Source organism: Tachypleus tridentatus, chromosome 4, assembly GCF_004210375.1.
Source record: "Tachypleus tridentatus isolate NWPU-2018 chromosome 4, ASM421037v1, whole genome shotgun sequence".
NCBI lineage: Eukaryota > Metazoa > Arthropoda > Merostomata > Xiphosura > Limulidae > Tachypleus > Tachypleus tridentatus.
The window spans coordinates 71,515,635-71,638,487 of NC_134828.1; the positions used below are offsets into that span (position 1 = coordinate 71,515,635).

Here is a 122,853-nt window from a genome sequence, read left to right on the forward strand (position 1 = left end):
TTTAACAAGCTGAATGCACCTTAGTTGACACTCAACGGGCCTGAGTTTATGCTCCAAACAGCTTATGTACCAGCACATCAGAATGGATGCAATAATAGATTTTTTAGAACATACTGAATCATCCATAAATTTAAGTTTTATTACATAATAACTTAATCTTATTAACAACTTAATTTACAGTTTGTATTAATTCTTCTTTTTTTTTTACTTTTGATATAGCTGTAAGATATAAACTAACAATTTTTAGAAACCAGTTGGTATTGTTAGTGGTGATCACCTATAATTTTTTATTTTATGTCAATTTTTTTTCTGCTTCTAAGTCAGAACTGGCCCAGGTCCTTTTTTGTTTGTTAGCCAGAAAATATAAATAATCTCACAAAAAATATACACGTGCCATCCAGCTAACTATCCAATCAGTCAATAAATACAATGAATCGAATGATTGGTTGGTTGCTTGATTGAAACAACTAGAGTTCTTACAGCCAGAAAGCATTTTCGGATGAAGCATGAAAGAAATAAGTGTGTTATCATCCATGAAATACATAATACAAATAATTAATAGTTTATTATACCAAATTTACTTTATAAATAAACTACCATAAACAGCTGCCATGGATTCTAAATGCAGCCTTCCCTCCCCCTGACACAGATATGCATGTACAAATTGACTGTCAACAAACTGAAATTTGTCTTTCTTTAATAAGATAATTTATCCAATCTTGAATTAAAAGATTTCACTGCTACACACCATAGTGATAGATTTACCATAACATATGTATCTTGCTAACCTATTATATTTTGTTACAATTTTTACAATTGGTTATCAATAGTGTTAGCATTGTTTTGTCAGTTGCTACATTGCCTTAATTGAATTCTATCACCATACAACTGACAAATGCGTCATCACATACATCATATACATTGCTGCCTAAAAGCAAATCACACGTTACTGATTAAAGAATTTAATTAAATAAAAAACACAATTAATAAAAGAAAAAAATGATGATGTAATAAGTTTCACGTTTGTTTAATACAGTGAGCATATGAATGCAATACTTAATTAGACTTAATCATATAAGTTATTTAACAGCAAAATAAAATAAAACTAGTGGGATACAAATCAGATTTTAGTTTTCTTCTATTTTTAAGGCCCGGTATGGCCTAGCGCGTAAGGCGTGCGACTCGTAATCCGAGGGTCGCGGGTTCGTGCCCGCGTCGCGCTAAACATGCTCGCCCTCCCAGCCGTGGGGGTGTATAATGTGACGGTCAATCCCACTATTCGTTGGTAAAAGAGTAGCCCAAGAGTTGGTGGTGGGTGGTGATGACTAGCTGCCTTCCCTCTAGTCTTACATTGCTAAATTAGGGACGGCTAGCACAGATAGCCCTCGAGTAGCTTTGTGCGAAATTCCCAAACAAACAAACAAAATCTTCTATTTTATGAATAAGTCAGTTTATCATCAATAGGCCAGACAACTGCTTACCGTATAATTGTCATTCTTAGAAGTAGACTTTTCTTACCTTCTGTCTGGCGAGTAATTACTGATTTTGCTGAAATACAAAGAACTGATTTTCAGTTGCAAGGATTCTCAGATATGGCAATTTTTCTTGAACAATGGTGGAGAGGAGATAATTTTTTTATCAATTTTAGCTTCTAAAATATCTCTCCCCTCCTACAGTTATGATTGTAAATGTGCAGAAAATACGAAGGATCACAAAAAATACTTAGCTTGAATTTTTGCTATTTGTTCAGAAGATCTAAAGGATTTAATGCAGCATCGCCAAAGTTAGTTTTATGGATAGCATTACTGATGTTTCATTTCTTTTTTTAATTATTCTGACACATCAGACCTATACTTGAAACAAAATCTCTATTTTTTGGATGTATATCTCTCTTTCATATATACAGATATTTTTCAGAAAAAGAAAAACTTTGACTAATATTTGTAGCTGCTCTACATTTAGTGAACCAGTAACAACAGAATCTAGGATCTTATGAAATCTGTTTTCTGAATTTTGTTTACTCTATAGACTAATTTTCTTCACAATTAGGAAATGGATAATGTTTATTCTCATCATGAAAATACTTGGAAACTGTTTTCCACTTTACACACAGTTGTGACAGAAGATTCTTCTTATTTGGAATCAATTCGGCTTTATTAAAAACGAACTACAATGTTCATGTAGTGTATTTAATCAATCAGAAGGCTTTCTGTGCTGCTCGCGCCAATACTTGATTGCGCTGATCGATAATCACAAGAACCTTAACTAGATTTCAGGCATCAAGATGCAAGAAAATAACTGCAAATAGTCGATTATCCATTCGACTTCAGTTTTTGTTTTGGATGCAAGATTGTATTAAAGAATTTCTTATAGTGTCTCCAGAATCCCAGGAGAATGATCTGCCAAAGGCTTGACAATATACATTCTGTTTGTCCATCGTTGTAGGTTACGAGTAAATAGATTGTAAAGCTTTTATTTCATTTCAAAAAATGTCTAAGTCCCTGTGCAACTTTTTGTTTAAGCTCCACAAAGATTGAGACTATGACAAAAACATAGTAATACTTTAGCCAGGGGTTTAACTTTTAGTAATAGAGCTTGAGTACCATTACACTGACCAGCCGTTTGAGATCTGTAATCCATTACTGTTTATTTTCATTATCAGCTAAGTAACCAGCTATTAGATTAGAAATACCAACTCTGGGCTTTTATTGCAATCGGTAAATCTTAGAAACATTTTTGAATGACAAAGGAAGAACATTCTGATGGCTTGGATACATAATTCGGGATTAAAATTGTCCGTTCTTGATAAAATAAATCAACTGTTGCTTCTACTATAATAGCAAAGTATTTTGGTGGAAGTCTTTCCTCTAAAATAATAACACTATATGCTGAGCAAAAGTGGCCACGAATTCACTTTGGAATTCACCTGACAAGTAGTGATTTCATTATCTGTTTGTCTAACATGGCCAGGTGGTTAAGACACTCGAATCGTAATCCGAGAGTCGCGGGTTCGAATCCCTGTCACACCAAACATGCTCGCCCTTTCAGCCGTGGGGGCGTTATAATGTGACGGTCAGTCCCACTATTCATTGGTAAAAGAGTAGCCCAAGAGTAGGCAGTGGGTGATGATGACTAGCTGCCTTTCTTCTAGCCTAACATTGCCAAATGAGGACGGCTAGCGAAGATAGCTCTCGTGTAGCTTTACGTGAAATTCAAAACAAACAATCATTTCAGTGAGATTCTACAATTTTCTCTACAATGTCCATTAGAACTAGATCATAATGACTAAATAGCTTAATTATGTCTAAAAATAGCATTATCAGGCGTACCAATCCATTGTGATGATTTATGAGAGGTTAAAGGTCTTATCTACAAGAAAGGAGGACATATATAATCCTCTTTAAGCTATCCTTCCATTTGTAGCTGCTGTTGTGGTTGACTATAGTGTTATTATTCTGAAAGTGATCTCGTGGTAAGGAGTCAATATACAACACTCATTAAATTGAGAGTATGGTGGTGGTGTTCTACTGGTGTTGATGATGCTGTTCTTCCATGCACGTGCTTCATCTTTGTATAGTGGACTTCAAGGGTTGATGTTGCACCTAGCTTCTCTAATTATCTAGAGAGTACAGTCGTGCATCATTTAAAGAGGCAGTCCAATTTTTGCAGTGGTACTCGGAAGCTAATGATGCACTACAATGATGTTGTTTTGGAGTCAGTCTATCACACTGTAATTCATCTCTTTTTTTGGGATCCCTTATCCTACCATCGCATAAATGTCAATACCCAGGTGTCTGGTGTTGAAATTAGAGCAGAACCAATTGACACAAATCCTTGCACATGTGTTGCCTGGGTTTTTTCTATTCCTCACTCACTTTGTCTCGTGATTACAAAAAGACAGGATAATGTTGAAGGAGAAAATTGTTTTCCCTTACGTGCTCTACCTCATGGAGTTTCTCTTACGATCTAAGGTTGCTGTTGTGTAGTGAGATGCTTATCAGATTGAGTGTAAGTACAAGGGCACATCTCCAACTGCCGCGATTTTGATGCCAAGTTTCTGGATGTCTGAGTAATGGTCTATTATGCACATGTTTCAGTCTCGTGAAGTGGTTTGTACATATATACTTCCGTTCTACTGAATTTGAGATGAACACGGTTTAGACTCTCTTCACAACATGGATCAAAGGTATATTTCTGATTCTGCTTGGTTCTTGACTACAGTTGACTTGCTGTGTACAGCCAATTGTGTCCTAGCCACTCTACACCTTAAAGCACATCCAGCTTTGCTTTACAACACATTACAGTCTTTAGAGGATTCATCTGCAGCCTCTCTTCAGTGTTATTGAAATAATGATAAAATATGATGTGGATTCCAATTCAACTGTCTTTCTAACATTTTTATTGTGCTCCTGCACATTTTGTGTCAGTGCTTGCAACACTTCTTTTTTGCACTTTGTGAAGAGTATAAATAGTAAAGAAGTGGTACAGTCTCCCACATATGATTTTCCATTAAGAATGTCATCAATACATGATGTTCTTAGGACGCTTTTTAAAGATGCTTCTTTATATCTCCAGATCTTCAATGTAGGATTCTAGGTACACATGTGATAGGAAGTAATATACTGTGTAGGAATTTATAGTTTTCCAGTATTGAAAATATATTTCCAAACAGTACTTACCTCCTTTCACACTTTCACCTGTTCTGCCAACTGAAAACCGATGCTTCCTTTTCTGCCTAAAATCGAAGTTATAATTCAGTAGAATTGAATAAAGCAAGTTACATGGGTCAGGAGGGTGTGTTGCACTTCTATTGGTGAAGAGTTATTGGATGATTTGAATGGAGGTGCAGTCGAACCATGATTACTGTAGGGTACCTGAGAGTGCAAAGTTTGTGGCATGCAAGCATTTTTGCAAATAAAGAGCAGTATTGAACAAGAATAGATGTATATGTGCCTATCGGAACTACATTTTCATTATAGAAAAATTTAAACCATGAATGGAAAGCTTTGTGCTGATCGTCACTTTTTTTCTTTCAAAAACAACAAAAAATGTTTATCTTATACTTTCAGAATGTACATATACTCTCTATTATTTGAATTTCTTGTTTTGTGCCACAGACTAATGTTTATATTGTTAAGACATTCTTCAATTGGAGTTTCAAGCTGAAAAAAGAAAAAGAAAACCTTTAATATCTTCAAGTCATTAATATATATTTAAACAGCAAAATTAGATTTTAAGTTGATACATGTGGAAGCTCTTTTCATAAAAAAATTGCATGTTAACGTTAGTAATAAACATTAATAATATTGAAGCATTTTTACTCTTCCTGTGGTAAAAAATAATAAAATTGTTTACCGAAAAGGCTTGGCAGTTAGGGTGCTTGACTTGCAATCTGTGGGTCACGGATTCGTTTCTCCACCACATCAAACATGATAGCCCTTTCAGACACTTAAGCGTTATATGTTGTGGTCAATCCTACTATTCACTAGGAAAAGTATAGCTCAAAAGTTGGTGGTGTTTAGTGTTGACTAGTTGCCTTCCATCTAATTTATCACTGCTAAATTAAAGATAGCTAGTCCAAGTAGCCCTCGTTTGCTTCGCTTAAAATTCAAAACAAAACAAACCCTTAGTTAAACTTGTTGCTTCTCTCTCTCTGAATGCCCCAGAACTAAACACAATAATCCTCCAAAAACAAAGCGAGTTTTTCCATGTAGACTGAAATGGAGAACTAAACTAAGAAAGTGTGATGAGGTCTAGATTATTATCACTCATTCTTTTTCAAGTGAATAGTGTCAACTCATTACTTCTATTCACTGGAAGCGTTGATTGTCTGTTACTTTCTTTCAACTTCATAATCGGCCAAACAAGAATATTCTAATTCTAGCATATTCAACCATAACTTTTATCTTATGTTGAAATATCCAGAGGATATGAGCAGAGGAGACGTCACCAACTAAATAAATCAAAGTAACTAAAGCAAAGTATTGCTAGCATCTTTCTAGATCAAGTATTGATAACATGACAGTACAGAAACTAAAATAACAGAAAGTTTTGGATAATTCTGGACTATTATATAGTGTGAAGGAAACAGATGGCATGTCAACATATTACAAATGAACGTTTGACAGCCAACCCGAAAAGTAAATTGTGAAATCGAAATAAAACTGATAGTTTGGAACTTTTTATATGATTGTTAGACGTGTATATTGTTATGTTATAATTAATCTAACGGATGATGCGTTTATGCCTTCAAAACGAAGTCTAAACTGGATTGTTATGACAAAATAAGTTCAACACTACGATGGTATGAGAACACGTGTTTTAGATAATTGTGGTTGAATATAGGAAAAAGTAAAGTAATAATATTTTAAATGAAATTTTACTAAAAATAAATATTTTATTCAATGAGGAAATGAAATATTTCCTGTCGTTCACGAATATTATCTTTCTTTGCAGTTTGTAGAACTGTAACATTTGATAACGATATGGTTCAATCGTATTCAACCAAGCAACGAGTGCATGGGTTAAGACATCGATAAAGACATATATCCGTATTTGAACCTTGTTAACCCTCCAACTTAACACGATGCGTTTTCGACGATTCGAATATTCATAAAAACATTCGTAAGCACGATAATTATCTAACGACAAATATTCAATATGGCTAGGCCCACATCATTCAAGGATATAAATGTTAGACACATTGTTTTTTACGCTTAAAAATATAATGATTTAAAATTTTAATCTAATTGCTACCATTTATAAAATATTTAATCACGAATATCGTTTTGTTTTTATTTTTTATTTTAATATACTACTTTTATTTAAATACTACTTTACTTTGGCGTTATATTACGTCATCAATAACGTCACAGCAGTTAGGTGAAACCAATTGCACGAGTGGAATGGCGTATGGTTATGGATTTTAGTCTTAGTCAAATTATAGTAAATTTAACGTTAACATTACGTAATAACATCAGTGTCTTGTTACCGTTTAAGGTTGTATTAGAACGTTGTATAAACTTGATTACTATCTTTTGGGTTAATTTCATTTTCAAAATTATAAAATATGAGTGTTGATGCTTATGGACCTAGTTCCCAAACCTTGACTTTTCTTGACACGGAAGAAGGGGCTGATCTTTTAGGTGCTGATACTCAAGGCTCAGAATTTGATTTCACCGATTTCACCCTTCCTTCACAAACTCAAACTTCTCAACTAGAGCATCCTCAGGTTCAATCACGAAGTCAGGTAAATAAAGTAATATTAAATTGTTTTTATTATATTTTTCTCAATTGTAACGATTTATGATACGCACTACAGTACATTGCTTTTGTAGTTCACTAGTTTGCGTAGTCCATTTATTGTTAAGCCTAAAAAGTTCAGTGCGTAATGGCAATAGTGTGATCTATAGTCATTGTCGTTACAAATATCAATCAGTGTTAGTCGCATACCTCGTTAAATATAACATCGAGAAAGTAATTTTGTCGCTGATTGTTAACTTAGGTAATATAAATTATAATATTGGTGGAAAGATTTTACTCATAAGTCTTAAAGTTAAATTCAGTGTAACTTGGATTTATTATTATAATTTACACTTGAAGTTAAATGTAATAAAATGTGATTTGGAACATGAAATTTTTATTTGTATATACAAAACGAAATGTAGTTAATTTAGTCAGGCCATAAAATAAATTTATTCTGTTCTTTTGTCCCATTTTTCATTCTTTTGTCACAGTCATTTGATTTTGTTTGGTAACATGATCATTATCTTGATCAAGGGGCAAACATTAGTAAATTGAGTACAGCTGCATGTATGCATTTTATAGAGATGTGCTGAAGCTGTTGTGGAAATTCTTCAATTATCATTCATGTATTATTGTTTGATTGTTAAACTATTAGTTTCAGTTTATTATCAATGTGTGAAGAAGTGGTCAGCTTTGGCATTAGTAAGATAATGAGCAAAGTTACAATTAATCGGGCTTGGTTCTTCTTGCATCCAGCACCTTGCTGATTCATGGATCAAAGACTGCACAGAATGGCCCAGTGTGCAATATCTAGACTTGTAAAAATCATGTGCTAAAAAGAAATTGAATACATTTACATGATATAAAATGAGCTGAACATAGTTGGACTCCCTTAACCTTCCTATTACTTTTTTATTTTTTTTGTGGTTGGTAGCTTTCAGTCACAATATTATCCTAGGCTAGGAATAAAATCCCACAGATGTGTGTGTTATGCTTCCTATTGTGGTGATCTGAAGGACTGGGTATAAAATAGGAGGAAAGTTCATGTCTTTTCAACTTGTTTTGTTATTTATGCAATTGAATACATAACTCTTCTGTGTTTTAGGTTTGGAACAACAAAAGCTCATTATAAATAGGCATTACAAATACAAGACTAGACAGTAGGCAAGTATACAGAATAAATGAAATTTGTATCTTCACCTTAGTGGCTAAATGGGCATTGCATTGTGGGAGGGCAAAGTTTTCTGATATCTGAAGAATCAGTATCAAAATAATTTCTCAAGGATAAACAGTTTTTTATTAACATGGCATAAGCACATGAGCCTTGATAAGTGTTCTCATTTTATTTTGATTATTGTAACAATACACTGATCCTGAGGATAAGATTACTTGCAAATGTTTTTCAGGAAGTTATGAAACTAAATTTTTTATTTACTTTTCAGATGTTTTTCTTAATGAGAAATTACTAAAATACTGAAAAAAAAACTTTGGTAAAATATAATTACCTTTATAAAATACCTATAAACCTGTATTTTGAACAAAAAAAGTATAAAGCCAATCAAAAGAAACAATTTCACCAAAAACATTTGTCTGGTGTTTTTGTTAGTGTGCTACAGATGAAACTAGATTATTTCTGGAATAGTTGTGGTTCTCTATTACACAGTTATTGTAATAGTAGCACAGTGATATATTAGGATCTATAACACAAAAAAGCTACGAAGTTAAATTTCAATAAAAAAGTTGCGTGGAATTAGATAAAAATTGATAAAAGACAAAGAAGTCATATTACAAAGAAAAGGTCATTGCTTTATGCTCGTCAAATTTGCATTGAGCCATGACACAGAATCTCGTACGCTTTAAGCCTATTGTATTCACCAGGAGCAGCAGTTAAGTCATTTCAAATGCCACCCCTTCCATTTAATACACGTTCACCTAATAGGCACTATCTTACTTTATTGGTCTAGTGAAAGTGGGTTTTCCTGTTTCCCCCACAACAAAAATTGGCATAGGATCTATGGATTCCTGCTCCTGTAGTGGACTATAAGTCCCATATTGGTCATTGATTTTGTGTGTGATAATCACACTCATCACTTAGTATCTGTCATCAGCTTTCTTTAACTAATAGTTATTTGTGCTCATAATTTTTTTTTTTTGCGTAGCTTGAACAAAAAACAAATCTCGTGTGGGGTGAAGAAAGAAATTTTCTGAACACCTTTAGTTATCTCTATTTCTAAGCAGTGGGGACAGAGATACTTAAACCAAAGTATCTGCCAGTTTTATGTTGCTGTACCAAGAAAAAAACTAAAAATTGAGAGCCATAGGCTATACATTTATAAAAATACATGTAAACACTTTTGTGCTGCAATTTGAGATGTACAACAGAGTAATTGACATCCATGTTCATTAGAAATAATTCTAAGTATATCAACGGTATGTACACAGATGGATCCAGATATTGCATTCTACATTATAGAGTGCCATTTAACATGGTATTGTGCATTTTATGTTGCTTATCAAACATTAATATTATGCTACAATGGTGATTTAGTGACAGTTTGTGGTAAAGGACATACATTAAAAAAATTAGATTTAATTAAGACAGGCAAGGTTTAAAACATACATAACCTAGCTAGCTATGATAATATAGAAAGTATTAATGCTACAGAATGTTTCAAAACATGAAAGCTTAAAGTGCAGAAACTGAGTTATTTAAAATTACATTTTGGCAAATCACTAATTATATTAGTCTAAGCTGGAGAGGGGTAACATTTTTCAACTTTTAAGTAACTAAGTTTTTGCAGTTTTGAATTTCTCATTGAACATTTTTTACATCATTAAAACTTTCTATATTACTGTAGTTTTTGTTATGTATGTAGCTATCCCTACTTGTCTTTATGAAATAAAAAAAAAATTAGTATACTCGTTTCATTTTTATGAGCTATATTTTTGTGTGCCAGCAATACTAAGAGAGAGAGAGAGATGTGTATGTATACTTCTCTCTGTTTTATTGTTCACAAGGCTCTTTAGCAACCTACCTTCAAATCTAATTACATTCCTAAAGTAGCACATCATCCATTTTATATATATATATAAATATCCTTTTTGATACAAGAATGGAATCATTGGTATCCAAGATGAAAAGAGTTCTGTGAAAGAATTAGTGATAAGGTTTCTTTCTTTCTTTTTTGTACACGTAACTGGAAAAGCCATTTTTTTTACTGAAAGGAAAATTAGTAAAAATAATGAAATTTTGATTCATTCAACAAACCTGTATATAACAATTAATGAGGCTTTATAAGCACAATACTATAAGTAGTCATTGATAATATTCAGATGTTTTAAGTTTTTTTAGGGCCACCATATTTTTCATTGTGATCTTTACTATTAAGTACTACAATACTTATTTCAGCAGTTTTTGCAAAAATTGCAGATATGCATTTCAGAGATTCTAGAGTCTATGGAAATTACAATGGACAAAAGTATTTTTATTTTTGTAAATGTCACCTTGCACATTGACTTCTCAAAACTTGAGTCAGACTTATGTTGGCAAGTTAGACATCTTGATTACAAATACTTATGTAAAACATATAATTTTTTTAGTTTAACAAACTTGTGGGTGCTACCAAAAGCTTGTAAATTTGGAGCTATAGTGAGCATTCCTGTGCACTTCAATTATTCCTATCTGTATTGGTCTTCCTTTGGTCACAGGTGAAAGGCAATATAATTATATTTATAGATTAACATTTAAAACTTTATTAAACTATTTTATGAATGTGCCATTAAGTTTGGTATTAAATGGGAAGATTATAATGTCCAAATACAAAGTCCTATAATTTCTTACAAATTAGAAATTCAAATACTGATATTGACTAGTTAGAATATAAGAGAACCTTCCATATTTTCTGCTTTCTGAAATATTACTTTATTTAGTGAATCAACAAAGGTAGCCCCACCTATCTCTCTTATTTTCGAAAATACTTTTTTAACTATGCCTATTTTGCTCAATGACATGAGTATAACCATTTGAAAGTTCAAAATGTTCCTCTGGTGGTTTTTTCAGCCTCTCTGAAGTTTTTATGTAAAAAAACAAAACACTTTCTTTTTGTTGTAGGTTCCAAACAGTAAGATGTTAGTGAGCTTGAAATATCATATTTTTTTAGATCCAAATTCAGCTTAGTTCTGTGGTATTGATAAAGTATTTTATATAAAATATATCTCAGGATGGCTGGTATTAACACTTTTACTAATAAAGCAGAGAACAATGTTTCAATCTTCTTAGGTCATCTTGCATTGCTTGTCAAGGCAACTGGAAGAATGGTGTGTTGTTTGAAATGTTAGTAATAACACTTCACTTAACTTGAATTTCATAATAGTGAAAAATTGTTTTGGAGTAGGCAAAATTTTCTTATGATTTTTACACAAGTTTTTGCTCCAGCAAAAACAATGATAATGCAGATTGAAATTTATACCTGCAGAAGTTAATTATGTTCTGGCAACAAAAGTAAATGGATTGTTTGTAAATTGAGGGATACTTGTATTTGATGGGTAAAAGAAACTTTTTAAGAACAGCTTGACAGGCAGTGTGTAAAATTGTTGCTTCTAGCAGTAATGGAATTTAGTGATACTTATTCATAGCTTAGTTTGAAAGCCAGATAAATCACAATAGTTTTGAGACATCTTATTCTAGTGCCATATATATTTTTGTTTTAAGATGAATTTTTGAAAGCTACATAACTTTTGTGGGCAACCAACACAGAAAAATTAGAGTTCTGAATAATTGTGCATGTGTGATTATTTATTTTCAAGCTCTATTCCACCCTATATGATACTTATTTGGGACTGTACAATTATTAAATTTTTGTTAACAAGGCAGGGAAGTCTGCTGGTATTGCTTACTTGAGAGAAATCTTGTCCAATCCACGTCTCATCTGGAGAAAAGAGAAGCAAGTATCACTTACATTAGTCATGCATGAATCAAGCAAATATGGGTTAGGCTGTCTACTTACAGCACTCTGTGACCTATTGAGAGCTGTATCAGAAAGCAGTGTATTGGCTTTGGCCTATTTAAAACTCAAAAGTAGAAGCATTTCCACTGAATGTATGGGAAGATAGCAGGTTACCAATCTGTAATTAGCCAATTTGATTAGATGGTTGATAAAACCATCATTACAGTGTATTTATTTTATTATCAGTGAAGATTCAATTGAAAAAAGTATGTGCAAGTTTTTATTCCCTTGGATTTCAGTTGCAAGTCTCCTGGAAGATCACGACATGAAGTATGGAGGAAAAACCCTCCAATATCCACCCCCTACTCTGTACTATTATAAATTTGCAATTTGTCCACCTGTAATATTATTTAGTACCCTACTATTAATGAGTATAGAATGGTTAACAGTTTGGGATCTGAGAGCAAATGGACCTCAATGTCTAGCTTAAGTGCTAAACTTCTTGTTTCAGTATGTTTTTATATATATTTTTTATCAAACTAATTATACTGTAAATATTAGAAACTTGTTTTGTAAAAGTAGATTTAAGATTGAGTTTAGGAACTAGAGCATGCTCAAATTTTCCAGTTCAAACTGTTACTTGGTTGGATTGCTTGCTTTGTGTTGAGTGAATTACAAGGTGAAGTTCTGTCTAAATCAGACATTTGAGTCTGAGGTTAGTGGTTGGGCATTTTCTTGCTTACATAATAACAGTGGGGGGAATATTTAATAGTGTACTTACGGCATCAGACTCATGAATGTGTATTACTAGCAGTATTGAGGATGATGAAATATTCCACGATGACTTGAATTAGTTGGTAAGTTGGACATGGAAGGCTGTTGAAAGAAAAACCTTGAAGGGCCAAGGTTTTCTTTGTGATCTGTTTGTTATATAATGTCCTGCAAGTTTTTATTTTACCATCTGTTGGTGAATGTCTGTATTTTTATCTTCCTTAAACTTGTGAGACTTTGTGCATATTACTTTTCATTGCAATCAAGAATACAAATATCAATATTTAAACTTCTCACACCAATATTTTGAGATTTTTAAATTATAGTTTTCTATAGATGTAAAAATAAAAATTGAGTAAATATTGATTTCAAGAGAACTCTACAAATATCTGCTATTTAAATAATAGAGTAAATAAATGTAAATACCTAGGCTTAATTGCAAGTACTTGTTTACAAATTATAGTCTTTTAACTAAAATTTATTAAATATTAGTTTCAACAGAGCTTTACAAAACCATCATTTTGATAAAGATATTAAGCAAGCATAAATACATAGGCTTAATTGCAAATATTTGTTTAAAAGTTGAAGATGCTGTTTTCATTTAGTTTGAATTTTGTTATTTTTAGCATCCAAATACAGTTTGCTAACAAATTTACAATACATCTAATTTTCTGTATCTTCACAAATTTTAAATCCTTAATTTTGATGCAGACTTGCAGCACTGGTTCATCAGTGAACAACACCGAGTACTATAACCTACAATCAAAATTTAATGTATTAGTCATTTGAAATTCACTGATTTCTACCTTACTTTATCCTGAGATTTAATGCTGAATTTCACTTGAAATTAGGACCTGAAAAGTTTTTAAAATCGTACACCTATGGAGCAAATGTATATTTTAAATAAACATAAACTATAGATCTCGGTATTTTGGGCAAAAAGACAAAAAACAAACAAACAAAACTCAAATGTAATAGTTTTCTTTATGCAGAACTTTGTAGGACATTTGGATTATGCTGTAATAGTCCACTACTGTCTAGAATAAATACACTTTAACAAGTGTCCTTACTTTTATGAACATACAATTGCAATTTTATAAAAGAAGTTTGAACTGACTCAGTTCTTGGTTGAAGTTCTCATTTAGGTCACCATCTAGATTATAAGGAAATAACTGAGGCCCTTGTGTTTAGACTAGCCATTGGTGTACCAAAACCTTTTGGGAATCTAAATTACAATTATAAACAACCAAAGTAATTGTAATGACATCATAGTAGGGATGAAAATAACTGTTCATTTGCAAAGCAGTAATTACCATTTAAAATAAATAGGACCTTGGTTTTTCGTAACAATTCTTGGGAAAAATCCAGCTTCTTAATTCATTGTATATTGAAGCAAACTATGCATAAAACACTAATAAAATTACAATGTAATGTGCATAGAAACATTCACAGTTTTGTTCTTATGCTAAATAGATCACAGTTGATTAAAACATGAAAGTATGTAACATATAAGCAACTCTTATTGCAAACTGGATTAAGTAATTTTTTGTAGGTAAATATGAAATGAAATTTGGTAAGACACAGTGATGTCAAAATGTATATAAAGTATTTGATAGAGTAATATCACATTACCTAAACTAATTGCTTAGTTGTTACATACCTGGGTTTGCTGTGTACTACTTTGCATGCACTCTTATTTGAATTATTTTCAGAAGTTCTGCAAGGAACAATTATGTACAGACTCATTTAATTTGTTCATTTCTCTGTTTCCAGTATTAAATTCGCTATAGTTTCATACGAGTTTGTATATTTTACAAAAATTCATGGATTTTCTTTTGTTTTCTGGAAGTATATCCATTTTGTCATGTCATTTCTGAAACATTGCACTGACTAAATTTCTAGCTATAGTTGTAATTTCTCATTTCTTTTCAGTTAAATGGGCCAGAAATTCCTCTTCAAAATGGGCTTGATAGAGATGTTGCTGCTGCTACTCAAGGTTTTGGTGAATTAACATTTGAAGAAGATGAAGAAGACCAATATTATACAAAAGACCTTCCTGATCATGCTTGCAAGTAAGTAAATGTAATCAGTATGTATTATAGAAACATATTACCAGAAATTATGAATTGAAGATAGTAAAGTGGAAAAATGGCTGTTATAGTATGTTTTAAGATATATTTAGATAAATGGTTAAATTATGCAATATAATAATGTTTACTATAATTTCAATCCAAACATCCTATTTTAATATGGTGGGGGAGAACAGACATGTCAAGTAAAGTTGTAGTGTGTATTAGGAATTTTTTTGTCCTACTTTAGTTATTGTACTAGTTGACAATTTCCACACCTTTTAATTGTTTGACTTTACCAATGTGTTTTAATTCAAGACTGTGTAGTTTTAACCTAACATGTAGCTAAGAAACTGATTTTGTTCTAGCTATTTTTATTCCTTTATTTTATGTAGATAATATTTTTTATGCCTAGGGGAGGAAATGACTATAATGCTAGATGTTGTGTAAGATTGTTGACAACCAGTGTTCTTCAGTGATGAGCCAAGTACTACTCGATGTTATAGTCTCTTAAATTTGAATGAGAATGACCACTAATATGGTTAGAACTAGTCACAATAGGTAAATTCAGAATATATTACCAGCATAATGAAGCTTTATAAGTTGAACTAAAGCTGCTACTGAAATTGTAAGTGTAAGAGAGATCAAAAGGAGAAACAATGTTAATGTTAGTAGATTTTGACAGTCAGGAATAGGGATTGGCTCAGGTTTAGCTTGTGTGTAGGAAGGAATGGGAGTGAAAAATGCAAATCTGGTTTCTTTCCTTATCTGTGTAACATATGAGTGTTTTTAAAGCTCAGACATGTTGAAGTGAGTGCTTAGTTAGAAGTTGTTTGTCCAGTATTTCATTATATAATTTTTACCTTTATTTTCAGTGGCTAAGCTGCATAAAACTTGTGTGTAGATATTGGTTAAAACAAATAAATTCATATGGGGAAACAAGGGATATCAGGGACTACCATTCTTTTGTTACTGTATTTTATTATAATTTTAATGAGTCAAAGCCTGCTCACTTATGCTAACAATCTTTTCTTTAAAAATGTTTTGAAAATTCAAAAATAAAGTTGGTGTTTATGTGCTAGATAGAAACATTTTCGTAATATTCATCACTGCTACATGATTGACATGATGTAAAGTACATGGTAGTATTAGTTCTTAGAACTTGAGTGAAAGCAAGGAAGAACTTATAACAATGTTTTTCACCATATTTCAGCAGTATTCAGTACTGATGAAACCTTTTGCCCCATATCAAATCTAACCAGACATAGTAATGATACAGGTGCTATTTATGTAATGTTACATAAACATCAACTATATGGTATGAATTAGATTAAGTAAGTGAGAAGAGTTATTATAAATTAAATTTAACCTAATTACAAATCTGAACTGGGTAATGATTAATAAAATTATTTATTCATTACTGTTATTTCTACTTGCTGTCACTTAGAATTTATTGCAAGACAGTGACATCTTGTTTATTTGATCCCAGAATGTTAGTGTGAGAAAACTGCATTAGTTATGTAGGGAACTTATGAGTAAAAGCAAGGAAGAACATGTGATAGTATGTTAACTGTTATGTATCTGCTATATCTAGTGCTGATGAGCCCTTTTGCCTAGTGCCATAGCTCATCAGGTTGGCTTGGATATGACATGGTGGTCTGTGGTTTATGTATTATTTGTATTACAAATTTTATGAAGTTTATATGGTTATGAAATGTTTCTTAGTCAGAAATGTAATAATATTTGACCAAACGATTGGAGATTTATTAAGTATTGTTTAAGTATTGAACATGGGAAAACTTAGTTCATTGTAAGTTTAAGTTATCTCAGTTTAATTAAGAATGTTGATCAATTTAAAGTGACTGCATATATCACTGAATATGCTCATATTGAAGAGCAGTCACAAAAGCATATTATGTTCATTCAACAAAATTAAGTATTAATTTTTCATTGATGTACAACTCTTAGATGATTTGCTGCATGTTTAATGTTTTCATGGGAAATTTAATAATTTTTTTCCTTGCAAGTTCCTTTCACATATATTTTTTCAATAAATAATAGTTAACAAGTAATATAATTTGTAATTTAAAGATTCTCTTTGTGGGCTGTAAAGTTTTTACATTAGTTAATAAGTTATGGGCCAGTGTTTTGCAATGAGGTACACAGAGAGAGTTACATAAGCAGTCTTTGATAATATTAGATGTGTTGTATCTTCATACCTTTTTGATGCATGTAGTCACATTTTATGTATTGTTTGAAGTGATGTTTCATTTGATCATGTGTTGAAATACAAGTTGAAAGATAATTATCAAAACTGTTTAACATTTAGCAATGTTAATATTATACAAGCCAGCATGACCAATTGCTGAATGCTGTGTCCTACAATTTGTTTTTATTCAGTAATGGCTTAGTTAGTTTTTTTTTTTTTTTTTTTTTAGGTATTGTGGGATACATGATCCAAGCTGTGTTGTGCAATGTAATGTTTGCAAGAGGTGGTTTTGTAATGGAAGAGGCAACACATCTGGAAGGTAAGTTTATTTATAAGTAAGAAATTTATTATTGGATGATATTGAAATGGGCTGGAGTCCCTAAATAATAATTTATTTAATTAAAATTACATGTACATTTTGAAAGAGTAATATTTATATATCTTGTAGGGTGAATGGGTTTTACATGTGTATTATTAGGATATTTTCTTGTATAGTTCTAATATACTGGGAATATTCCACTGTTTTTAAAATACTTTAGGTTTGAATGATATCAGTAGCTGTAAATGATTGCCACTATGAATGAAATATTTGTAAAGTGAAAGCAAGAAAATTTCTAAATGTAGTTATGATTACAAATTTCATTTTGTGTATTGTCCTCCAATTCTCATATATCACACAGATTCCATGCACACAGGTAGGTTAAAGTTTGAATGTTAACTTTTTCTTTTCTGTCTTTTTCTTACAGGGTTGCATTCAAAACTTAAATGCATTTATGATAATTCTGCATCTTAACTAGAAATTGGAAGGTATATTTAGTTTAAATTTTTGCATTAACTAAGATTTATTTCTTTTATTTCAAAAGGAAATATTTAAATGTTTAATCTTCTCTGTGACCTGTGATAAGTTTGGCACTCTTTTTTTCCTTTAGATATTTTCATCCCTTTTATGGATTTTAGATTATCTAACCCTTTAGAAACCCTCAGTATAGATAATGAGAGGCTGAAAAATGAAATAAGAACTTTTTATTTTCTTGATTTACTGAGATGGGAAGTTGTCTAACCTACAAACTAGGCTTCCCTTATCTTTCCATAACTTTATTCTTTCTAACTCTCATGGCATGTATTAACATTTATGATGGTCACTATAATATACACATGTTTGTATACACATTTGCACACATTAACTATTTATAATGTAACTTTTGTTGCAGTACTTACAGAAAATTTGGAAGGCTTTTAATAAAGATTGCAAATGTTTTATACACAAAAAATCAGAATCTTTGTGAAGTATTTTTACCAAAGACTTTTGTGATAATATTGAGTATGTTTTGTTACTAGTATGAGTGAGAGGTGATTTTCATGTTATGATTTAAAAAATAAAACTATTGTCCCCAAAATTTCAAATATTATTTGTATAATCTCTAAAATTTTCCAAGCATATTTCAAATGTTTGTTTTCAGTAAGACTATATTTTGCTATTTTATTTATTCTTTTGGGCCTGTCAATTTGACCAATCATTTAACCACAAAAAATAATTAGGAAATATAGATTGCTTTTTGTGTTCTAGAACAACTACAGATTATAACACAAAAATATAAATTTTTAAGCCCAATAGGTTAAGTCTCAATGTTACATACTATTTTATTATTATCGTGACATTCTAGTCATGCCTGGTCAGCATTACACAACATTATATATCGATTATTACTACTTAGAAATAAGTTATTAAAGAAGAAATAAAGTACTTACCTGGGTCCCTCTTTTTCTGTTGACTGTTGATTAACCTTACTTTTTACACTAATGGTACTAGTGCAATAAATGTTTTATTCAGTTAAGTAATGCTCCAAAGAACATGTAAAATGAAAGTATAAGAATTACAATTTTGCTGGCTTTTTAACTATGACATAGCTGTTAAAAATTCAGCTTAATTTATGAGAAGCTTATGAGGTAATTATCCCTAGAGAAAACGATGTAATATGAAATATTTGATAGATTAAAACTTTGGTTTTATGTTGGTTATAAATAATGTATTAGATGTTGGAGAGAACTGTTGGCAATTTCTGAGAGATGTGACAAATGGAGGGGTCCTTTTATATTTAATAGCTTTGTAACACAAATTTGAAAGCTACAAATATTGTTTTGTCTGGGTGATGACAGCATTTTAATGAGTAATGTAAGCTAAATTTCATACTTCTTGACAGGATGCTAAATGAATTAGAAAAGAAGGAATACCTAGAGAAGAAATGTTGTAATTCTCACACTAGAGGAAATTGAGATTTAAAGTAAAATATTTCCTTATAAAATTAAGAACTTGTGTAATATTAAAATTTGGATTAGTAACCATGCTTTTATGTCAAATTTATGTAGCATGATAATAAAGTAATTAAAGTTTGAATGTTATTCACTGAAACCTCTTAACATGTGCACAAAATTATGCATGCTCTGAAAGAGTGAAGAAAGCCCAAAGTTACCTTGTGTATTTTTTCACTTGTATTCTTCCCCAGACAGGCTTGTGTATTTTGCATAAACTCTTTTCAAAATGGCTAAAAGTATAGTGTGAAATAAAACTAAAAGCAAGCAGTTGTAAAGGTGAAAAGCTGAAGCTATTAGGATAGGTAATTGAATTTTAATATAATTTGCAGTCTTTCAAGAAATAATTTATTATTTTATTTTAAGTGTTTTCACTTTACGTTTCATTGTCCATTGATGATTTCACTACAGTTAGTGTTAGGGTAGAGAAAATGAGACAAAGTATGATGTTTTACTGAAAAAGATATTGTGATATTTGTTTAGACAATGCTAGAGATTATGCCAGTCAACTATGAAAACTTTAGGTTGAAGTATTTTTCTTTTTAGCATGAAAACTACCTTTTAGTCAGTCAGATTCAATAAAGACTTCCTAAATCCACAGATATCTTTTTCAAACATGCTTAACAAAACTTTTTTTGTTTGCAACACACTTGCTATATTTAATAAAAGGTTGCTAAATTTTGTAAAGATATAGTTATTACCTTCAGAATTATATTATTTAGAGTTTTTTATTACATGATGGTTACAAGGTCAGTCAAATTGATCCTGGCTCAATGTATTAAGAAAGATTATCAAAGATAAACATTTTGAACATGTATGTTGCACTCCAAGAAGTGTTAAGTAGCATTTCTGAGTATATCATGCAGAGTTTAATATTACTGCTGTAACAATATCTTTAAGTTAATTTAACAGAAAAGCAGATGGCTAATTATTATTTTTTGATATGCCATAGTTTGCTCACTTTGATTACGTACCTGTATATGCTTCTCTGTTCACTTAATGAAGAAACATACAAGTGTACCAGAAAGTGAGGTCGAATTAACATTTCTTTTGGTAAACAAATGACTTGCACTTTCAAGAAATGGTTTGAAAACTACCCAAATAATGTTTTTGCACATATACACATACATGGGAATTGACCTTTTGTTAACTGCATGCTATGAATTGTAACTTGACATCTGTATCATTACATTTCATTCCAAAAAATAAAACGAGTGGGTGAAATTGTTTGAAAATTGACAAGAACCTTCCTAAAAGTATGGAGTCTCAGAGAAGTAAAATATTTAATTTTTATTTTTTCTACCATATACAATAAGTCATTTTTTAATGTAGTTATTTGCACTTGCACTCTGAATAGTTCATGAGCAATGTGATTTTTATATGAAGTACAAAAATACTATTTTTTTCTTTCAGTTTTCGTATTTCATTTGCATAATCTCTAGAGTATCATAATGAATATTAAAAAAATTTTAAAGTAAATATTTATATTTTATTTTCCATTTTTTCTGTTGTACCATTAATTTTAGATATTATCATCAATTTCCAGTCCAATGAAATGATTAAATTTAAGAAGTGGAAATATGCACATCTTTTAAATGTTCCTGTGATACTTTTTAATTTTTTTCTTGCACATGCATAATTTCCTATTTTTCTTTTCACTTATAGTTTTTAAGCTTTTCCTTCCAATTCTGTCTTTTATTCTTGATGCAGATACACCAACCTGTTCTTGCCAATGTGACCTCGCAGTGTTCTATAATTATTGTAGGGCAAAGGCTGTCCACAAATTCATTTACTAATACTTGTTCACACAAATTATGTCATTTTGCTTTGACATTTCCAGTAAAAAAAAAAAAGTTAAATGTTATACAATCATAAAATTTACAGATGTTTTTATGAAAAATTATACATAACTAATTAAAATATGAATGTGAAAACTAAATGCAATCTAACTGTTTAGCAAACTAATACATATAAGAGGAGAATCACTTGCCAAGCATTAGGAAAACCTCAAGAAAACACTGAACTAAACTTCTTTATCTCATGTTATAAATCTGTAATGTTAGAGGTTTCTTCAATCTATAACTGAATAGTGCAAAATCTCTCTATTGGTTGTGAGCATGCCATTTGACTGCAAACTGTCACCTGGCAACACAGCTTTGATTTTGCAAGTGGGCAAGGCTGACTTTAAGTTTAAAAGCATTAGAATGTGAAACTCCATTGATAAGTTCTTGGAAATTTTTCATATTCCAATGAATGACAGGTGGAGCTTAGACCTTTTATGCCAGCAGTCTTTATGATATTCTCAGTGTTGTGTATAATAGCATCATAAAATTTAGACTTACTACAGTGAGTGGATCATGACAGCAAAAACCTACAGTTTTAAAGTTTCCTTTTAAAATAGAGGAATGAAAACTTAGATAATATAAAAAACTTGAAGTTATAATGCACTTAATAACAGTAATTCCATTAAACACATTCATATTAAGGTGGAACAATTAAATTTTGAACATAACTTGGTAACATACACAGAAGGGGTTTAAAAATGGCATTGGTGACACCCATGATGATAGGGTTAAAGTAAAGGAATAAAACTTGGGTAATATAGAAGTTTAAATTATACTCAGTAATAGTAATATTAATATACATTGATAGTAAAATTGTTTAATTAAGTTTTGAATATAATGCAGTACCAATGTAGAAATGAATTTGAAAATGTCTACATGGTTGAAAATGTTAATTCTTATTTTATTGTAATATGCCAGTCAATTTTTAAAATATCTTTGTGTATGTAAATATTTGTGGATGTTTTCTGGAGAGTATTGCACATTGGTTTTGAAATGTTTGTTAAATATATGTAAACTGGCATTTCTTTTATTTTATGCATAATGTTTTCTTTTGCAGTCATATTATCAATCATTTGGTTCGTGCAAAACATAAAGAAGTGACTCTTCATAAGGATGGGCCTTTGGGAGAAACTGTTCTTGAGTGCTACAGTTGTGGTTGCCGTAATGTATTTGTTCTTGGATTCATCCCAGCAAAAGCTGATTCAGTTGTGGTGCTTCTATGTCGTCAGCCTTGTGCAGCTCAAAGCAGCCTCAAAGACATGAATTGGTAGGACTATGAAATTTTTGTAGAAAAATATAGTAATTCAACTAATATTTTGTGTTTTGTTACTCACCCACCTCTTAATCTATGATTTGATACTAAGTGAAATAGCCCTCTTATAGTGGCATCCAACATATTGGTTAAATGTTCTTATATAATCATATTTTATTGGAAATGTTTTGGGCTAGTAGGGGTTGATGTGATTAAAATAATCATTCTTTTGTGATTTTTCACCATATCTTTTACCTTAAAGGGTTTTTATTAACTAGTTTGTTTCATGTACCATTGTATTTGAACTATGATTAACATTTTCTTGCATGTTTGTTTAATTATAATTTGATATAGTATTTTGAACAAATTTGTTGCAGAAGTATATTTAATTGTGCAGAATATTATCTGTAATTATTTGTTTTAAAAGTTTTTCAACTTAAAGACATGTAATCTTCTGTTAGATATTAGTTTTAATGGTTAATGGAGAATACAGAACTAGGAAGATAAGTACATTTATAAGAAATAATGCAAATGAGTCTGCAAAAAAAGCAAAGTTTACAGACTATTTTATTAAATAGTGTCTACTGCATTATTAAAATGCTGTTTAACATTAATTTGTTACAATAAGTCCAATAAAAGGGAGATTTATAGGTTATTCATGTAACTTTCCTCCATTACTGTATTTTTTCAAGCAAAAAAGTTGTTTTCCTTTTTTTGCATGAAAAAATGCAGTTGAATAAAAAGTTAAATTTCTAGTGATAGTGACTTTCTTTTAAAATAACTTAGCTTCGTAACATGAATTAGTGTATTATGGTTTTCATAAAATTCTATAGGTATAAGGCATGTAAATGTATAATGGTTACAGTGATAAATAATTGGATAAAGTAAATTGCAGTTTACTGCTTTTATAACAACCATTGTGAGTCGTAGTCAGATAACTTTTTTTTTTATATTTCCACTTAGGAATACATACCCTAAAAGATAAATGAAAATGTTTACAAAATTTTGTGTGTTGCTGTCTATTGTCTACAGCAATATCTGGGTCATTGCTAGTTTTTAATTAAGTTACTTTATTATCATGGTTAATGAATAAACTTTGCATCAAAACACAGTTAAATCAAATCTTAATTTTATATAAGTTTTAAGTTCTTAAGTTTAATGTTAATTTTATAAGGAAATGCAAAAAATGTTGTCTTCTCCAGTGTGAAGTCTTCTCCCTAATTTATTTACCATTCCTGCAAAAAGTGTGAAATTTAGAGTAAATTACTTTTCATAATATAGTTATTACTCAGGCAATTGATAGTTTCATAGCCTGCAGTCTTGTTTGTTTATAAAGCCACCAATTGTAAAATCAGACCCACTTGCCATGTCCACCTGTTACATCTTCTCTTTGACAAGTTGCCAGTAGTTCTGTCTTAGATTTTATACTGTATTATTTTTGCCAACACAAAATCCAATATTTTAGTCTATCAGGTTGCATTTTCAACTGTATTTTTTTGTGTGTATAGGTAATAATATGGTCATTCTCATTGTGTTGGTAAAGAGTAACCCAAGATTTGTTGGTGAGTGGTATTGACAACCTACCTTCAGTTTATTCTGTCTCTTCAAAACTTGGGACAGCTTTGTGTGAAATTCAACAAAATAAACAAATTTCTAATGTATTAAATTCTTCTAGGGACCCAGATCAGTGGAAACCTCTTATTAATGACCGTACCTTCCTTACTTGGCTGGTTAAAGTTCCTCAAGAGCAGGAACAACTTCGAGCACGTCAGATTACAGCTCAACAGATAAATAAGTTGGAAGAGCTATGGAAGGTAATAAAACAACATTGTTTCATCACTATCTTTTACTGTTCTTTTGTAATGGATGTTAAAGTACCAGTAGTGTATACATAAAATTTGAAACACTTTAATAAATTAAATATTTTAAAATGAATTTTTTTAATGGATTATATTAGGAAAATGTTGATGCTACCTTTCAAGACTTGGAAAAACCAGGTGTTGATGAAGAACCACAGCAAGTTCTTTTGAGGTATTGTATTAAAACCACTATTTTATATAACAGATTTGGGGAATGGTGTTTGGTACTAAGATTACTTTTGATTAAATTCAGTGTCTAGATATAAATATTCAGACTCAATTAATTCAGATTAAGCCATGTAATTTTTTGTCACCAGTAATACTTCTCAAAAGTGTGCTTTTGAACATTGAACATTCTACATGGTCAATGTAGAAATTAAGCTTATGAAACTGTACTCAGATTCTTTTCTCCATTTTTTTTAATATCCTTTTTGTTTATATTATGACTGGTGTATAGCTGTGGCAAATGCATGTTTGAGTATTAAATTTCAGAATATAAGTAAAATAATAATTCTGATAATTTTAATGTTTAACTCAAGTGTTGTAGAACTTGTCACATTGTAACATTTATTTTGCATAATTTGCAAAGGAAATTGAAAACTGTCCAAAACATTTCATGGTGACTTCTGTGGACATGGAAAGTTCAAATATCATTGGATAAAATAATTATAAATTATTTATTGTAAAGTAAATCAAATGATACAGCAGAAACTTCTGATTTCATGAGAAAGTAAGATCTCTTGCAGTACTGAACAAAAGAACATCATGGTAAGTTTGGAAGGCTTAAGAATAAATCACAGGTCTGGATTTTTTGTTATACTTTTTAGACTTTGGTTTTGTTACTGAAAATTGCTTAATTTTAAATTATATCTATTTGAAAGTTAATAAAATCTTTATCATATCAGGTGTAAGTGAATGTTGTAGGTGGCAGAAAAATAATTTGATGACATAAAGTAACCTACTAGTATTATAAAGAAATTAATTTATTAGATAAAAATTTATTTCAACCAAAATACTACCATCTAGTCTGACATAGTAATGCCATTTTGAAAGATTAGGTTTTGTCTAGTTTTCTTGTGGTTTATGACTAGAAATGATTGTTTCAGTCAGCAAGGTAATGTATTAAAAAAAGAGATGTTCAAATTTTTTTAATATTCATTAACAACCGACTGTATATATAAAATTTAACTTTCTAATCATGTATAAAGTAAAAGGAAGTATTTTTATTGTTGCCTATAAAACAGTGTCTTACAACATAGATTTGAAAATTTTACATTCTAAAAATTGATAGAAATACTAAGCTAAATCTCCTGAAGCTAGGTGTAATTTAGTATGTTATATTAAGTATAATGAAATTTGGTTAAATATTTTCATTGTAAGGGAAAAAAAAAAGCCAGTGGGTTTCAATGATTCAAAATCTATAAAGTGGTAAAATATACGAGTTTTTGTACTTGAACAGCATTTAAAAATACTTATTTTTAGATATGAAGATGGTTATCAGTATCAAAACATTTTTGGGCCACTTGTGAAGATGGAGGCAGATTATGACAAGAAGTTAAAAGAATCCCAGACTCAAGATAACATTGAAGTGAGGTGGGACATTGGACTAAATAAGAAGATCATTGCTTATTTTACCATTGCCAAGTCTGATACAGGTATTGTTATTTAAACTTAATTTAGCAAATGCTTCTTAAGAGTTGATAATTAGATGCCTGTTATATACCACCAGGTTAACCTACCAACCCAAACTCATTTGCATATGAATGTAGGTAGTGTTTATGGTATAATCCTTAGTGTATTGCTGTGATCTGTAAAATGCTCCTTTATTTCTTTATTTAAGATTACATTGATAAAAATGTTGACAACTGAATTTTATTTTTATATTTGTCAGTGAGAAAGAATTATACTGTATGAAAGTAAAAAGATCTTAAACCTAGGTTTATGCTATGTAACAAGTTAATGAATTTGATAGAATGCTTTATTTTAAGGAAAAAAAGTCTCTATTTTATTAATATGTATATCATATCAAAAGCAGTAAAATGGTAAGCAGTGCCCTTTTGAAGCCATCCGTCATTAATTTGGGTTAGTTTCAACATACCCAACTTGAAATTTCTCACTACAGGCTCAGTGTAGCTCAAATGTTTTGTGTATCTTCACAAAAGTTTGACTTTCGTACTTCATTATAATGAAGTATTTTCACTAAAGACTTCAAACGTTTTTTCCCAGTGAAATATGTTTTATGAGTTATTCTTTTTATGCTAACACTATACAAAGTGACCTGGCATGACCAGGTGGTTAGGGAGCTCAACCTGTAATCTGAGGGTCTCAGGTTTGAACCCTTATCACACCAAACATGCTCGTCCTCTCAGCTGTGGTAGTGTTTAAACTTAACGGTCAATTCCACTATTTGTTGGTAAGAGTAGCCCAAGAGTTGGTGATGGTTGATGATGACTAGTTGCCTTACTTCTAGTCTTATGCTGCTAAATTAGGGATGACTAGCACATATAGCCCTAATGTAGCTTTGCAGAAAATTAAAAAACAAGCAAAACAAACTATATGAAGTTTATCTCTTTGGACCTACCTTGTAACCACCAAAAAAAAAGTAAATTATCCTTTTTTTTCTTTTATAGAATGACTTTGAACTCTACATCTGTTTATACTAAAATTTTATTCTTGTATTGTAATTGAACTGTGTCCAGTATCTGTGCCACCTAAGGTATAAATCACTCAGTAAACATGTAACTCACGTTACCCTACTGTATTACATAATTCAAGGGATATTTGTGAACTTGTCACAAGTGTATTCTGTTAAACTATTTTACTTAATCTTTCCTTTTTAAATTAACTTCTTATTTTTATGTTTTAATACTTTTATAATAACTAAAGAATACACATAAAAAAACAAGAAATGTATTTCCCTGGATTTTTTTTTTCATGTGTACCATTGATGAAATGTAACCTTGATTTTTTTTTTTTATACTGCACAAAGTAATTTATTATTTAACTATATAATGCACCAGAAACACTGCATAATATGCTAAAAAGCAGACAGTGTCCCATAACTATCGATTTTCTGACTTTTTAACTATGTGACAAGTGCAGTTAGAAATTCATCTAAACTTTGTTGGTATTTTTCCATTGAACTGGAAGCCAAGTGAACAGTTCTCTGTACAGAGGACAACATAATGTGTTATTTGATAGATTAAAATCATGGTTTTCTGTTGATTATAAGTAATACTATATTAAACATCTGAGAACTGTGGACACTTTTTGAAAGATAAGGTGTGAAATGTAATTTTGACAAGAGAGCTCTGTAATCAAGTACAGATTATGCTCTACCTGAGCAATGGTAACAATGAGTAATTTACATTAAATTTCATACTTCTTGAAAGGTAATAAATAAATTAGAAGAGAGGGGATACCTAGAGAACAAATGTCACAATTCTCTTGCTAAACGAAATTGAGGATTTTTGTTTCTCTTGCCTTATAAAATTAAGAACTTAAACTTATTAACATTTTGATAATTAGCCATGCTTTTATGCCAAATTTATATGTAAACCATGATGAGGAAGTAAACTAGATTTTGAATGTAACTCGCTCATACCTTGTGACATGCATACAAAAAAAAAGATGCCATTGCTAAAGTATTTTAGTTACTTTTACCTAGTTCATTTTATTCAAGTTAGGGAAGTGTTTTAACACATATAGTTAGGAAGCTAGTTAAATTATAATAGTTATAAGATACTGTATTATTTGAGTATTACTATTGTGTTCTTAACTGAATATTTGAAATTAGAAAAAAAATCAGTAAATTACTAACATAAGTAGTTTACTTGTCTATAAAAGGTATGGCATGACCAGTTGGTTGGATTGCATGATCTCTGGGTCACTGGTTTGATTCCTCTCCTACTAACCATGCTCACATTTTCAGTTGTGGGGTCAGTATTGTTTGACAATCAATCCTGTTGTTCATTAGTAAAGATGTAGCTCAAGAGTTGATGGCAATTGGTGATGACTAGCTACCTTTAACTCCCAAATTAAGGTTGGCTAGCATAGATAGTCCTCAGGTAGCTTTATGCAAAAATAAAACCAAACCAAACATTTATGAACACAGCAGCAATACATTAGCAAGTTTTCATGTGGTGTAATAATTTGTGATGACAAGAAATCCATTTGAAGTAAAAATGTATATTCTTAAAATTGCTGATATGGGAATTAAAACTAAAGTGTTTAATACCTTTACCAGACATCGTGAGAATACATTTTCATACAGACATACTGAGCATAGGGAAGTATGTGTACTTAGATGTGTGGTGAAATATGTTTAGTTGCACAATAGAAAATTCAGGTTTCCTTCAAATATGCATTTTATAACATGAATATACCTGTCACTAGAATAGAATGTTCTAAAATTCGTTTAAGTGGCTTTCTAACTAAGCCATAAATAGGGGGGAAATTCAGTTACTACCATGAGTGACAACATTATTTAGACCTGTCAACTGTTTCTTCAAAAGGATGATTTAACCTTCATGTTGGAAAAAATCTTTCTGATGGTTATATACGTGTGTCAAATACAAACATGTAATTAAAAGTTAAGGATAAATTGGCAGGACTTTTGTCATGGATGGAAAATATTATATTGGAGAAGATAGGATGTTAAAAGTGAATATTTGACCTCTTCATTATTTATATCTTTATATGTTAACTGGACTGTAGGAGACAGACTGCTAAAGTTAAACTTAAGAGAGCATACACATCATGTAACAACATAAGTGAAGAATGAGAATTGTTTTAACTATTTTGTTTGAAACTATGAAACTAAAAGTTTGGTAAAAGAAAGATTGAAATGTAAACTATGATGCCAAATTTATAGACAAATATTAATAATGAAGTTTAACAGGGTTAACTGCTTTTTACAGAAACTTTGTCACTTTTCACAATAGGCTGGTAAGACATAGTCAGATAGTGATGTTTTTACAATATTATTTCCATTTTGTCCTTAAACTTTGCTATCATGAAATGAGCTTGAACTTTCAAATTAGCAAAGCTTGGTCTTTCAGACGTGCAATATTTGTAGACCTACTGACACTCTAAACATGGGCTTGGTTAATTTGAAGTCTTAGATGTAAAGCTTCTAACTTTCAGTGTATAATGTACATCCTCACAAAATTTGGTATCTTGTAAATAAATTTTCGGTAAAACTTCATATTTTATCTGTTATATTCTCTCTCTCTCTCTCAAAATAGGATCGGTGAATTTGACTGACCTCATAATTGCCAAAAAAATTGAAGTAATCATAAAATGCTCCTCTTTTCTTCTAGAATGCTTTCAGATTGTAATATGAAACTACATTTATTCTCAGTGTCTTGTAAGAGTAAACATTTATTTATCATTAAATTTTGTTTTATTGCTCTTTGAACTCTGGATTTACAACTTATAATGGCCCAGACAATAGTTTGTCTAACTTGGAATACATGCAACTCACTTTAGTTATTGAATTACATTACCCATGAACTACTGCAAGCTGCTCGTGCATGCACTGTGAAATATTTTTATAATGTATTTTACCTAATCTAATCTTAATTAACTCAAAAAAAAACTTGTTTTCATTTTGGTTACTTTTATAATAAAGTATAAACATGATAAGAAATAAAGTACATACCCAAACTTCTTCTCTCTTGATGTTGATTGTTGGTGAAGTGTAAGCCTATTTTTTTCATACTGATAGTAATAAGGCACTAAATCTTCAGATAATTCATCAAAGAATGTAGATTAATAATATGGAGAAAGCAGATAATTTACTCTAACAATTACAGTTTTATGACTTTCTAATTATGAAACAAAAGCCATTACATATTTATAAACAAGAGCAATTGTGATTCCTGTGGGGAACTTGGTTCTTTTACAAGTGAATTTGACACTCATCTGTTCAGAACATAATGCAATAAGTCATTTGATATATGTAAGCCATGCCTTTCTATTGGTTATTTGTTATATATAATTACACAATAGAAAAACTATTAACTGATCCTAAAAGAGAGTGTGTGGCAGGAGAGTTCTGATTGTTTATTTGATAGCTCTGTAATGAAACAAAATTAAAGGTTATAAAAATTATGGTTTGTTTGAGCTATGATTATTTTATAGTGAGGAGTCTGTGTTTAATTTTACTCTTTAAAAGGGTAGTAGATATAATGGAGAAGATGACTAGAGAAAATGTTGTGCATTACAGTAGGAGAAATTTAGAATTTCTTTTAATATTGCATTGTAAAATTAAGAACTTAAAACTTGTATACTGTTAAAACAATATAACTTATTAGCTAGGATTTTGTGCTATACTAATTGATATAACTTAAGTAGTTTAGCAAAACTTTTAACATGAAACACTAAAACTTTGCAACATGCATAGTAAAGAATACCCAGGGTGAGAGGGTTAAACATACATGATAATACTCATGCTTCATTAAAATGTTTCCCTCGGTGTGGATTCCTGTACGTGGTGAGGGGACCTCCCAGGGAAGGTTCTGTTCTATCTGGTTACCTTCTCTGGGATCTGAACATCTACCCACGTGTTTGCTGTGCGTGGCGACCCGTGAAGGGGAGGAGAGGATCCTGGTGGTTGAGGGGTCCAACCCTAACACACCACTTTGGCCTTGAATTCCTGTAGATGGGCGGCCTTTGGGTGCCCTCCTTGGTCAATCGGCTGGTCCACTTGGGCTAGAATCAACCAAGTACCAGTGTTGGAAGTTCTCAACAGGTGTTGTGGACATTGTGCCTGATGCTGGTGTTTGGGTATAGTGCTCACGAAACCCTGGCGTTGCTGCATTGTCCTTGCATGACTTTGTAGTGCGCCCCTTGTAGGGCTCCATGGTGGGTGGGGTCAGTGGGTACCGAAATTTTTTTCTTTTTCCTATGGATCCTCCAAAAAATTTAAATAAAATTGTAAAAAACAGTCAATGGGTAGCGACCACGCCTTGAATACTCAGAACAGCAATCTTCAACATCAGTAACACACGTACCTCATTTTCTTATATTACATTGTCTTTCGGAAAAACCTTTAAAGCAAATGTCCCCTTTTTTATTCAAAAGGGACTAGAGGGACTTGCTGGCTCTCCAAAGTCAGTAAAGAAACTTCGATCTGGTGACATATTGGTTGAAACATCCACATCCCAACACAGTGAACTCCTCTTGAATTCAAAGGCAATTGGGGATATACCTATTGAGGTTACACCTCATGCTATTTTGAATTCTTCGTGAGGAGTTATTGTTGAAAGGGATTTGAAGAACGTTCCCGAGTCGTAGATTCTCGCTGGTTTCTCCACTCAAGGAGTTTCTGCAGTGAAGCGCATCTCCACTCACAAAGATGGAGTTACACTGCCAACAAATACCCTCGTTTAACATTTACTTCACCACGTGCACCTGCCACCATCAAGGCAGGTTATCTCATTTGCAGGGTTCGCCATATATACCAAACCCTCTTCGATGTTTCCAATGTCAGAGATTCGACACTCAAAGACATCTTGTCGTGGTTCCCTGACATGTGCTCATTGTTGAGGCAAGGACCACGATGCCTATGACTGTGACATGAACCCACATTGCGTAAACTGCAATGGTTCTCACCCTCTTACTTTCATTCTTGCCCAAAATGGTTGGAGGAAAAGAGGTGCAGCGTTTGAAAACGACACATAACATTAGTTATCCTGAGGCTCGGAAATTGCTGTCCACAACTCCATCTCGACATATGCTGCTGCACTTCATTCCACAACTACAGTGGGAGTGCAGACAGATCTCTCTGTGCCTCCAAGAGAATCGTTTTCAAAACAAATGAAAAGCCTTTTGACCTCCGTGGTTAAAAGGTTGATGAATCGACTTCCACACCCATCTCTGTTCCTCCCATACCTTCCAACAAACCTCAAGATCCACGCCCTTCAGTTTCAAATACAGGCATTTCTTCTGATACATCTTTTCTCCCACCACAAGAGACAAAACAATTATTTGTTCGCATCCTCAGTCACTGGATTCCCCTTCCAATAACAAAAACCTGCCCACCCGACCCAGAGCAGGATCCATGAAGGTTGATAGACCTCCTCTGACTAAAGACAGTAAAGAAAAAAGACGTGGTCGTAAACCGAAGGGTTCTCCAGCCACTTCACCTATCCGTTCTTAAAAATGGCCACCTTGAAACAATGGAACTGTCGAGGTTTACGTTCTAATCTGGATGATATCAAAACGCTGATTGCTTCCTACCATCCTGTTTGTCTTTCTTTACAAGAAACATTTCTCAAAACTGCTGATACTGTCTCCATTCGGCAGTTTTCTCTGTACAGAAATGACAGGTTGTGTGATGGTCAATTACATGGAGGGGTGGCACTGTTGGTTGATCAACACGCGTGCCCACCCTGTCTTTGTCACTCAACACACCCTTGGAGGCTGTAGCCATCAGTGTTTCCTTGGGTCATACCATCACTGTTTGTTCTCTGTACCTGTACCCTGGAGAGACATATGATCAATCAGATCTTGATGCTCTCGTTGAACAGTTGCCATCTCCATTTCTAATCCTAGGGATTTTAATGGACATCATCCCTCTGGGAAGTGCTATTATTGATGGGAGGGGCGATCTGTAGAGCGGATGCTCTCTGATCACAATCTTTCTCTTTTCAATACTGGTTCTTCCACTTACTTTCATGCACCTAGTCAGTCCTTTACCGCTATTGATCTCTCAGTTTGCTCCCCTTCATTATTCTCCCATTTATCATGGAGGGTTGACAGTAATCCACCAGGCAGTGATCATTTTCCGATCCTTTTGAGAGAGACTTGCCGTGGTCGATGCCACCCTACCCGCGTGCCCAGGTGGAAGCTGGATCAGGCAGGCTGGTCCACTTTCACTGCTCTCTTGATCCTGCCATCATAAATCAGCCATCAACAGACGACTGTGTAGCAGCGGTAACTGACTGTATTACACATGCAGCTGCTCAGTGTATTCCTAAAACCTCGACACGTTTTCCACGATATCCTCATCCGTGGTGGAATCCTGCTTGCCACTTAGCACGGAAGGCTCAAAAGCGGGCCTGGGATACTTTTTGTAGATATCCCACATTTTCAAACTGGGTTGCTTTCCAACGGGCCCGTGCACATGCTAGGTGGGTAAGACGTCAAAGCCAGAAGGAATCTTGGATTAAGTTCACAACCAGCATATCTTCTACCACCAGTTCCAAGATCATATGGGACAGGATTCAAAAGGTTAATGGGCACTACAATTCTGTCCCCCTCTCGATCTTACTCTCTGATGGTCAGGAGGTGACTGATGTTCGAACATCGCTAACACTCTAGGTGAAAGCTTTTGCCGGGTATCTAGCACTTCTGCTTGTTCCTCCACCTTCCTGGCCATCAAGACTTGGGCAGAGCGATCACCTCTTTCCTTTCGAACTGACTGTTTCTTTGACTATAATTGTCCCTTTACCCTGGTGGAACTAAAAATGGCCCTTCATCGGTCTGCCAGTACGTCTGTTGGACCCGATGATATTCATTATGACGTGCTGCACCATCTATCTCCTGCTTCTCTTGATGTCCTTCTGATTGTTTTCAACCAGATCTGGCAGGAGAATGTTTTTCCTGATGCCTGGTGCCAGGCTATTATTTTACCTTTCTCTAAGCCAGGGAAAGATTCCAAGATTCCTTCAAACTACCGTCCAATTGCTTTGACGAGCTGTCTCTGTAAGACGTTAGAAAGGATGGTTAATGCTCGCCTTGTTTGGTTCCTTGAATCAAACAACCTCCTCTCGCCCACCCAGTGTGGGTTCCGTCGACAGCACTCCACCACAGACCACCTAATTCGTCTTGAAACATCTATCAGAGAAGCCTAACTCAACCGCCAACATTTTGTATCAATATTCTTTGACAAAGAAAAGGCTTACGACACAACATGGAGGTATGGCGTTTTGCTAGACCTCCATACATATGGGTTACGTGGCCATCTACCCATGTTTATTAAAAATTTTTAATGGACAGGAGATTCCAAGTTTGTGTGGGTTCGACACTTTCCCGTTCTTTTGTACAGGAACTTGGAGTCCCTCAAGGCTGTGCATTGAGTGTTACACTCTTCAGTATAAAGATAAATACCATCACTGAACAACTCCCTCTCACTGTTGCGAATGGGCTGTATGTCGACGACTTTCACATCTCATGTCAGTCGTCAAACATGAGATATATTGAGCAGCAACTATAAACCACCTTCAATTGTGTACAGAAGTGGACTATGGCTAACGGCTTTAATTTCTCTCTCTCCAAAACTGTATGCATGCACTTTTGCCATCGACGGTCCTGATCCTGAACTTCATATCGGTGAAGTTTTGCTGCCAGTGGTCCCGGAGACCAAGTTCTTGGGGCTTATCTGTGATAGTAAATTAACTTTTATACCACAATTAAAGCATCTTCGGGTCAAATGTACAAGGGCACTAAACATCTTCCGTGTTCTCTCTTCTACCAGTTGGGGAGCAGATCGATGTTCTATGTTAAAGGTATATCCTGCTCTTATTAGATCGAAACTCAATTATGGATCAATGGTCTATGGCTCTGCCAGACCCTCGGCCTTAAAGACGCTGGACCCCATTCATCACCAAGGACTTTGACTCTGCACTGGGTCTTTCCGTACCTCTCCAGTTCAAAGTATATACATTGAATCTCATGAACCTTCTCTACACCTTTGCTGTTTGCAACTATCTTTACAATATACTTTGAAACTTCATTCCTCACCAAAGCATCCCACCTGGAAATGTGTTTTCCTTCCTCGGTGGGCAGTACTTTTTCAGAACAGACGATCTGTCATTACTCCGTTTGGAACAATTGGATGAATTGGGTCTGTCCTGATAACATTGCAGCATCCCACCTGGAAATGTGTTTTCCTTCCTCGGTGGGCAGTACTTTTTCAGAACAGATGATCTGTCATTACTCCGTTTGGCCTTCGCATCCGGGCCCAATTGGATGAATTGGGTCTGTCCTTGGATAACATTGCAGATTCCACAGGTCGGCCCATCCCACTATGACTTATTACAGCTCCCAAATGTGACCTTTCTTTCAGTCACCTAAAAAAGGCAGATACTCCAGATTGGAAGTACCGTCTTTTATTCAATGAATATCTTTCAAACAATCATTCAGTTCCCATTTATACAGATGGTTCCAAATCAGGTAATTCAGTGGGCTCTGCTGTGGTTTGCTATGGGTCAGTAGTTGCACGCAGTATCCCTTCTACAGCTTCTGTGTTCACTGCTGAACTGTATGCCATATCTTGTGCCCTGGATCATATTGCAGCTGAGCAATACTCCAACTGCACTATTTATACTGATTCGCTTAGTTCTATACTTGCCTTGGAATCGCTACACGTTAGCTCACATCCTATTCTTGCTGATATTTGAAACCGACTGGCCCATTTCTTATTAACAGCTACTTCAATCCAGTTTTTCTGGATACCAGGCAATGTTGGTATTCGCGGGAACGAGCTTGCAGACATGGCAGCTAAATATGTCTGCTTCAGCACCATCACTCCTATGCCTATTCTGTACATGGACTATGGTGTTGTCTTCAAGGCTCGGCTCCATGCCAGCTGGCAGTTCACTTGGAGTGAGCAACGCTACAACAAACTTTTTCAAATCAAACCCAAAATTGGACTTTGGCCATCTAGCTTCCGTAAAGTTTGGAAGGAGGAAGTTGTTCTCACTAGGCTACGCATTGGTCACAGTTTTTTAACTCATCGTTTTCTTTTATCTGGAACTGATGCACCAATGTGTAGTTTGTGTAACACTCAAATCACTATCAGCCACGTTTTACTTTCTTGCCATCGTTACAATTCTCCAAGACGCCAATATTTTAAACATATTTTTTCCTAGGGTCAGTCTGTAACATTGGACAGAGTTATTGGTGATGGTGACTCTGTCCACCTTGATAATGATTTTAATTTTTTAATGGCCATTAATCTTTTTAATCTCATTTAAGTGTTGCATATTTATTCATTACACCTTTTTAATTGTGGTTCCTTTTTTACAGTTTTAATCTCTCTCATTCAATTTGACATTGGAAAATGGCCAGAACATTAAATAACTTCGACACCAGGACTGGAAAGGCCAACTTCAGGTGACTAACGCTACTGTTTGAACTATGTTTGAACTACTCGTTAGTCATCCTGGCGAAGTTGTTATTATACTTTTGCTGCATATTATTTCACACTTTTACTACTTTACTTTTTAGTACTGGCCATATTGACTCGATAACCAGAACCAGGACTGGAAAGACCAACTTCAGGTGACTGACGGTGGTTTTTATACTTACCTGTTAGTCTTCCTGGCGGGTTATGATCATTACCATTCTGCTACAGGTAGTCCTTTACAACTTTGTTGACTGGATGTCAACATTGGTTTTACACCATTTTCTGTTTTAATTGCTGTTTTGCTTTTATCTTCAATTACTTTTACAGATTTTACTCCATTTACTTGACTTTTATCTTTTTACTGGACATTTGGCTACTCATTGTTACAATTTTGCTATGTATCTTTTAAAACTTCTATTCTTTTACATTTTGATACTGGTTGCTATGACACATAACCCGGAACCAGGACTGGAAAGACCAACTTCAGGTGACTGACGGTGGTTCTTGAACTTACCTGTTAGTCTTCCTGGCGGGTTATGATCATTACCTTTTTGCTAGAGTAAATACCTTACAACTTCTTATACTCTGCCTTCTATCTTAACATTGTAGACTAGGTGTCAACATTGGTTTTATACTTTTTTGTTTTACCTTCATTTCCATTTATGTCTGTTACTACATTTATTTTTTTTTTACATTTTTACCGAATGTCTGGCGCAGATTGCCTTGCTGCTTTGTGCCATAAAACACTAAATCAATCAATCAATCAATTAAAATGTTTTATATATTTCTCAGTTTGTCCATTAAAGGTTTAAGTGACTTGTGACAGACAAGCTGGATTGGAAATGCTATTTTTATACACATATATGTTGATGTATTGGAAGTGCAGCTAGTTGAGTTGTACATATGCTTTAATTCTTTCAGTCAACATGTATGTGTAATGACAGAAATCTATAGGTAATAGGTTTTTTGGTTGTTTTGTACAAATTCACAAATTTATGGTTGGTGTTAATCACAAAGCAAGTACTGATCAGGTTAATTCCTTTTAATAAATCTAACATTTTAGATATGTGTATTTAAATTGTGTAATAAGTTTCTTAGCAGGTAAATGTTACAAAAATGAATTATCTTTTGTATTTTCTTTTTTTTAAATTTTAGACATGAGATTGATGCATGGTGATGAGCTGAGACTGCGCTATCTTGGAGAACTTCATAAGCCGTGGTCTGGTGTTGGGCATGTAATCAAGATTCCAGACAGTATCTTTTAAAAAGTGTTGCAATATGTTATAAAATTTTGTTTTGAACTTACAATAAATGAAAATATCTCTGCTTTAGTACATGTATTTGTAACTTTGGTCAGGTATATTTTTGATGTGAATGAATAGCAGAAGTATTCAAAATTCAGTGAAGATAAAATTGCAGCTTTAAATTTTTATATGATAAATAACTTATTCAGACAAACAAGTTATTAAAGTATTTAGGCTAAAAGTTTGTAAATAAAAGGTTGTTTGTGTTCCTTTACTGGCTTACCTAAAGATTACAGTGAAGAAGTTGGGATTGAGATGAAAACAAACTTAGGACTCCCTTCTGAATGTACTTCAAACTTTGTAGTGGATTTTGTTTGGAAATCAACATCCTTTGACAGGTAACTAATTGATTTGGTGTTTTAGTATACTTTTTTAAATTTTCTAAATCTCCTATCATACTGATCAATTTAGATTTCTTAAATTCTTTAATTGTATCCCTTATACTCTTTGAGCCAGTTTGGTTTATTACTTCTGGCCATTCTTTTCTTTCTGTAAGGAATATGCTTATCTTAAATATTTAAAACATTCATCCTTAAAATATATTTCTGTATTTGAAATGTGTTTATAAATTTTCTTAATTCACAAAGGAAAATTTGCTTATTAGGATGGCTATTGAACATAATAGAACAGTAATCACTTGCACACATATCTCCTCCAATTTCCATCATCTCAACCATGTCTATATTAGAAGCTAATAATAAATCTCAAGTAGAATTGTTTCTGTTTCTTGAACAACTGGGGAAGAAAATCATCCTGAACTGTTTCAAGAAATTTTATTCCTTTCTGAATGTAAATGTTGGAAACTAAAACCACCTATAATTATGACATTTACATGTGCAGTCATAATCTCACTCTAAAGCTTTTCATAAATTTCAACAGTATTACCTAGTGATCTGTAACAAATTCCTATTAGAAGCCTTTTCTTTTTATATTTGCTAACAGAAACCCAAATGGATTTTCTCTCTGTGCTATTATCTTTGATATACTCAACTTTAAGTGGATGTAACTCGCATTTTATGTATAAAATCATATCTATCTCTCTATCCTAATTAAATAATCTGAATCATTATTTCGAAGAAGTTTCATCAAAATCTTCCATTCCTAAGTGCCCGAAAGTCATCTATTTTATTTCTTATACTTCTAGTATTACAATAGTAAGAATTAAGCCTATTTTTAGAACTACATCTGTACTCATTTAATGTTCTAAACACTTCTATACATCTTGTTGTTTTTGAATTTTGTGTATTCTAGTCCTCACCACTGCCTTATTCTAGTTTATAACTTCCCTTTCAACTGTGTTAATAGCCCTTGCAAAAAAGCCAGCCCCTATCTTATTTAAATGTAAACCATACATCCCAGAAAACTCTCTTCTTTTATTAAATTCATCCCACAAATTCAGCTAGTCAAACTGCTCATCTGTACATTATTAACCCAAGCCTAATGTTCAGCCCCAGGGAATTGCTTATAATTTCATTTCCACAATTAAATCTTGTTTGTTTGTTTGAGACATTTAATTTGTGGCATTTTTCTTTATTAACCTCTCTCCATATCAGTTAGCTCCTCTGAATTACCTTTCCCTACAAAATTAGACCCTAATTTTCCAAAAAAACTGCGTCATTGCTAGCTCCCTTTATTATGTCTTGCTTTGTTAGTTATATCTTCCCATGCTTCTAAGTAGCATAATTTAATTTTTTCTCCATGCTTACTCCACAAACTAACCACATGCCTTGTCAAAAAATTGCCTATAAGTTCTTATCAATCACATCCTTCTCTGCCTCTTTTGTTTTCCTTCAGTTTAAAAGCTCATCATCTGTACAAGTTTAGGTCTGAAAGCTGTTGATCAATAAAACATTTCTGTTATAATTAAAACCACTATTTTAGCTGTAATAGTTTTCTAACTTCCTGTATCCCTTACATGTAAAAATGTATTTTGAACATTTCAAGCATTCAGTTTGTATGTTTGGAACTGGTGAGAATATGAAATCAAAATTTATACTAGTCATTTTAATGCTTCTGTGGGATGTAAAGAGCATAAGCATTATTAAAGGTATGTGTATTAGAATGGCTCATAGGAAAGTTGTGTAAATTTTTAAACTGTATGCTCAGTAAGGTTTGTATTTGAGGGATTACAACTTATCCTCAAGTGATCTTTGACCTGTGAAAAGGAGGAGAGGATCTTGGTACTCAAATGGTGCCTAAGTCACTACAGTACATTACTTTTGCCTTAAATTTGACTACATGGGAAGCCTTTGGGTTGTTTCTTGGGGCTAGCCATCTGCAGTCAACTGAGTTCCAGTATTTGATATCCACAGATAGTGCCTATGAAACTTGTTTCTGCACTATCCTGAAGGTTTTGAGATTTGGCAGTGTAGTAAATTGTCTTGTACTCTCCATGATAATAGTGTACTTACATTTTTATTATAAATTTTACTTTCTAAAATGTCTCAATTTTATCTGAAAGGGCTTTGAAGGTCTTTCTAGCTCTCAAATGTAAGTAAGGAAAGTAAAATCTTGGGACCAGCTGGTTGGAACATTACAATCACAGGACAATGAACTTAAAGTAAAACAAACATTGGGGAAATGCTTTTTGGGGTAAATTCCCTACAGTTATTTAAATGCCTCCAAGGAGTTATTGGTGAGGGTGATCTCTTTGAAGTTTCTGAATTAGAAATTCTCTCTGGTTTAACCAGTCATAACCAGTGCTTATTGAGATGGCAAATAACAGGATAAATACAGGAGTCAAGTCACATTGTGTCAGTTTTTCTGGTTTCCACCCTTTCATACATTGGATCATGCATTAAATCGATTAAGAAGAAAGGGATGCAAGGAATCTTGAATAATGTATGTAATATCCAGAAGTTATTTGAGAAATTTGGTGCTTTTCCAAAATCCAATTATGCTGCTGCCCTTTCTTCCAATGATATGGTGGAAGTGCAAAAACATACCTCTGCTCTGACTACACTCTTTTCTTTAATCAATTTAAGTTGTTTTTTTTTGCTCTCCATAAACAAACAAATGGGTAGACATCTATCCCATTTTCTTACAAGTCAAAAGTTAGGAATCAGTTTCATCTGCCTCAATGTGCAGGACAATTATTTGGTCTCACCTTCACTCAACCAAAAATCTCATTCATTTATTGAGGATCTGACTACTTTGATTCAGGGAAGTCCATGGAGATCAGTAGATCTTTTGACTAAGGTTAAAAATGGTCAAAAAGCTAAGAAATTTAGGTTAAAATGGTCATGCTAATGCTCAGGAACTGTCAAAGCTTTGAAGGTATGAATTTTTTCATCCTGAAAACTGCTGATAACAGTTGCCATTTAGTAGTAGTTATTATTAAGGACAGTTATGTGATCAAGGAGTTAATGGAGGAGTAGCATTGATGATTGATCATCAAAGTTCTTCCATGACTGTTCCTCTTATTACACCTTTTGAGGCCATTGCTATCTGTATCTTCATTAGTTGTATCATCTTATTATGGATAGTTAGTCCTGGGACACTTAAATGGAGGCAGTCCACTCTGGGGTAGTGAAGACATTTGATGGGAAATGTTGATCAGTTTAGTATCTTTTTTTCAAAATATTTTATATATATTAGAGAAAATTAATACTGATAAAGTTAAGTAAACAAAATCACAAAAGTCTTCCTTGAAAACAGTAAATCCAAACCTTTGACTAATTATATTAATTTTTTTAACCGAAAAAAGCCAAAACAAAAAAATAATAATGAAAAATGCTGCACTAATGAAAAAAGTTCCCAGGGTACAAGATATAATGTGGGATATAAAATGTACCTTAGGTTGTGAAGGTGACTGTGGAAGTAGGATCCACATTTTGGTGGGGATACACTGTCTATCAGTTTATTATTTTTTAAATTTATTTTTGTTTTGGCATGTTTGTAGGTTATAAAAAATTAATATATAAAATACAAACAATATATATGTATTTTTTAACTGTTAATTTTTTCATCTTCTGAAAGGGGAATGGCTTCAGATGATGCTATCCTTTCAAGTTTCCTAGTGGGTATTTGAAAATACGAACTTGACTTTTTTCACCACTCTTGTATAGGTGGATTTTGACATTACTAACTTAATTTTGAATAGCAACACAGAGGCAGTAATTGATCATATTGTCCAGGTAATTTTACCTATCATCCTTAAATCATGTACATTTCTTCCACAGTATCCTTGTCCATGATGGATATCTAACTGCCAAAGAGCACAGTAGGCTTTGGAATGTGCCAGGGATATTTTTTATAGATATAAAACTGTAACCAACCTCACAGTCTTTCAGAGAGCTTACAAATCAAATGTCAAAGCCAGAAGAATCCTGGATTACATTAACTTCCAGCATCTCCTCTATGATCTTCCAAGGTTGTCTTGAACAAGATTTAAAAGATGATTGGAAAAATATACAACCTGCCATCATGTAACTTGGTTGGCAAAATGTAGCTGATTTACAGGAACTGGCAATATTCTTGGAGAGTGCTTTCTCCCATCACTCCAGTCTGATCCTCCTGCCTTTTTGACTATCTTGACATGGACTAAAATAATTTCACATTATTGATACCATATAAGGTTGGGTATGCTATGTGTCTTTCATTTTTGTGGATTTTATGGTCACTTGCCTGTTACAGGCTTGTGTGAGACCAACAGTATCCCAATCTGCCATTTAAGAACTTGGAGTGCCTCATGGCTGTGTTTTAAGTGTTATGTTTATTAACATTGAAATGAAATTGTTGAACATCTTTCTTCTACAGTTACAACCATCCTTTATTTTAATAACTTCCATATTCCTTATTAGATATAAGCTCCATAAAGTAGTAACTTCAAACTAATCTCAATACATTGTGTGAACTATTACAAACAATTTACTTTTTCCCATCCATTTATGGTACCAGTGGATATTACATCCTGAATCTAAGTTTCATCTTGGTAGTGGAAAAATTCTTGTGGTGGCACAAACAAAATTTTGTGGGCTTCTTTCTTTTGTTGTTAAAGTAACTCTATTATGTGAAGTTGCTTAAAATCAAATGTACAAGGGTGCTGAGTGTCCTCTGCTCTCTTTTTTTTTATTACCTCTTGGTAAGTTAATGGTATTGTGCTCAATATCTATCATGCCCTTGTTTGATTTAAGTTGAACTATGGGTTTCTGGTCTGTCTCTTCCAGAGACTGCACATAAAAAATGTTTGACCCTATGTATCAAGAGCTTTGGCTCTGCACATGGGCTTTCCACACTCTCTTAGTGTAGAGTTTTTACGTAGTTCTGCTACTTTCACAGTCAGTATTTAGACATTTCTTTGCAAAGCTCTGATCACTTCCACAACATTCCACCTTGCACTGTGTTGTTGCATCAGTGGCCATACCTTTTGCAATCATGTTTACTGTCCCTGCTTTTAGTTTTTGTGTCTAAGTAAAATGAATGAGATGGGTCTGACACTAGATGAAACTTAAATCTGATTATTGGGCCATCTTGCCATAGCATTTTATGATCACTTAGTGTGATCTTTTGTAGATTCATCTGAAGGAGTTTAGTACTCAACTTGAATTACCAAGCTCTTTTAACCCTTTCAAAATAGGTCACAGGCCAAAGGCACTTTTGTTGACTTGCATTCTAAATTTTATTGAACTACTATTTTATGAATTTGTCAGTAAGTTTGGAATCAAGTTGTAGATTATAATCAAACTTGAATATTATGAGTTAATTTCTAAACTTAAAAGTAAATATTAAAAGAATCAATCCAAATATAAATTTTAGTGAATCATGTTATGTTGAATGCAGCACTGTTTAAAATTAGGTGTTTGTGATATCAAAATATTGTCTGTAGTTTTGTACAAATTACGTATTCAACTTACTAATATTATCAAGCCAGCTTATAAAATAAGAACCTTGTATCTTTTTATTTTGCTGAGATATGGCTTATATCAGTTTTAAATTACTGGATACTTTGTATGACCTGCTCATGCACCACATCAGTGGAAGTTATGTAATGTTGGCTAGTCATGACTGGTAGGTCAGTAAAATAAAAAATAATAAATATATAGGTAAATATATGGTGTTATGAGATGTAAGCTTGTTAGACTAAGCATTTGTATTTTCATGTTACAATGTGTAGTTATTCTAGCACAAAAAAAATTATATTTTATAGTTTGTTTTATGATGATTATGAGGGTCAAGGGACAGAACCCCACCTAGTTGGAGTACAGAAATTAAAATATAAAGTCTTATTGAAAACAAACATTTGAAATGTATTTAGGATATTTTTTAGAAATTATGTGAATACTACGAGATTTTTGGGACAAAGAATAGTTTTTTAATTATAACATGAAATCACTTTGCACTCAGACTAGTAATGAAACACTATTTTCACAAATAAATACAAATATTTAGTAAATATATTTCATTAACAAATATTTTTGTTTACAAAATACTTGTAATCTTTACTAAAAGTCTACCAAATTTTGTGAATACACATTTGCTATATCAAAAGTTATAGTGCAAATGCTAAACATGTGCAAACATGTAGATGAACTCGTACATTATACCAAGCCCATTGTAAAAGGGTTAGTGAATACCTAAAGTCATTCTTTTACATAAATTTTTAGAAATGGGTTTACATATGGTGACTTTTTCATGAGAAGCTGCAAGTCTTGTTGCTTACAGGATTGACTTTTCAAATTCTTTGTTCACTGCTGATTTGTATGCAGTCTAATTTGCTCTGGATCATATGGAAGCTAAGTATTACACTAAATGCATTGTCTCTACCAGTTGTATATTTACTTGTATATTTGAAGGTCTTAGTTTTTCTTATCAGTTCACTTTGATATTCAGAAACAACTAGTCCACTTTGTCATTGTCATATTTACTTTTTTTGATTCCTGGCCATATTGGTAAAAGGAGGAAAGAGCTTTCTGAAACCGGCCACATTGACCTTAACTAACAACATAACATCTTTACCCATTTGTTATATAAATTGCCAATCTATCATCAAGACAAGGCTTCATACTAGTTAGTAGTTAATTTGTGTTGAACAATATCTGAACATGTTTTTCAAATAACATCTGTTATCAGTGTTTGGTAGCTACTTTTTATGGGAATTGGGGTTGAAGTTGTCTGTTTGAGGTTGTACATTGACCAAAGGTTTGTTACATGTTTCTTTGTGAAGGCAGTGCCCTCCCACTCCCATAATATGAGAAAAGTGTGCCACTCAAGTCACAGTTGCTTACATTTTGCTTTCATTTAAACACTATAATATTTAGTGCCACCACCATTTTAATTATATTTTAAGGCTCATATATGCAGGTCATCAAGCATTGGTTGTCTTTTGCTGTGTTCTGCCCAGAGACTCAATTGACCAGGAGTCTTTGCTTGTCAAGCTGCTTAGTGACAATAAATTTCATGTACAGATCATTTTGACAAGGATTATTGTGACCTTGTTGAATTAGTATCTCATTAAGGTGTATAGTTTCCTCATGACATTACATGCAGTTGTTTACTTTATCCAATCAGTCAACCTTCAGATCTCAACTTGAGTGTCCCAAGTAAATTTTATATCCCATACACTTTATATCCTAATATTTCCAAAAAATGAATTCTTGCTTGTTCTCAGTTGGTATCATGAAACTGCCAGTAAAGTTAATACACGCAAGGGATTTTTGGAAACTGGTGACAAAATGATAACATATGATTAGTGAGTAGTATTGTTTACTATAAAAATGTCAGTAAACATGAGACATTAACATTAAGGGCTGCTAGTATATGTATCTCAAGATCACCAACAGGAACATGGAATATGTGATGGGTGCTGCAAGTATTTGATTAACCAGTAATAAATTTTGAGGTTATGATTCTAAAAAAAATGTTTTCCAAAATATTGTTCTACACAAATATTTTAAAACCATAATCTGAAAATATAGTAGATGAATCTAATGTCAGAATTAACCTGTTGACTGCCAAATATTTCAGCTGCTACAATACAACTCTAATGCTTCTTCATTTTGTAACTTTTTGTGATGCCATTTTGGATCAAAAGTGAAACAATTTGTAAGTAGATCAAATGCATGTATGGTGCTGACAAATAGCGTTGAAGTTAGGTATTATTGAGAACGAATTAACTTGTTCGTGGCACAGTGTTACCGATCAGCTTGGACAAGTTATCTCGTCTACGGCACTGAACAGGTTAAAGAAAAGGTTACAGAATCACCAGGGTTTGTATATTTAGATTTCTGAAATATGATGTTTTGAGCTAACACTTATGAGGTCATAAAGTTGCACATCATTACCATTATTATCAATTATAGCTTTATGGTATGATGAACACCATCTCAAAATGTCATCTTATAAAAACAGTAATATTAAAATTTGAATATTTGTCAAGATATTTAGTTTCTGTATCTTTATTGCCTTTGGATTTAACTATGCATATTTATTTTTTATAGAATTCCTAAAGTAGAGATGACTTATTTTGTTTGTTGCAAGATGTGCTGTAATACCCATTGTTCTGATCTTAGTTAAATGAATTGATAGCACTTGGCAGTAAAAAAAATGTTTCTTTGTTATTAGACAAAATGCAATTGTGTCTAAGTAATTTAATGACACTGATTCTAAAAATCATGTTGAAAATTACAGGTCACCTCTAGTTTTCATGTTATGCTACATTTATTCAAAATATTCTTATATATCATGAAAATATTTTTTTCTTTGATACCTATTTATTCCTTGATAGTTTCTTTTTAAGAATGCTCAAAAAACAATACCAGTTTAAAAATGTGATGAGTATAATAAGATTATGTACTGAAACTTCCATTCAGGCTATGCTCAAAACTTTTGTCTTTATTTTATACAACCTGCTTGACTTGCTGTATTTTTTGTGTTCTTAAATTTTGCTCTTTAAATTTATGTGGTGTTGCAATCCAAGGTTGGGAGAAAGAATTTAAAAAATAGTTTCCTCCAAATGTTTCCCCTCACCATTATAAATCTTCATGTTGTGAATGTAACCTGTATCACTCTTACACACCATTCTCACCAGCAAGGTAATATTTTACATTTTTTACAGGGTTCTATGTTTGGAATCTTAAACATTCTCTCCTGCACCATGTAATCATGCTCTCATCCAATGATGACTGTTGTTTAGATTTATATAGTGTCCTAAATTTATTGAGGAAATAATCCAACACATTAAATTTTGAAGAACCTGCCTGAAGATATCCATTTTTTGATTATCATTAAAATGCCAAGATATCCAAATATTTTCAAATCTGTTTTGACTCATTCTCTGTTTTTAAGAATATTAGTCTAATTAAAAGGAACTGTTGATCAATAATCATTCAAGTTGTATTTTCTTTTTTGTCCCATTAGTAGAACAAGACCTAGGAATTTCCTCACATTTGTAGGTGTAACTTCAGACCACTGAAGTCGTTTAGATGCTTTTTTGTTTTTCTGAAATTTGATTATGGATGGCAACATTCTTAACAAAAACATTTCTAACAAGTCATCTATAAACAGACTTGTAACAGCAGTTATACTTTCAGGCTCAGGTAGAGTTACATTAACCCTTGAATTTCCTTCAAACTTTTCTAGGTTTGATGGAATATTTATTTTTGACCAGTTATCATTATCACAACAGGAAAATAAATTATAGGAACATTTGTAGAATCATCATTTTCTGATTTGTAATCGGTTGAAAGCACAGCAACTTTACACATTATTGTAGGTCTAACATCACTATTGTAAGTCACTGTCAGAATGATCCACAAACACATCCACATCAGAATTTTCACCTTCGATAGGAAGATCTGGCAAATTATCATCAAATAGTTCAGTACATATCTCAACTTCACTTAACATGTTTTCTTTGAGAATCCAGTTATAAAACTATGGGTACTATAAGCAAAAATGAGAAATAATAGCTGTCCAGCACAAAATAAAATAAAAACTACTTTGATGCTCTGCACTAAACACAAGTAAACTCATGAGCTGCCTACAGTATGTTAAAATATTCTATTGAAATTGAAAAGTGTCAATGACAATAATTGTATTTCCAAATTGATTAAATTTATAGTTTATGGTGCACAGACCTTTTAATTCTATTCAATATTTTATGATGTAAAATGTCACATAGGTCTATTTTATACTCCTGCCTTTTACCTTTTGTCTTCTTTTTTATTGTGCCTGTTGTTGAAAAAATGAAAGGTAATCTGGAAAGGAATTAATGTAGATATTCTCTATGGCTTTTTATAAAAAACAACTCTGAAACCACAACATTAGTGTGTGTATAAGAAAGCTGTTAAATATTTGTCTTCCCAAGGTGTTTTTTAAAACAGTTGAGAAATGAGTTGAGAAAGAAGCTTTGAATATGCTAGTATTTAAATATAATGATTTTTGTTCTAGAATGCAAGCAGCTTTAAGAAAATTTGCTGTGGATGAGACCTGTGTATCTGCATATGTCTACCATAAACTTTTGGGACATGAAGTAGAGGATGTAATCTTGCGTTGCCAATTGCCGAAACATTTTTCTGCTCCAAATTTACCCGAACTGAACCGTTCCCAAGTATATGCAGTAAAACATTCACTTCAACGACCTCTTTCCTTAATTCAAGTGAGTTGAAAATTTTATATTTTTAAATACTGTTGAGGGAGTCTCATTTTTGTGTTTTAAAAATTTACCAAGCTCATTGAATCTATTCAGAAAAACATTGGTGACATTGGTTTGTAAGTCTTGTTCATTTGTTGTGATTACACATAATTAAGTTTTGAATTTTTGGCTGTTCATGTATTAGTTTATACTTGCTGACATTTTAGTTAAACAGAATGTGATGTTTATAAGCCGGTTGAAGATATTTTGGGGATCTTGTATAGTTTTAGATTGCTTAGCCACATTTTTGAACATAAATTCTCATAAGTTATTTAAAACTGAGTTATCTTAATTATGATTTCTTTTAATACTCTCATTTTACTCTTAGTTCTTAATACAATCTAGCATGTTCGTGTTGGAAAGTCTATAAACACTTTTACTGAGGTTGGTTAACTGATTACATACAGCTCTATATTGCTATTTTAATTTTACTGGAAAGTTTTTGTAATTTACTGAAATTGTATATTCCCTTTACTCTGTTTTTGCCTTTTAAACTATCAACATCAAACTCAGATTTGGTATCAATTTCATAATCTGATTATGACTATGAATTGTCCCTAGCTAAAATTTCAGTAAAAAGTGATGCAGTGTTCACTTACAATGTCTTTTTATTATTATTTCAACAGTAAAAAACTGGTAAATTACACTACCAGAACACAGTGATATGACCAAACATCTAATAAACAACATAGAATAGATATAAAAGAACAAATAATGCTCAGAGAAGATAAAACTACCTCCCCATTTCAAAAAAAGGTCAAACGACATCACGACTAGTTAACTTGTCTTTCCCAGGAGAAATTAAATATGCACAAGCCAATTAACTATACTAAATTTGACAGTATTTGGTTAAAATAATTCTCCATTGAATGAGACTAACCACTGGTTGTATCCCCAGTTAAGTGGTTAGTGTATTTTATAATAGACAATTTTAAACTAGAGTTCAAATGTGCTTAAAATTTAATTTTATTTTTGAAATGTAATTAATTTTTGGGTGAACTTATAATTCATAATATAACCTTTTTAACTTAACTATTTACTGTGCTATTTTGCATGCTTTGATTGACGACTAACTGATAGTGTTGTCTGATGCATGTATGAATGGTTAATATAAGGACCATAAGTTAGGCAACTTTGTTCATCAAAATTACTTAGTACAGATAGTACTTACCTCACTCTTATGTATAAAATGTATTCATGATGTACATATAATTATTTATTTAGCAGTTTTTGAAATACCCAATAATGGTGTGAAAGTTACATTTATGTGTGTGGTGCTAGTCTTGTTGAATGGGGTTCACCATATTTTGGTAAAATCACTTAGGAAGCCTCTATAGGTTAAAAAGGAGAAGGCTCTGTCATTTCACTAAGTAATGTATGCAAAAATTAATTTAGAGAGTTTTGAGATATTTTGATGAAATTATATTTTTTTAAAGTCATGAAATCTATGGGGATTCAAACAACAGTGGTATTACTTTAGTAATGAATTTTATATTTAAAGATCGTTTCTTATGTTTCAAGGTTTTTAAGTTATAAATCTTACACTGAACCAATGCTTTAATATAGTACTTCTGTAAACAAAAGAATAATAGAAATATATACATATATCTGACATTAAATATATTCCATTTCTATGACATAGGGACCACCAGGTACAGGTAAAACTGTTACTTCTGCTACTATTGTTTACCACTTGATGAGACAAAACAATGGTCCTGTTTTGGTATGTGCTCCTAGTAACATAGCTGTCGATCAACTAACAGAAAAGATCCATTTCACAGGATTAAAGGTTATCCTTTTTTTTAAAAAAGATGTTTGTTATTATTTTAAGGTAGTGTTAGCTCTTAGTAAATAAATATATAAGATATGAAAGTACACTAATACAAAGTATTGATCTGTGATGATAAATAAAAATAATTCTGCTTCTTTTAGTCATTTGTTGGAAAAATAAAGGATATTTAGAGATTTCATGTATGCTTGAAACATTTTTTAATGTCTAGATTTTAATATTCTTTGGAGTCCTTAAAAACATTTTTTAAAATTGTATGAACTTTTCATGATAAAGACGAAACACTTATGGTAATTTAATTTTGGATTGTAAACCCTTTGTTGCAATTTTTTGGTAACATAAAGTAATATTCAGATATTACCATTTCCTTTTCATGATTGAAAATTAATATATATTGTTGAAATATTACCCAATTAACCTCTTAGTACTAAGGGCAGGCCAAAGTGTGCATGTCATGACTTTTTAGAGTTATATTCAAAATTTAATCAAACTGCTTTGTTATCATATTATACTCAGTATAAAAATGCTATAAATAAATCAAGTTTTAACATTATACAAGTCTTGTGTTCTTCATTTCATAAAGAGATATTTAAAAAAATCCTCAATCTCATTCTAGTATGAGAATTCACATTTGTTCTGTAGGACTTTCTTCTTCTTTACTTACCACTCATCCAAGAAGTATGAAATTTAACATAAGTGACTTTCTATACTGTCATCATCATTAGGTAAAGCATAGTTTTTATATCCTTCAATCTTATTTGTTCACAGAGCCTTAAAATAGAAAATTAGACTTCTTTTGCTGTGTCTACTTGCCCCTTCAGAAATTACCAGTTCCCTCTGACAATTAATACTGTATTTTAACTAATAGAAAGTTAGTTTTCTTTATTATTCTGTACATATAATTATCTGTTTTGCTTCAAGGTCAAACTTTATTCCAATGGGGAAACATATCAGTGAGCTTAACTGAATTTTTAACTGCTCTTATCACATAATTAGAAAGTTGGAAAAATTGTGATTTTTACAAGATATTCTTCACTTTTTATTGATTTATGTTCTTTAGTGCTTTATTTAGTTAAGTAAAGAAATTTATTTAGTGTAGTAATACCATTAGTATATAAATGTGGGGTCGAGTTTCATCAACAGTCAACTGAAAAAAAAAAAAAAGACCTGAGTAACTATTATATTTCTTGTTTTTCATGTGTATTATTTATTATAAAAGTAACTAAAATTTAAAAATTAGAAACTTATTATTTCAGATTAGGTAGGATAAAGGAAATAAACATTGTTTATGGGGTGTGCTCATGAATAACTTGTTACATAATTCAGTATGGTTATGTGAGCTACATGTTTGCTAACTGATTCAAAACTTGTATGATGGCATTATTAGTTATATAGGGCTCAATTGGCAATAAAAATATTTAAGTAGAAACAGGTGTGTACTGTTAGTAGCTTTAATCAGTTTTGGATAATTGAGTCTAGTTTACAAATTTAAGTCAATTCTAGAAAGAAAAAAGTGTAGTTTAGAATTATTTCTTTTTTTCTCTCTAGTGTTTGAGTTCAGTCAAAATTGACTAATCCAGTTTAGAGTTAATGTAGAGAAAATAAAATTAAAAGTTTTTATTAAAAAAAGTTTAATTTATTTAAGAGGTTTTAGAGATTACAAATGAAATTGTACAATTAGAAGATGAAGAAAAGTATTTATTAATCTTAACATGAAAGACTGTACTTGATAGAGTCAATACATTGCCTTTATATATATATATTGATAGATATATTTTTAATAAAAAAACATTTAAAAAATTCAGAATTTTTGTGTATTAAAAACTTGTAGTGCTTACTGAAAGCTTGAAAAATTTTCTGAAGATAAGTAACATAAGTTGTAGTGAGGTAATTAATGAAGTTAATTTTGAGTCAAGATTTAGGTCAAATTGACTGAGTCTGTATTTAGAGAGATAACCTTAAGGACATTGTCTTGATGGTTTTTCGTCAACCTTTGTATGTGTGAAGCTACGCTTAGCAATGATTGTTATAATTCCAAATTTGTTTAGTGTATCATCATGAAATTTGGTAGGTAGTTAGCAAACATTATGGATGTTTTGTACACACACAAATCAGTTTTAAAGAAAGGTTGCTTGAAATTACTAAGGTAGTTTGATTTTGACTAGTCTGAGTGCAAGGTGAATTTTACATTAAGAATGAAGATAAGTAATTTCATCATATATATTTTGATTGTTATTAGTCTTAATTAATGATAATACTTGAAATAAATTTTTGATTTTAACTCTGATAGTTTTTATTGCAAAACTCAGGCCTGTTGGTTTGGGTGCTTTAGTTTCTTTTGGCATTTAAACTTGGGTGATTTAATTGTAAAAATATGTTCTGATACATGTAAAATTTCAATGAAATACATAAATTGGATACATTTTGTTATGTGTAAAATTTTGCATTATGATAGTATGTCAACAAGGCCTTGGACTCACTGTCAAGAGCTGTTTATAACTACCACAGAAAATTTTATTATGTAAAAATAAATAAAATGCTGAAAAACTATTCCAATTTCTTCTAGAATACTTTTTAAGTTTTGAAATCACATGCAAACATTCTTAATATAGTTAAATGTGAATAAATTGAAAGCTGAAAAAACGTTCATTTAAATAAAGGTGATATGATTTTCATAAATTTATATAAAATTTGTAGTGTGATATCAGATTTCTACTGATTAAAATGTGTACATGTCATTGGTGGTAGTTATAATTGTGTGTGTGTGTGTGTGTGTGTGTAATGCTCATATTGTGTCATTTTTAATTTAAGTTTGGACCATTCTTAGTTCATAGAGTGTGTATTAAAAATTGTTTTTATAATCTGACAAGTTGCTGGTCAAACCCGTTATCATTTTAGGAATGTTGCCCTAATCCTTCTAATGTTATGTCTTCAGATTTTATTTTTACTGAAGAACACTTATTATTTCCATTTGGAAACTTAAATTGTAACAATTCATGGTTTGATTCAGTTTTCAAAGTTTTATTTAAATGTATGTATATATAATTTTAGGTTATCCGTTTATGTGCAAAGAGCCGTGAAGCTATCAATTCACCAGTTTCATTTCTTGCTCTGCATAACCAAATCAGGAACATGGAAGGGTAGGATTTTTTTGTTTTAATATGAGAGAACATTTGGTTTAAGCTAATTAGCTGTTTCTTTCTAATTTTTTTTAGTAAACACATCTGTCAGTATATATTTGATAATGTATGTGTGTGTCTCACAGGTTATTAATAAGACAAAAAAGAAGACCTGAATCAAAACATGCTGTGAGTTGTGTGGCCTAAACAACCTTCAGTATACAGTGCATTATTGTTAACAGGAATAATAGTTTATTAATTTGCCTCTTTCTTTAGCTTGAATTGTGGTAATTAAAACTCACATATTTTCAAGAATTAATCTATTAAGAAATACGAGATATAAAATCTCCAATTTTGATTTAAATTTTTTTCCCTTTGCACTAAAAGTATGGAATTTTTATTAAAAAGATATACATACTTTTATTGATTTTTTTTTTTTTTTTTAAATTTGGCACACTGATAGGACTTTCAACTGGTAATATCCATTTTTTTTAATCCATTGAGATGTAGAGACATTAATTTGGCTTCCTATGGCTTCTGAAGTTGTCTTTTTGTTGGTCCAAGGGAGAAATGGGATTCTGTTTTCTGACACTTTGCTATATTAAGTTGGCTTCTTGTGAGCCTGATTTGTCTTATATTCCTTTTCTTCAATTAGTAATTTGGATTTATATGAGGTTTTGAGACTTTTCTTTGTCCTATGTGAGTTTACTCCTACCTTGTTGATGGTGGTGAGCATGAACTAATTAGTTTCACCTCATCCTTGAATTTCTGGCTTAGACCATGAGATTTACTGTTTTATTATGTGATGGGATAGATAGACCTTTTATCCTTCTCTGTTTGTTTGCTTGCCTTTTATGTCTCCTAGTGGAAGTATGTTTTTTGGCTGCTGACATGTTATGTCATTACCTGGAGTTGTTGGCATGTTTGTAGGACTTTCTCCCCTTTAAGTCCTGCTATATTCTGATAGGTCATTTCTTTCTAACTCCTTGGCAATTAGGGAAGGGGATACATCTATCTCTGCAGTTCTTTAGCTATCTGTTTCTTGCATGTGCAATTGATTATAAACTGAATTTGTTTTGGCCTGTCAGGCCTGGAAGTATTATGTGACCCACTTTAACTTTTTTTTTGTGGTGATAGTATTAATTATGTATTCAATGGGATCCTTCAGTTTCTCTTGATGTTCCCCATTTTTTTAGAGGTGGATTCCTGAATATCCAATCTATATATTTTTGTCTTTACAGGTGAGGTATTTTCTGAGTGACATTTTATCAGATTTAGTAATTTGTCTTCTGCTGCCCATTTTGTTTATTCAGATATTCAGGCTTTTCCCGGTGCTTTTCTATCACATTCTTTACATGTTTAGGCAGCTTTCTTCTAGAGTTTTTAACAACATTTGGTGGATTATAAGGAGGAGGGGGTATTTTTGTGACAATCTAGTCTGTGTTTTGGGGTTCCTTCCAATTTGCTTTCATTATATTCCAGACATGTGTGCTTCTCTCAATCCAGATACACACTAGCAACCAATTTGGTTATTATTATTTACAAGAGGTTTTATAGAAATAAAGTATTCCACAAGACCATCTAGGTGCTTACCAGATGGTACCACCATATTATTGTGGACTGCTGCTTATGGACTATCATAAGTAAAGCTAAAGGGGATTTTTCCTGTTGTCCCTGCTGATCATCAGATTGAATAAATCTTGGTCAGTTTGTTTTTAAAAAGGTATGGAACTTGGTTCACCTCATATTTCCAAATGCGTAGTGGTCTCATCCTAGGCTCTTGATTGAGCACAGGCTTGAAGTCTTCTCCATAATTCCAGGGAGCAATGGAATGCTCTTTGCTAACTAGGTTGAGAAGTGAGGATCAAAGTTCATAAACTCCATATGAGTTCTGTTCCTTTGGCTGAGTATGATATACATGATTTTCTCATTTCAAGCCTGGGGTGTTGCCTTTTGGACTTCTCCAGATGGCGAAGAAAGTGTTCCACTTCATTGTTGCTTACTTTCTTGTGATTCCAGTGGTGCAAAACACATTTCTCTATGGCTGCAGGTTAGTATCCTATCAAAAGTTTACATATATCTATGACATTGCAGTCTAACAGTGCTAGCCATCAGTGAGGATATAGAGACCAAGACCCCTTGATTCCAACCCCAAGTTGTGGAAATTCAGCCAGCTTAGTATGGTAATGATAATTACTCGTGCTATTCCACCCTTGATACAGGAACTTAGTATGAGGTAAAGAGCATACCTGTTTTGGATGTAATATGGTTCCACCCCATCTGTACTACTTTTATCTTGGTACACCACTGTTCTATGCAGATGCTTTTAGTAAGGATCATACCCACACTGGCCCCCTTCACCTTTTTATTGTGGGATGCTAGCTGTATTGTCAGTGAATGGTAAATTAAAATTTTCCCAAATTGAAATTATATTTCCAATGGTAGTTACCTCCATTGATATTTTACTGCTCTGCTTCTTTACTAAGAGCTAGTGTAAGTCTCAACACAAATGATCACATTATCTAAATGAGGTGTTTATATTTGGTACCAAGATAGAGGGTACATTGATGAGGGTAGACAGGCTTGCAAATTTGGTATCACCAAGGGCATTTAAGTAGAGTACAAAAGACTGGAGCATGCAAGACCAATGCTTAGACAGGCAGAGCTGATGTTGGAGAACAGCTATATTGTAAGAGAGGTATTATTGGAAATATCTTTTCAGCTAAGGAATGTTAACATTGCTCTTTAGGTATCTTCTTCACTTTAAGTTACTTAAGATCCCTCCAAGAAGTATAAAATTTAATGTACATATTTTATTATTTCCATTGCTTAGGTAAAACCCAATTTTCATAGCCTTCAGTCTTGTTAGGTTAGGAGTCCATGCAATAGACAGTCAGACCCATGTTGCTATGATACCTGTCAAATCCTTTTGTTCAGTAGTTCTCTGGGATAACAAACAGAAAGCCAAAGTATTTACTTACCAAATGGCATTCTATATGACAATGTTTTCTGTAAATAGTTTTACTAGTTTTTGCTTTCAGTTCAAGCTTGATTCCTATTGATGAACTTTAAGTGTGATAATAGATATTTTATATTTGTTATTAGTTCTTTTAAACTTGTTAGAATGTTGTTTTGATTTCATTGATAAATATAATTCTCTAAATCTGTGTACAGTTACTGGTTCTCTTATGAGGATGTTTGTACAAATATATATGTTGTAACATTTTATTCATATTTGATTACTGTGGTCTGTAGTTTTAGAAATAGAGAAATATTTATTTCTTCAACTTAACAGTTATATGATTTGATGTGTGATGTTTTGAGTTTGTATGTGTATGTTTAGTACTTCTATTGCAATATTTTTGTCTTAAGTTTTCCATCTATATTTTTAGCCACTCAGAGTTACACAAACTACAGCAGCTAAAAGACGAGACAGGAGAACTTTCATCAGCTGATGAGAAGCGCTATCGAATGCTGAAGAAAGCCTGTGAAAAAGAACTCTTGGAGGTATAAATATTTATTTTTCTGTTTTGCAAGAAAGCAGTACTTCTGAACCTTTTGTTAAACCTCCAAAGTATTCTTCTCATGAAAGAAATTTGTTCATTTATAGATAGACACATGGACATGTATATAACCTTTTTACATTTTGTCTAGGCTGCAGATGTCATATGCTGCACCTGTGTGGGTGCAGGAGATCCAAGGTTGGCACGCTTCAAATTCCATTCCATTTTGATTGATGAGAGCATGCAAGCTACTGAACCAGAATGTATGGTACCTGTTGTTCTAGGGGCAAAACAGGTAGGTAAAACTATTCATACTTTTAATAGAAATGAAAATATACATACTAAAATATGATAGATAAGTATCTTGACTAATATAACATAGTTTAGTGCCTTTGTGTATTGATAAGTGCTAAGTAATTTGCATGTATTTACCTGTATTGCTAGCTCTGTATATTTTAACCTATACATAGTGTTTTACCAGAAAGAATCTGTGTTTAGTAAAAGCTAGTGGGAAGAGCACATAACTATATACACTCACATAAGAATGAAATAAGCAAATGAATAACAGAATACAGAAAGGGGTACATTCATGGTTTAAAATTCACAGATCCAAAGAGTAAATGTGATTTTTGTTTTGAATGGCTGGTAATACTGATTCATAAATGCATTGATGCTTTTAAAATTTTATGAAGTCCCATTTCATTTTCCTTAACCTTAACATCTTTATCTGTGCATGTCATGAACTTTAAATGAGTTGCTTTCATAATTTTATTAAATGTTTTTTAATATTGTTATATCAATAAAAGTAATATAAAAATAAAGCTAATAATCCATATTTTATTAATATGTAATTTTTAAGTTCTTACTTTTATAGGCAATATTTAAAAAAAATCTAGAATTTCTGCTTGTGTGATAATTTTGACATTTGCTCTCTAGGCATCCCCTCTTCTTTAATTATATTCACTACCCTTCCAAAAAGATCAAAATTTAATATAAATTACTTATAAAATCATTATCGCTTGTGCAAAGCATAATTTTTGTCTTTTTCAATCATATCTGGTTACAAAGCCATGAAATAAATGACCAGAAACCCCCCCCCCCTGCCATGTCTTCTACCTGTCATATCCTGTCTTTCAGAAATTGTTGAATATCACAGTAGTTATAACCAACAGAAAGTTAAGGTTCATATTTATCAAGTGTATTATTATATTTAGCTGGTTTCTTTAAAGAGAATAGTCAATTTCATTTCAGTTTAAGCATGATTCCTATGGAAACAGTTTTTTGGTGGGTTATTACGTTACATAAATCATTTTTCCTTTTCAGTTCAAGCTTGTTTCCTATTGGAAACACATTGAGCTTAGTTGAAATTATAAAGACACACTACTAAATTAGGATGGCTAGCATAGATAGCCCTCATGTAGATTTGCACAAAATTCAGAAACAAAGATTACGTGAAATAAATAATAATGTAACAAACTTTTCAAGAGGTATGCTCACAAGTTTGGTTGTGTATAATGTGATTTGGTAGCATAATGAGATACATGTTTGCCAAATGATTTACAACTTATAATGGCAGGAATAGTAATTAGACGTGGCTCAGAGTGCAAAAACAAAACATTTAATTATAAATAGATGTATATTGTTATCAGTTTAAAGTTATTTAGGATAAACAAATGTAGTTTTATATTACAATTTGAAGTCATTGTAGAAATAAATAAATGGTAATTTAGATTTGTTTTGATTTTTTTTGTGCTTATAAAGTCATTGAAATTGACCAAACTTCTTTAAAATTAGGGTAGAAAAATTAGACAAAATCCAAATATTTAGTAAAAAGAAATCATTTAAATATTGTGTTATTCACTGAAATGCTAATTTCATCTAAATGATAATGTTCAATACTATTACATATAAATGGTTTTTATGATTCACTGACTTCTGTTTACAAACAAGAAATAACAGTTTTGGTTCATTCTTGCTTCTTTTAACATAATATTAAGATAATAATAAAATATTTTTATTTTAGTGTTGGTTTAACCTTTAATATGTTTTCCTCAAGATATGTTGTTGAATATTTGACATAATAGTTACATAGTTTTAATTTTCTCTAGGAGAATTAGATATTTGTTGAAAAATTAATTAGACATTTGGTATATTAGGAACTTTAAATGCCTAATATTTTAAAAAGGAGACTTATTTTTAATCTTCCATTTCAGTTAGTCTTAGTTGGAGACCACTGCCAACTGGGTCCCGTAGTTATGTGTAAAAAAGCTGCTCGAGCAGGATTTTCACAATCCCTGTTTGAAAGACTTGTTGTACTAGGTATTCGTCCTCTACGACTTGAAGTTCAGTATCGTATGCATCCTCAGTTAAGCAAATTCCCATCAAATTTTTTCTATGAGGGTTCCCTTCAGAATGGAGTGTATGCTGGTAGGTTTATGTATATAAAAGTTTTATGTATGGATTCTTCTGTTGTTATATCACAACCATTTTACTTATGTTGAAAGCTGCTTAGTTTTCTAATTAACACAAATCTAGAAAAAGGGAACTAGGTTATACCGCATGAATTAAGATAATGTTTTGTGCTAGCTCTGGATTGCAATGTTTGGTACAACATTTTTTCTTTTTTGTTTAATATTATACTCATGAATATTTCCTTTCTTCAGCTACTTTATTTGATGTTTTTTGTTTTTAAATTACATAACAATCTAGGTATGTTACTTTAATTTTAAAGATACTCCATTTTTAATTTAATTTGATGTAGATGAAAGAAAAATGAAAGGAGTTGATTTTCCATGGCCTCAGCCTGACAAACCCATGTTCTTTTATGCTTGTCAAGGACAAGAAGAGATAGCTGGCTCTGGTACTTCATATTTAAACAGGTGAATTTCCCACAAGTATTTTAATATTTGTACAAGATTTTTAATTTCATAAGCATTTTGAATTTTACACTTTAAAACATCCTTTCTTAACAGTGTAAAGTTAGGGTATGCTTTTCGTATGTGGAGTGTGTACATGCATATAAAAATTCAGAAGTTAAAAATATAATTCTAACACTATTTCTACAATTATTTTACCCCAAACCATCTTAGAACTGATATTTACTTGTTATATATATATAATATTTAATGACTTGCAAAGGAAAAGAAGAAAGAAAAAAAGTTAACTTTCTAAAGTTAATTTCAGTAGTATTGATTATTTCAGACTTTTTCTGCTCATCCCATAGTGCAGGTTCCTATTTGTAAGAAGCTATTATCCCTTCTCAAATTTCATGACTCATGCCTAATTTCTTATTAATTTTTCTCTTATCTGTTAGTGGCTTTTTTACTACAGTTCCTTGCTACCCTTTTAGATTACAAGTTACTTCACCATAGAGTAAAAATACAGTGGTTTGAGTAGTAAATACAGTATCTATAGCTAGCTATTGACTACTTAATGTTTCTCTGGAGATGAAGAAAAAAAATCTGAAGTTAAGAACAATTAGGAACAAATCTTAGATCTGAAGATTTTTTATAGTTTCTGTAGAGTTTTTTTATTTTTGGAAATGTTTCTGTGTTTAATTATATCTGAAAGCTACATGAATTTAACATTTAAGTTTAATTAGATTTAAAGAGTATGGTAAACAATGGAAAACTATTCAGGTGAATTTTCTTGTTATATCCTGTTGTTAAATTTATAGTATTCAAACAACAATTTCAAATAAAATTATGAATTACTGATTGAAAACAAACTATTATATTGTTATAAGATTTAAATTTCTCTACCATGAATATTATTGGCACAGTACCTACTCTAAGAAAGACAGTGATAACTCTGTTTTAAAAGATTGGTTCCTAGATGTGTGATACTTTATTGTCATGTTTTTTTATGGTTGAGCTGAAAATGTTAGCCGCTTCAGTTAGCAAAACCAAGTCTCAGAGTTTATGAATATATTTGAGAGTGATATGTTTAAAAATGATTCTTTCTAATCTGTTGCTTAAAGAAATTGATTTTTTATGGTGAAAGGTAGTATTTTCAAATTTTTTTCTGAACTGTTTCCCAAAAAAATTTTGAAATTTCACATCCTAGAAAAAATTGTAGTTGTACTAAATTAACTGTTATGAATTTTTAAAACAAAATCAACAATTTAAATATTGCATTGTAAGTTTCACAACAAACAAAGTGCATTCATTTTGAAAAGCAAAACGTCGGGTAAAATTTGACATTTTTCTCATCAAGATAAAATATATAGTTTCACAGTTGCTGTGTATAAATGTGCCACTTCATTAGCAGTAATATTTTTTCAAATAGACATTTTACCAATGAATATTTAAATAAAAATAGTTCATTATTTGATAAAATCTTCCATTAATACTTTAAAAGATAAAAGTATTTAATAATTAAAATAAACAAAATTTGTTTTTCAATTTTGTACGTTACAAAGTTGAAATCATTTAAAAATTGCTGTTACTTTGAAAGACCCAAAGCATTTTTCTTTTCCTCTATTTTACACTGTACATATGCTTAAGGAGAGAATAAATTCATTATCATGAACATTTTCCTTTTACTAACATCAGGAAATTAATGACTTTTTACCATTTGCAGATTTAAAGATAACTTATCAGAGATTTCTGTCAAAGTATATGTATTTAGTTTCAATTATTATTTAGGTATTATTGTTTATGTATTAGTTATCAGGATATCATTGATATTTGCAAGTGGTTATGGACGTTGAGGGAAACAGTAGTAAAATTTTGTTTAAAGGTTTTTAAATTAAATCTAAACAGATTTTTCTTTTTAATATATTTCTATTGCTGAATTTAGACTTAGTTCTTGAAATAAGTTGCTTTTAATTTACAGAACTGAGGCATCTCTGGTAGAAAAACTTACAACTAGGTTTCTGAAATCAGGCCTGAAACCAGAACAAATAGGAGTTGTCACTCCTTACGAAGGTCAGCGAGCTTACCTCGTCCAGTACATGCAGTATAATGGCTCCCTTCATGCTAAACTTTATCAGGTGAATAAATGAAAATTATTTCATATGTTTATTTACAGTTTTTATTTGCTTGTAACTCTTTTATGCTTCCTATTTACTTTGAGAATAATTTTTAACTTATTAATTCTTGCTTGAAGTTGAAATTTGCACCTACCTCATTGAACGTTTACTCTGAAAAGAAATTATGGAACAAATTTTACAAAAAGAAGTGCAGAGAATTTTTTTAAATACATTCACACACCAAGATATGCATGTGTGTGTGTTCCTTTTTAGAAAAATATTTATATACTTTTTTAACATAAATTTATTTAAACTAGAAGGAAAGGATTTTGTAAGTATAGTCTCATTGCATTTAGTGCAAACTAAAAATACTTTTTTTTTGGTATCACAAAACTAGTTATTATGTGAACAAACATTAGTTGTTAAAGAAACTGATAGAAAATGTGTTTGCCATAAAGATAGTCCAAGAAGGTCAGTTTCATTTTGTGTGTCAATCTTATACACTTATAATACTGAAAGTTTACTTCACGTTGTGACTGAACACAAAAATTAACTATTTAGTATACCTTAACATTTTTTTGAATGAAAAATAAACCAGTAGAGCAAGACTTTTACACAATTTAAGAATAGTTTTTCTTTCTTTCATCTTAAGATCCTTTAGTATGATTTACTTGGATAAATACACAATTCCCCTGCCAGAAAATAAGAACAAGCTTATGCCTCAGAATAACTACTAGTATTACTACACATAAAGGATGAATTTGGTTACATTGTAAAAAGTGTTAACTTTCATATTACTAAAATGATCTTATACCAGTCAGTAACAAAAGGTTCTGCATATTACATTCTTTCTGATATGCAAGATTAGCTGTTCTTGTTCAGTGCTGTCCTCTTTTTGTTGGAATTAGTATATTCCAATGTGTGTCTCATGCAAATCATTGTATCTCATACTGTTAACCAATAGTTGCACAATATGCTCACATGTCACACATGACTCCTTCTACATTTTTCTACCAAACCTTCAATTTTCATTTGGCAGCTTTCTAGTACAGCCATTTTCTTCTGTGTTTTGTAGTTTCCCAATTTTACATGAAGTGGTGTTATTTTTGATTCTATGTAACCACTTTTCTCCCAGTTTATTGTCATTATTTTTCTGCACTAGTCTTTTTGTGCAATTTATTAAGTTATACATTCTGAAGTCAACGTACACAATTTTTGGGGTCATACCATTATCAAATCTTATGTCTCAGGCCTTAGATGTGGGTGATATGATGGTGAATCTTTCTTATTTTATCAGTAGGCTGATACTTGGGACACCCTTCGTTTCCTGAAATTGCTTGAACTCCTTATTTGGCTCACATTCTTCAATAGCATGACATATTTTCATTCTCTCGAGTATTCTGTTCCTTTTTGGTTCTAGCCTGAAGAATCTGGTAGGCCTAGCTTGGATTTCGTATTTCAGATTTGCAATGTTTTGTCTCTTTTTCCAATTTCTTTTCCCCTTCATCTTTCTTTGATATGTAATTATTTTTGTTCAACCCTTTTTGATTTTTCCTCCCTTTCCTGATATTTGGAGCCAGTGGAAACTTAATTGTTGCATATTCTTCCTCTAGCTACTTTTTGTCAATGATAAGTGGAGTACAAAGGTGACTGGTAATCAACTTGTCACATCTCAGCCACTTCATTGCATTCTCAAAGTTCACTATGGAGTTCTTTCTCACCCTGAGATAGGAGTTTTCCAGGGATTATGGATGGAAAGAAATGGATGTCTCCTATGTTTATCTACACATCTCAATAATCTTTTGCTTCTGACTTTTTTTTCATCTCAGGGTGATTTAACAATTTAGGCATCTTTCCTTTGGACTTACCTCAGCTCTGTGTTTTGTCACAAGGTTTTAACCTTTGTTTGCCATATTCATATTCTACGGTTGCAGTTTCATCATTACATGGATGACTGGCTATTTCTAGCTCATTTCAAGCAGGAGTCGACCAGTCGCACTCACTATCTCCTTTCTGTGGTACTTTGAGTTGGCTGGTTGATAAAGTTGGAGAAATCGTTCCTTCAGCCCACCCAATGTTTGATGAATCTGGAGGTCATCTTCGACACCAACATCATTTGAGTTCTCCCTGTTTTACACGTTAGTTCTAGAGCACTGTTAGTTTACTGTGCCCTCTTTGCTTGGTTACTTGCTGGATAAGATGAGAGGTTCTGTTGTTTTGGGGTCTTTTGTAACCTCATTGGTCCCCTTCTGTTGTGCCCACACAAGATCCCTGCAATGGATACTTTGCCAGAGATGGAACCATGTATGGGGTTCTCTTTCTGTCACCATTTTCATTTCTCCTTCCCCTGACAGTAGAACTGCTGTGAAGACTCAATGAAGTCCATACATCAGCAGGTATGTCATTGCCTCCCTAGTGCCTGAATGTCCATCTGTTCATGTACATTTCCTTTCAGGGATGGGGCTTGGGTTGATCCTCACAAAGATTTGGGCCATTGGTCTGCAGATGAACTCATCGTACATACCAACATTCTTGAACTTCTGGCAGTTTGTTGGGCATTATTTCACATTTACCTCACCCATCATTCCGACAACTAACTCTACAGTGCTGGCCAATATTAACTACCAAAATAGCACTCAATCTAGAGATCTTTGTTTGTAGACCTTGAGTTTTCTATACTGGGCCCATGCACATCACATTCATTTTCTTGTGTGTCATGTGCCAACTACTTCCAGTGTGGTTACAGACCCTTTCTTACAAGTCTGGAACTAATCTATTCCATGGATATTAAATCATTTTCAGAGACATATGCTTTTTTTTGTGGTCCACTCCAATTGAATGTAATTTATTAGGGATCTTAATACCCAGTTGCCACCATTTTGGTGCCATTCCACATCCACAGGTGTATGTGTATCCTCCCATCCATTTGTTTTATCAGGTGATTTTTCTGGTACACTCCACCCCATATCAGGACATTTTGATTGCATCCCATTGATCAGGACTGCTTTGTTTTCCAAGGCTCCAAAGTATACTCTTTTTCACGGCAAGTCCTTTGTTCTCTGTTTTCCTCCCTTGTGCATCAACCTTGATACCCCACTATTCATCCCATTCTCTGTCCTGCATCTTCATGCATTAGCAAGGATCCCTGTTAGCTACTTCCATTTGTTCATCTCCCATGGAAGTTTACCAGTGCAAATGATTTTTTTCTGCTGTTGGTCTTGCTGATGGGGGGAGGAGTTCCTTGCTACCAGGCCTTTGGTGGGTCAGGTGGCAGAGTTTCTCATTTGGATCTTTGACCATAGGTATTCAGTCTCTTAGATTTTTAGATATAGGACTTTCCTCTCCTGTGCTTTGTTTCCCCAGATACTGTAGGGTTTTTAGTTCATCTGCCTCCATATGCTGATGCATTCCTTCTGCATTCATTTGTCTCCCAGGCATTTATGTGGTCCTCTGTGCCCTGACTTCTTTCTTTGAATGACTTTTCTCATGTTCATTGTGCATTTATTCTGCTGACATTACAGATGTGATTTATTTGTTGTTGTTTTCCATACTCTTTTATCATCCTACCTATCCTTTCCTTTATCATGATAATTTTTTCTTCCTAAAACAGCAGCAGCTTGAGAAGGTTGTTCCTCCTTTTTCACTACCTTTTATCTCCCATCTTTGCCTTTGTCTGGACCCATCTAAACTGCTGTGTCTTGTCAGGGCCTTATGGTGTTGTGTTGCACACACAACTACTTTCTAGGGTGCATCCGTCTTTCCATTCCATGCCTCCCTTTTTTGATCTTTCCCCTTCTATCTTCAAAAGTTGAATTTTCTGTTGGTCTGTTTGGAATACTTCTCTGCTACCTTCTTCATCCCATACCTTATGCCATGTGTCCTTCCAAATGTTTTCTCACATTTTTCCATGCTTCCTATTTTCATGTTCTGTTGGAGGAGATTTTTCAAGCTGGTATATGTACCATGCCCAGCATGTTCATCTCACTTTATGTTCATCTCATGGAGCTTTCGTTGGTGTTAAGATGTTAAGCTTTTGTCTTTCATCTGTGGCTGTGCTGCAGACTTTGGTGCAGCAATAACTGGTAAGTTTTGTTCTTTTCTCAAGGGCCTTTCTTTATTCCCTCTTTTTTGTATGGATCTCACTCTGTGGCATAGTGGTATCTTATAAGGTATTCTCTAACAACAAAATCTACACCATATACCATGTTGACACATTTACTTTCATCTATGGCTCTGCATAGAGACGTGGTGTTTCCACCAAATCACTGGAAGGTTAACTGCCTCCCAGTGGTTGCTTCACAAATTTACCGGCTCCAAACCATTCCACCCGCATGACTACATGGATAAAACAGAAGGGAATAGATATCCATCCTTGCCATGCCTTGAGTGAAGAACTCTGTAAGATCTGCTTTTCAAAATAGTGTATTGTGGTCACCTCTTGCACTGTTTCTGGTTATGATAGTCATTCTGACTTTCCAATGCATTTTCACCCCCTTTAAGTGGAGTACGGGAATCCTTACTATTTTCAAGTTCAGATCTGCTGGAGGAGTGGATTGTGGAGGTATTTCCTCCTGAATAGTTTTGACTAAAAGTTTGTTGTTACCATTCAGAGTAGGGCTGTGGAGTCCTGTTGGTGTAGGTTTGATGTGGCTTCCATTTTAGCTGATCTGTCCCATCACTGGTGGATGTGACCTGTTGATACGACTTTACGGTATCACAGTTTATCTGACATATTCTTGGGTAACTTGTCCTTCTTATACTAGTTACATATTTAAAAATATCCACATCCACTGCAGTTAATCCATTATCTTACAAGCTGACATAGACTTCTTGTATTAAATACACTGCTGAACTGATCCATTACTGAACTGGTTGATGTCTGCTGCTGTTCATTTACACATACAGTTGAGTTTATACATAGCTTTCAGGTTGACAAGGCCTCTGTTACACACTCCTTAATACCTGCAGTTGATCCATTGCATATCTAGTTCAACTCTTTTGACAGGGAGCCCTTGTTCCTTCATGTGCACACAAGTTCCCCGTATTGAGGTTTTGAATTTGTGTGGACAAATCAAGATAAGCCCTCCCACAAGTTCAATTCATCTTTTTGATGCCAGATGACCAATTCTGGATTGCTGTAGTACATAGGAATTGGTGTGGATCTTATTACCCAGTTCTTGGTTTTGAGGTGAATGTTGGTATGGTTCTCAACTTACCCTGACATGGATCTCAGTACTCCATAGAGGTTGTTCTGGATGTAGTTGACTTGCCGAGTATGATCCGACATGCCCTAGCCACTCTTGCACTTCGTGATTTCTGCCTTTGTGTTTCATAAATTTCCACATGGGTAAAGAGAATATCTGGCTGAGAAGTGGTGTGGAGCCCCTTCTTTTATCTTCAACTTCTTTCTTTTATGGTCAGGGGCCTCTTCTCACAAGATTAACTGGAATACCACACTGAGAAGGAAGAGGGATTGGTGTGAGGGAACATGTATTATATTGGAAGTTATTTTTGTATACTGAAAATGTATTTCCATAAGTCCCACGTGTAAAGAAAAGTTTGCATATAGAAGGCAGTACTGAACAAGAATAGTTAATCATTTGAGAGGAGGTAAGTACCTATCAGAAATACATTTTCAGTATAGGAAAAAAAAAATAAAAAATTAAGTCACTCATTTTCTATATGAAATAGATAGGGGGCCTTGCAGTAATTGTAATTATGATTTTATTTTTGTTTACCTTTTGTGTGATTTGTCATTATTGGCCTAGCAATGAACAAAGTCAAGGATCTGCCAGTTGCTTGGTAGTTTAGATTTGTTTAAGATTTAAGCTTGTCGTACTTGTACCGGAATACAAGTTTCTATATTAAAGTAGCACAAGTTGTATTAATGGTTGTTAGCTGCTATAAATAAATGCATCTTTAAATTTCATTAAAATTTCTTTATAATGCATGTTTAGTCTTGTTTTTTTGAGTCATTCATTTTATTTTCTCTGAAAATACTTATTTCAAAATAGAGATCCCTGAAGAATACTGATTTATAGTGTTCTGTTGTTGAAGAAATTGATAGTAATGCATTTGTCTTTGATTTGAACCAGGTAAAAATGAATATTATATCCATCATTGTTTCATTTTGAAAATCTCGTCTGATATTTTGTTCTAGGTAGTAAGAAAAACTATTCTGTATTTTAATATTTCTTTGTGATTATGCATGTGTTTTTCTATTTTTGTTTTTGTTTTTAAGGAAATTGAGGTGGCAAGTGTTGATGCCTTTCAAGGAAGAGAAAAAGACTTGATTATCATGTCTTGTGTGCGTTCAAATGAACACCAAGGAATTGGTTTTTTGAGTGATCCCCGACGGCTTAATGTTGCCTTGACCAGAGCCAAGTAAGGCCTGTTGTAGCATTTTTTTTTACTTAACTGTTTCAGAACAGGCGTTATTTTATGCTTCTGTCAGAAATTTAAATATTTCTGTCATAATATATAAATAAATGTGGCAAAAACATAGCTAATAATCCAAATGTTAGCTTTATATAATTGTGAAGTTCTTAATTTTATAAGGCAATAGTAAAAAAACCAAAATTTTTCTAATTTGAGAAATGTGACATTTCTAAAGGTATCCTCTCTTTTCTAATGACATTATTACCACTTGAACAAGTATAACATTTAATGAAAATTATTTGTTATAATGTTGTCATCACTCAGGTAAAGTCTAATATTTCTAGCCTTCATTCATATTTGGTTATGGAGCCATCAAATAGAAAATGAGATTTCACTTGTCACATTCCTGTTTTTCAGGAATTGCCAGTAGTTCTCTCTCAAATTTAATAGTGTACTATTTATAATTAACAGAAAGCTGTGGTTTTAATCTATCAAACTGTGTATTATATTGTTTTCTGTACAGAGAATTATCTTTCACTTCCAATTCCAAACTTTATTCCTATGGGAAACACCTTAAAATTAGCTGAATTTTTGTGTGCTCTTGTTATGAAGTTAAAGAGCAAGAAAAATTGTGACAATTATGGAACATTGCCTGCTTTTTTAGTGTGTTATTTGTGTTCTTTGTTGCATTATGTAATTTAAAAAAAACATTTTTGAGCAGTTGTCCCATTAGTTTTAAAAGTAAGGTATGTAATTTATTTCTTGTTTTTCATTTCTGTTCTTTCTTTATTATAAAAGTATCTAAACTGTAAAAATAAGAAACTTTTTAGGTTAGGTTAGGTAAAATGAAAACATACTTGGGATTGAGCAGCAGGCGCTTTTCTATTAATGTGCTTTTGAGCTTAATTATATGAAACAGTATAGATCAGTTTAAGGTTTACAGTACATGCTACTGAATATTACCTATCACTTTTGCAGTTTGTTACTAAAACTTTAGAATTTAATTGTTAATACATTTGTAATTCATAATCATGAATGTATTATTCTTACCTCTTCAACATTTTTAAAAGAAATATTTTTCTGAGACTTTTACTTTGCAATCTGCTAAGAAAAACTCTATATATTCATTATTATTTTTAACACTACACAGGAGGGTCAATGTGTCCATGTGACAATTTTTTTTTTTTTTACATTTTCAAAATTTAATTAAATTTCATTATCCATGTATGTTAAGTTTAGAATTAAAATGTAGTATGTAATACAAAGTTTTATATCATCCAAGTTTTAATTTCAAAAGGAAATATTTAACCCTTTCATCCCAGGTATCCTTTACTGTTCATGACACAAAGTTTTGCATTCAGGAACATTATGTTTTATATTCTAAAAAGAGATAATAGGTTTATTAGGTTGTATGGTTTTATTCTGTTACGAATATGTATATTGGTAATGAAATAGTTGTATGCTGTTCTAAGTTGTGGAAATAGTTACTGAAAATTTTTAGTGCAGTAGGTGCTGTTATCTGTCTTTTTTGTGTTTAATATAATGAGCCAGAATGTTTTAATGTAGATATTTTAAATAAGTGAAGAAGTGTTTTATTTGGAACTTTGTAGATATATCCTCTTTTTTCTATTTTGTAGATATGGAATAATTATTGTGGGCAACCCTAAAGTTTTATCAAAGGTAAATAACATTGGAATCTTATTTGTAATACCATTATTTGCAAAGTTTCACATTTTATTTGTACTGTTACATCTACTTCTGTGAAACTTGGCACATATTTTCTTAAGAGTTTAGGTTATTATATTGTTTAAGGTGCATGGTATTTGAGGATCAGTTGTTTTTATTGTGTGAAAAGGTACACCCAATCTTTGTATTCTTTAGCTGCTTGTTTCATTTCATATTTTATTTTGAACGAGTCTCTGATTTATTATGATTATAATGATTTCAGATAGTTGGAAGTTTTAATTGTAATTTGGCAGTTATCTGAATTTTGATATTTATGAAATTTATGGTATTTGCCAAAGAGATTGATACACGTAATTTTCATTTTTAATGCAAATGTATCGTAATGTACAAAAAAAAATCAATCTATAATAATTGTTATTACTAATAGTTATAATAAATGATAGTTTATATACAAAAGTTTCACAAACTCACAAACAATATCAAGTCTTATATCAGGTCTGGAACAACCTTTTATCGATGTTCATGGAGAGAAAATTAATTCTTTGTTGCTACACCTGTATACTTTTGATGGCTGGCTGAGCTTGAAACACCTATAACTTTTCATTGGTGACTGTATCTAGTGTCCTCGTATAACTTCTAAGGTTTGAAGTTAATTCATTAAAGTTACACAATTATAAATATACTATCACTGGTGACAGCATCTGTCATCCTCGTAGAACTACTAATGTCTGAAGTTAATTCACTAATCTTACACAATTGTAATTTTCAACATCTATAAACATTCCTGGCTAAATTCTGTAGTTTTTTAATTAATAGGCAATAATGACAATTATAGCTTCTGAAGCCTATAGCTGAGACTGTAGCTGACCAATAATAATCTTCTTCTGTCTCTCAGTTAGCTGCTTTTATGTGAATTCTGAGTTTTTCAAACTTTCAGCAGTGTTTGGAAACACACCAGCAGTGCAAATATACTTTATTCTTTCAAGAATTTTATACAGATTTTGAGAACAGACAAGACTTGCACAATACACAGTCAATAATATATGTCACATGCATAAAAGAAAACTATACTGACACAAGTGTAGATATTAATATAAACATATATTGGTAAATTTGTTACACTTAAAACATTTAATAAGCACTGATCATGATTCTGGTGTAATCGAATCATTAACGTATCTATCACATGAAAACTGATAAAAAGTAAAAAATTTAAAACTATTTTTTATATAATCATGTGAGAATTATGTTGGATTAGGCTAATGTTGTAAAAACATTGCTTCTTTGTTTATACATCAGGTCATCCCTTAAGTAATGTCTGGTTTTAGGTTCAGAAAAAGAGAAAGTTTTAGTGTTATTTAATCAATAATGTATATTCCGTTAACATTAATTACTTTCTACCAATGATTCACAAGCTTCTGAATGCTACTTCAATAAAATTCTTGGGGTTTGGAGGAAAAGAATGTAGAGAGGGTAGTTTTGACATCTTCATGTGTTCCAAGCTCTTTTACATCAAAATAGTTCTGCAAACTTTGGAGTGGATGATAATCAGATGAGGCAAGGTCTGGAGAATAAGGAGGATATGGAATTTTTTCCCAGTCTAGATATTTAATCTATATAGATATGATCCTTACTGTATGGGGCAGTGCATTATCCTGGTGTAACACACCTTTAAAGACTGATCAGAGCAGGAATCTTTTCTTTCAGTGCAACATTCAAGTGCTCTAACTGTTAACAGTAGAAGTCCAGTGTAATCATTACATTGAGTGGCAGCAACTCAAAGTGGATCATGCCAACAATATCCCACCAAATGCTTAAGAACTTCCTTGGGTGGAGGTCCATTTTGGGCTGTGCTTTAGCCATCTTAACTGCACTGAGCCCTTACTGCAACACTTAACATTTTGTAATATATCTATTTTTCATCTTCAGTCACTAACCTGTCCAAAAAAGGCAAGTTATGTTCACAAGAGTGCAAAGAAATGCAAATATCCCATATTGCTCTGAGGTTGGCTTCTGTTAAATCATGAAGGACCCATTTTCCAATTTTTTGACACCTTTCCAAGCTGTTGCAGATGATGAACTGTTGAATGGGTTGAATTAAGCTTCTGTACTAGTTCTTCAACCGTTACAGCACAATCTTCATCAATGCAGCCAGCAGCAAGTCATCATTAAACTCAACAGGATGACCTGTACGTGGCACATCACTTAAGCTGTAGTCAACTGATCTGAACTTCTCAAACCACCTTCGACATTTCCTTTCATTGAGAGACTCTGCACCATAAACACCTTGAATGTTTCATGTAGTTTCTGCTGCATTATTGCCTTTTCTAAACTCATAAAGTATTATATACCTAATGTGCTCCTCAGACACATCCATCTTCATAAGGGTTTATATGATTAATTATCTGAAAAAGTGGAGCTGGAGCAGTTTCTTTCATTTGTCTGAACATTTTTATTCACATCCTACTACATGTTTTCCTTATTAAAGCCTTCTACAAAGACAGAAATGATGATGCATTTTCTGTATTAAATTTTTGGACATTACTTATGCGATGACCTGCTATGTAATTATATATAGACAAAAACATTATTTGATATTTTTACTTTGAACATTGAAACATTCATGTATTCACTTGTTATCAGTTTATTTCCATAAGTAAGGAGTATATGCTAAACTTTGTTATAAATTATTTTATTCATCAAGAAATGAAAAATTATTATACTTGATACAAATAAAAAATTGCTCTTATTGCCATATACCTAGGGTAATTTTCCAATAATTTCTTAACCATTATACTTATAATTTCCTAAAGGCTAGGTATTTTGCCAGTGTACTTAACATTTTCAGACAGTACAGTATTCCATTAAAAATACCACTACCCATAATAGGCTAAGACAGAACTTAAAACTTGTTTCTAACCATAATAGCTTTTGCAGACTTCCTTAAATGAGTTGTAATGGTACGATACACTTATGGACAATTACTTCTGTAAGTGACCTTTATGTGAATGTATTTAAAAGGTGTAGCATAATCCAAGGTCTCATCAGGAAGCTGAAAATAATTTTTAGCATACTTTGTATGGTATAAAATAATGTTTGGAAGACACAAAATTTAAACGGCTTTCCTGTTCAGAATTTTAAAAAAATAATTACAAAATAGAGGGATTTCATTTTAAAATTGTATATTTTTAGATTTTGTTTTAAAACTGGTCTTAAATATTGTTGGCATAGAAATAACCTAACCTACACTTTAAGAATTTAATTTTGAGTGTAAGGTTTTCTTTATGCACAGATTTGGTTGGAGAAATCTTAAATTCTATCTGTAACAAAGATGATAAAAACTAAGTCAAAATTATTATTTTTATTTTCAGCAACCTCTATGGAATCACCTGTTGACTTTCTACAAGGAAAATAAAGTGTTGGTTGAAGGTCCATTAAATAATCTTAAGGAGAGTATGATTCAGTTCAGCAAACCACGAAAGTTAGTTAACACTGCTAATCCAGTAAGTGCAATCATAGTTTAATTCGCTTAAGTAACAAGTTTGGCCACAGCTGATGTTTTGGTACATGGAATAGACATTGTATTGGTAAAAGTACCTTCATATTGAACTCTATAGTGTGATGAATGGCTACTGCATATGAATTTGTAATAATTTCGTTTTTATAGATTTAAGTTTATTTCTCTAAACCCATTGAATAAACTTGTACTATTAACCTTGTGATAGATAGTTTAACTTTGATAAATCCATAGAATGTGATGGAAATTGCAAATCATGCAAAATTACTTATTAAGAGGAATAAACATTCTTGAAACATTAATGGTGGAAGATGCTGTTATCACATTTTTGGTGATTTTCTTTACAAAGCTGTACTTATTTAATCCTCTTGCTATGGGTAAGTGTAAGTGCACATGTCATGATGTTTTAGACCTACATTCAAAGTGTAATTGAACTATTTATCAACATTATATACATATAATCTTTGCAGTAAAACACAGTAAGTAAGTGAAATTTAATTTTAAAAGGAAATTTTTAAATCATCAATCTCTCATAGTAGAATTGTGACACTTGTTCTGTAGGTCTTCTCTCTTTATTAACTTATTTCCCACCCCTCAGAAAACTACAGAATTCAACAAAAATTACTTGTTATATATTACTAAGGTAAAGCATAATTTTTATAGCCTATAATTTTATTTGTTTATGTAGCCATAAACTAGAGAATTGATCATTCATAATTTGCCAGTAATTCTTTCTAATGTTATATTATTTATCAGCAATAGAAAAACCTAAGTTTAATCTTGCAAATGATGTATTAAATTGATTTTTGTAGAGAGTATTGTTTATTTTGCCTTTAGCTTGAATATTTTTGTCATGAAGCTAACATTGACAAGCTTTACCAAATTTTTAAAGGCTCTTATTGTATAGTTAGACAGAAAAATTATGATAGCTGTATGACATTGTTTGCTTTGTTCAAGTGTTTTAAGTGAATTATTTAAACATTTACTACCATGGTAGTACTGGTGGGGAAAAACAAACAAACCTAACTTTCATTTACTTAATAAACAACAAAATAAGAAAAGGATGCAGGTACCATACTTCTTGTTTTCACATATTTATTTTAATAGTAAATAAAAGGTAAATATTAGTAACCTGTTAGGTTAGGTAATGAAGAATATTTATCAGGGTATGCTTACAAACTGTTTGTTTTACATAATTCATTATGGTAACTTGAATTATGCATATGCTGAGTGATCTACAACTTGTGTGGCAGAACTATTAGATACACATGGGGCAAAGGGCAGTAAAACAATAAATTTAAGTATAAATAGTTATTTACTGCTATGAGCTTTAAGCTACTTAGGATAAACAATTGTAGTTTCCTGTTTCAATCAGCAGTCATTCTAGCAAGAAGAAAAAGTAGATTTATTTATTTTGTTCTTTTTTTTATGGTTGCTACAAGGGTAGTTAAATTGACCAAATGCATAGAGAATTTTGGTAGAGAAATTAACAGAAAAAAGTTTACTGAAAAAAGAATATTTACATAGGTCTTAACAGTTACACAAAACAAATTTGAGAATTTACTGGCAAAGAAAAGTATTTTTGATCTTAACATGCAAGTCACACTGCATTCAACACAGACTCCATATATTCACAAACAAATTTTAAGTAACATAATAAATTAAAAAATTTTTTTTTTTTTTGTTGTGTACAAAAGATGTGTAATGTTTACTTCAAATTTCTTGAAGGATACACAAAACATTGAAATTTGTATTTTAAAAACTGGTGGTTACTTTTTGGTTATGAACTCAGTTGAATTGACTGAGTCTCTAGTTAGGGGGTTAAGCAAACAAACCTTACGTGAAATGTGATAATACTAGTAATAACTGTAATGGGCCGGGCATGGCCAGCTGGGTTAAGGTGTTTAACTCGTAATCTGAAGGTCGTGGGTTCAAATCCCTGTCACACCAAACATGTTTGCCCTTTCAGCTGTGGGGGTATTATAATATGACAGTCAATCCCACTATTCATTGGTAAAAGAGTAGCCCAAGAGTTGTCAGTGGGTGATGATGACTAGCTGCCTTCCCTCTAGTCTTACACACTGCTAAATTAGGGATAACTAGCATGGTTAGGCATTGTGTAGCTTTGTGCAAAATTCAAAAACAAAAATAACTTTAATTTGAAATGCATATTATGTAATGACACACCAGATAGAGAAAAAACTTGGTACCTTATTTTATGTTAGAGTAACATGAGGTATGCCTGTAGGTGTTTTTTTTTTAATGCCTTTTGTGGAATTATGTTACTGTCATTATTTGCTATTTGCTTTATAAAAATAAATACTTCTGAAATAATTAGGCATAATAAAAGCACTGTGAACTTTGAGATACCTGTTATGCCAGTGGTTACAAAACAGTTGATCATTAATTTTAGACAGTGAATGAAGTTTGGTGTCTTGCTAAAGAAATAGTCTAAAACAACTTAATTTTCAGTAGAGTATCAGCTCAGTACATTCCTTGAATTTGTGAGTTGTTCTTGAAAAGCCACATTATTTAAGTATTAAGTTTTACCAATAAGAGTTTGGAACTTAATGAAAATTTTTATCCAATCAAAATATACTGAGCTTTAAAAACTTTGTGGAGAAGAATAGTTAGTTTAAAATGCCATTGCTTTAATAGGGTGGTCATTTCATGAATACAACAATGTTTGATGCCAGAGAAGCTATGATTCCAGGTAGTGTGTATGATAGATCATCTCATTTGAATGGAGGTAAGTTTTTGTTTATCCTAGTTGACTTCTAAATAGAATAGAGAAATGCTTTATCAATAGTGTAAACATTTGTAGGTTAATGTGTATTTGAGATTAATCGTGTTGAATGGTACTTCTAATAGTACCTTTTTGAGAGCAAAAATTTAAATAATAGCTGGTTGCTGCTTCCAATTATTTCTGAAAAAACTTAATATCAAAGATATTTGTGTACTGTGTGGTATAAAATAGTGACAGCTATTTTACTATTTATGTAATACTGATAAATAGAAAAGGAATTTCTTAAGATTTTTTTTGTGTTCTAGAATGTCTTTTTAAGGCTTGCAATGAATAGTTTGTGCATTTAATTAAATGACAATAAAAATAAAACAAATTTCAATTTATATAAAATCTTGTAGTCTAAGAACACTTAAAGGTACATTATGATTAAACAGTTTTTTTTCTAATTAAAATATATTAAGATTCTAGTAAATTATGTTTTACTTTCATATAATTTTGTATTGCTTAATTTTAGTTCATAGAAATCACTCTTCATACTAGATTATGTTAATACGTCTTAACATAAACTCTTGTTGTTTCACAGGCCAAGCATACTTCAACAGAACACACGATCAGATCTCGTACATCAGTACTGATAGAGCCCAAGGAACTGTTACCAACTTGCCTGTGCCTATTGGAATGTTCATGAATATGGCTCATATACCTCCTCGTTTTTATAATCAACATCAACAAGCCATGCAGGGTACTTGTATTTGTATTACATTTGTTGAAGATATGTCTGTGATCAGGAAATACATTGATATTCTTAACAAATGAATACAATTGGATTATGATACAGATTTATTTATTAACTTGAACTGTACCAGGTTAAGTTATATCTTCATATAATTGAATAAATAAATCTATGGGTTTCTATAAAACACAGTACAACAAGTGTTACACTAATTTTGATAATTTAAGTTTTTTGTTGTTACTAGTTGCACAGATGACTACTGTCTAGGCTGTTTGTTATAGTAAGTATCCATTCCAGTAAAATATCATACCTCTTTTTACAAAAAGCTTTTTCAATTTGTACTGTCCTCTATTGGTGCAAATTTTTCATTTGCCATTGTCCTTTCTGCATATTTACATGTGAATGATTATGCATTGACCCTCTACCAATAGGAATGCAATACTAAACCTATTGTAATTAGAGCCTTCTCTTATAATGCTCATGTTAATCAATTCTTAATTGACAATATTATTAAGAGATGTTTGATTTTACTTGTGATTTTCATTTATAGCCTTTTTTTCTTGTTACTTGTTATTTAGTTTTGTTCCATTTGCTTGATTTTATACTTTATAAGTTTGCACTTACAATTTCAAGTGTTGTTACTGCACCTGCAGATTTATGGACAGTGTTTTCAGGGCTGGTCCTACAGTTATCAACAGATGACATGACTACTATGATCTATGAAGATTTGTCTATTTAATGCAACAGTTACCACCTCCTGAAGAGTATCCCATAATACTAGCATGGGGAGGATGTGACTGAATATACTTCTCAGTCATATCAAGGATCATGCTTAATCTTCTCTCTTTGTTGACTTAATTAATCCTGTTTGTTTGATTTTGTCTCTTGTTTCCTTGATTCTTCCCCTGCTTTCCTTGGAGAATAATCTTTGGTTTGATATTTGGTTTTTCACTTTCAATGGATATTGGGGATTCTGCTGGTCATTTTGGGGGATCAGTTGCAATCAGGGATAAGTATGTCTTATTTTTCTTGAGCTCTTGCTTTTCATATTTAGCCTCCCAGCATTTGGAATCTTATTCCTAAGTGGAGTCATCTTCACCATTGTTTTCCCATCCAATTTCATGCAAACATTTGTTAGAGGTAGTTCAGAATGTACTGGTGCCATTAAGTGATGAAATCCTTTTTGTCCAGGGTTTTCTTATCTGTTTGTTTGCATCAAGACATGAGACTGACACTCAGTGATTGATTTATTGTCTCTGCATCACTTTCTTATCATTCCCAAGTTAGCCATGAAGTTGTAATTAATTCTTCATTGGGTTTCCTTCCAGGGATGTGTCAGATGTGTATCTGTATTCTAATCTTCCCAGCAGAGAAAGAGAGTCACTACTGTGTCTGAGTAACATATTCCCAGTGCCATGAGATTTTGGACAGAAGATGAATGCCTCCTGAACTCTATTTACTTCCTACCATCTATTGGATGGTGTTTTCTGATGGATCAGGTGTTTTTTTTTGGATATATGCACAGGTGGAGACAGGTTCTTGATATAGGTGCATGTCTTCCCTCCCTTTTTCTTCTGCAGACCTGATGTACAATTTCAGATGCTATCAGGTGTTGGCTGAGATCAAACTTCCATTTATGGTCTGTTGCACCCTAACTATTTGGTACTTGTAGGTCACTTTTGTGCTGAAAATGTTTTTGGCCTCTTTGTATTCAATACATTCCTGAAGCATAAAGAGTATACATGGCTCAGAAGTGGTGTAGTCTCCCAAATGTTTGTTTTAATTCTTTATCACACTTCATCTTTATTTGGGCACTTTCTAAAGGAAGATCATTTTATCACTGGCCCACCACCAGTTCATTGTGGGATTTTAGCTCTTTGTGCAAGAAAGTGAGATATGGTACTGGAAGTTAACATTTTCTTAAACTGAAAATGGATTTCTAATAGAAAATTATCTACATTCACATTTCTCACCCATCCTACCTACTTTCAGTGTATTGGATGACTTGGTCATGAGCAATCTTGAAGTGATTATTAGGTGCTTAATTAGAGAGGGCATTAGTTAAAGTAGGGGTAGCATTGCATTCCTATTGATGGAGGATTACTGCATAAATATTTACACGTAGAAAGAAGTAGAAACTAGAAGGCTAGTATTGAGTGAAATTTTGCACTAACAGAAGGCAGTACTAATTGAGAAAGCTTTTGTGAGAGGAAGTAAGTGTCTGTTGGAAATGCATTTTTTAATTTAGGAAAGTGTTAACTTTCATACTTCATTTTGGTCTATCTCTTAGTTTGAAGAATTTATAAAGAACCGAGTTAGTTTTGACATCTACTGGAGAGATGAATGTGTATACTAGCATATTTTATGTACGTGTAGAGCAAGATTAGTTTAGTTTAACCTTTTGCAACAAGTAACAAGTTAAATGGCATGTCATCGTGTTTGTTTACTTGCATTCAAAAGTTTAATGAACTACCATTTTATGAATTTATGTTGATAAGTTTGAAATCAAATTGTATATTATAATTGAAACATTATTATATGAGTTAATTTCTTAATTTAAAAGTAACTTTTAAAAGAACACATCCAAATACAGATTTTAGTGAGTCACATATGTTGAATGCAACAGTGTTTAAAATTAAATGTTTGTTTTGTGAAAATACTAAGTTTATATTTTCGTACAAATTAGGAACTCGGATTACTAATATTAACAAGGTGTAGAATATAAAATAAGAATCTTGTATCTTTTTTATTTTGATAAGATATGGCTTATGTACCAAGTAAACACACTGTATCCCCATTCATCTCTTTCCATTTTTGGAAATAGTTCTTTATATACACTTCAATATATGATATTAACAGTTAATAGACAGCTTAGAATGTCCTCTTAGTAGTTTTCTCAGTCATTTTAATCTGTGAAAAGGCTACCACATTTTTAAAAAACAAAGATTTCAAGAAAGTAGGCTGTCTTTAGTCTGCATGAAGTTTCATATTGTTTTAAATCTAAGTACATCTTAGTTATTAAGCTTAATACATTATAATGGAATTCTATGGTGTTGTTTTGATTTTTTGGCTATTCAACTGTTTATATAAAACTTTTAAAAAATTGATATCCTCCACATGTGAAATTTTAAAAGGCTTAGCAACCTATGTCCAGCAGCAACAAAGTTCAAAAGTTGTAGTGAGAAGAGATGATTCTTTGCTTTACTTCGTGATTTATTGTTTTATATTTTAAGAAAAGTAAGTTTAATAATTTAATAATAGTAATAATCTATATACATATAATGTATAATAATTGAAATGTGACTATACTACAAAATACTAGTCCACTAAAACACATCCTAGATATGAAAGACTAAAGGTCAATTTTATATTACTAAGAATAATACACACACACACACACACACACACACACACACGTACGTACGTATGTACATATATATGTAGTTATAAGACTAAACCTATTTAGGATAAACATTTGTATTTTCCTGTTATGTAGTCATCCTAGCATGAAAAAAAACAATTTATATTTCTTAATTTTTTATGATGGTTACGAGGTTGGTCAAGTGACAAATCCTGTATAATTATATTGTCTGTTATTTTCTACACTCTTAAAGTCTTACTGAAAACAAACACTTGAAATGTATTTAGGAGGTTTTGGAGATGTGTTGGCTAGTCATGACTGGAAAGTTAGTAAAAAAACATTTATGTAAATATATAGTGTTTTGAGACATAAGCTACTTAGACTAAACATTTGTATTTTCATGTTATAATGTGTAGTCATTCTAGCACACAAAAAAGTTTTTCCTAGTTATTTTTTTTTTTTTGTGTGTGATGTATACAAGTTTGATGAAGTAACATACCCAACACAGTATAGAAAGTAAAGGTTGATGAAGTAACATACCCAACACAGTATAGAAAGTAAAGGTTGATGAAGTAACATACCCAACACAGTATAGAAAGTAAAGGTTGATGAAGTAACATACCCAACACAGTATAGAAAGTAAAGGTTGATGAAGTAACATACCAACACAGTATAGAAAGTAAAGGTTGATGAAGTAACATACCCAACACAGTATAGAAAGTAAAGGTTGATGAAGTAACATACCCAACACAGTATAGAAAGTAAAGGTTGATGAAGTAACATACCAACACAGTATAGAAAGTAAAGGTTGATGAAGTAACATACCCAACACAGTATACAAAGTAAAGGTTGATGAAGTAACATACCAACACAGTATAGAAAGTAAAGGTTGATGAAGTAACATACCAACACAGTATAGAAAGTAAAGGTTGATGAAGTAACATACCCAACACAGTATAGAAAGTAAAGGTTGATGAAGTAACATACCCAACACAGTATAGAAAGTAAAGGTTGATGAAGTAACATACCCAACACAGTATAGAAAGTAAAGGTTGATGAAGTAACATACCCAACACAGTATAGAAAGTAAAGGTTGATGAAGTAACATACCCAACACAGTATAGAAAGTAAAGGTTGATGAAGTAACATACCAACACAGTATAGAAAGTAAAGGTTGATGAAGTAACATACCCAACACAGTATAGAAAGTAAAGGTTGATGAAGTAACCAACCAACACAGTATAGAAAGTAAAGGTTGATGAAGTAACATACCAACACAGTATAGAAAGTAAAGGTTGATGAAGTAACATACCAACACGGTATAGAAAGTAAAGGTTGATGAAGTAACATACCAACACGGTATAGAAAGTAAAGGTTGATGAAGTAACATACCAACACGGTATAGAAAGTAAAGGTTGATGAAGTAACATACACCCAACACGGTATAGAAAGTAAAGGTTGATGAAGTAACATACCAACACAGTATAGAAAGTAAAGGTTGATGAAGTAACATACCCAACACAGTATAGAAAGTAAAGGTTGATGAAGTAACATACCCAACACGGTATAGAAAGTAAAGGTTGATGAAGTAACATACCCAACACAGTATAGAAAGTAAAGGTTGATGAAGTAACATACCCAACACGGTATAGAAAGTAAAATAGTCTTACTGAAAGCAAACATTGGAAATGTATACAAGAGGTTTAGAGATTAAATATTTGAGATTTTTAAGACAAGAAATAGTTTTTGTAATTATAACAAAATCATTTTGCACAAACTAGTAACAAAATAAACTGTTTTCACAAACAAATCTTTAGCAAAAATATTTCATTAAAAATATTTTTGGTGTACAGAATACTTATAATTTTTACTAAAAGTCTACCAAATTTTGTGAGGTACACATGCTGTACCAAAAGTTATAGTGCAAATACTTAATGTGTGCAAGTGTGAGGACAAACCTGGGTATATTATATGAAACACGTTGCAAAACGGGTTAAATCATTGCATTTTTAGTACATAAGTTTTCTGCCATTTGTGTAAGTTACAAATTTAAAAAAATGATTCTACATCTATTCTGGAAACATGTTTTTAAATTATGAAAGAAACAAAATTGTTATGTAAAATTATGTGAATATGTAAAACATGTATTTGGCATTGTTTGAAATTTATAGCACGCCAAAACTCTAGAAATCGAGGTGCCATTAAAAAGGGAGGTTTAAGACAACAACGGACAAATGTGAATGGAAATGCAAATCTCTCTCAGCAGGGTTTTAATAGTCAAGCAAGTCAGGTATGATTTATTTAACACTAAGTCATCATTTTTTCTCTTCAGTTAGTGTTTGTTAACTTGTAACCATCCAGATCATTGAAACAATTTTAAGATGAATATCAAATAAAGCAGATTGCACGTAAAGAAACTTGTTAGTCATAAAAGTCAAAGTCAATTGTATATTTTACGTAATGTATAAAAGCAATAAATAACATTTAGGATGCACCAAATACTAAAGAGTGTGAAAGGTAGAGTATTTTTATTAACAGACTACTAATCAGATCTGGTCAATCCTTGGGCATGGCAAAATATAAAGTTGAAACTTTAGGTTTCACTTTTTATTTTTATATTTTAGTTACATCAGATATATAGGTAAACATTTTTTTTTTAATATTTGGATTGTTATAAAGAACCTTGCTGTTACCTTTTTTACTGTTAAACGTGTTATTCAAGATGTTGTTGCAGATTGATAAAACTTGTAAAAAGGCTGACTTGATGAAGTGATCAAAACACTGAGATAAAGAATGTTTTGAGAAAATTTTCCCAAAATAAAAATTTCTTTTGTTTTGATACAGAAATCACTTTATTGTAATGCAAACTGAATAAGAAGTTTTGATGTTACATTTTGTTTTGTCTGTCATTGACTCCACAGTAAACTGGAAGACTTGGAGTGATTAAATATGTAGTTCAGTTCACTAAAGTGAATACAACACATAGTCCATTGTTTAATTTTGCACTGAAACAAAAACTGTTTTGTAATTTTAATTTTTGATAACTGTTGATTCATTTTTGTGCTTTTTAGAAAGATAAATGGTAGAGGTTATGTTTCAGTATTAAAATGTCATTTGTTAATATCTTAATCTAAGTTTATTTGTGGTATTTATACCTTTTATGGATATGCAATGATTTGAAACTTACAACAGAATAAGACAAAACATTATATTTCAAGAATTTACTTTTTAAATATATTCCACTTGATGAAGCTCTTGTGGGCTTTTGTAAAAGAGAAAAATATCTAATTTTAAATAGTTTTCAAATTAATCTTACAGTGTAATGTTTAAGATGCATCTGAATTTTTTTCTTTCTCTCTCCTCCTACTATTCAGTACTGTCAAATAAACTTTTTTATTATTTCAAACTAAATTTGGAATTTTTTTATGTTTATTATATTTGACTTGTCATACAATTTCTAGGACATGCTGACCTCCTTTTCTCAGGGTCCACTTATGCAAGGCCCTCTGACCATGAGTCAAATGAGCCAGCCAGGATTTCATGGCTTGTCTCAGCCAGATCTTTCTCAGGTGAAGCTTTCAATAATCCATCATTGTTAATTAGTATTGGTTGTTCATTATTAACTGTTTTTAAAAGGCTTGTATTTCCAATCAGGAAAGCATCATGTACCTAAATACTCATAATATGTGGTACATTCATGATGTTAGAAAAACACCTATGATCAAGAAGTCTCAATAAAAATGAAATAGAAACCCTATGAGTTATAGGGTTTTTATTTCATAATATATGTTATTCAGTCATAATTTTCACATGGTATAAAAATAATTGATCTTGTAAATCAAGCATTTTTATTGTTATTATTTAACCACTAAAGAACTGAACACTAGAACTTTAGCCATTAAAACCTTTTAAGATGGAAAATGTTTCTCTGCTTTTGTCAACTGTCTCTCTCTTTGTCCTTTTTTAATCTGTGTAACATACATTAATTCATTCATAGCAGTTTTAAGTAGAAATAGCTTACAAAAGCTTGCTGTGACTTTTTGCACCTTTTAAATTATCCCCTTCTCATTTAAACTGTTCTTTTTGAAAGTAAATACTGTTTGGTTTAGTATCAGGTTGTTTCTTTATCTTAAAATAAACTAGGTATATTTTATTGCATAGCCAAACCGATATGAAAAGGTATCACCTGGGAAAGGCTAAATTGGTCTGTATATACAGACATTTTCCAGATAAAGAACTGAACAAAACACTAGTGTTTAAATGCAACCTAAATGGTTCTTTGTTGTTATCAAATACATGTATAAGTAGAAATCCAGTTTGTGTAAAGTCCACAAAATGTAAACATTTCACTTCCAGGGTAAGAATACTTAAAATATCTGAGAAAAATGAAATTCATTAATAAAAGTATTTCTATTTAAAACCTTAAAATATTAGCACATAAAACAATTTTGTGTTGGTTTTCAATTTTAAAACCTGTCTCTTGTTATCCATCATTTACTAATTTACTCACCTTTCAGAAACTGTGACAAGAGATTTCAGTGAGTGTGCAACAAGTCATATCCAGCCTGACAGTTGTATAACACGTGAAAGACTGATCCATCATCATGTAATGGAATTTTACACACCATTTTTTTTTTATTAACATCCTTATCATCATGCATTAAGACCTTAGTTTCACTATGACAAAGTACAGACAGAAATATAAACTTTAGGTTGTTGTAGTCACATTTCATGAATCAAAGAATTTGAGTACAGTAGAAGTGCTAGATTCTCCAGGCAAACAGTAGGATAAGTAATCTAGTACTTAAGTTGATTGAGTGTGAGAAAGTGATGTTATTTCATATTTGCATTGGTCAGACTGGAATTTTGAGATATATTAACTTCAAGATTGGTGATAACCAAGTCATCCAATACACCAGAAGTAGGGAGGATGAGTGAGAAATATGAATTGAGGTAAGTATCTATCAGAAGTATACTTTCAGCTTAGTAAAGTGTTACAAAGAGCTAGAATCCCACATTGAACTGGTGGAGGACCTGTAAGAATATGACCTTCCTTTAGAACCCAAAAACAGACCATGAAGTGTTGTAAGGAATTGAAAATGACACACCAATGCAGCACTTCTGAGCCAGGTATACTTTTCATTCTATCAGCAAGAAAAAAACCTCCAGGTGCCAAGTTGCTAGGGCACAACAGACCATAAATGGGAAAATGACCTCAATCAACACCTGGTAGCACCTGAAATTGTACATCAGTCTGCAGTAGGAGGAATGTTCTCTGCCTTTCACCTCAAAAACAGGTTCTGGGAGGGAAGATGCACATGTGTACCAGGAACCTGTCTCCATGTGTGCACACATCTGACACGAACAACATTCTATCCATCAGAAAACAGCATTCAATAGATGGTAAGATGTAAAGACAGCTCAGGAGGCATTCATCTCCTATCCAAAATCTTGTGGTATTGGGAATATATTATCCAGTCAGTAGTAGGAATAGGGAACTCAGCCTTATACACACAAGGATTCATGTACCTTGTCCAGCTTTCAACCAGTAATCACAATCTATTGAACAATATGAAGAGGGATGGTAATTTGGGGTTACATCTCGGATCTAAATCCTGGTGGCATTAAGAACTTACCAACTAGTCCTCAGTAAGAGGAGGGTACCAGCCAAACACACGTGAAGACATGTTGCTGGACCATCTCCAACTGATACTTGATCCACTAGGAACTGACATCTGCATAATGGAGGAAAGCATCAGTCAGAAGAGTAGTCTGCAATATTGCGTGCACACACACAAACACAAACAAACAATCACCTGGAAAAATGTTACCTAGCCTAACATCAACTTCTAAGTAACTGGTAAAACCTTTTCAGCTTCCTCCATGTTTTTTATGATTTATACCTGAAGTGATGACTATTGCAATAAGGAGATAAAATATCAAAAGATGTATGCTAATAAATATCAAATTAAAATTGAACTTTCAATAAAAGGCTCAAATTTTTTTATTTATTTTTTTTCAATTTGGTATGTTATGGTGAACTAATGGAACATTTTTTCATATCACAGGATAGCTACCTGGTTGAAGAATTTCGTTCTCAAACTGAAGGAATGCTGTCCCAAGATTCCACTTACCAGGGGGATCGAGCATTGTTTGCAGCCTCTCAGGGCGGGCAGTTCTCTCAACCATACTGATTCCCAGGTGGAGATAATCACCAGTAGCATCAGTCTACTGACCACTCCACTGAGCATCGATCTAGCTCACCAGTGCAAGCAGCATTGAAGAGTTGAAGGAGCAATGTAGGAGAAGAGGGAATGGAAGGCCTTTTGAAAATGGTGTGTCCAGTGACCACCCAGTCTACCTGTCAGCAGTGTCAACCTGGCACTCAACCACTGATTCTCAGTGCACACCCATCCGTGCTTCACTGCTCCCTAGATGGAGCTATGTTTCACAGGCTTACTGTGTTTCTCTTGTCTGATTTGACTTGGGCAACCTTCATATTAAAAGGTGCAAGGCAGGCACAGGGTAAATAAATATTGGGTAGTTTGGCCTCTTATTTTGTTCAGATCTTTCACTTTAGCTTCCTAGAATTTATGGAGTTACTTTATTTTTTTCTAACCATATCATATCTTGTTTATTTGTATTTCTCTTCCAGTCTTTATTCATTCACAAAATCTGATTTGATAAGAAAAAAATAATGTTCATTAAGCATAAAAACTGCATTTGTTTGTATTTGTTGCCTTGCATTCTGTTTCTCAGTTCTTAGCTGTGGGTTATTGGTAGGCACAAGATCGGCAGGGACCTGGGCACTCAGCTTAGTTAAACAAGGCCCTGATTGTTTTGTACCAGTCTATTCAACAAGAAATTCACGTGTAGTTTAGTTCATCTGTGTTCAATCTTGTGATGTTCATGTTTAGTTGACAGTGGCTTTGTGCAGGTTGGGTAAATAGTCAAAATACATACAGAATTATACTTGTGCTGGTTTGTTTTTATATTTGTTTTTAATACTATCTTAACTGTGGTTAAGGTGTTTTTTTTTAAGAATTTTTTCAACTAAGCAGTTCGATAAGGATTGTCCTGAGCTGCAAAGTATTGCATTGTTTTATTCACTGATTAACATAGATGTGCACAGAGAATCCAAAATATAAGTTTTTAGTAGTATATTGCAACCTGTAGTAATGGTTAAATACAAGATATGTTTAAATTGCCAAATATTAGAATGTTAATTCCTGGTTTAGATTTCTGTACTGCACAATAGGGTTATATATGTGAATTTTTGAATAAATATACTACATATTTGGTGAGGGTATGTGCTTGTATGTTGAAGATAAAAGTTACTAAATTTAAGTTATATTTTGTATAATCAAAAAATATATTACTTTTTCCTTTCTTGGACTTGAAAGTTCTAGTTTAAACAGAAAAGTAATAGGTAAGATGGTTATTCAGATTGAAAAGAGAAAAAAATTAATTCAGTTAGCAATGATTTGTGTGTTATATGGTATTCAAGAATATAAATTAGTTTCATAGTTATGATATCCCATTGTATTTGTTCTTAACATGATGTGTAATTTTTAATTCAAAGAAGAGGTGTTGGACATATTATATTAAGAAATATAATATTGCATTAAAAGATTAATTCCTTTTGAGTTTCTAGGTGTAGAAAACTATAATGTGTCTCATTTTTCATTATTTTTAGTGTGGGTCCTATATATTGGTAGATTTCATCCTTCCAGAACATATGGGTATTTGTAACCACTCTTGATCCATCATTAAAAAAAATGCTTGAAAACTTACAGGCTTTTTCAGAGTTTTTGAGTATTGTACAGCGAACAGATGCAAAGTTTATACAAATGTTAATGTGAAAGTTATTGTAAGTTGTAAAAAACATAAATTTAATTTGGAAAAATCTAACAGCAGAAGACATTTGCTTCACTGTAGAGTACTTAAGTATATAATGCCCTATTATTAGCCAGTGTATATTTTTAATATCCATAAAATATTTTTACTTTGGTGTGAACATTTAGTCTAGCAATCTAAATTTGACTATTAAATAAAATGCTGGCTTAATAATAATACTGATACCTTTTAAATAAATTGACAGGTTTTTTGTCTTTCGTCACTTAATGATTTTAAATGTTTTCCAGCATTACGTTTTAATAAGTTACTAACTACTGGAATATGAGCAGTGCAATCTGCTGAAGAAAACAAAACGCTTCAATAAATTCACATTAACCATTTATTATAGACTCTTTTCCTTATTAAGAATATTCTTCAGTTGCAGTTTTCAACTGATGAGTCATAAATAAAACACTAAAGACAACAAATGCTCATTCTAAATTATGTTCTTCACAACACAGTAATGGATGCTTTTGTTCTATCTTTTTGCTCTATAAAACATTTTGAACATACAACTGAAAGTGACAAAATGTCAAAGTCCCAAGGATTTGGTAAATATTAGTAATTAGACTTGATAGCTAATTGTCACAGCTATAATGAACTTTTAAGCCTTGATCATCAGTTAAAAAATAACTAAATATCAAAATGAAGTTCAATAAAGTACTCATATAATTGACTGTAATATTCTTTTGTAGCTTCATAGTTATTTATCAATGTTTCAGACGTTTTTTTAAACTTAGCACTACATAGCTTCTTTGCAATGGTATATTATTGTAATATTAAAAGGTACTGGTAATCCTGTTTTTCTTCAAATTCCTGTCAGTGTTCAAATGAGTTTTAAATCCAACTTTAATAGTTCTAGGCTTTATACATTTATAAAAGTGAAACTACATTTTAACTACATGCTTTGAAGTTATTAAGGAACCTGAAAGAACCTGTTAGAACAGTCATTTAAAGATTTGACATGTTGAAACTTTTAAGGGTTTATCCATGTGCTTTAATGAGAAAAATATAGAATATTTCTTTGAGTAATGATGTCCAGATTTAAATGGTATGTGAAAAGGGAAGTTTTTTGTAATAGAAATAATTTGATGCTGTAATGACAGAAAGTAATGGTGTTAGGTAGTGTAGGTTTTAACTTTTCAAACTTAAGTTGTCGGGTGATAGTGATAATTTATTTTCTCTGATGTACTTTGATTTATATCCAAAACTTTGAAAAATATTACAAGTCTCTTGATAAGAAATCACTGCAGTTTAAAAAATTCTGTAAAAATAAGTAAAAGCACCATACCCTGAAATACATATTTGTTAATGCTACATAAGAATTGGGTACCAGTTTCATCTGACGTGCCATGAAAAAGTTTCAGTGTGTCGAGTGTTAAAAAGGTCTAGTGTATTTTAATGTTTCTCTGTGAATTTACTTTGAAATTTTTATATAGATATGTACTAACGAACTAATTTGTACAGGTGTTTTTCTTTACCTACATATTATTTACAGTTTAACATCTAGAGAAGGAGGCGGTGTTGAAAGCTGTTTGTTTTTTCATTATATAGAAGTGTGAAATTATCATTTGGCACATATAGTTTCCTTTAGATTGAAATGTTACAATTTCTCAGTTTTAGTGACGAATACATGTGAGTGCAGTGCTCTGAAGAGTTCTTTAATGTCATTTGTGTTGTACTGTGTGTTCTTATTGCACTTACGTAATTGGAATTGATGAAATAAAAGTTTTTCCCTCACAGTTTTTTTGGGCTGTTTTATGTGTTATTGGATGTCTTTTTTAAAGAAAGTTAAAATTTTGATTTTAAAATGTTGATTCTTTATAAACAGGTAATTGCAATGTAATAATTCATTGTTATTTTTCTTGTGTGTTTTAGGAGTTTTATGTGAAACTCAAGTAAAAGGGCTCACTTCATAAAGTATATTCTTTCAATGACCAACAAGAATGGATTATTCAGGGAAAACCAAATACATTATCTTGTAATACACTAGTATCCAGGTGCATACAATTCTAGCAAAGGTATTCGGTGTGCTACATTCAGTAGTACACAACAAGGTCAAGAAGCGTCTTTTGACTGTAAATGACCACGACAAGGTTTCCAGTTGGACTTCCCTTTAAACTTTTGCATATGTCAAGCAGCTGGTGAATGAAGTGGGTATTTCATACAAAGACGTGCCTACCAAGTTTATGGATCTTTTTGGTGTTGCAATTTGACTCTTGGGTATCTTGTCATACATTACATGAATAATGGACAACCTACAGGGGGGGGGTGATGCGTTTTGAACATGATATTGTAACGGAGCCTTTTGCAATGCAAACCATGTAACAAATCCATTGTCAAAATTATCGGTCTTCGGAACATAATCTGACATGATGACGTGCACTATATGACATAAGGCTTCAACATAGCTTAACAAAAAATATTCATCAACTGTAAAAGAGTAAAATAAGGCGAAACCAATGATTAATAATTACATCTAGAAGTAAACGGTAACTAGCACAATGAATTTGATATTGAACTGTCTTCTGTGAGCTAATGACAAATTTAAAAGTATCTTACAAAATATTAATTTCGTATGAAGTCTTTCAAAAACAATCAGAAGTATTGCTAACGGTTGACTGTTTTATAATATCTACATTAGAAACATTTCTCTAACTGGAAATATCAGTTTGCAAAATTTTGAGAGTCCATACGAACTTCGCATTGTGAACCCATTGGTTAAATTTGTGTATTTTTAAAATTTTTTATTTCATCACGTTGTTTGTCTTTAGTTATAAAGAATGTCTCGTAAGTTTAGCATCCCTTGTTCCGAGACCACATCAAATTTATATAAGCTTATCCGTATTATTTACAAGTTTTCACTTTGTCGACGTAATCCACTTTATTTAAAATTATGACCCAATCACTTCCCTGTTTGGTAATTATGATGCGCTTATAGTTTTAAAGCTTTCAAAACATGGATTTCATCTTTGTTAACATTACTTTTCTAGATAAACAGTGACTCAAGTTTCAACCTGTTTAAATTTTACAATAATACCCATTTCTTATCAAAAATATTATGAATAAGATCTGGGTGTTAAGAAAGCATATTCACCTCTATGCATTTTGAAGTAATTTTACATAACTGTCTGCAAGGTAAGGCCATATTAAGAAGCTGACTTTGTTTTTCAGTTTTTCTAGAAGTCTTTCGATTTGTTTCTTTAGAATTATTTCTTTTATTTTCTAGACCAAAAAGTTACTTAGATTGTTTGCGTTTGTAGAGAAACGCCGTTTGTTACTGACAGCCTTAACTAGAAGGAACTTAACGAGTTGTTCGGTTTTGCAAATTAAGTGAAATTTTTCATGCAAAAAAGTTTTATGTAATTTGACGTGAACTGACATTTTCTAAAAAAAAAAGTAAAAGTAAAATGTTCCTGCCACGTTCGTATAGAATAACATAGAGAAGGCTTTTATGTATAGGAAGCCTTAAAACCAAAAGAGATTTTAGAAATTATGACTTGAAACATTGGACAAGTTAATGTATATATACTCTTCAAAACAAGAAACGCAAAAGGGATATTTTTGTTATTTTAAAGAGAAATATATGTAATAACGTTACAAGCTCAGAGTATGTGATGTTACACGTGTTAAGGCACTGATTGTCAGACCAAAATGACAAAAGTTGTGCACTTTGAAAACGGAGGAAAACATCGGATTTTTCGCCAAAACGCATGCGTGTCCAATAGATTTGTTTGAGAGATCTGCATGTTCTGCAAGTGCAACATGTGCAAAATCCCTATAAAAGTGACGGGTTCTCGGTTTCTATAGCTCAGTGTTAAGCCACCGACACGCAATACAGTTACGCCAAGAGTGACTGAAGCACAACGCAACAACGCCATTGGTCGCTTGGAAGCAGGCGAATCTCGATCAGATGTTGCCAGAGCTGTGATCGTCCACGATCTGGCAGATCTCGTGTGACCACACCCGCACAAGATCGCTACATCCGGTTACGTCACCTAAGGGATAGAACCACCACTGTGACATCTACTGCCTCAACCATACCAGGGCTGCGTAGGATTTCCGATCAGACCGTACGCAACCGTCGACGAGATTCTTAGGCCCCATGTGCAACCCATCATGGTGAACGTCAACGACGTTTTTCAACATGACAACACCCGTCCTCACACAGCCCGACTCATCGCTGTCTTCTTGAGACACCACAACATCAACGTTCTTCCCTGGCCCTCCAGATCACCAGATTTAAACCCCATCGAACATCTTTGGGACGAGTTTGACCGACGTCTGCGACGGCGACAACCTCAATCGCAGACTCTACCTCAGTCTTGGCAGGAGATGCCAAGCAGTTATTGATGCTCACGGGGGGCATACTCGTTATTGACATTGAGTGACGTTAAACTTCACTTAGTGAGCGTGGACTTCGCCTTTGCAGACTTTGGATGTTCAGCAGTGAATGTACAAAGTTTCACACATGTCATACAGAACTACCCGGAATAAACTTGATAACAATTTGTCTCATATTTTGCCTTTTGCGTTTCTTTTTTTGAAGAGTATATTATGTGAAAAGGCATGGGTACGAATAAGGCAAACATTCTTGTAAAGCACTGAGGAAGGATTGACAAGTCCCGTGATTCCAAACTTGTTCGGATACGTTCGTTGGGAATAAAATATACATACCAGGGTGAGGTCAGAGCCTTGCGTATAACAACTATGTCACTCGCCAGGAAAGGGACCCTACGGTCATATGAAAGGTTTGGTGATAATCGATCGAGCGGTTCGCCAATATTTAATTAAGTGAGCGCACACAGTAGTCAAGTCATAGTTTCTGTTTATATAAAGTTTTATTATATGGAAAGCTCTTGTACCCAGAAATTTTAACATTTCCAATTATAAATGTTGACTGTCTGAACCAGCATTTATATATAAACCAAAATATCTCAGCTGTACAAAAAGTGTGTTTAAGAAAAGAAAGAAAAAAGACAGCGTCTCAAGGATGTGAAACTCAAATTGGCGTCCAAGCCAGTTTGATAATGCTGTTGATGACGATTCTAGTGTACATTGTGTTAACATCCTCCATGTTTAATTTAGGCATGTGTAGAAGTTTTGAATTTTGTGTAAAGCCTGTTCATGACACCCCGTCAGTAGCATAGCGGAAAATCTGTGGACTTAGACTGTTAGAAACCGGGTTTCGATATCCGTGGTAAAACAAAAATAGACTACAAGTGTATGTGTATTTTCTTAGAGCAAAGCCACATCAGGCAATCTGCCCTGTCCACCGAGAGGAATCAAACTCTTAATTTTAGAAATATAAATCCAAAGACTTACTGCTGTCTCAGCGGGGGACAATATTAGAAGAAATGTAGCTTGTTAATACCTCCCAATGCTAATTCTTGGGCTACTCCTTTTTTTTACCAACAAATAGTGCGATTGACTATAACATTACAATATCTTCACGGCTAAAACATCGTAGCATATTCGGTGACTGGATTCAAACTCGCGATTCTCAGATTGTGAGTAGAGCCATTCCAGGCTTCTTCACAAGATCAGACCCACAATTTTTAGTTTTTAAAACCTCAGTAAGTGAAATAGCTTGTTTTTGATGATTTTCCTGCTATTGAATACAAAGCTACACAATGGGCTCTCTGTCCTATACTCACCGTAAGTAGCGAAACCAGATTTAACATTGTAAGCCCTCTGAGTTACCAGTAAAACCGCCAAGGACACCTGAAAGGATCAAAATAATGGCAAATATAAAAAAGTCATTTTAACTATTTTTATGAGTATATACAAAGGGTTGAAAACGTTATATTAAAACTCTTCAAAACATACAAATAAGGAATTGTGTAACAATCGTAGTCGATTGAAGTTGTAGCGGAATGACATGTCAAAAAAACCAAAAACGTTTAGGGTTGTACAGGCAGTGTGATACCATCGAAGATCTATCGCTTTTGGGAATGTTGTGTAACAATTCTTTTCAACACAAGCTCTTCGTAAGCTCAGTTCGTAACTATGTGTTCAGTTCTATTTGATCTTTGTTCCTTTGCTTTATAATGCCATTAAGTCCAAGGGATATCCAGAAAAAGGCCTACAAGAAGTCTTAGTTCAACCATAGTAAGTGCGGCTTCTTGTAACAGATGAGAATCCCGGAACACAAAGATCAGTAGAAATCGTTCTAGTACCTTAGGCAACAGTACACAAAATAAAAATTTATCTCTATGTGGGATAGCAACACAAGTCACGTGTACACAAACTTCCACGACAGATTCGTTTAAATGCTTAACTCGGGCAGACGAAGAACGAAACAAATATTCATGGTATTCATCATGAAGACACGCCGGTTAAGTCGCTCGATTTCTGTACAATATCACTGTAGAAACAGATATGGTAAAACCATTACTCTTGCACAGTTCGCTTCAGAGCTATTATCAAAATGCACGGCCTTCATACTTAGCGCGGTTGGACGTTAAGTCATGGACTGTAATAACGTGATGAGGACCCCACATCGTTGTAATATGACGTATCCCAGTGTTACCAAGAGCTGTTGAAACATAATAAGAGAACCAATAAAATGTTTATATTGTTTGTTTATGTATTTACAATTTTTTGATTACTTATACATTTTAATTTTGTAGATTCACTGGTGAGAATGAATTTAACAATGTTTATTTTCTTAATGCACGTTTTGCAGTCTGTTTTATTAAAGCCTTGAATATATATTCAAAATATTCATATAATGACACTTAAATAACCATTTTCTTCTTAAGATAGATGAGTAGACTGTGGTTTACTGAATTAGAATTTATTGAGATGTTAATAAATATGTAACTTATTGGTAAGCCTTTATTCCACTTAGTTTACTTTCGGTTTACCTTCATTAAAGCCCAGCATGGCCAGGTGGGTTAAGGCGTTCGACTCGTAATCTGAGAGTTGTGGGTTCGAATCCCGGTCGCACTAAACATGCTCGCCCTTTCAGCTATGGGGACGTTATAATGTTACAATCAATCCCACTATTCGTTGGTAAAAGAGAAGCCCAAAAGTTGAGGGTGGGTGGTGATGACCAGCTGCCTTCCTGCCCTCTAAAGCTACTCGAAATTCAAAAAACAAATACACACACACTACCTCCATTAAGGTAGCATTAATAAAACAGTATAACGCCCCCACGGCAGAAAGGGCGAGCATGTTTGGTGCGATCGGGATTCAAACCTGCAACCCGCAGATTACGAGTAGAACGCCTTAACAACCTGGCTATGCTGGGCCGAACAGTTAAAATTGCAACGGATTTAATATTATATATTTATATTAATATCCTTGTTTGTATCAGTTTAATATATAAATTTAAAAATGCACGTAACTAATATTGTTAAATGTGAATTGCGAAAGACAATCCCCTGTTCTCTAAAATTGTAAAAGATTCTAGAATGTAAAAATCAACAATATATGTTTCACATTGCTGCCAACTGAAATTTCGAGAATTTCACTCAAAGTTCATAAATGGACGCGCCGAGAGACAGTTTTCGGAATATTGTTGGTTTACTACAGTAAGTATACTATAAATCTTGGAAGATGTAACTGTGATAAACGCTTATTTTCGGAAAACTGCAAATGTTTGACAGGGAACGGAACAATGTTTGACATTGCAAACCATTCACCTTCAAGGAATTAACTTCGGACGTTGGTATTTCTAGAAGGATATTAGATATGTTCCTTAAAAAGTTAGCTTGTAAACTGCGTGAGGCCAGCCAAGAATAGAGCTAGGTAGCTTTCCATCAAGTAAAGTGTTCCTATGTATCAACATAAATTGTCGATAAAATATTCAGTTCTAGACCAAATAGAAAACTCAATATTATTTGTAAGTTTATAAATCTTTTGTGAATATATCATTATTTGTAAAAACTGTTATTATAAAATGTATTATTTTTTTTGTATATATCTGTGTTAAGAAAGAAAACTGTGTTGGCAAATATCATAAATTTAATACATATCGACAATAAATTCACTTCTAAATGAAAATGAAAAATTCAGGCTATTTGGAATCATTATACGTAACATAAAAAATCGGACACTCGTCCAACGTAAGTTATAATGTGTAACAATATATAGATATTAGTCAGTAACTCAAGAATGTGAGAAGATATGAAAATGTGTTCACTTGGAGTTTTAGTATCTAAACAAGATAAAAACTAATATCTATTTAGATAGGTGCAAGGTGGTCTTGTGGTAAAGTTTTTGGGTTTCGGAGCTGGTGATCCCCGTTCAAATCTGTACAATAACGCGAAATATTCTGTGCACCGTAAACTGTGTTTGTAAGAATGACAGCAGGATGCTGATGATTGGGTGCATTTCATTTGATCAGTAGCTCACATTAGGGACGACTGCAAATGTACGGACTTACGATGCTGGAATTCTGGGCTTAGTTCCTCGCAGTGGATGCAGCAGATAACCCAATTTGAGTTTACCGTGAGACAACCAAAATCTGGTTGTTTCGTCATGAACATAAAATTCAAATTCAAGCGTTAGTAGATATCAGTAAATTGTGTTTCACGTGTCATTATGAACTGTAGTGATGTGAAATGGATGATATGGGATTTAACCTACGTAAAGAATTACTTGGAGAATGTACTAACTCCATTCATTGACAAACAGAAACAGAACTCTTTAAGCACTTTTTATTTCTCTTGTATGAAATTGATTTTTATCGACCAAAATAAAGAGCAGGAATCTTATCATTACCAGAAGTAAAACGGCCTCAAGAAACAGACAAGAAAACAATAAATGTTTCCATTTTTAGAAGGTGCACACTTTAGAAGAAAAAAATACAATAGAAGAAGTGTTAAAAATGCAGTTTTAATTATACTTGATATGGTTTTTAAATTAATAAAACTTAGTAGGATGAAGGTAATAATTTGTTTTAATGACCATCAGCCTATAATATTGCTTTTTTTTCTGTTTTTGAATCTCGCGCAAAGCTACTTGAGGGCTATCTGCGCTAGCCCTCCCTAATTTAGGAGCGTAAGACAAGAGGGAAGGCAGCTAGTCATCACCACCTATTTATCAACGATTGATCGTCCCATTATAACACCACCACGGCAGAAAGGTCGAGCATGTTTAATGCGACGGGGATTCGAACTCGCGACCCTCAGATTACGAGTCTCACCTGGCTATACCGGACTTCCAAATAATATTGTTATGTAAAACTATCGTAGTATAATTTGACAAAAAGCTCTGTAGCATGGACATTAAATGCTTATCATATTTATTAGCATCACTCCTTGAAACTTGTTTCGACTATCATCAGAAATAAACATCTAACAGCTCCTAAACTTTTATGTACTTTATAGATCCGAACCCTTGCCTGCGTAACATTTAATAAAGTAACAGTAAAAGTAGTCTCCACGTGAATTTAGGTTTGAGAGTTTTGTGAAAGCTCCAGTAATATTCTACACAGTATTATGAATAAGAGCTTTTAGATATTTCTCAATTAGATATCGATTTTTAGAGTAAAATGTCGACTGGGGCACAAATTTGTGGAATTCTAGAATCTGTCAGTATTCTGTGTCTTACTGTACGACGATTATTGGTATTATTTATGGCTATTTTACATGCATACTGACAATGCAATTCCGTTGGTTTAATGCAAATTCAGTCGCCATTATAAAAGAAGTTCAGTATTCCCATGTTTGGAACACAAGTAATAAATTTTATTGAAATAACACCAGGAAACTTGTTTAAGGTTTTTCACAATCACATTAAATGTAAGTAAGAAGCTTTATTCACCTATATTTATCGTAATCATGTAAGTAAATTATTAGCATTATTGTGGTCAATGTCACTGAATCTTCTCGTGTCGATCATACCCTAGAGGGGTGGAAGATTGGTAGCTTCTTATTTGTTCCAAAGTAGCTGCATTTCTTTCCAGTAAACTTGTTTTAATTGTGTATGCTTTATTACTTTCGTATTGAACTAAGTTTTGTTATCAATGTTCACGACACATAATACGTTAATGAGTAGCCAAGTACGCTGTGGCATTTACATAAAATGATTTTTTTTTTAATGTAACGATGCGTTGATGCCGAGTTAGCGTAACGTGGTATTACTGGAATATCATATTACTGGAGAAAATATAGAGTTAACATAATGTGATATTGCTAGAAACAATATTGAATTAGTATAGAGTCATATTATCAGAGGAAATATGGAGTTAACACAGTGTTATATTACTAGAGGATATATGGAGTTACAACAGTGTTATATTACCAGAGGAAATATGGAGATGACATGATGTGATGTTACTAGATGAAATATGGAGATGACATGTTGACATGATGTGATGTTACTAGATGAAATATGGAGTTAACACATTGTTATATTACTAGAGGATATATGGAGTTACAACAGTGTTATATTACCAGAGGAAATATGGAGATGACATGTTGACATGATGTGATGTTACTAGATGAAATATGGAGTTAACACATTGTTATATTACTAGATAAAATATGGAGTTAGCATGATGCGCTATTACTAGATGAAATATGGAGTTAACACAGTGGTATATTACTAGAGGATATGTGGAGTCTGTTTGTTTGTTTTTTGAATTTCGCGCAAAGCTACTCGAGGGCTATCTGCGCTAGCCGTCCCTAATTTAGCAGTGTAAGACTAGAGGGAAGGCAGCTAGTCATCCCACCGCCAACTCTTGGGCTACTCTTTTACCAACGAATAGTTGGATTGACCGTAACATTATAACGCCCCCACGGCTGAAAGGGCAAGCATGTTTGGTGCGACCGGTATTCGAACCCACGACCCTCAGATTACAACTCAAACGCCTTAACCCACCTGGCCATGCCGGGCCATATATGGAGTTAGCACAGTGTCATATTAGTAGAGAAAAGCAGGGGATACTACAATACCCATTAACACATTACTTGAAAGTTTCATAAATATCTACCACTGTTCTTCACAATTTCTTTTACAGTATGGAAATTCCAAAGTTGTGCAGTAAATGCCAGCGTCAGGCACCTCCGTCGTCCGTCTTTTCTGTTGTTGTTCTTTTTCATAAAGATAGTAGTGATAGTAATACCCGAAAATATGTCTGAATTGAGAAGACTGTTAGTGCTGTGTGGTTTCAAAAATTGAGTTAATATCTATATTGTACTTGAATACACTTCAACTGCTATTTAAACTTTCCTTAACAAGCACACATGTCTAACATTGTCGTAAACAAGACAGTTATTATTAACGTCAACTTCTAAAAGAAATCAAAGAAAAAACAAAAGAACGTGGCATAGATTATACATTCAGAAAATGTTGTATCACAATATACTCTTGGAAAAAATTATTACACATCTGTTCACCGATAATAATTCTGTAGTTTGTATCGAAGATATCATAAACCTTCAGTTTGACAATAATAATAAAACAAAAAATTAGCAAGACTTCATATTCACACAGGCCAGTGCTGTAGCAGGCTTACTAAAGCCTTTGAAGATCAATGCCATAGCAACGGTCCTTGCTAGAGTTGAAGTATTATTTGGAGCAGCATTTGTCTGGTGTATGTACCATAAATATGTATGATCGACAGTGAAGCCGGAGTACAAGAAACAGAAGAATGAAGTGTCTGCAGTGTTGAGCTATCTCTAAGATTTATTGTTACGTTTTGGCACTATTATAAATCCCGGCTACCTGCAATATTGAGAGTGTGAGCTATTTCTAAGATGTATTGTTACGTTTTGGCACTATTATAAATCCCGGCTACCTGCAATATTGAGAGTATGAGCTATTTCTAAGATGCATTGTTACGTTTTGGCACTATTGTAAATCCCGGTTACCTGCAATATTGAGAGTGTGTGCTATTTCTAAGATGTATTGTTACGTTTTGACACTATTGCAAATCCGGTTATCTGCAATATTGATAGTGTGTGCTATTTTTAAGATATACTGTTACGTTTTGACGCTATTGTAAATCCCCGTAGTTATGATAATTTTCTATTTTAAGGTGTATAAGCTGAAAACATAACTTTTTATTTTATATTTATTTGGTATGTTGTCTGTAGTATAAGTGATTTTTTAAAAATGTTTTGAGATAAATGTTATGTATACGTTTTCTTATGCGTTTAAGCGCTTAGTTTTCTGAAGCAATTAAATGTTTTTGTTTAGATAGAATTTTCCCTGGAGTGGTTGAGCAATACATTTCAGAGCTTATAATGCTAAAACATATGGTTCGATCGTCACGACGGACACAACACAAATATTTGAGCTAAAATAAACCTTAATTTGTTTAGCCAAATTATAAAAATATATAAGTGTTTCATACTCAGATACGCTTCTAGATAATTGGAAAAGTAAAGTAATTTATTTATAAAAAAATAGCACTATATTTCTATTTTACGGCCAGTTCGACCCCAGCTTAGAACGCTCTTTTAAGTCTAATAAACATATACTCGAAAACTTCGCAAGATTAACTGAAATGCGTGTTTTAAAATAATTTATTCCGTTTTGTGTATCGAAAACAAATCCTGGCCAGAAGGAAAGTCAAATCGTTAATTAATACAGTATTTTTGATGGTTGAATTATTTTATGTTCAAAGTACTTCATCGCTAATTAACTTCAACACGTCTTTTAAATTTTAAATAACAAATACACGTGTACATACATACATACACACACATATATATATATATTAAATTTCTAATGTATTTTTATTGCAAATATCAGACTCAATGCAACGTTGAAAGGCCAAGATAGATTGCAATGACAAAATATAGAATTGAAATGATTGTTTGATATTAAGCACCACGCTACACAATGAGCTATCTGTGTTCTGCTCACCACGGGTACCGAAATCCGGTTTCTAGAGGTGTCAATCGTCAGACATACCGCTGTGCCACTGAGGGGAAAGAATTAACATGGAAAATAGGTTTATTTGAACAAAGTTTCATTAATGTCCTTCGTCTATTTTACTGCCTATTGATCGACCTACTAATAGAACTTCATCTTTAGTTTTATTTATCTTCTGTAATGAATTATCTACTCACAAACACACACACCTACATATATGTATGTAAATATACTTCATTTATTTTTCTTATTACATCAGGACTCCAGCCTACTATTATGCCGTCTATCATTATTCATTTTATAATATGACAACTGTAACTGTCAGAAGCAATTTCTACGACCACCAAGAGAACGTATACCATTTTCCTGTACAGAGGTTCAGCACTTTAAACTAAAATGAGTTTGGAGTCTCACCACTTCGCTACATTTTATGTCACCATATTCGGCCATGCTCTGTTTGACAACCATGAATGTTGACAAAAGTCTGCATTGTAATTTTCACTGCAAAAGGCTCCGTTTAAGGTTGCTATATTCAAAGCTTACTCTTCCAACCTGTTGGCTTTCTATACTCCGTCTAATATACAAAGACGGCGGATATCCCTAAGATAAAACCTCTAAACCTCGTTCTGAACACATTTTTAAGATTTTTTTTTTCAGAAAGACTTGTAATACACCCTTCGCAAAAGCGATAAATATTTTGCGGTATCACATTACCTACAATGTAAAAATGTAGTTTTGATATATTCCATTTCAACGTGATTTTATATCTGCAAACTTTGCCATGTGACTTGCCAATTTGCATGCTAAAATCTTTTTATTATAATGCACTCAATGTAATGGAAAAGCGTAAAAATTCATTATTTGTATATTTTATAATTATTTTTGGACAATATCATTCCTTTGAATGTCTGTCATGCGTTACTCAAAAGGAACCACTAGCTTGAAATATCATGCTTTATACTCTCAATAAATAAGCGTTTAGTCATACTATTTTAAAATTAAACCATGAATTACAACCAAAGCATATGATTCTTACTTAGTAACGACATTTAGTAACTATCAAACATAAAACAGAGCATGCCATAGTTCAAATTATGCCTTTAAAACAAGCAACCAGCACTATCTAAAAACTTCTCAGTAGTGGAGCTCACGGAAATCAGATTTAATAATAATGTGTGGAGATGTGAACTGAAATCAGATTTAATAATAATGTGTAGAGATGTGAACCGAAATCAGATTTAATAATAATGTGTGGAGATGTGAACTGAAAGGTGCTTCTGAACACACGTCACATTCAAGGATGTATCAAGGTTAGATGGTGCCCTGTGTATCATATAAGTTCAGCAGACCTCCCCAGATTTTATTATTCTAAGTATTTACAATACATTCTATAAACTATTATGATCATTACAGAGTAATTTTGAAAAACAAACAAATCGTGCATATATTAAATCTATTGTTCATCACAGTTTGAGTTTTGAATATAACCAGCCACTGAATATTTAGTAAACAATTTGAATCTATGCATTCATAACTTCTGGACAGTCGACTGTTTGCAAGCACACATTCACCAGACAGTTAATGCAGCAAGCAGCCATTGTTTCACTTTCCTAATCGATCTGGAATAGTTTAGATGTTTGTCTGGAGTTGTAAGTAAGCAAACACGACCTTCAGACTATTTCATTCATAATGATATGCAAGAGTCGTGTTGCTAGGTGATATAATAGGATTTGAACAGTAGATGTGTTGGATAACATAATACATCAACTACACTAGGAGGCATTTGTAAGTGAAACAAAACAAGTCTCATAAAAATATATTATAAATCATATTGATGTAGAATACATTTATTTAGTCTAATATGTTTTTACATCCCCTGGAGTATATGACGTACTCCTATTGTAATACCTAGTACACCTACTGTTAATTGCTTGTAATTAACACAGCATTACATCCACCACTATACTGGTACAGATATGTAGACGACACGATTGCGGGATTCAGATCTACAAAACATACACTTAATTTTTTCAGTCACATTAACTCTATTCATCCCAACAAAAGGAAAGTAAAGTTATGGGATAGATGTATTTATTTACTTTGTCAACTTTAACCTTCCTTTTAATATCAGAATAATGTTTCGCAATATTTCTGAGGAAAATAAACCAACATGCCTAAGAAACTGTTATTAGATTTGAATTAATATTCTTAAACAGTATGGTTTAATAGTTGGCAGTCGGGTAACTTGTACTGGGCACAGACAATTAGAAAGCATTGGACAATTATCGTATTATTTCGAATTTAAGACGCACCCCACTTTTAAGAAGGGATTTTCAGGGGGAAAAAAAAGAAAGGATGAAATATGTTTTAAAATAGTTTATTAACAAATCAAAAATGTTAATAACGTATTTAAAATGAAATATAATAAAAATGTATATAAACTACACAGGAAATTAAAAATTTTCATTGCAATAAAGTTTCTTCCTGCTTTCTTTATTTAATCAGAACGTCACTCTGATATTTGCCTCCCACTAGTATAGCGGTATGTCTTCGGATTTACAACGCTAAAATCAGGGGTTCTATTCTCCTCGCTGGGCTCAGCAGATAGCTCGATGTGGCTTTGTTATAAAAAACTCTCCCACTCACTCTGATGTTTCTTCTGACTCATTGTTAATATTCTGAAGTTGAAACATCTTTATATGTGATTCACTATTGTCCCAAAGAATGTCGTCTTGAGTTCCATCTTTTGCATTGGATAAACAACATTCTAAGAAACGATTTTCTAATAATATTGTCCGACACTTTTTTCCAATCTTTTGATATCCACTCAACTATTGATGATGCTGATGCCATTTTTATCTTACCACTTGGTGTCAAAGCTTGATTGTCTTTATTCAGCCAAGCATCATTATGCTTACAGATACTATCTTTGAATGACTTGTTAATGGACACATAAAGAGGTTGTAATTGACCTGTCATTCCACCAGGAATTATCACCATATCACTGTTTTTATTCCTTAATCGACTCTTAATTTTATCGGCGAGGTAGCCACGAAATGCATCCATTACAAGCATGCTCCGTTGCTTTAATAATGCACCAGAAGGACGTTCCCACGCATATTCCAGCCCCTTTTCCATTAACTTTGATGTCATTCATTCGTTTTTTGTGCACGAACTATTACATCTTTGCCAAAACTTTATATTTTATTTTGATAATGTTTTTCTGTTTAATATGACATACAGTGGTAATTTATTTTCATCTGCAGTTATACACAGCATGGCACTAACTCTTAACCTTTTACAACCAGTGGTTTTGATTGTCACCTGTTTTTCTTCTTTAGCATTTACAGTGTAGTTACACGGCATGTCAAAAAAAAAAAAAACAATAACAAAAAACTGTTGTTTCATTTGCGTTACCGATTTGATTTTGGGAAAATTGATTTTTTTGGCGTAGACCAACAACGCAACATTAATAGTCAATTACTTTTATTTCAAAATCTGAAGGCAAGTTTTTACTGATTGTTATCCTTCGCCGTAATTATAAACCTTCTCTTTTCATAAATTTATCACACCATTCACAACTAGCCTTGAAAGAAATACCACTGTTTCCTGCACATTCTACATTCTTTTGCTTTTAACATTAAGACTTCTCTTAATTCGTGATGACGAGAAAACCAACTTGTAGAGAAAATTATATATTTAATTAGTCTTACACTGTTAATTTAGGGACGGCTAGCACAGATAGGCCTCGTGTAGCTTTGCGCGAAATTAAAAAAACAATACTGTTTAGTACACAAAATAACTTTTCTTTTAAATTTGGCATCATACGAAAAAGTTTTTCCATGGGTAAAAAACACAATAAAATATCGTCTGAACAACAGGAACGTCAGACAAAGACTGAAGACGGTGATATCCAACTACACCGCTGGAGGCGCTGACATAGGAAAATTTGACGTTTAGTACGTGTTTTTTTTCAGTTTTTCTTAGCTAAGTTTTTTTAAAATATAGTCCAATCTGTTTGTTAATGCAGGATTTCTTGAAAATATTTGTTATTCGAGGAAAATGATGTTTTTGAGACTTTCAAAGAGTGAAAAATAATACCTCGAATTTAAGACGCACCCTAATTTTCAGCTCGAAAAGATATGAAAAAAGGTCTATCTTAAATTCAAAGTAATACGACATTATATCTACTTGGCTACGTCTATGTCTGAATGGTAAACTTTGAAAATATTCTTTCTTCTTAAACTTCCATTAGTATATTGTTTATACACTATGGTATTTATAACATACTTGTACCCCAGTGGCTCAGCGGTATGTCTGCGGACTTACAGCGCTAAAAACCGGGTTTTGATACTCGTGGTGAGCAGAGCGCAGGTAACCCATTGTGTAGCTTTGTGCTTAATTCAAAACAACAATAACATATTTATTTCGGAGGGGAAAATATTTTGGGTTTGGAAAAATAGGTCATAAATAAAATACGTCAACTAAAACTTCTGTGGGAGAGGGTAGGCAAACCAAAGACTTTTCCTGGTCGGATAACGTTTTAAATAAAATTAGAAAGTAAATAAGACAAGATATGTTAAATGAGGAATTTCTCTTTTCTCACATAAAAAAACAACAGCTAAAATTATTACACAATTAGAAAGCGTTTTAAAAATCAGATTATGAAAAGATTGAATACATTATATCAAAATTTTGGAGTTTCCTCATGTCTTTACAGCCCATGTCATAAATTCCGGTCATGTACTTGACAGTAGCCATTATAAAAGGCTCTGTCATCAGGTTATCATGTCAAAACATACCACCCCATCCTGAAGGCTTTTTATACTCCACCTAATGTACTAACAGTTTCCAAATACTCATTTCAATAGTCCAGTTGCACAGAAATATATAGACGCTACCTCTGACGATTTGACCTATATATCTTCATATGAGTTAACATGAATACCTGTTTCACTATCATGCTGCTTGATTGAGTTATGTAGCACTTAAATAAATATTGAGAGGTCTTTTTTTGATAGATTGTTTTGGCAGAATAGTCTTCCTCTACACTTGTGTTTCCACAACAGGTAGTTGCCGTCCATTCTACAAAGTTTCATCATATCGAGAAGTCCCTCTTGATTATATTACACACTGTTGCTTGGGGCAACTGGATGGCTTTTACCAGTGATCTGATCTTTGTTCATGGATTCTCACCAATTATAAGAAACCACAATTTGCTTGCCAACCTGTAGTATGACTTGTTCAAGTTCTTTTCTCTTTATGATTCTGGAACTCTCATGTTGATTCATTTCCTTTGTTTCCCAATGTCATTAAACACGAGAAGAATTCCTGTCTTGAAAATTCTAAATCTTTGGTTCTGGACACAACTTTACAATCTGAAAGTGTGAATAGTTTGTGTCAGAAAGTGCTTTTAAACGCCCTTATCAAAAGTGTTTTCTTTTTGGTGACGTCACACTACATACGAAAAGCTAAACAATGTTAAAATGTAATTATGATACATATAACTTCACTGAGACTTGATATCAGATGTAATTGACTTGTGATTTGCTGATTTGCTACTGAAACACGTCTTAATAAAACTTACTGAAATCTGTATTTACTCCTTTACCTAAGAAGTGTCCTTAGCTTTGGTATTAGCTTCGATTCTGGTTTCCGGTATATAACATTTGCTTACTCACGCTATTCCCTCAGAATATCGAGCTACAATTAATCTGAAATTGTGTTTCATAACGTGTTTGTTACTTTTAATGTTTAAAAATACAGTACAATGATATATGATACTACCTGCTATTAAGAAGCAGAATTATACTAAATTTAAAGCCATAACTTATGGTTCAAAAGATGAAAGCTTGCGATGAATTAGAAACCAATAGGCTTAAAATTTATGACAAAAACATGTTGCAGATATATTTTTCAAATTGTTGTCTTAAATTGTCCATTTCGTATTCACGATCATGCGCACGTAAATATAGCATTTAAGATATAACTTTTGTCTCTCACTAGCATTATTACTATATATATAAAAAAGTGTTGCACAAAGCCTTTCGTCTTCTGACGTATTTTGATATTGAGCGAAAGGACTCCTGGGAAGTGACCTGTAGAAGACAAAATATGAATCTCAAACGCTAATTTTACACGCGTATAATTTTAAATCCTAAACATACAAGTTAAGAAAAATGTGAAAACTTGTATAACTTACGTGATATTTATGACAAATCTTAATTTTATGACTATTTTTATCGGTATATCACTGATTGAACATTTACTGTTATGTCTGAAGGGTTAAATTGTCTTCTTTTTATATGTTACTTTATATTTCTACAGAAAAAACATAGTTCTGTTGATGATTAATGAATAATATAATAATTTTTAATTTTTTTGTTCATTTTCATAGTTTTACATCTGAAAAAAAATTTATATCGAAGTTTCATGATATTTTATTCAGAATAATGAACGACATATTTTTGCTATTTGTCTTTTTAAAGACTAGTCGTTCTCATTATTTAGGCCCGGCATTACTTTGGCACTCGACTCATAACCTGAGGGGCGCGGGTTCGCATCCCCGTCGCGCCAAACATGCTCGCCCTTTCAGCCGTGGGGTATTATATTGTGACGGTCAATCCCATTACTCGTTGGTAAAAGAGTAGCCCAAGAGTTGGCGGTGGATGGTGATGACTAGCTGCCTCCCCTCTGTTTTACATTGCTAGCACAGGTAGCCGTCATGTAACTTAGCACTAAATTCAAAACAAACATTCAATTTTTACGTAGGCTCCTAGTAAAAGTGACATTCAAAACAAACAAACCAGTCTCAATATTTATTCCTTTAAACTCTGAATGCCAATAAATTATCTTAATAACAGTCACTAAAATTCGTTGATGATGCATTTTTTTGAGAGAAAAACAGCAATTAAAATGTCTGTCTGACAAAGACGAAAGTACACACGTATACATAATTTTTTACTGGAGAGTTTTTCAGTTTCATTTCACAAGACTGTTCAATTGCAACGCTGCGTAAGATATGTCTCTCACTGTAAAATGAGTGCTTTAATAATTATTTCAGAGAACTAGTTTTCAGTTTCTTACCGTGTATAAAACTTGTGAAGTTGCCAGCTATTGTTAGTTAAGCTAGTGTTCCCATAATTTATTTACCTACTTTTTATTAAGTTAGTTCTGTCTTGCCGAGTTGTACCACTGAGTTCCACTTTTAAATTTTCTTAATGATGCATTTTTCCTCTTAACAAATCTCACTTCTACGTCCTTGGCAAGTTTCAACACTTAACTTCAGTATGTGTTACCTCTGAGTAGGTAGGTAGATAGTAAAACAAATCGCATAACAGTTATTTATCCCGGGATCAATACAGTAAGTCTGTCACATCTTAGTTATATATCTTCTATAGTCCCAGATATCTTGTTAGTTTGTTGTTAAGCACAAATATACACAAAAGATATATGTGTTGTGCCCACCACAGGTATCGAAACCCAGTTTCTATCGTTATAAACCTTCAGATTTACTGCTGAGTCACTGAGGGCCTATAAAAAGCAACGAATTTTCTGTTCAATTTGTTATAAGGTGATATAAAACTCAGAAAGCTAATGAAGGTCATTGAAGCAAAACGATAAAAAATGTTGTTAGTTCTTTGTAATATACAGTCAAATGAAAATCATCTATACAGCTGGAAGTTGGTACTGCGAAAAAATAGTAATGAATGCAAGAATATATACTTGTTGTAACGGTTGTACTTATGGACAAGTTGATGACTCGTGCTATCAGAGATAAAAATGTAACAACAATCATACGTATTTCACGAACGTATCTAAATAGACCTAAAAACAGGCATATATATACATCTGTACGGTCTGCCTGTGTAGGAAGTATAGTAGCCACAAAAGTTGTATTTATGTGCGCTTTGACTTAGTTCTAGAGACAGCATGTGCCTCACTTATTTGGATCGTATTTTGAAAACCACAGCCCAAATCAATTAATTTCAGTGTGGTCACCATACGGAATAGAAAAGAAAATATTCTACAACAGCGCAGTATGAAACTTCCACACAGTACGAATTACCACATTAAAGTTATTAATTTGTATTCATACATTAATAATCGTAACGCCCGAGTTACTTTAAATAAATACAATCATGAAGAGAGTATACACTTTGAATAATTTTATAATAATGCCTGAAGCACACTAAATTATTGTAAAGTTAGAATGTGTATATATATATACATATATAATGCTTAATTTCAACTGACCGGACAATTTTGAAAATAATAAATGCATATAGAAATATATATATATATAATCTCTTGCAAATAATGTTTGCAAAATAAGCGGTTAAATACCAGTTGAATTTAATTTCACGAATAAATATATAAATGATCCCCATGGAAAATGACAATATAGAAATATATATATATATAATCTCTTGCAAATAATGTTTGCAAAATAAGCGGTTAAATACCAGTTGAATTTAATTTCACGAATACATATATAAATGATCCCCAGGGAAAATGACACCAGGCAGAAACATAATAACAAACTTATGATTATTACCAACAAAAGAATGATGCAGCAGTACTGCAGCTCAGAGCTGGAATGTGGCTCCGCCCTCGAAATGCGCAGATTAGAAAACTTCGCTAACCGCGACTAAGTGGACCTTTCAAGGGTTCTGAAAACGGGCGTTATTAGTGGCATTACTAGTAAACATATTCATCTCCAGATAAATTGTAGAAATAACGAGACATTTTAAAAATGATCAAAATTACTTATCAATTGAGAATCTGAAGATCGGTGAACATTTAATTTAAAGTGGGGAGGCAAGGCCCTCTAAGCCTACAGCCACAGTAAATTTACCATAAATGCGAAAACTGATACCATCTTTAATATTATAACGTATCTCCATTTTTTCAGAAGTAACGTTAAATCTAAAGTGTATAATTACTAGGTTTGTTCTAAAGATCATAGCGAAACGGTTGGCTATCTGTGCTCTGCTTACTGTGAATGTCAAAACCCGATTTTTAGCGTGATAAGTTCTTAGACTCGCCGCTGAGTGAGTTTGTGTGTTCGTATTTTTGAAACTATCAGGAACGTTTTTCTGTGAACAATTTTCCTACATGTGATTCAGCAATAAATGTTAGCTATGAATGTGTGGACATTCAAAAGTAAATTAAATATTAAATCTTAATCCGGTTCAAACTGGTCATATTCCATTGAGACCCGTTTACGCCAGCAGTCGTTGGATGCCTTGAGCGTTAACGCGTAGAGTCAATCAGAACCAGCTTCGAGCCAGTGTTTCTGTTGACTGTTAATATTTGATTGTTGAAGATATCGATGACTGTTTACTTGATTGTTGAATAAATCATTGACTGTTATTTCATTTTATTATTGAAGATACCGTTGATTGTTATTTTTTAATTGTTGAGAATATCGTTGATTGTTATTTATTTGATTGTTGAAAATATTGTTGCTCAGTGAAGATATCGTTGACTGTTGTTTATTTTATTGTTGAGGATATTGTTGACTGTTTTTTTATTTGATTGATGAGAATATTGTTGACTGTTGTTTATTTGATTGTTGAAGATATCGTTGACTGTTATTGTTGAGAATATTGTTGACTGTTATTTATTCGATTGTTGAGAATATTGTTGACTGTTGTTTATTTGATTGTTGAGAATGTTGTAGATTGTTATTTATCTGACTGTTGAGAATATCGTTGACTGTTGTTTATTTGATTGTTAAGGATATTGTTGATTGTTATTGATTTGATTGTTGAAAATATCGTTAACTGTTGTTTATTTGATTTTTGAGAACAGCGTTGATGGTTATCTATTTGATTATTGAGAATATTGTTGATTGTTGAAGATGTTGACTGTTCTTTATTTGATTGTTGAGGATATTGTTGATTGTTATTCATTTGGTTGTTGAGGATATTGTTGACTGTTATTTATTTGATTGTTGAGAGTATCGTTGACTGTTGTTTATTTTATTGTTGAGGATATTGTTGACTGTTATTTATTTGATTGTTGAGAGTATCGTTGACTGTTGTTTATTTTATTGTTGAGGATAGCGTTGACTGTTATACATTTGATTGTTGAAAATATCGTTGACTGTTGTTTATTTGATTTTTGAGGATAGCGTTGATTGTTGAAGATATCGTTGATTTTTGTTTATTTGATTGTTGAGAATATCGTTGTATGTTGTTTATTTTTTGTTGAAGATATAGCTGATTGTTATTTATTTAATTTTGAGATTAATGGTGACTTATTTATTTGGTTGTTGAAGATATCGTTGATTATTGTTTATTTGATTATTGAGGATATCGTTGACGGTCTTTTATTTAAATGTGGAAAGTGGCTGCCATGACAAAATAAAATTTCTTGTCAAAAAGTGATTATAGTTGATAGCAAAATGAAATATATATATATAATATGTGGTTTTTAACTAGCGCTTTATAACCTAAGCCTGAACCAAACGTAAAACAAATACTACATGTTATCATTCTTAGTCACTGAGAACTTATAATGTGCACTTACTGAAAATATTTCAACATTTATTATTTGTATTACAGATAAAAATGAAGTTTCTCAGTCTCACTAAACACTTATTTTCTACTTGGATGTTTTTCTATTTTTCTGTCTAAATAGTTACTACTTGGTTGACTGACACCAATAAGTTTTATTTCGGCTGTTAATGCTTTAAGTCCGTAAAATATCAGCTATTTTAAAGACACTTATTGCTAAACCTTTAATATTTGTATCTATATTTCTTTGAGAAACAGCAGTAAACAACATCAGTTTTAATGGTTGGCACCAAAAAAACCGATAGATGTATTCTGGTTATCTTTAAACGTATTTACTCTTTAGCTTTTTTAATGTTTCTCTATCTAGTGTTAACTAGAAATGTTTTTATGTACCAAGCCTTAAAACACTTGTTGTGGCAGAAATAGTTAACTACAAATAAGAAATGACTCCAGCTGTTATATCAACTAAAGAGAAGACAAACAGTTACAAGAACCCACCACTAGTTCTTGAGCTAATATTATCTGACAGAATAATGGAATTTCAGAGAATTGTTATTAGAATACCATGGCTCCGAAATGCAGAGTGCATGGGACCGTGTAATTCTTAGATTCACAGTGATGACGAGAAAACCCACTTGTAGAGAAATATATATATGTAAAAACGGTTGGTTTGGGTTGAGAAAAATTTTTATGTAGAGGAGCGAACAACGTTTCGACGTTCTTCGGTCATTGTCAGGTTCGCTCCTCTACATAAAATTTTTTTTCAGCCCAAACCAGCTGTTTTTACATATATATATATATATTTTGGGTTCACAGCCCGACCATACTAACCACTAGACCATGAACGACTTGGATCTGATAGAGACTCTAAAATATTGTTTTCCACATTCCTAAATCGTGTAACAAAACGATTGTGATTAGACATGATCATTGAGACATATGTAAAATACACTAAAGTTAAGAAACATTTTTATGTGGTAAAAATATTCTCTAATTGTTTCTAAACTCTTCTACATAAAGCGTCAGACGTGTTCTAGTGGTTACTATGCCGGTCTGGGAATCTGAGGGTCCAGGGTTCGAATCACGATAAGCTACTGAACACGATCAGTACTTTCAGTTATTGGAGTGTTATTACCGTGACCATCAATCTCTCTATTTGATTCAGATAAAGTTATTTTGGCTTTTGGTTACTAAGTCTAACATTAAAAGCACTGTACTTGAAGCTTAAAGGCCTCTGAACTGATAGACAAGCCCAGCTGTGGATCAGATTCCGTTAGGGTTGAAAATTTCAATCTCAACTTAAAATAACCAGAAACTGTTTGGTTGGCTTGATCAAAATCTCCAAAAAACAATACGCGATGAAAGGTTAACAGAAGAAACTACTTGCTTTTTCATATTGGACACATAACCTTTATTGTTCTCCAGTGGGTCAGTGGCAAATTTACGTTCTTTATGCTAAAATTCGGATCTACATTCTCCACGGTGGACAGAGTAGAAAAAAAAACTCACTGTGTAGTATTTTGCTAAAAACGTCAACAACAAAAAACACACAAAACATCTATTCTAACGGGTGTCAGGAGTAAAATGTTTACGTTTCTCCTTCTGTGAAACTAACAAATAATTCAATTTTTATTGAAACTTTCATCCATTCTGTTTATGTAGTCGTGACTTACTAATAATAATAAACCCTCTATTTACTGTGCTTGACGTTATCTTTTGAAAATCCAATTTCCGGGTTTAAGTCTTGTAATAATGGAATAGTTAGAAAAAGAAATAATTCCAATTCCTACATGTTCTTCCACAAACAGAGATCAATGTCAGTTTGTCACGTTTTGCCTAACAGATGTTTAACTTTGATATTTCAGCTTTTGCTGTAGCGATTGCAGTCGATAAGCCTGCAAGCTAGAGACAAGAAATCCTATCAAAAGATGACGAGTTTTTTATTCAGTACGGTTTACTTTCTTTGCATTATCTGTTAAAATTACCAATTTTTTTATGGAAACCACTGACCATATAACTTTTTTCTCAGCTAACAAACATGTGTGTTTGCAGTTCTATATCTTTGAAGAAACTGACCGATCTCTCACAAAAAAATGTTTCTTCAATTGTTTACAAGTGTGTATGTGTTTTCTTATAGCAAAGCCACATCAGGCTATATGCAGAGTCCATCGACGGGAATCAAACCTCTAATTTTAGCGTTGTAAATTCCTAGACTTACCGCTGTAGCAGTGCAGACAAATTTTCTGTTGACACACATGGTATGTTCTCTACTTGAAATAATTTTTACTATACTTATAAATCGTTCTTTGCCAGTTTGCTGCTGATAAAGAAGAATTTATAAACATATACACACAGCTAGCCAAAATTTTAAGGCCAACCAACATAAAGAAAAAATATGCATTTTGCGTTGTTAGACTCAACCACTTATTTGAGTAGAGCTTCGAAAGATGAAAATAAGAAAAGGCAAAATAAAAGTGAAAAACTTTTTAGAATTTAATAGGGAAAATGTGAACACTATGAAATTAGTCTAAATACTAGCTGGTCAAGAGTTCAGGACCATGCCAAAAAGAAGTTTTAAACAGGGTAGGAAATGCACAACAAGAGGTCTCAGTAGTCAGTTGCACGGTCGTCATTGCGAATAACTTCAAACATTCGCTTTGGCATGGTCGATATAAGCGCTTGCAGAAGGCTGGCTGGAACGTTATTCCATGTTGTGAAGATGGCTTCACGAAGATCATGCACTGTTTGAAATTGACGTCCATTTCTATAGACTTCCTTTGCCATCCGCCCATGGGGTTCAGTTTGGGCGAACATGATGGATGGTCCAAAAGAATCACGTTATTCGCCATGAAAAAGTCCTTTGTCCTGCAAGCATTGTAGATTGCAGCGTTGTACTACTGAAAGATCCAGTCATTTCCACACAAACGAGGGTCTTCAGTCAATAAGGATGCTCTCTCCAACATGCCAATGTAGCCGGCTGCTGTTTGACACCCCTGTATAACCTGAAGCTCCATTGTTCCATGGAAGGGAAAAGCACTCCAGATAATGATGGAACCTTTTCCACTGTGTCGTGTAGAAAATGTCTCCGGTGGGATATTCTTATCGTGCCAGTAACGTTGGAAGCCATCTGGGCCATCCAGGTTAAATGTTTTCTCATCAGAGAACAAAACCTTCGTCCACTTATCTACGTCCCATGTTTGGTGCTTCTCAGCAAAGTTTAACCGAGCTGTTTCGTGGTGTGGAAGGAGGTGTGGCCTTTGAAGACGTTTACGTTTTTTAAAGCCTTTCTCTCGTAGATGCCGTCTTATTATTTTTGAGCAGCATTCTGCGTCCGTAAGGGCATGAATCTGGTTCGGCGATCGGCTGGAGTCTTGCTGGACAATCCATAGAATCCTCCTGCTCAACTCTGGCGAAATTTTCTTGGACCAACCACTTGAAATTCTCCTTTCGTACCCCTCAGGGTCTTTTAAGAAATTTGCAAAAGCAGTTTTACTTCGCCCAATCTCACCAGCGATGGCACGTTAAGAGAGACCTTGCTTTTGCAGCTCGACAATTCTGCCACGTTTGCATTTGCCATGTTTTTACCCAATGTAACACAGAAGATATTAGTGGGAGATGTTAACAACGCTAATGCTTGAACACAAATGACTAAATTTCGTTACGTGTTTACCGATTAACGCTTCGTTTCAGCATGGTCTTAAACTTTTGACCAGCTAATATTTAGGCTAATTTCGTAGTGTTCACATTTTCCCTATTAAATGCTAAAAAAAGTTTTTTATTTTCTCTTTTCTTATTTATATCTTTCGAAGCTGTACTAAAATAAGTGGTTGAGTCTAACAACGCAAAATGCATATTTTTTCTTTATGTTGTTTTGAATTAAGCACTAGGCTACACAATGGGCTGTCTGTGCTCTGCCCACCACGGGTATCGAAACCCGGTTTTATAGCGTTGTAGGTCCGCAGACATACCGCTGAGTCACTGGTGGGCTTTTTCTTTATGTTCACTGGCCTTAAGATTTTGGCCAGCAGAGTATATACAAAACTTAGAAAATGTGCCTGATGTCAATTTTTTTAAAACGAATTGAAAATAATGCATTATTTTATGCTACGTTTGTTTATTGGAAAATACAAAACTATTCAATGGAGCATCTGTACTATGTCTACTGCGGGTATCGAAATCCTTTTTTTTTTTTTTAGTTTTATAAGTCATAGGACTTGCCGGTCAAAAATAATAACAATCAAAACAAGACCAAGTGGTTAAGGTAATAAGTTCGAATGCCCCCCGCTGAACATGTTGAGTACTTTCATTTGTGAAGCGTTATAACTGTGACAGTCAATATCGCTATTCAGTTACGAGAGGCTATTAGTTTTCAGATACTGATGACTGGTTGCCTTCTTACTTATCTGGTCAACAGTTTTAAATTAAAACTAGCTACGCCTGAACTTAGGTGTCTCTGTTATATACAGACACTATATACCAGTACGATTGGTTAAATATACAAGTTACTCTGAATATGACTTTTGTGAATTAAATGGTAAAATATACAAACTGTAACTTTACAAAAGCTGTGGCCTGGCATAGCCTAGCGCGTAAGGCGTGCGACTCGTAATCCGAGGGTCGCGGGGTCGCGCCCGAGTCTTGCCAAACATGCTCGCCCTCCCAGCTTTGGGGGCGTTATTATGTGACGGTCAATCCCACTATTCGTTGGTAAAAGAGTAGCCCAAGAGTTGGCGGTGGGTGGTGATGACTAGCTGCCTTCCCTCTAGTCTTACACTGCTAAATTAGGGACGACTAGCACAGATAGCCCTCGAGTAGCTTTGTGCGAAATTCTATAACAAACAAAAGCTGTGTATCAAATAGATTAACGTAAGTAAATTACTGTAAAAGCAATCCCAAAATGATAGCATTATTTTAGGGTTTTTACTGTTTTAATAAGCGACTTTGGCAGATTATTTTTTAAAAAAGTAGAACGACGTTTTTCTATGTTCAGTTACGTCATTAACGTTTTGTATTTACTTTTCCTTACTTTTACGTTGTAGAAATTATTTTGATACGTGTATATTTTATGAGATGGTCCCATTATGTTTCCTTTGGGTAACTAAATGACATCTCTAACTAGCTGATCAAATTTTGCAAAAATCTACATATATCCAAATTTATCCACAATATGTTTAGACAGTAAAATATCAATGTTATTGTTATGAAAGGCTTACACACTCTTAATCCATTGCTCGCATACGATGTATTAAGAATACAATACTTAGATATATTAAAAACACACATGTGACCCAGTTACGTATTTGTTTGTTTTGGAATTTCGCACAAAGCTACTCGAGGGCTATCTGTGCTAGCCGTCCCTAATTTAGCAGTGTAAGACTAGAGGGAAGGCAGCTAGTCATCACCACCCACCGCCAACTCTTGGGCTACTCTTTTACCAACGAATATTGGGATTGAACGTAACATTATAACGCCCCCACGGCTGGGAGGGCGAGCATGTTTGGCGCGACCGGAATGCGAACCCGCGACCCTCAGATTAGGAGTCACACGCCTTAACACGCTTGGCCATGCCGGGCCGGTTACGTATTTACGTATTACAGTTGTTCTACCTCAGATTTATTTGTTTGTTGGATTTCGCGCAAAGTTACTTGAGGGTTGTCTTTGCTAGCTGTTGTTAATTTTGATGTGATCGTGACTTTTTATAAAGTACGCTAGAACCAAAGAAGGGAGGCAATTTCTTTTTGGCGGAAAGGAGAAGTGAACCTTGTCTTCACAGTCCAAAAGACTAAAACAATTGGTCCTCGTTCGGCCCACTATTAATATAGCATTTTGACTAATCTGATGTTCTATAAATCACACTAATTAATTTTGTTTTGTTTTTGTACTTATCGAAACGATTAGAAACGGCTTGTTGTGTAGTTATTGGCCTGGAAGTTTGGGCACTCGATTCGCAATATGCGGTCGCGGGATCGATACCTGATGCCTGACATGCTTGACCTTTCAACCGTGGGGGCGTTACAAGAATACGACAAATCCAACTGTTTGTGGGTCAAAGAGTAGCCCAAGAGTTGACGGTGAGAGCTGCCATAAGTCAATAGTTCAAAATTTAGGAAGATACCAGATAGTATCAGTGTCCATAAAAAAAATAACAACTATTGATTCTGTAATTTTGATTGGCATTGCTGTTAAAATTATATTCATTTTAATAATAGTATTAGTCAAACAATTTTTATTTTACTTACTGAACTCTCCTGAGTAAATTTTAAGGAACCCTAAATTATCTGTTCTCATTTTTATTTGTACTTTCAGACTCGTGTAAATCAGAAAGCAGCGATTGTTATGGATAAACATATTTTAAAGTATAATGCTTCTAAAGCTTTCATATGGATTTATAATATATTTGTAGTGTATTAGTATTTTAGTTGCCGTTTCAAACGTAGTTTTGTAGTAATCATGAACAGCGTTGAATCCAAACTTTTTCGTCAGAGGGAGGGATACAAAACTGGGGGAAGGAATTAAAATTAAAATTCGACAAAATGTAAAATACTGCACTTCAAGGAGGATTTTCTGCATAGAGAAATCCCCCTGTATATCCCCCTTCCTGAATTCAGTACTGATAATGAACTACGATTCATCATTATTTTAATATTTAATATGGTTTGACTGTGAGTATTGTAATAAAACTTAGACAATATTATTAAATGCATCATTGCGGATTTTTAGAGTACATTTTAAGTTTGTTTAACTACCTAGTAAATAACAGTGGCTGTAGAACCGTTCAAACCACACGTTTTAATATAGTCTGTTGTTTATATGGAGTCTCGTAATCTACTACATGCACACGTCTGGAGATAGTGCAGGCCGTGGATGTAATTTAATGTTTATATGGCAGGCATGACTTATATACCGAGAGATTATTAACTTATTGTTGAAACTGTATTGATGGTTTTTTTCTACCACTGTATGATCGGTTTGGATCATGTTATACAAACGTCTGAAACGTTAAACAAATGACTAGGCTGTTTCCCACAACAACAAATATATTTAAGTCTTTGTTTAAAATATAGCACCAAGCTTAGATTCAAGCATTGGATCCGCAGTCACAGTAATGGTTGATGGTAAGTGTTGAATTATAACCAATACTGAATGATGGTAAATATTATAGATACTGCAGATAGAGTAGCCATCCTTGAAGCTGACTATGAGAAGTGACAAGAACCATGCAGGCGAAATATTAGCCAACGTGTATTACATGTGCATGCATGTATCGGGCGGTTACAAAATCCAGTCCATGCACCATTCCAGTGTAGCCCAGGGACTTCCCATATAGCTACAGGGTATCAATATACTATATATATTACAATCATATATATAACATGTGATATGTTAACCACCATACTTCATAGTGATTATACATACAGTACCACTATCAATGAAAACATTGCAATAATATCAGGAACAATAACCATACAATCTGCATGAAGCCAATCCAAATTTATTCATTGTTTCCTGAGAAACCATCATAGACCAACTACATATTTTATTAAAGTAAACTGTTTGAAATAGGACAGTGTTGAAGTCAAAGAGTTTATGTCCATGATGGACATAACACAAGCTAAAAACAAGATGACTAAAAACTGCTAATTTAAAAAGAGCGAATAGAGACCTTAAAAATACAGTAATAAGATAGGTAGCTTAAAGTGTAAATGCAATCGTCAAAGAAGTAAACAAACAAACTTGAGATATAGTGTTGATATTATTTCTTATATCTTATACCTTAAGCCTGTTTGTTTACTTTTTTGACTATTGCATTTTCACCTTAAACTACCTATTCTGTTTCGGTATTTTGTAAGATCCTTGTCCCCCTACTTTAAATTAACAGTTTTAATAATCTTATATTAATAAGGTCCATAATTACAAAGTCCCGAAATTGCATAATTACAAAATGAAAGAAGCCACTTGGTCATGATGGGTTTTTTACTCCGTACAAAGAGGATTCTTGGTAGTTGTGCAGAAGAAAATATGTGAGAAGTTTTTATATTCCTGCCACTATTAGAAATATCGTACAAAGCTGCTGTCACAAATTTTCACTGTTGTTACTATAGTGAAGAGAACAAAGATAAAAAATTGGTCAAAATCATCAACAAGTAGTTTTACTTGCGTTTCACAACCTTAATACTTTTTGATAAAGTTGGAAAGAAACATCTATTTGTTTTACTTAAATGAAGTTACGAGTTCTAGTGTTATAAAATTATTTTTAAAAACAATCTACACATGATATAAAACACCTTTTCATTCAGAATAACTCATAATAAAAATAGACAAAGCTAATTATGTCAGTGCGATAAGGTTGAACAGTAAATTGAGCCTCCCACTAACATTGTTATCTGAGCAAAGTACAAAGTTATAACTTGTATGTGCCCTTTCAGTGGCACGTTTGCGGACGTACAGCCGGTTTAGATACCCGTAGTGGGCTGAGCACAGAGAGCCCATTGTATAACTTTGCGCTTAACAACAACAAATAAACAAAAACTTGTAGGTTTCAATGTAAAGTCCTTTTCTCACGTAATAAGTTCTTATTCATAGCGGTATAAAACTTAGCCTTTAAAGCTTGTTACAGTAAATATTATTATTACACACAATATGATATATTTCAAATAATGATTTTACTTAGCTATTTTAAACGATTTTTACACCTGCGATTGTGGGTTTTTTAATTTATCTGTTTAAATATGATTTTGCTGTTAAAACTGTTTATTTTATCCTTATAATTGTTTTATATTTTCCTTGTTTCTGTACATAGAGAGTTCATGTTTCTGGTTTACACAGGGCTTTATTTTCTATCATTTCAAAAGCCAAGAATGGAGCAGTTTGACTTTTATATAACTCCACTACCCTGCCCTTAGAGGAATTGAATTTTATGAAACCTATTCAAATAAAATATCGCCAAAATATAAGCTTACGCTACTTAATTCTTTTCATTGTGACTATTCGGCTAAGCTAGTTTGAATTTGTTTAATCTCTTGCATAACAGGAATTGCTTTTGACACACCCGTCAAATGACGTTTAGTTTATATTGGTGAGTAAAGCGCTACGCACGTAATTCAAAGAATGTTTAGTTTCAATTGAGCTTGAATATTTACATTATTTTGTAATAACTTCACTTTATTTACTCTCTAAGCTATGAGTTAGACGGTGTATGACAGATGAGAAATGTTGAGGCCTTGAGAATAGATCGTCTTACCCTCCCCATCGTCATTGTACATATACATATTTATGAATGTCACGTTAAATATTGTTCTTTTTAGACTGTTACAGCGTCACCTTCTGTTTGAAAGGTGTATTAGCTCACAATATTGAACTATATATGATCAAACCAATTTTCAAGGAAGAGGGAGTCTATGGTAGTTGCAACAAAGTTCTTACTAAACAAAACTATAAATTATTGATAAAAATATAACTCCATTCTTGTCTAAGCCGAACTTATGTTATTGAGTTTTTCCTTATATCACTTACGCAAGAACACTCAAAAGATTTTAATACAAATTGGTGTAACTGAATTTTATTGGTTAACCATAATTAAACTTGCAATAAATAATGTTAGATGAGGGAAGAAAAAGGAATAGAAAGAAATCTGTACCAGAAATAAATTGCCAGTCTTTAGTGAGAAAGAAACCATCGAATGTGTAATACACACATGCACACACCCTCTACCACAACTTCGCTTTGAGATAGTATGTCAGTACGCCGGTCTCTGTTTCTCGACCAGGCATGGCCAGGTGGTTAGGGTGCTCGTCTCGTAATCTAAGGTCGCGGGTTCGAATTCTCGTCATACCAAACACGCTCGCTTTTTCAGCCGTGGGGACGTTATAATGTGACGATCAATTACACTATTCATAGAGAAGTGAACCAATTCCTTTGATCTTGAAGTTTATTGGTCGTTATTTTACGTTAACGTCGAGGTTTATTCCATTGAGCTTGATTAACATGACAACAAATGATATTATCACAAAAACGTTCTTCAAACTACCCTGCTCTGTAAAAGTAGTATTAAAACTGGCAAATACGCACAACAACATCTTTTTTTATTGTCAAGACGTTTGACTAACGAAAAATTATGACTGAGACAAAGCGTAAAGCAATTATATCAACATAGATTTAGCCTTGTTGGTGAGTTATTCAACTTATGAGGCATAAAAATGCAGGATTAGAGTTTTATATTTTACAATGGACTGCGCAATGACATTTTTTTCTTGCTAGTCAATTTGTGAAATATAAAACTCTAATCCTACATTTTTATGCCTCATAAGTTGAATAACTCACCAACAAGGCTGAATCTATGTTGATATAATTGCTTTACGCTATGTCTCAGTCATAATTTTTCGTTAGTCAAATGTCTTGACAATAAAAAAAGATGTTGTTGTGCGTATTTGTCAGTATTAATACTACTTTTACAGAGCAGGGTAGTTTTAAGAACGTTTTTGTGATAATATCATTTGATAATATACACTGAATATTATACAAAATGGCTAAGGTATTCAAAATAGTTTTGCACTTTCTTATGGTCTTCTACCCTTATTGCAAATTTATATTACTATCAGTTTACATTGATACGTGTCGATTATTAAAATAATGTTTATCACACGTCACAGTTTGGGTTGAATTCCGCGCAAATTACCTACGCCAGTCGTCCCTAATTTAACAATGTAATACGAGAGGGAAAGCAGCTAGTTATCACCACTCACTGCCAACTGTTGGACTACTCTTTTACCAACAAATAGTGGGACTGACCATCACATAATAATGCCCCCAAGGTTAAGAGGGCGATCATGGTTGGTGTGACAAGGACTCAAACCCTGGGATCTTAACCATTTGGCCATGCCTAGCTGTGTAAATAATCAGAATTTATCATACCTTATAGTATGGATTAGAAAATAAACTGGACATCTCTGAATAAACAGAATTTATCACATGTTACAGAGTGGAGTGAAAGATAAATTGGATATTCTGAATAATCACCTTTATTTTTCAATTCAACGCACACCCAGTTTAGGTTATACATTACAGCTCAATGTGTTCATCTTTATCTAACAACTGTATTTATGTAGGTTGTGTAACGCAAGTCAACTCGAATTGTACAATATGACAAAATTCAAATTTTTTTTTAGAAAATGTACGCAGACAATCCGCTTAAAAGACAAACATGGTAAAAGACGAAGCT

General features: G+C 32.7%; 1 protein-coding gene across 1 annotated transcript; it reads left to right on the plus strand.

Moving 5' to 3' along the window:
* The first annotated feature begins 6,870 nt into the window (after positions 1-6,870).
* Positions 6,871-90,020, plus strand: Upf1 (Upf1 RNA helicase). Its single transcript, XM_076499203.1, has 25 exons — positions 6,871-7,249; positions 14,895-15,034; positions 17,470-17,559; positions 22,452-22,661; positions 24,322-24,460; positions 24,604-24,677; positions 25,988-26,160; positions 37,797-37,895; positions 38,175-38,283; positions 48,335-48,542; positions 50,221-50,367; positions 53,419-53,507; positions 56,879-56,993; positions 57,141-57,284; positions 59,203-59,416; positions 59,751-59,868; positions 61,826-61,982; positions 68,203-68,345; positions 69,977-70,019; positions 73,397-73,528; positions 76,201-76,291; positions 76,872-77,030; positions 82,554-82,672; positions 83,844-83,951; positions 86,451-90,020. Exons 1-25 carry the CDS (start codon positions 7,070-7,072, stop codon positions 86,574-86,576), a joined length of 3,327 nt encoding a protein of 1,108 aa, XP_076355318.1. The 5' UTR covers positions 6,871-7,069; the 3' UTR covers positions 86,577-90,020.
* Positions 90,021-122,853: the final 32,833 nt, after the last annotated feature.

Bases quoted from the DNA above. Each gene is read 5' to 3' on its own strand.
- Upf1 (XM_076499203.1), top strand. From the start codon at position 7,070: ATGAGTGTTGATGCTTATGGACCTAGTTCCCAAACCTTGACTTTTCTT. The intron at 7,250-14,894 runs GTAAATAAAGTA...ATTTCTTTTCAG, and splicing joins AGGTTCAATCACGAAGTCAG to TTAAATGGGCCAGAAATTCC. The intron at 83,952-86,450 runs GTGAAGCTTTCA...TTCATATCACAG, and splicing joins CTCAGCCAGATCTTTCTCAG to GATAGCTACCTGGTTGAAGA.